The sequence below is a fragment of the Asterias rubens genome, chromosome 16, assembly GCF_902459465.1.
Source record: "Asterias rubens chromosome 16, eAstRub1.3, whole genome shotgun sequence".
Taxonomy (NCBI): domain Eukaryota; kingdom Metazoa; phylum Echinodermata; class Asteroidea; order Forcipulatida; family Asteriidae; genus Asterias; species Asterias rubens.
In genome coordinates, this window is record NC_047077.1 from 6,005,412 (window position 1) to 6,127,307 (window position 121,896).

General features: G+C 38.9%; 7 protein-coding genes and 2 long non-coding RNA genes across 17 annotated transcripts in view; 5 read left to right on the forward strand and 4 right to left on the reverse strand.

The window, feature by feature from the left end:
* Positions 1-982, forward strand: part of LOC117300829 — a 14,863-nt gene extending 13,881 nt beyond the window's left edge. For all 5 annotated transcript variants that reach the window (XM_033784673.1, XM_033784674.1, XM_033784670.1 and 2 more), the window contains one exon: positions 1-982. This exon is cut by the window's left edge and continues 701 nt beyond it. In XM_033784673.1, the coding sequence (XP_033640564.1) occupies positions 1-82 (82 nt within the window). In that variant the 3' untranslated portion in view covers positions 83-982.
* A 3,109-nt stretch (positions 983-4,091) lies between these two features.
* On the forward strand, positions 4,092-8,858 carry LOC117301173. Its single transcript, XR_004520266.1, has 4 exons — positions 4,092-4,341; positions 6,010-6,106; positions 7,227-7,314; positions 8,236-8,858. It is a non-coding gene; the product is annotated as an uncharacterized LOC117301173 (long non-coding RNA).
* A 9,890-nt stretch (positions 8,859-18,748) lies between these two features.
* Positions 18,749-28,348, reverse strand: LOC117301201. The gene is made up of 5 exons (XR_004520270.1): positions 28,290-28,348; positions 22,048-22,165; positions 21,261-21,396; positions 20,037-20,132; positions 18,749-19,058 (listed from the first exon to the last, which is right to left on the reverse strand). It is a non-coding gene; the product is annotated as an uncharacterized LOC117301201 (long non-coding RNA).
* A 7,554-nt stretch (positions 28,349-35,902) lies between these two features.
* On the forward strand, positions 35,903-40,914 carry LOC117300916 (protein FAM167A-like). Its single transcript, XM_033784784.1, has 3 exons — positions 35,903-36,098; positions 39,167-39,678; positions 40,043-40,914. Exons 1-3 carry the CDS (start codon positions 36,092-36,094, stop codon positions 40,316-40,318), a joined length of 795 nt encoding a protein of 264 aa, XP_033640675.1. The 5' UTR covers positions 35,903-36,091; the 3' UTR covers positions 40,319-40,914.
* Positions 40,915-47,303: 6,389 nt separating this feature from the next.
* Positions 47,304-52,993, reverse strand: LOC117300994 (coiled-coil domain-containing protein 43-like). The gene is made up of 5 exons (XM_033784867.1): positions 52,722-52,993; positions 50,503-50,596; positions 49,491-49,641; positions 48,396-48,442; positions 47,304-47,648 (listed from the first exon to the last, which is right to left on the reverse strand). The coding sequence occupies exons 1-5, from the start codon at positions 52,893-52,895 to the stop codon at positions 47,458-47,460; spliced, it is 657 nt and encodes a 218-aa protein (XP_033640758.1). The 5' UTR covers positions 52,896-52,993; the 3' UTR covers positions 47,304-47,457.
* Positions 52,994-55,924: 2,931 nt separating this feature from the next.
* On the reverse strand, positions 55,925-67,000 carry LOC117300895 (translocating chain-associated membrane protein 1-like). Its single transcript, XM_033784756.1, has 11 exons — positions 66,760-67,000; positions 65,267-65,333; positions 64,228-64,346; positions 63,815-63,931; positions 61,370-61,459; positions 60,338-60,391; positions 59,914-59,984; positions 59,355-59,465; positions 58,859-59,002; positions 58,203-58,363; positions 55,925-57,302 (listed from the first exon to the last, which is right to left on the reverse strand). The coding sequence occupies exons 1-11, from the start codon at positions 66,886-66,888 to the stop codon at positions 57,190-57,192; spliced, it is 1,176 nt and encodes a 391-aa protein (XP_033640647.1). The 5' UTR covers positions 66,889-67,000; the 3' UTR covers positions 55,925-57,189.
* Positions 67,001-67,128: 128 nt separating this feature from the next.
* Positions 67,129-104,699, forward strand: LOC117301159 (protein kinase C-binding protein 1-like). 5 transcript variants are annotated; one of them, XM_033785056.1, is made up of 17 exons: positions 67,129-67,272; positions 80,648-81,080; positions 86,371-86,438; positions 87,282-87,415; positions 88,522-88,665; positions 89,659-89,772; positions 90,451-90,543; positions 91,283-91,370; positions 92,255-92,310; positions 92,674-92,751; positions 93,238-93,353; positions 94,258-96,676; positions 97,463-97,625; positions 98,451-98,575; positions 99,240-99,407; positions 102,265-102,411; positions 104,042-104,699. In XM_033785056.1, the coding sequence occupies exons 2-17, from the start codon at positions 80,719-80,721 to the stop codon at positions 104,315-104,317; spliced, it is 4,551 nt and encodes a 1,516-aa protein (XP_033640947.1). In that variant the 5' UTR covers positions 67,129-67,272; positions 80,648-80,718; the 3' UTR covers positions 104,318-104,699. The 5 variants fall into 5 exon arrangements, with proteins under 5 accessions (XP_033640947.1, XP_033640946.1, XP_033640948.1 ...); XM_033785055.1 differs by lacking the exon at positions 67,129-67,272 and adding an exon at positions 78,984-79,137; XM_033785057.1 differs by lacking the exons at positions 67,129-67,272; positions 102,265-102,411 and adding an exon at positions 78,984-79,137.
* LOC117301160 lies at positions 73,024-74,496 on the forward strand. Its single transcript, XM_033785061.1, has one exon. It carries the CDS (start codon positions 73,033-73,035, stop codon positions 73,897-73,899), a length of 867 nt encoding a protein of 288 aa, XP_033640952.1. The 5' UTR covers positions 73,024-73,032; the 3' UTR covers positions 73,900-74,496.
* A 3,055-nt stretch (positions 104,700-107,754) lies between the features above and the next one.
* LOC117300893 lies at positions 107,755-115,277 on the reverse strand. The gene is made up of 3 exons (XM_033784753.1): positions 115,117-115,277; positions 111,911-112,529; positions 107,755-110,760 (listed from the first exon to the last, which is right to left on the reverse strand). Exons 2-3 carry the CDS (start codon positions 112,474-112,476, stop codon positions 110,670-110,672), a joined length of 657 nt encoding a protein of 218 aa, XP_033640644.1. The 5' UTR covers positions 112,477-112,529; positions 115,117-115,277; the 3' UTR covers positions 107,755-110,669.
* Between the last annotated feature and the right edge of the window lie 6,619 nt (positions 115,278-121,896).

The following is a 121,896-nucleotide window of genomic DNA, read 5'->3' on the forward strand; positions in this document are numbered from 1 at the left end:
TGTGCCACTAAAAGCAAGCTCGGACAGACCTAGTAATAATGGTTATACAAGTTTTACTGTTGGAAACAAAAAACCCAAGTAAGTACTATAGGTCTAAGTACATTTAAGGGACTTGTTGCCTTGGATCAGGTTTTTTGTTACTCCACAAAATGGTCGACCTTGTTAGTTTACCAAAAAAAAAGGATAACCCGAAGCACAGTGTCTGGATCAGTACATTTATACAAATCTTTATCATCGAGTATTTCAGAACAAACGGTTTCAAATGCTTTTCAAAGACCAACTCGCCCAATCCAAGGCAACACCCTTTAATGAAACACAATATGGAATCTTTGTTAATCAATACTAAACCAGGACTTGTATGTTACAGTTTTAAATCGAGCAAACATAACACCCCAACAAGCAAAATAACAAAAACATGAAGGCCGTGATCGAATTGTCGGCCACGGTTATGTTGCGGATATGGCTAGATCACCACATCATCATGTGTTGTAGTAAAAGACGTCCTTAGAAACAGTCGTGGCCTGAGCCGTTGCTGCCAATGGGAGAGTTTCCAATGCTAGGGCGCAGCAGACTTACTGGGTAAATTTCCATTGTTTACGTAGTTCTGAACATGCACATAATTCTGAGAACAATGTATTTAACCGGTAAGTCTGCTGCCACCTATCGTCCCAGAAAGTCTCCTATTTGTTGTGTGACTTTGCTCAGCCCCACTGGCACGGTTGTAGCTAGACCAATTTTAGTGGAGGGCTAGGGAACTTGATTTTTTTTTTTTTTGACGTCTTCCAAAGGCGAGTGGATCAACAAATTTATTCATGTTAAGTTACTGGATGGACTATCAAGTTTCTGCAAATGAAAGTTTCTCAGTGGTTTCTTTCCCTGCCTTTCACTTCTGTGCATCCTGGGTCGAATCACACCTTAAAGGAACATGTTGCCTTGGATCGTTCCAGTTGGTCTTTGAAAAGCGTTTGTAACCGTTTGTTATAAAATGCATATGGTTAGAAAGATGTTTTAAAAGTAGAATACAATGATCCACACTTATTTGCCTCGAAATTGCGTGGTTTTCCTTTTACTTTGCGAACTAACACGGTCGGCCATTTATGTGGCCGACCGTGTTTGTCAACGAGGTAAAAGGAAAACCGTGCAATTTCGAGTGATACTTCTGTGGATCATTATACTCTACTTTTAAAATAGCTTTCTAATCATATGCATTTTATAACAAACGGTTACAAACACTTTTCAAAGACCAACTCGGCCGATCCAAGGCATTGTGTTCCTTTAAATCGAAGCCCTGAATCTGCATTGTTTTTAGTCAAAACGTGATCGAGGGTTTTCTCTATTTCGTTCTTCCTGTACATATAAAACTGGAAAATTTCTAGTTCCTATTTATTGGTTAATGAAAACAACTATGGTAAATGTAATTTCAATGTATCATAGAGAGTGCATGCTTTGCATGCCATCTAACTCAGAAAATGTACCTGTTTATTAAAAGTCAGCTGAACTGTAAAAAAGATGCAATTATAAACAGAGCAACCATTTAAAAAAATATATATATGATATGAGGTATTGCATGGTGAGGTATCTATATATATTTGCCAGGTAGAGTTTGTTCTTAAAGGCAGTGGACACTATTGGTAGTTACTCAAAATAATTATTAGCATAAAACCTTTCTTGGTGACGAGTAATGGGGAGAGGTTGATGATATAAAACATTGTGAGAAACGGCTCCCTCTGAAGTGCCATAGTTTTGGAGAAAGAAGTAATTTTCCACGAACTTGATTTCGAGACCTCAGATTTAGAACTTGAGGTCTCGAAATCAACCATATAAACACACACAACTTCGTGTGACAAGGGTGTTTTTTCTTTCATTATTATCTCGCAAGTTTGATGACCGATGGAGCTCAAATTTTCACAGGTTTGTTATTTTATGCATATGTTGAGATACATCAAGTGTGAGGGCTAGTCTTTGACAATTACCAATAGTGTCCACTGCCTTTAAAGAACTGTGTTGCTTTATGTTATACTAACGAGGAGAAGATTTATTGGATTGTTCAGGAGCCTTCGCAGAACTGTCCTGGTTTTAACTACTACCTTAGCCTCAGTGTTTCGACTAGCTTAATAATAATAATAATAATTGTGGCTTCTTATATAGCGCACATGTCCGTCACCCAGTGACGCCCCTGGCGCTGTAATATACAGTATTTTATGCCAGATGTGGGACTACGTTTGAATTATGAGACCTAATTCTGATAGTGATAGCACCATGTAATGCTTTTACAAGGTGCTGTGGTGCAATTTGCTGCCGATCGGACCAGGAACATCGGGTCGAACCTCTTCTCTTTTCGATAAGCGCACTAGGTTCTTTTACATGCTTGCTCCATAGTCAGCGTCAGGAGATCTATACTGGCAAACAGGAAGCCTTTTCCAAAGAAATTGAGCAGCGTATAAGAGAATGACTGACCATCAACTATGAAAGAAGCTCTTGTAGTTGGGGTGAGCAGTGACTGTCTGGGCCTAATTTCATAAAGCATGTAAGCACAAAAATTTGCTTAGCGTGAAATTTCTTCCTTGGTAAAAACAGGATTACCAACCAATGTTTTTTTTTCTTCATGTGATTTTCAGGATTTAGCAAACAACAGCTGAATACCATGTATCAAGCAATATGCAACAAATGACTATTGATTGGTAATCCTGTTTTTACCCAGGAAGAAGTTTCATGCTAAGCAAATGTTTGTGCTTAAAGGGTGTATGTAACTTTTGTAGGACAAGAAACACAATGTCCACAGATTTACACTAAACACAGTTTGAAGATAATGATAGTAGAAAGCTTCCCTGAAAATATTCTGTGCTGAGGTGTTGTAGTTTTTGGGAAATGAGTAAAATAATGTCATCTTAAAGCTGCTTAGCAAAACAAGTGCTGCTCAGCAAACTTCTTTGCTTACTGAGCAAGAAACTAGGTGGGGCACTGTGGCAACAGTTTAACATTCATGACAAATGTTGGATGTTAATCTCATAATATTCATTTTTGCAAGTTGGCTTGTTAGTGTGCTTTTTTCTGGGGGTTTTTGTGTGTGTGTATAAAACATTGTGACCACTTCGTGCATACTTGTATAGGGCGTAGTGGAAAAGGGGGATGTCTGAAACCTTTCCCTTTATTGATTGATTTATTTACTACAAATTAAATAAATGACCTTTCTATTTATAAAACTTGTTATTATTATTAATTTAGCAACTCGTGCAACTAGTATCCAAGAATTCCCTCAAGCAACTAGCCAGAAATGTCAGAAAAATTGAACCAGAATTATATGTCTCGCAAATCTTTTTATAAAGTCAAATCAAATCTTACATTTTGTTCCAAAAACATTAATTTATCAGGACAATGATGGCAGATTTGACCAGAAAATTTAGATGTTAATTATTAATCACGAAAACAATGTACTTATAATTACCAAATTGTGATCAGGATCCCGTCATTAAATAACGTCATAATGATGAGTGACGTGAACAAGTGTGGTACGTTTTTTTATTTTTTTTTTTATTTTTTTTATTTATCGGAACATCAGAGAGAAAACAAATCCATTTTAGGGGGAAAAATCGGGCCATTTAATTTGAGATTTGAAGCCCCTAAATAAAATGGTTTATAATGCGATAGGCTCCGTCTAGTTCTGCAAAAAACCTCTGATCAAAGGCAATTTCAAGTGATCCGCATCATCTTACTCTACTTTATTTACATTTCTTACCCAATAATACCCAAACAAAAATGTCTTGCGATTGTTGTCCAATGGGGAGGACTTGTTGCTATTATGCAAATTAGTTTCTGGAAGCCCGGGAGTTGCGTGATCACGTGCTACGATTGCCGTGTATAATACATTGTGAGCTGAGTTTTTACACAATGTTGTGCCATATTTTATTTGAAAAACGTAACTTGATTATTTTACTTTATTAATTTGTATTTGGGTTGGCCTATTAAAACTTCCGATAAATTACTTCCGAAAAAGAAACTGGCTATGACCATTCATGAAGACTGACCAATGAAAACAACTGTTCTGAAAGCTCTGGCATGACCACGTGACTGCACGTGGACGGTGTCAAAGGTTCTTTGTGGTCAACACAAAGTCTGTACTTTCTTTAGTGTTCAACAAATTGAAGTATTTATGGTATTTCCAATGACACGACTACCACAAAAGCCACAAAAGCGTAATGGTGAGTTACTTGAATGTGATAATAGGTGAATGATAATGATGATTTTGATAGAGTAGGTCATTCTCATGAAGAATTTGACTGGAATGTGTGGGGGCCGGATTCGACACAACAACAACAAGCTGTCAGAATGTCATGCACAATAGTAAGTATTGACTATTCAACATACTTTTTCTTTCTTCAATTTCCAGAACGTTTGAAAGTCCATAGCGTTAATTCTTACTCGTACAAATTTACTAGGTTTTGGCCTAGCACTAGACCTAGACTTGACTCAAGTCCCAACTCCGTACCATCGCCAGAAAGCTATTGTTTTATGATCTGCTCAGGGGTGGATTTCACAAAGGTAGTCCTAACTTAGGATAGGACTAGTCCTAGGCAACGATAGGACTTGTCCTAAGTTAGGACCAGTAACTCATCCTAACTTAGGACTGGCCATATCTCTTAGCATTGCCTAGGACTAGTCCGAAGTTAGGACTACCTTTGTGAAATCCACCCCTGGATTCCCAAACCTGTTCTGCATGCGGGACAGGGACTTGAAGATGTCGTCACAGTTGCCTGATATAAAAATGTATTATGAATGTGTAGCATTGCTGCGTGATACGCGTTGACCAATCAAATGCACTCAAAAAGAAGACTAATTTATTTGTTATTTCATCATTTGAATAACCAATTTATTATAAAAAAAGAAAGCACTATGTTCAATTGAATTTAAGTTAATACTTTGACACATATATTAGGGACGGTTTTGTTTGCAAAATTTGCGTTTTTGAAAGTGCAATTCAACGACTTATTTATAATACCGACACCCCCTTGCCTGCTGATGACTTTGCCCGCCCCATGCGCGCGCCGCGTGCCTTACATCGTCTTGCACTGTGATGTCACAGAGTATAATAAATGTTTTACCAGCGGGGCAGCGCTTCCACGCTACTGCTTGCCTTACCCCTTGCAATTTTTCAATTTTGAGGCCCAAATTCAACAAAACCGCTGGACTAAACCCCTTGTGATTTTTTTTATTTTAGGCTCAAATTTGCCTCTTCTGTTTTTTTTTTTCAAGTTTAGGCCCAAATTTGACAAAACTGCTGACTTACCCCTTGCCATTTTTCAATTTTTAGGCCCAAATTCAACAAAACTGCTGGATCACCCCTTATGATTTTTTTTATTTGTGGCCCAATTTCAATAAAACTGCTGAATTAATAGCCGTTCCCCTTGTGATTTATTCAATTTTAGGCCCAAATTTGATAAAACTACTAGACTTGACCATTGTGATTTTTTCGATTTAAGGCCCAAATTTGATAAAACTGCTGGACTTACCCTTTGTGATTTTTTTCAATTTGAAGCCCAATTTCAATCCCTTGTGATTTATTCAATTTTAGGCCCAAATTCAATAAAACTGCTTGACTTACCCCTTGTGATTTTTTCAATTTTAGTCTCAATTTCAATCCCTTGTGATTTATTCGATTTTAGGCCCAAATTCAATAAAACTGCTGCACTAATAACCCCTTGTGATTTTTCGATTTTAGGCCCAAATTCAATCAAACTGCAGGACTTACCCCTTGTGATTTTTTCAATTTTATGCCTAAATTCAATAAAACTGCTGCACTAACCCTTGTGAGTTTTCGATTTTAGGCCCAAATTCAATCAAACTGCAGGACTTACCCCTTGTGATTTTTTAAATTTTAGGCCCAAATTTGATAAAATTGCTGACTTTAGATTTTAGGTCTTAATTTGATAAAACTGCTGGACCTACCCCTTTTAATTTTTTTATTTTTAGATGCAAACTTATTTTGTCCTTTTAAATGTTTTTTCTTTGTAGTGTTTCTGTTTGTCCGCAATTGTCATGAAGATGTCAAGAGATCACCAGTAACGAGCTCATAATGATCTGAATATGATGTAGGCCTATAATTAAGAAGGTAAATACATAATTCTTTAAAACAACAGTTTTTGTTTGCCTTTGAAGGATTTAACCCAGATTAAATGCATCTAGCTAAAAAGGCTCACAATGCAATGTATTTTACTATAAGCCTCAAATAATTAAAGTATGAAAAAACTGACCTAGTTGCCCCTTGATAATTTTAATTTATTTTTGGCAAATATTGAAAAAAAAGCTGGACTTACCCCCTTTTGATTATTTCAATGTTAGGCCCAAATTCAATAAACCTGCTGGACTTACCCCTTGTGATTTTTTCAATTCTAGGCCCTATTTGATAAAACTCCTGGACTTACCCCTTGTGATCTTTTTCAATTATAGGCCCAAATTCAATAAAACTGCTGGACTTACCCCTTGTGATTTTGTCAATTTTTTGGCAGAAATCAGATAAACGTCTGAAATTACCCCTTGTGATTATTACGATTTTAGGCCTAAATTCAATAAAATTGCTGGACTTACCCCTTGTGATTTTTTCAATTTTTAGGCAGAAATCAGATAAACGTCTGAAATTACCCCTTGTGATTATTACGATTTTAGGCTTAAATTCAATAAAATTGCTGGACTTACCCCTTTTGATTTGTTTCAATATTAGGCCCAAAATCCAATAAAACTGCTGGACTTACCCCTTGTGATTTTTTCAACCTTAGGCCCAAATTCAATAAAACTGCTGGACTTGCTACCCCTTTTTTAATTTTTTTTTTTTAGGCCCAAATTTGATAAAACCGTTGGACTTACCCCTTGATTTTTTCAATTTTAGGCATAAATCAGATAAACGTCTGAACTTACCCCATGCGATTTAAGGCCCAAATTCGATCAGACCGCGAGAATTACATGTACCCCTTTTGATTTTTTCAATGTAAGGCCCAAATTAGATAAAACTGCTGGACATACCCTTGTGTTTTTAATTTATTTTAGGCCCAAATTCAACAAAACTGCTGTACTTATTATCCCTAGTGGTTTTTCAATTTTACACCCAAATTTGATAAAACTGACGACTTTCAATTTTAGGTCCAAATTTGATAAAACTGCTGGACCTACCCCTTGTAATTTTTGTAATTTTAGATGCAAACTTATTTTGTCCTTTAAAATGTTTTTCTTTGTAGTGTTCCGCCACCGTCATGAAGATGCCAAGAGACCACCAGTAACAAGCTCATAAAGATCTGAGTATGATGTAGGCCTATAAATAAAAAGGTAACCTATAATTCATAACGATTGTTTTGTTGACCTTGCTACAGCATGGTACTGCTAGTCTTGCTATTACAGTACTTCTGATTAATTCTTTTTTTTTGGGTGGGGGGTGGGGGCGTGGGTGTTTGTATCGCCCCCCCCCCCCCCCCACCCCTTTTGGTCAGTTTTCCGACCAAATAATCTTGCCCATTCAAGGGATTGCCTTTGAAATATAACTGCCCAATAAAACCTTGACTTGAAAATAGGAAAGACAACAACAGGTTCTTATACTTGGACTTGTTGCTGTCTTGTGAGAAAATTAAGGCACTGACCATGAATTGCAGAACCTCGGCCGTTAGCCACGGCCAATAAATAATCTGCCAGGGTATTATATAGGAATCCCAGAATACTTTCATTTCTATTGAGCCAAATACAATGATAAACTATTGTGGCAGCGTTTCTTGTCTGCCACACATAACAAATGGACAACAAAAGTTCTGGAACTGGGGATAAGGCAAAAGGGGTGAATTGTTTCTGCTACTTTTCTGTCCCACTTTGACGGGTGAAACAAAGTGTATCACCATAAGTGCATGCCTGTACAAGATACACAAAGAATTATGTTGATGATTATTCACATCACATACTATTATTATATCGAGAGGGGTTGTCTTAAGTACCCATGCACCTGACCTGCCCGGGAGGGCAGTGCAAAGGCCCTGATGACTCTGGAAACTGTGTGGGGCTGGTATCCTGCACATTGGTAGCCCTGCTAATTGAACAAACCTCACCAGGATGAATAGGCCAAATTTGAAACTGAATTATGCTTGCAATGGTGTACCTAATTACAAGATTGCGCTAGAATCATACTCTGTTCAATTAGATTATTAAAACAAAACTAATTCAAGAATAATTGCTTTTTCTTTTACATATGAACCAACTGCGTAGTGGTATTAACAACTGCATCTCCCAAGGAACCATGTCATCCATCCATGAAGCAGCACCTAAGTCAACAGTGCCTGTTTTGTAAGCAAGGCCTGAATGAATGAAGCCAGGCCTGAATGAAAGAACCCAGGAAGATTCAAGCTTCAAGCTTCGCTGAATGGAGCGCTGACACCTGTTGCAGCCTTGGAATTTTCAACATATGAACATGAACATGAACACAACTGATGTTTCTATCAAATTATTTATTATTAGGCTACTGTAAAATAACGCGTGGTAAATTTATTGATTTTATCAGCCCAACAATGCAACATGGCATGTTTAACAAAAAGCATTCATTTTTGCTCAAGTTTTTGCAATTTTGCCCAAAATTTCAACAAAGCTTTATACCTTGCGCATTTTCAAAATTTTGCTTGAATTTTGCCCAAGGCTGCTTTACGTATTTATCAAATTTTGCTCAAATTTTGCCCAAAAATGCAGCAAGGCTATATAAATATAGCCTTGCGTATTTATCTTATTTTGCCCGTAAATTCAACAGGGCTTTATTTTGCTCTAATTTTGCCCAAAAGTGCAACAATGCAATTTCCTTGCGTATTTATCAAATTTTGCACAAATTTTGCGTGAAAATGCAACAAGGCTTTGTTTTGCTAAATTTTTGCCCAAAAGTGCAACAAGGCTATAGCCTTGCGTTTTTTTTTTCTTTCAATTTTGCCTGAAAATTCAACAAGGCTTTGTTTTGCTCAATTTTTTGCGTATTTATCCAATTTTATTTAACAAGGCTTTATTTTGCTCAAATTTTGCTCTAAAGTGCAACAAGGCTGTAGCCTTGCATATTAATCCATCTTTGCCTGGAAATTCAACAAGGCTTTATTTTGCTCAAATTTTCCCTTAGGTGCAACAATGCAATAGCCTTGCGTATTTATTAAATTTTGCACAAATTTTGCGTGAAAATGCAACAAGGCTTTGTTTTGCTAAATTTTTGCCCAAAAGTGCAACAAGGCTATAAGCCTTGCGGTTTTTTTTTCTTTCAATTTTGCCTGAAAATTTAACAAGGCTTTGTTTTGCTCAAGTTTTTGCGTATTTATCAAATTTTATTCAACAAGGCTTAATTTTGCTCAAATTTTGCTCTAAAGTGCAACAAGGCTAATTAATCCATCTTTGCCTGGAAATTCAACAAGGCTTTATTTTGCTCAAATTTTCCCTTAGGTGCAACAATGCAATAGCCTTGCGTATTCATCAAATTTTGCCTTAAAATTCAACAAGGCTTTGTTTTGCTAAATTTTTGCCCAAAAGTGCAACAAGGCCTGGCGTATTTATCCAATTTTGCCTGAAAATTCAACAAGGCTTTGTTTTGCTCAAATCTTGCCCAAAAGTGCAACAAGGTCTGCAAATTTTGCCTGAAAATTAAACAAGGCTTTATTTTGCTCAAATTTTGCTAAAGAGGGCAACAAGGCTTATATATAGCCTTACATATTTATCAAATTTTGCCTGAAAATGCAACAAGGCTTTATTTTGCTCAAATTTTGCCCAAAAGTGCAACAAGGCTATAATTATAAGCCTTGCGTATTTATCAAATTTTGCCTGAAAACTCAACAAGGCCTTATTTCGCTCAAATCTTGCTCGAAAAATCAACAAGGCCTTGCATACTTCCCAAATTTTGCCTGGTGTCTTTATTAAATTGTGAGTGTTATTTTATATGTACAAGAATAAATGCTTATGCTGTTTATGGGCAAGTCGACCATTAGTTGATTTGTCTGAACTCGGAACTGTTGTCTCATTATTTGACTCGTCTACTTAGCCGCCATGTTTTCCCACAATGCAATAAATTGGGTGTGTATTATTTTTATTTGAGTTTCCTTGCGCAAAATGACTTGCTAAAAGCGACTTTTATACGCACCTAACTGTATTGTGGGTAAAAATGGCAGCCTGAGGGTCCCACCGGGATAAGGTGGGCCCTCGATATTTAATTGGGGGGGGGGGGGGTGTAGGGTTAAGGCAAATAAAACGCAAGTTACAAGGAGAGTCATGTCCAATTTTTTATTGAAAAATTTTGCCAAAAAAAAAGCAGAGTCGTGCAAACACCTGTGCCTGTCGGTGGACCCCCTCGGCCACCTGGAACTTGTGACGACCTAAAGGCTTTAAGTGCAATGGTTGATATGTTCTCTGTTCAGTGAAGTTCAATTAGATGTACCGCTAGCTTCTACTTCAATGTTGTAATGTCTCACAAAATATAAACGAGCTAGATGAAATTTTGCGCTGTTTATTAAACGCAAGCGTTGAGCAGAAGGTAGTTGTTGCTTGCTTAAATGAACTGGTGCCCTCAAGGGCCTAAGATTTCACCGATTGTTGTCTTGCAACCAAGCTGCACTGGTGGTGCCAAGAGATGTCGACGCTTGGTCCAATGGGATCCTAACTCGGCAGATGATGACGACTTCTATCCAGATGATGATGTGCTGGTCAGGGAAACAAGTTCTGCAATGGCCACTAATTTCCCCCTTGCTTTTCATGGGGCTGCAATTTGGACACTTGGATGTAGTCAACTAACAAAATGACTACAAGTGAACTTATTATTGACCAACTTTGACTTAAAACAAAGTTGACGAGTGGGTAAATCACATAACTTGTACCAAAAGCTTCAAGTAAAATGCTAGACGTATTGATGCTAATGTCGCAAATTTATTAACAGTTTTAGTTGATTGAATAGTGACAATTTCTCACTATTTGTTTGCCGATAAATGATAACAAAGATGACATTGGATTTATATAACTTCTACCTTCAAAAAGAAGACCGACCTTGACCAAACCAACTTATTAAAGATAAATCAAGACCAGCACTTGTATGGGTATTTCAAAACACAGGTGAAAGTGAAGAGAATATACGCAACACTAGGGTTAGTATGGGTAATTCAAAACACAGGTGAAAGTGTAGAGAATACGCAACAGCAGGGGAATTATGGGTAATTCAAAACACTGGTGAAAGTGTAGAGAATATACGCAACACCTTGGGAATTATGGGTAATTCAAAACACAGGTGAAAGTGAAGAGAATATACGCACCACCAGGGGAATTATGGGTAATTCAAAACACTGGTGAAAGTAAGGAGAATATGCCACATCAGGGGAAGTATGGGTAATTCAAAACACAGGTGAAAGTGTATAGAATAAACGCCAGACCAGAGGAATTATGGGTAATTCAAAACACTGGTGAAAGTAAGGAGAATACGCCACATCAGGGGAAGTATGGGTAATTCTAAACACAGGTGAAAGTGTATAGAATAAACGCCAGACCAGAGGAATTATGGGTAATTCAAAACACTGGTGAAAGTAAGGAGAATACGCCACATCAGGGGAAGTATGGGTAATTCTAAACACAGGTGAAAGTGTATAGAATAAACGCCAGACCAGAGGAATTATGGGTAATTCAAAACACAGGTGAAAGTGAAGAGAATACGCAACAGCAGGGGAATTATGGGTAATTCAAAACACAGGTGAAAGTGTAGAGAATACGCAACAGCAGGGGAATTATGGGTAATTCAAAACACTGGTGAAAGTGTAGAGAATATACGCAACACCTTGGGAATTATGGGTAATTCAAAACACAGGTGAAAGTGTAGAGCATACGCAACAGCAGGGGAATTATGGGTAATTCAAAACACTGGTGAAAGTGTAGAGAATATACGCAACACCTTGGGAATTATGGGTAATTCAAAACACAGGTGAAAGTGTAGAGAATATACGCAACACCTTGGGAAGTATGGGTAATTCAAAACACAGGTGAAAGTGAAGAGAATATACGCCAGACCAGGGAATTATGGGTAATTCAAAACACAGGTGAAAGTGTAGAGAATATACGCCAGACCAGGGAATTATGGGTAATTCAAAACACAGGTGAAAGTGTAGAGAATAAACGCCAGACCAGGGGAATTATGGGTAATTCAAAACACAGGTGAAAGTGTAGAGAATACGCAACACCAGAGGAATTATGGGTAATTCAAAACACAGGTGAAAGTGAAGAGAATACGCAACAGCAGGGGAATTATGGGTAATTCAAAACACTGGTGAAAGTGTAGAGAATATACGCAACACCTTGGGAATTATGGGTAATTCAAAACACAGGTGAAAGTGAAGAGAATATACGCAACACCAGGGGAATTATGGGTAATTCAAAACACAGGTGAAAGTGTAGAGAATACGCAACAGCAGGGGAATTATGGGTAATTCAAAACACTGGTGAAAGTGTAGAGAATATACGCAACACCTTGGGAATTATGGGTAATTCAAAACACAGGTGAAAGTGAAGAGAATATACGCAACACTAGGGTTAGTATGGGTAATTCAAAACACAGGTGAAAGTGTAGAGAATACGCAACAGCAGGGGAATTATGGGTAATTCAAAACACTGGTGAAAGTGTAGAGAATATACGCAACACCTTGGGAATTATGGGTAATTCAAAACACAGGTGAAAGTGAAGAGAATATACGCACCACCAGGGGAATTATGGGTAATTCAAAACACTTGTGAAAGTAAGGAGAATATGCCACATCAGGGGAAGTATGGGTAATTCTAAACACAGGTGAAAGTGTATAGAATAAACGCCAGACCAGAGGAATTATGGGTAATTCAAAACACTGGTGAAAGTGTATAGAATAAACGCCAGACCAGAGGAATTATGGGTAATTCAAAACACAGGTGAAAGTGAAGAGAATACGCAACAGCAGGGGATTTATGGGTAATTCAAAACACAGGTGAAAGTGTAGAGAATATACGCAACACCTTGGGAATTATGGGTAATTCAAAACACAGGTGAAAGTGAAGAGAATATACGCAACACCAGGGTTAGTATGGGTAATTCAAAACACAGGTGAAAGTGTAGAGAATACGCAACACCAGGGGAATTATGGGTAATTCAAAACACTGGTGAAAGTGTAGAGAATATACGCAACACCTTGGGAATTATGGGTAATTCAAAACACAGGTGAAAGTGAAGAGAATATACGCAACACCAGGGTAAGTATGGGTAATTCAAAACACAGGTGAAAGTGTAGAGAATACGCAACCCCAGGGGAATTATGGGTAATTCAAAACACTGGTGAAAGTGAAGAAAATACGCAAGACCAGAGGAATTATGGGTATAGTTCAAAACACAGGTGAAAGTGTAGAAAATAGGCAACACCAGGGAAACTATGGGTAATTCAAAATTATGGGTAATTCAGAACACACTGGTGAAAATGTAGAAAATATGCAAGACCAGGGGAATTATGGGTAATTCAAAACACTGGTGGAAGTGTAGAGAATATGCAACACCAGGGGAATTATGGGTAATTCAAATTACAGGTGAAAGTGTAGAGAATACACAAAACCAGGGGAAGTATGGGTAATTCAAAACACAGTTAAAATTATTTAACCATAAATTTGTTGATAAAACTTGATAAATAGCTAACTTAACCTTTAAATGATAAATTTGACCCTTTTTTGCATATATTGGAATTTAGACTGACCAATGTTTGACTCCTTGACACAAAAATGAAGATCGAGTATACAACTGGTAAACAACTAAGCTCTTACAGATTGAAGGTTGGCAGCACCTTAAATATTTATGTGGAATGGCCAAACAGGAACAATTGATGGTTGTAAAAGTTAACATGCCACGTGGCATATATTTGTTTAGATCTCAAAGGTTTATGTTTAGACAAACAGTTTAGCAGGATGTATTGACTAAAGTGGGACTATATGCTAATTGAGGTTTATGAAAAAAAAAACTTGTAAAACAACTTTTGACTTGTTAAAAAAAAAAAAATCATGCTTGTTCTATTCTAGCAAGCTGAAGCTTACTTCTAACTGAGCTGTTTTAAACACCAAATTCTCAGATAATTTTAATGTTCACAGTGCAAGTGTTCAGTGACTGAGTTTCAATTTAATGTTTTAGTATATTGGATGTTTAGAGCTTTTAAGAGAGGTTTAATTTTGTATGATCAACCTTCTGTATATATAGGTGCTGCTGTTTCTAATTAGTTTGAGTTAATACAAAAAAGTAAAAATTCTGAATTTTCTGTCTGTGTTGCTTTGAAAAGTCTATATAGTCTGATTAAAAAATATAAATAAAAACACCGTAATTTCAGTTTAAAACGTATGCTTCAAGCGTTTAGTTGTATAGCGTTTAGTGGGAATGTCCCAAGATTTTAGAGAAGTGCCAATTTTTGTTTACACTTTCTGTTAGGATGATACTTTGAAAATTGGATGGCTTTGAAAATTTAAAATGTGATCTCCTGCAGTGATTTGCCCTCGACCATGACTAGACCCTAAGAACCTTGACAAGACCTGACCTTTGACCTCTTCTAAAACCAACCAATACAAAACAACTATAAATTATAGGAATCCAATGTCATCTTTGGTATCAAAAGGCAATAAAATTGGTGTTCTTACTAGATATTTTGGATGTGAAGTGGCATGACCAAGCAGAACATGTTTCTCCAGCCCTCATATCATCAACTGAATAAAAGTCCTCATCATCCACCAAGTCCAGATTCCATTGGCTCAAACGAAGACATCTCTTGGCACCTTTGATGATCGTGAGAGATCCCCAGTACAAACCTGTTTACTCAAAAACAAAAGAATGACGTGACCAACAAAAGGCTAAATAATAAGGGGCCCTCATCCCGACGTCTTGAGAGATCTTGCCGACCAGAACTTTTTAGGGACCAACTACTACCTTCCAGCTTAGGCCCTAGTATGAATGCATGCTTCCACAAATGCTCGCTCTAGCTCGTCAATTTTGTAAGGCATTACACCAGTGAAGGAGAACACTAGTTGTGCATCAAATTGAATTTCAGTGAACAGAGAACATATCTTACATTGCACCCAGGCCAGCAGGATCACCACTTGTTCCAGGCAGCCGAGGGGGTCCACCAACAGGCACAGGTGTTTGCACAACTCTGCGAGTTTTTCAGAGGGTTTGGATGAGGCCCTAACATACATGAAATATGTTGCTCCTACACAATGAGTCCATGTTTTAGATCTTGAAAATTTCATATAAAATAAAATAAAACAATCGTGTAAAAACAATTTGTCCTATTTTCCAAGCTTTGAAATATATTCCAAATGTCTTTCATCAAAAATACAAAATAAAATTTTATTAAAAAAAAGTAATGAATTTTGGAATTCTTTTTATAATAGAAATGTCCATATCTCTGCAAGATACTGAGATTTCCATAGTTTTGTTTTTATTTTTGGTAAATGAAACAAAGTTAATGGCTTTGCTTGCAAGAAAAGTCATTACCTTTTTGAAAATTTTACTGAGACTTCCAAAGTTTTGTTTTTATTTTTGGTAAATGAAACAATTTTAATGGCTTCCCTTGCAAGAAAAGCCATTATTTTTGACAGTTTCACTCTTTTGAATGGTCTCGTTGCATGGTAGGAGCAACTCATACATTTAACTTAAATAATACAAAGACATATGATTCAGAATTTAGTCTAAATGATTATTAAAACTGTCAAAAAAAACAATTGTATTTTTAAAATCCAGGTCCAAAAGTTCTGCAAGTTTTTTGTTAAATATTTCACGCAACAGTTTTAATCAGAGTACCTTCTCAATAGTAAAAACTGTTTCCCAAAAAGACAATCAGAGTGCCCTGATTATCTGCAAGGGAAGGTATAATTTACACACATCATAAAGTTCTGCGAAGATTTTGTTTAAAACTCCTTTTAACAGTTACAATCAGAGTGCTCTCTGACTGGTTAAACTGTTTCCCAAAAAGACAATCTGAGTGCCCTGATATTCTGCAAGGGAAGCTTTTGTTTGATTTTTAAAGATTTCTTTGGTAAATATGGCATGTACGATTCTGAATCATATATCCTTGAATGATCTTAACAAACTAAAGTTGAAAATTAAGTAATTTAGCACACAGGGGGAAGTGTGTACTTAAACCTAAACACAAATCAGAGTAGGTAAGTAGATGATTATACATAGGAAAGTGTCAGTTACTCACTACCAGAGGAAGTGTGAGCAACTCAGAGTAACACAAAGGGAGTGTGTCAGTTACTCATTACACAAAGGAAGTGTGAGCAATTCAGAGTAACACAAGGGAAGTGTGAGCAACTCAGTATAATTACACAAGAGAGAGTTTGAGTTACTCATTACACAGAGGAAGTGTGAGTAACTCAGAGTAACACAAGGGAAAGTGTAAGATACTCATTACACAAGGAAGTGTGAGTAACTCAGAGTAACATGTTGGGAAAGTGTCAGTTACTCGCTACACAAAGGAAGTGTGAGTAACACATGGGAGAGTGTCAGTTACTCGCTACACAATGGAAGTGTGAGCAACTAGAAGTACACAAGGAAAGTGTGAGTAACTCACTATAATTATACAAGGGAGAGTGTCAGTTACTCGCTACACAAAGGAAGTGTGAGTAACTTGAGAGTATCACAAGGGAAAGTGTCAGTTACTTGCTACACAAAGGAAGTGTGAGTAACTCAGGGTAACACAAGGGAAAGTGTCAGTAACTCGCTACACAAAGGAAGTGTGAGTAGCTCAGAGTAACACAAGGGAAAGTGTAAGATACTCATTACACAGAGGGAGTGTGAGCAACTCAGCACAGAGGAAGTGTGAGCAACTGAGAGTAACACAAGAGACAGTGTCATATACTCATTACACATTACAAAGGAAGTGTGGCACGCACTAAAACATTGACTAATCTACAAAAATATTTAACTAACTTATACATATACAGGAAACATTAAGTCAAATTTTGTTTGACTTCTAAGAATTTAATCACTAAAGTGTCTCCTATTTCAGGCATGCAAGTCTGTATTTCGATAAAAGAATTTACATTTCCAGAAATTCAGGCACAGCAAGACATTTTACTGTGGTTTTTCATTTTTCAATGGTTAAGAAAACCAAAACCATAAAAATCAGATCTTGCATGGCTGCTATTGCTGATGTATGAGATGGGCGAAAACCCCGCCTATCTAATACCCTCTGGGGAAAAAAGTCCCATCCGGCTCCACTGTATGGCAACCAAGTGTGTCATACTCCATACATCAGCACACACCTAAATAACTGGAATGACCTAATTGAATGAGATAAAACAGTGAGAGAAACATTTCTTTGACATGGTTCAATTTGTGAGTTTGATGATTGACCACACAAGGGAAGTATGGATCATCACATAGAGGGAATATGAGCGACTCACCGCACAACAAAAAGTGTCAGCAATTCGCCACACAACAAAAAGTGTGAGCGATTCACCACACAACAAAAAGTGTGAGCGATTCACCACACAACAAAAAGTGTCAGCGATTCACCACAGAACAAAAAGTGTGACAAATTCACCACACAACAAAAAGTGTGAGTGATTCACCACACGACAAAAAATGTGAGCGATTCACCATACATCAAAAAGTGTGAGCGATTTACCCCACAAAAGAAAGTGTCAGTGATTTACCACACACAAAAAAGTGTGAGCGATTCACCACACGTCAAAAAGTGTGAGTGATTCACCACACACAAAAAAGTGAGAGCGATTCACCACACATCAAAAAGTGTGAGCGATTCACCACACAACAATAAGTGTGAGCGATTCACCACACAACAAAAAGTGTGAGTGATTCACCACACAACAAAAAGTGTCAGCGATTCACCACACAACAAAAAGTGTGAGTGATTCACCACACAACAAAAAGTGTGAGTGATTCACCACACAACAATAAGTGTGAGCGATTCACCACACAACAAAAAGTGTGAGTGATTCACCACACAACAATAAGTGTGAGCGATTCACCACACAACAAAAAGTGTGAGCGATTTACCACACAACAATAAGTGTGAGCGATTCACCACACAACAAAAAGTGTGAGTGATTCACCACACAACAAAAAGTGTGAGTGATTCACCACACATCAAAAAGTGTCAGCGATTCACCACACAACAAAAAGTGTGAGCAATTCACCACACAAAAGAAAGTGTCAGCAATTCACCACACAACAAAAAGTGTGAGCGATTCACCACACATCAAAAAGTGTGAGCAATTCACCACACAACAAAAAGTGTGAGCGATTCACCACACAACAATAAGTGTGAGCGATTCACCACACAACAAAAAGTGTGAGTGATTCACCACACAACAAAAAGTGTGAGTGATTCACCACACATCAAAAAGTGTCAGCGATTCACCACACAACAAAAAGTGTGAGCAATTCACCACACAAAAGAAAGTGTCAGCAATTCACCACACAACAAAAAGTGTGAGCGACTCACCACACATCAAAAAGTGTGAGCAATTCACCACACAAAAGAAAGTGTCAGCAATTCGGCACACAACAAAAAGTGTCGGTAATTAACCACACAACAAAAAGTGAGAGCGATTTACCACACATCAAAAAGTGTGAGCGATTCACCACACATCAAAAAGTGTGAGCGATTCACCACACAACAATAAGTGTGAGCGATTCACCACACAACAAAAAGTGTGAGTGATTCACCACACAACAAAAAATGTGAGCGATTCACCACACAACAAAAAGTGTCAGTGATTCACCACACAACAAAAAGTGTCAGCAATTCACTACACAACAATAAGTGTCAGCAATTCACCACACAACAAAAAGTGTGAGCGATTCACCACACATCAAAAAGTGTGAGCAATTCACAGCACAACAAAAAGTGTCAGCAATTCACCATACAACAAAGAGAGTAACGATTCACCACACAATTATTTCTAACTAAATCCCTATAATAAACGAATAATTACAAATTCCAAAAAGGTTGTGCATCTCTACTTATGATGGACGCTGACTCCTTGTGAGATCCGAAACTCTCTGTCTGGATTTTGATCTGTAGAAGGCAACAAAAAAAGAACAAGAAAAAATTTAAAAACTTTGAAGATATAGAAATCACAACTAAATACGAAAACGCAAAATATTTGACCCATTTTTTCCATAATTAAACACACCATATTAAGGGGAAATTCCAACAGTTATATAAAATTTAGGCCAAAAATTGAAAAATCACAAGGCCTTGAAACAACCCACAACCGATGCTTTTGCCGTGGTGCCCTGTGCTTTTGCTGCGGTGCCCTGTGCTTTTGCTGCGGTGCCCTGTGCTTTTGCTGCGGTGCCCTGTGCTTTTGCTGCGGTGCCCTGTGCTTTTGCTGCGGTGCCCTGTGCTTTTGCTGCGGTGCCCTGTGCTTTTGCTGCGGTGCCCTGTGCTTTTGCTGCGGTGCCCTGTGCTTTTGCTGCGGTGCCCTGTGCTTTTGCTGCGGTGCCCTGTGCTTTTGCTGCGGTGCCCTGTGCTTTTAATGCGGTGCCCTGTGCTTTTGCTGCGGTGCCCTGTGCTTTTGCTGTGGTGCCCCGTGCTTTTGTAATTACAAATAACTTATACAAACTGTAAATATCAAACATAGGGTGGCAACGTTGAAAAGTAGATTTTCTTCATACTTCAATACTTTTATCCAAGCCTAGGCCTGCCATTGTGATTTGTTCATTTTTTTTAGGGGGGGGGGGCCAGAACTTGACTTACCCATTGAGATTTTTCTTAAATTTAGGCCAAAAATTTGATAAAAAATGCTGGTGATTTTTTCAATGTAAGGCCACACTCTGGACTTGCTGGACTTACCCCCTTGAGATTTTTTTCATTTTTATTTGCCCAAATTTGATAAAACTGCTAGACTTACTCCATGTGATTTTTTAAGTTTAGGCCAAAAGTTGGTAAAACTGCTGGACTTACTCCATGTGATTTTTTAATTTTAGGCCAAAAGTTGGTAAAACTTACATGTTGGACTTACATGTAAACCCCATTAACCACTGAACTTACCCCTTGCTTCAACATTGATAGATTGAGACATCTCTGCTCAGTGTGATGGACAGCCACCATGATTGAAGATTGGACACTTTGTCGGCATTGATTCATCTGTAGAAGTTGACAAAACATGAAGGAATGAGTACAAATTTACACATTTACTGAGTAAACTACTAATGGAGTCATGCAGAATTTCCAAATAGTGGCTGGTTCAATATTCAATACAGCAGGGCCCAGATTCATGCCTCTGTTTACCGTAAGCAAAGAATCGGTGCTTACAGAAGCAGGGAATTCTGCATTTACGTCCGGTGTGTTTCACTGGTGAGCAGGGAATTTCGGCTAGGGTACGTGCCTAGACACTCTACGCTTACACAGCTGGCGCAGAAGTTCAATGCTTGCCATGCATCTGGGCTAGGACTTGAACCCAAACTCTGCCGATCAGAAACACCAGAGCTCGAGTCCAGTGCGCTGGACCAGAAGTGTCAAGACTGGGACTTGAACCCAAACTCTGCCGATCAGAAACACCAGAGCTCGAGTCCAGTGCGCTGGACCAGAAGTGTCAAGACTGGGACTTGAACCCAAACTCTGCCGATCAGAAACACCAGAGCTTGAATCCAGTGCCCTGGACCACAAGTGTCAAGACCAGACTTGAGCCCAAACTCTGCCGATCAGAAAACACTAGAGCTCGAGTCCAGTGAACTAGACTAGTGTCACGACAGGACTTGAACCCAAACTCTGCTGATCAGAAACACCAGAGCTTGAGTCCAGTGAACTAGACCAGAGGGTCAAGACCAGGACTTGAACCCACACTCTGCCGATCAGAAACACCACAGCTTGAGTCCAGTAAACTAGACTAGTGTCAAGACCAGGACTTGAACACAAACTCTGCCGATCAGAAACACCAGAGCTCGAGTCCAGTGAACTAGACTAGTGTCAAGACCAGGACTTGAACCCAAACTCTGCCGATCAGAAACACCAGAGCTTGAGTCCAGTGACCTAGACCAGAGTTCCAAGACAAGGACTTTAACCCAAACTCTGCTGATCGGAAACACCAGAGCTTGAGTCCAGTGAACTTAACCACTTGGACATGGATCACTTGAATCACAATATGGCAAAATTTTGGGTTGAGACAAGTCACTCACAAAAGAGGCAATTTGGAATACATAGCACTTGTTTTCACATAGTAAGCAAGCATTTCAAAAACACTTTTCATGACTCAATGTCCATCATGTATTGTACCTTTAGGTGTGAGATGTCATAGTTGAGTGCTGTCGACTCTGTGAAGCTTCAACATTGATAGATTGTGAAATCTCTGCTCAGTGTGATGGACAGCCACCATGATTGAAAATCGGACACTTTTTCTGCATTAGTTCATCTGTGGAAGTTGACAAAACATGAAGGAATGAGTACAAATTTACACATTTACGGAGTAAACTACTGATGGAGTCACGCAGCATTTCCAATTAGTGGCTGGTTCAATGTTCAATACAGCAGGGCCCAGATTCATGGCTCTGCTTACCGTAAGCAAAGAATCGGCGCTTACAAAAGCAGGGATACTATGCTTACGCCTGGCATATTTTACTGGTTAGCAGGGGATTTTTGCTTGGGTGCGTGCCTTCATGTAGGCACTAAACGCTAACACAGCTAGCAAAATGGTGATCGCAAGCACAGAATTCCGATGTAAGCAGAGCCATACAAATTGAGCCCTGGCCTTGAAATTCACTCTTGGCGGGCAGAGTGATTTCCTCTGGTAGGGGGCACCCTATGAGAAAAAGGTTAATAAGGCCGTGTCCGAAACGACGACTTCCGCTACAGCTACGTCTAGATCAGTGCGTCTACCAGTGTTGAAGAATAGCAGACGCGCGCGATCTAGCCGTAGCTGTAGCCGAAGTCGCCGTTTCGGACACGGCCTTAGTATGGAACTTTGCGAAGACACCACTACCAAAGCACAGGGTACCACACTTATTGCTGTGGGTTCCGTCAGTTATTTCGAGCCGCGACACAGGAATATTATTGTGAATCATACCTGTATATCAGGATGTTGAGCAGATTAGTCTGAGAGACGCAACATTGAAAGATTTAGACATCTCTGTTGAGTGTGATGGACAGCCACAGTGACTGAAGATTTGTCAGGAATACTCAATCTGCAGAAAGAAGAAATGAAATGAAAAGAAAATTTAGGGTTGCCACCATGAAAATGAAGCCTAGACATTCCTTATCATTGTTTTGCCGAAATTCGTTTAAATTGATGGACTTACCCCTTGTGTTTTTTTTTTATTATATTAGGCCCCAAATTTTATTATAGGCACTGAACATTATTGGTAATTGTTGAAGACAAGTCTTCTCACTTGGTGCATGGAGGTAGAATCTTGGTGTATCTCAACAAATGCATAAAATAATAAACCTGTGAAAATTTGAGCTCAATAATTGGTCTTCGAAGGTATGAGACATAATAATCTTTTGCGACAATCGTAGTACGTAAAACCCTCCTTCTCCAACTGAATATCATAGGTTAAAAAACGATGTAGTTTATGTTGTTCCTTTTATTATTACATTGGTTCTAAAATTGTCTCCTAATCTTGCACAAGTTCTATTTATTAGCTGTTCCGAACTTCAGTCGGAACAGCTATTGTAATCGTTTAGATTTTTTAATTTTTTATTATTATTATTATTATTCTTTCTTTCCTCAAAATCGTATTGACTTAACACTTGACTTTTAAAATTGTCAAATGTCAAATTATAATTATCAGAAGGTGACAAATCATATATCATATGAAAGTTTATGGGCTAACTTAATTTTTAGATTTAATTAGATTAAAATTCTTAATTAATTATTCAAGTTACAGCCGTGTGAATATTTAATTAGGCAATATTGTTCCAATCATTCTCAATTATAAATTCACTTGATGCAAAGTTTATTTAACATTAAAGGCTAATTTTGGTGTGTTAATTTTGAAAAATAATGCAAGTCTAATTGTCGGATAAATAAACAACAATATGATGGTTATTGCGTCCTTTACCAGTTGACACTAGATGTCTTGTTAGTACACCCATGTTACTTCAGATTCGTACCAGGAGATGTCACTTCTTCTTTTTTTCTCCACAATTAAAACAATTAAAGTTACAAGCTAGTCCCTATGACAACTACATATAGTTGCGATAACGTGATCCTCCTTACGTTATCGCAACTATATGACAGCATTTTCTTAAATTTCGCCTTAAGACCTATACCCGTTTGGCAAATTTACGTATCTGCAATTGAAGCAGTTTTTTTAATTTGCTATGCAAAATTTATGAAACTGCAGCGTTCGACCTTAATGCAGGTCTGTTGGCCAAATGCCAGTAGAAATCGCGGCGGACCAGCTGAAACACCTTGCCAACTGGTCCAGCTGACCAGTCAAAAATATCGGCAGCGGTACTACAGAACTATGACAATTTTTAAAACTATTTTCAGGCTCGAATAAAACGTAAAAACATTCACTCAAGGTTTGGATAAAACGTAATAAAAATCACTTGAAGTGCCGCTGAACGCTGGCAAACTTCCGACGATCACGCATACACAACGCAAAATCCCATCATGCAACGCAAAGGCTTGTAGTCTTCGTATTAGTTCACGTGTGGCAGAAAGTGTAAGAAATACTGAACGCTAGAGTGCGTTTCAGAATATTAGATGGTGTGGGAATAGACGCCCTCTATTGGTGAACGTACGCGATAGCTTACAAAACTAGCTTCAATCGCCTTGACAGAAGACCACAATGCAAAACACATTCTGTCAGCAGCATGGTCGGTCAACGGAGCAGATTTCCGTGTGGGAATTAGAGTCTAGCGTGTTTACGAAAAACGAGCGAGACGGTGAGGCTTCATTCAACAAAAATTACCAAGTTAGGATACTCTGGATGAGCAAAATGGAGTATGCTTATATGCTTCTTCATGGATGTTGCAACTTTTTTGTTGTCTACTTTTTTGAAAGTGGGAAGATTTTGGGAACTTCGGTTCGATGTATTATGTTTATGAATACTTATTAAAACTACAATAATAGGCAATGTTTATACATGATAAAATAACTTGAGCGATCGCACGTAACCCTCCCCCACAGTACATTTGAAGGCAGTACATAAAAAGTTAATGATAATTTAACAGTCGGTTTTAAAGTGTTTTTTGGGGTGTTTTTTATAGTAAAAACACTATTTTTTTTCTTCATAAAAAAGTTCTTCTTACTTAGGAATACTTTTATGTCGAGTGCTTACAATAAACCGTGGACTAAAAAAAACTACCTAAATAAAGATCATTTTGCTCTGACATATAATTTGACCTGTTTTTAAATTAATTTTAAAAACATTATTGTTATTACATTTGTAAAGAAAAAATACTCTCAAATTAATGAGCCCCCTTACGAACACAATAACTTGGTACACATAAATAAAGTATGGCTTCCAGTGCAGTTAAGTTGACATTGCAATTCATGTTGAATTTTGAAATAGCGACGATCGAAAATCGAGCAGTTGGTATACAACAGTATACTATTAGTTTTTAAAAAAATAACATAAACAAATTAACGGACCAGTCAAAATCCTGGCGGACCAGTGAAAAATCAAGCCAACTGGTCCTGCTGGCCAGTTGAAAAAAAAGTCAAGGGCAACCCCTGAACTGCTATGCAAACTTTTGATTTGGGCTATACAAAAAAATATTTTGCATTAGCAGTTTTGCTATGCAAAAATTTTGGACGAAATCGTTCCCTGTTACCAATAGTGTCCAGTGTCTTTAAAGAAGCCATGTGCCTTTCATCATTTTCTAATATATTTGGAGATTTTGTTTTAATTAACCCTGATATCAATATTTTTATTAATATCGGCTTGGTCTTGGTGATTCAATTATCACTGTCTATTTATATGGTTTATTATAAATATTTAAATAATAAAACAAATTTAAAACTGAAAAAAAATTTGAAAGCCAATAATTATTCACACTTTTTATTTAGTTTATCATTAAAAGTGAAGAGAAATAATCTTGAGCACTGTGGTTTAATGATTTGTAGGTATGGACCAGCGTGCGGAACTCAATACAAATTGGGCTATTGGGAGCCAGTCAAAGAGCCCACAAGGATTTCTGAAGCTGCTCAGAACATTTTGGACCTCGTCCTCTCAACCCACCCTAATTACATTGAAAAATGTAAAGTGGTTCCAGGTATCAGCGATCATGAAGTGGTTCTCTTCACCCTTAATCTTAAACCCAAACTCAACAAAAAAGTTCCAAGAAAGGTTTACTTGTATGGGAAAGCAAACATGGAGAATTTAAGAGCTGACATGACAAACTTCCAGGACAGCTTTCTTAATAGTGACCCAGATTCCCGCACTGTGCAAACCAACTGGAACATGTTCAAAGAAAAGATCAGTGAACTCATGGAAAAGCACATTCCCTCCAGAACATCTTGTGCCAGTCATAAAAATCCCTGGATTACGAGAGAAGTGAGGCGTATGTCCAAAAAGAAACAACGCTTGTATAAAAAAGCGCGACTCTCCAACAATCCTAAGGACTGGGATAGCTTCAAAGTGCACCAGAAGGCAACTCAGAAGAAACAGCGCAAACATTTCTGGGCCTTTCAAAATAACATGTTTGATGAAAAAGATAAATCAAATAAAGCTTTCTGGAAGTACATCAAGTCCAAGAAACAGGACTCCACCAATATCTCATCACTAAAAGATGGCTCCAAAGTTGTGTTTGACAGCCGTGGAAAAGCTGCCTCGTTTAACAGCCAGTTCAGTTCGGTTTTTACCACTGAAGACACTAAGACTATACCTGATCTGGGTCCCCCTAAATACCCTGCTGCGAATCACATCAACGTGACAACTGAGGGTGTCTCAAAGTTATTGAAGTCACTGAAAACCCAAAAGGCAACAGGCCCGGACCAGATTTCTGCCCGCATTCTAAAGGACCTCGCAGTTGAGATATCGCCCATCTTATCTCACATATTCCAACAATCGCTGAATACAGGGGATGTACCATCCGACTGGAGGGTCGCCAATATCACACCGATTTACAAGAAGGGGGACAGAACTGCACCAGCGAATTACCGCCCAGTTTCAATTACCTCCATTTGTAGTAAAACCATCGAACACATTATCTTTAGTCATGTCATGGATCACTACGAGTCAAACAACATCCTTGACGATGTCCAACATGGTTTCAGACCGGGCAGATCCTGTGAGACCCAGTTGATCATAACATCACATGATCTAGTCAAGTCGTTGGACAACAGAGAGCAGGTAGATGCGGTAGTATTGGACTTCTCCAAAGCCTTTGATCGTGTACCACACCAACGGTTGCTACGTAAACTCCATCACTACGGGATACAAAACTCACTATTGCTTTGGATGGAGAACTTTCTCACTAGACGCTCCCAGCGTGTTGTAGTGGATGGTACAGCATCAGATTGGTCCCCAGTCACATCAGGGGTCCCACAGGGGACTGTACTTGGCCCTTTGCTGTTCCTCTCATTTATAAATGATCTACCATCAGACATAACATCAACTCTCCGCCTTTTCGCTGACGATTGTCTCGTCTACCGGTCAATAGCATCCATCAATGACTCTGTAGCTCTTCAAAACGATCTTGACACCTTACAGCAATGGGCTGAAACATGGAACATGAAGTTTAACAAAGACAAATGCCACACCATGCGCTTCACCTTGCTACGTAAAACCATAAACACAGAGTACAATCTCGGTGGTAGTGCTCTTACTACAGTTTCTGAACATCCCTATCTTGGCCTAACTCTTACAAGTAACTTGTCATGGCAATCCCATATAGACATCATAACTGCAAAAGCAAACAGGATGCTTGGACTCATCAGACGTAACCTCAGAGGCTGCTCCCGGAAGCTACGGCAACAAGCATATATTTCTCTTGTCCGTCCACATCTCGAATACTGTAGTACAGTTTGGAACCCACACACCAAGAAAAACATCACCAAAATAGAAAAAAACCAACGCCAAGCTGCCAGATTCATCTTCAACAACTACCACAGCAGGGACAGCGTCTCCAAAATGATAGATGATCTTCAATGGGACTCCCTTGAAAAACGCAGACAGGCTGCTAGTATCTCCTTGATGTACAAGATCCGCTATCAGCTAGTAGCCATCAATCCAACCCAATACCTCATACCCATGATCCCAAGCAGTACTCGATCCTACCACAAATGTAAATACCAAACCATCCCAGCACGTCTCCAGCTCTACAAATATTCGTTTTTTCCACGAACAGTCTTGTGGTGGAATGCCCTCCCCAGCCAGATCCTCGAGCTCCCATCCATCGGGGTCTTTAAGGGGGCGGTTGGAGCAATCATTTAGCCACCTCCCAACTTTTTACTCGCACCTTGTACAATAAAATGCACCTGCAACACTTGGCACCGCACATAAGCAGCTATCCTTGGCGTTTATATCCTGACTGAAGGACTATGCCAAGTATCGAAGTAGAAGTAGAAGTAGTTGTAATAAGCAGTAATATTTCAAATGTCATAAAAAAACATTTTGAAAAGAATGAAGACAACTTCATAGAGTCATACCCAGAGTCTCACAGAGTATTTGTATGTACATGTAGTCACTGCAGATATTTCTTCCACATAATATGGCTTCACCGGGAAACCATACTTTCTCATTTGCCTTGAAAACAGGAAAAACTCAAAACAAATGGGACCGGTTGCATGAAGTCATCGAAGAACGGTGTGTGGTGTGAAAATTTCAATGTCCCTCACCTCAAGTTTTAATATAATTATGTTTGCATATTTCTTATAAAAACAAAAGAAGGCAATTAGGGCATCAATCACTTCAGTTGATGTATTGTATCATTGTTTTTTCCAATTCAAAGAAAAAGCCATACATAATATTTAGTAAATACAGAGAAAACAGGTAAGACTAAGAGGATAATGTTTGAAAGAGATATTAATCTGGAATATAAATATAGAATCATATTGTTAGTGAACAAACTTACAGACTACTCCCTCTCATCACAGTATAGCCATGGAGGTGATCTAATTTTTTCATCCATTTAACTATGTTGTGATGATGATTGCGCACATGTACGGTGTACATGCCTGTCCTACTCCTGCCGATAGGGGGCGCTATCTAATCTAAAGACAATTTTACTCAATCACAAAATGTGTTGTGTTCGAACTTTTCTTGTAAAAAGAAAACTAGCAAAATGGACATTTTTGATTCGCTCGTTACAACAACAGTTTCTATGAGTGTGGATTGTAATGACTTAAATACTCACGTGGTAACTCGGTGCAAATTTACTCCTTTTCGGACCAGTTTTCTTTCTCCACATGTGCGGCAAACAGCAAGCATTGCCTGTCTCCATTTTGGATTTAAAGCACACGGCCCCAAAACCAAGCAGCCCGCCTGCACAATGAGCGCATGCGCGTTGTGCTTATTACGGACGTGACAGAACTAACCACTCCCACACAGTGTACAGGTGTAGGAGTCTGAAGGTAATAAGTTTTCCGAAGTGATGAACTTCTAACTCTCTGCTTTACTTTTACAGAAAGAAATGCTAAAAGGCAGTGGACACTTTTGGTAATTACTTAAAATAATTATTAACATAAAACCTTACTTGGTGACGAGTAATGGGGAGAGAGTGATGGTTTAAAACGTTGTGAGAAAAGGCTCCATCTAAAGTGACATAGTTTTCGAGAAACAGGTTATAATTTCCAGGTAATTTTGACACTGGAGATGCACTGAATTCCAACCCTCAATATAATGTGAAGTCTTTGGATCTTAAAATGGTGTTTGAAGCTTAATAACTATCACATATAAGTATGAATAGTATAGGCCTATAAAGTTATTAAAACTTGCGGGTACAAAATGAGTAAAATCTCTTTTGAATGAATGGTGGCTCTGAAAAGAGCCGGTTTGGTCTCGACGTTTCGAAAAGTATACTCTGCTCGTCTTAAGGAGAATGAAGACTCATTCCTCTTTTCAGAGCCACCACTCCTTCAAAAGATATTTTTTACTCATGGTTGTACCTGCAAGTTTACTATTCATAATTTATATTTATAGTTACTCTTATTCTTTGGATCTTGTTTGATCTATGGTATCTATAGACATATTTTTTACCAAACTCGTCCATGCTTCTTGTACACCGAGAAACACTGGAGAACTCCGGGGGGAGGATATCCCTTCTCGTCGAGTATGATCATGAAGGACAGAGAACACGGTTCGCGTCAGCAGCGTTCACTTTTGCTCGGGGAAATCGAACTTGTGAGTAAAGTACATGAATTTACTTATAAATGAATGACCCAGTAATGTTTTAGGTTTGTGTTCCCTCTGAATCGGACTGGAATGTTGAAAGAGATTTTTTCACGTTTTCCAGTGGGAATTGGGATTTATCAAAGCCAGAACTAACACGTTTAGAAAGGGCTTGTATAATTGTATAGGTCTTCCTGAAAACCTCAACATTGCGTCCATACTTTCTTATACGACACACACCCACCTTTGTCAAAAACCAATTAGTCACATGATAACCATCTACACGTTCTGACACTCTTTGTCTTCAACTAAACATCCAGATAATTAATTGCCTGGACCCGGCCGGTGGTTCACTGGCCGAGAGGCAGGACCTCGTCAGGAGGCGAGAGCGACCGAGATGTCAACAAGTCTTTAGTTAGTCACTGTTTCTTTCCGATGTGTTTGTGTTCGTAGAGAGTTACGCTCCGTTCAGTTGAGAGGTGTTTCTTTCCTCCATGGTTGAAGGTTTTTCTCGTAAGTTGCCTTCTGTTCTCCCATTGTCTTTTGGATTTAAGGCATGTTTAGAGAACACTGCTCCAAGCGAGGTTGTGTCACAGTTCCTTGCTCTGTGGTCCTTATATCAGTGAATTGTTATAATAACATAATTGCAGGGGGTGTCGGATACAATTTTACATCACCTTGTCGTTACAATGGGGGTTCCTTCATCGTGGAGGTAGAACAAGAAAGCGTACGGGGCTTGTTCCACCTCCAACCATACTTAAAGGAACACGTTGCCTTGGATCGGACGAGTTGGTCAATAAGAGTGTTTGAAACCGTTTGTTATGAAATGCATGGTTAGAAAGATGTTATAAAAGTAGAATATAATGATCCACACAATTAGTATCACTCAAAATAATTGCACGGTTTTCCTTTTACGTCGCGAACTATCACGGTCGGCCATTATGTGAGTCAAAATTTTGACTCCCATAAATGGCCGACTGCATGTGTTTGTGGACGAGGTTAAAAGAAAACCACGCAATTTCGAGCCATATTTTTTATTTTGTGTAGATCATGTGTATTCTACTTTTTCAAATCTTTCTAACCATGCATTTTATAACAAACAGTTACAGAACGCTTTTCAAAGACCAACTCGACCGATCCAAAGCAACGTGTTCCTTTAAGGGCTAACTGAATCTCATAAAGGACGGTCGCAAACTGGCGATTAAATGGGAAACTTTCGAAGGGCCACCAAGGCCAAGATCAGGGGCCACATCAGAGCACATGGCCTCTGCTGAGTTAAATTCCACTCTCCTAACCAAAGGAGTGAAAAAGCACTCTTTGAAGAGCCATTTTATGAGGGACAACTCTTTTAAGAGGAGTCTTACACTCTTTTAGATTTAAGTTTGCATCTTTTTTTTTGAGTGATTTTTCACTCTGTCCTGGAGTGAAACCCCTCTAAAAGAGTGAAATAACTACCGCTCTTTTGGACAACTCGAAATGTAGAAAAGGGTGGTGTTTTTCACTCTTTTACATTCAGAGAGCAGAAACTAAAAATGAGTAATTTTTGGGACATTGTATCTCTCTTGTCAATCAACCCCGTATACAGAACAACTCAGCATGGACTTTCTTGGGACATGCGAAAGTTTTGTACACATCCTGTTGAGCATCATCTAAGAAGTCGTAAGCGAACATCGGGTTTGCAACTTTTTAAAAGAGACGCGTCTGATCCACGACTGACTGGCGGGGACGCTTTCATTTTGAGTTGGAGCGTGGAGGATCATGCTGTCAGTCAACTTCATTATGATGGTTAACAGAACGCCGTCCCTTCCCTTAACAAGTGCCTTAATGCCTAGCTCTCACATCTGGTCAGTGATGTTAGAATACAACTTCATTGATCTGTTATTCTATACGTTAATCCAGACTCTACGTGGCTGAGAGACAAGACTAAATGAGATTAACAGATTACGCTCCCAAGGAGTCTCATCAGCGCAAGTTGTTTAATACTCGTGGGGTGAGTATAGTCTTGTTTAGGAAATTCAAAAAACTTGCATCCAGCAGTTGGGTACACAGCTCATAAAAATCGATTGGCAGTCTTCAGTATGGAATACATGCTATATACACTCAAGCATCTTTACGTTGACTTCATGCGCCATTTCTCCATCACAATAGTCTGGAAGCAAACCCAACACTTCGTCACCTTTGTCAGTCCACCCATACCTGTCGTGTGTGACTTCGTTTTCTTTGATTAATTACACTGCTAGCCCTCACTTTACATAAAGAGACATTCCACCACGCCATTGCTGCATATACGGCAAGGACATTATTGCTCATGTTTGTCAGTATTCCACTGAGTATTACACAAAACGTTATATATTATCTCAAGTGAGACTTCAAACACTTCCACAAAACATACACCTGTGTGCAAGGTTACTGTGAGATATTGTTATCCATGCACTATACATTGTCTTCCTTGAAGAAAACAAGTTGTGTACATGTACATCGAGAGGGGATAGGCCTACTACTGCAGATTTGTGGATTAACTTTTGTTAGAGGAAGTACCAGTTACTATTGACGTTTGTAACTTTGAGAGGAGACGAAACTTTGTCTAGTCTTCATCACCGCATTGCTGGTCAGGAGCTTCAGGATTTCACAGTTTAGATGATTGATGGATGATTTATACACATGATAGGTAAGCTCTTAGTCTTAGAGATAGGGTGCGCCTTATTAAAAGAAGCCTATATTATTTCAGCGTCTTTCTCGTCTGTGCTTTGACGACCTTCTTGTGCATTTTAATGCTTACCCGGTGTCAGGACACTTCATACCTTGGGCCACTTCGTACCCTGGACACTTCGGCTTTTGGCGTGTTCCTTGGACACTTCGTACCCTGGGCACTTCGTATCTTTGCAAGGTACGAAGTGACTTTGGGCGCGTTCCTTGGACACTTCGTACCTTTGCATCGATTCAATCGATTGCGACAACAGTTTTTAGGAGAATATACAAACAAACAAACACACCAGCTCCCCCCCCCCCGCCAAACTAAACAAATCCCAAACAAACTTAGCAGATTGGATGATTGTCATTCCGTTTGTAATGATCCTATCAGGTATACCATGGGTATACAAACCGGACCATTTTGTAATTGGATCGCCATTCAAACACCTGCAATGAACGCACACCAAGAACTATTTACGGCCTTTCATGAGCAATACGAGAAACCCTAAAAATAACCCATATGTAGCCGACAAATGGATAAGTGTTTCGTGTCTGACAATTGGGTTTAGAAAAATGAATAGAAGCCTGGTCGTGAGTAATTATATTACAGGTGGATAAGCAGCCGATACTGAAGCAGTTTGGCTCTCTTCAGAAAGTGTAACAACCCCACATCGATGGGGTGATATGGCCTCTAATTACGAAGAACTGACGGAACAGCAGGTGGTGGTTTTACCTTATAGGGAGACTTGTACTTTTACCGTCAGCATTTGGAGCAAAATATGTGTTAAATGTGTTCTCTTCGTCCAAAAAAATAAAATAAAATCTAGCATAATAATAATAAAGGGGCGCGTGAAAACTGAAGCGACGTGTGTTTAGGCCACGCGCAACGGTTTAAAACAATTGAGCCGATGTCTGTGCTGAAGGTCCACTTGCAAACCAGGTTGAATTCATTTTGAGATTGTCTCTTTCTTCGTGGTAGAATTGATGAAAACATCAGACATCACCATAAACAAACCAACCCCTTCCGAAGCAACATTTGTTTTTAAAAGATTAGAGAAATTGTGAGGCTTGATTATGTAGCTTCGTTCGTAAACTCAATTCGTAGGCCTACATCGGAATAACCATGGTACAACTAGAACACGTGGTCGTGAAGTTTTGAAGGGGAAAAAATTGCCGAGTTCTGCTTTGGGTTTACACTCGACACGACTTGAGTAGCTTAGGAGAAAGAGCAAAGACCAGAGGACACATCTTCCCTTTTATTACCAAGAGATGCTGGTAGAGGTAACACAACAACAAACACACAGGATTGGACTGTCTGACTGTCTCAATAAAGTTATCCCATTTGTCACGAAGCCTACTATGTTTGTATTACCACTTTGTTTGCCTGGTATGGATTGTTGGGGGAATGTACGTGCGCTCCATCACCCCTAAAGAAAAACCCATCGATCGTCTTGTTAACTTTCCATTGCAAGTAGCACTCCTTGCACAGAGATTTAATAGGATCCCAAGCCGGCAGTATACCCCCAGCTTATCTACTTACATCCCTTGTCTACACAAACCTGGACAAGTAAAGTGGAAAAACAAGCTCTTCTTGTAATCAAAACTTTACATAGAATGCAAATAATATACGGAGCTTGTGGACAAAGTGGGCAAGTGGAAATTCCTAGGACAAAGATGCCATGGGATTTATACATCGATGACAATACGAACTTCTCTTTATTGTGCTATTTATTCAATGTATTGAGACGTTTGAGATAATTCGCAAGATTTCGTGATCGACCCCGCGTGTTTAGAACACAGCAGCCATGCAGTGACGAGGCACGCACCTTCAAACATCAGTCCCTCGGGTCACGACAGCAGAGCCGTGGAGGCATAATCCAACTTTTCCTCCCGTGATTTACAACTTCATGGGTCAGAAGTCTGCCGTTTAGTTATTTGCTGTTATGAAAAGTACACATTCTGGTTGAAATTCTTGATGCGTGTTTTACGACGGAGCCAGTGGATTGTTGTTATTCCGACTTTAATCTGTCAGACGATCATAAAAGCAGTGGAAAAATAACTATATTTATTGTGGCATTGTGCGTTAAAGATTGCAGACAGGTAAGAACTTCGTGGTATTTTTTCAAGCAACATTTTTGATAAGGGCATGCAGGTTTAATAGATGTTAATAGATGCAGGTTGTTATCTTATAGGCATCTTCTTTAACTTTCATAAGATATTATATTGCTGTTCGTATTGGGCCTTGTGTTATTCAGGACGGTTCAAGACATTTCTCGGTATATATATTAATTATTATCATAGAGCAAGGATGATGATGATGATGTCGTATGCTATGTAGATCTCGTTTTGAAGTCCATAATCCAGTTTACGGCTGGGTCCTCAGCCAGGTGAAGGGCTTTGATGCCACCATCAAGGTGAGAGAGTGGGCAGTCATCTATCATGTGGCGCATCGTCTGTGGTTCTCCACAATCACAAAGCGGAGATGCAAGGTAGCCCCACTTGTGTAGGCTGCTGCGGCACGGCCCTGCATCTGTACGAAACCGGTTTAGGACGCACCAATGGCCGCGCGGGAGGTCCATTCCCGGAAGTTGGATGGTGGGGTCAGCGACCAGGAACTTGTGGGGGACGTTGGTGTGGTCTCGCCACCGTGTTTGCCATAGGTCTTCTGCTGTCGCTGCACTGTCCGGGACATTGGACCAGATTGGGTTTCTCGACTTAAGTCTGGGCCTAGGGTGGAAGCAAGGACACATAACCTGACGTAAAACATGTGTGCATTTTGTAAAAATTCCCGGGAACACTGGTATCAAACTCAAACGGCTAAAATTCAGCTCTGTTTGGCAAGGATTATATATCCATATATTTTAACAAATATGGGGGGGGGGGGGTGTAAAAGAAGAATAAATACCCAGATTGCCAAGATCGTAAATTTTCATTCGTCAGTTTCATTCTTTCATGAGTGCACAAAATAAAAAATCTATGCATTTTGGACTCAATTGGTAATCGAAGTCGCATGAGAAAAATGCATCAAAAAGACACATTGTTCCATTGTTTGCTTTCAGTTGCCTTATATAAACTAACGAATAAATGAATATTAAAAGACTTCAGGCCTGAAACCTTTTAATATGTATCTGTTAAGGCATCGGCCTTTAACTTCTGTACTAATAATTTAATTATATTGTGAAGTAATTCAATATTTAAAAATCGAAATTTAGGGCGGGTGGGTCAACAATTTTCGAATTAACCCCACTTTGACTATATTCTGAATGGCAATAGCAGTCGATATCTGGAACACCGTTCACAATAGTTTGGTTGGGTACGCAATCAATCATTATACCAGAGGGAATAAATCGTTCATTCAAAACACGGCTTCTCAAATGCTCTTTAAAGGCACTGGACACTATAGGTAATGGCTCAAAATAATTGTTAGCATAAAAACCGTTCTTGGTATAATGAGTAATGGGGAGTCTTTGATAGTATAAAACATTGTGAGGAACGGCTCCCTCTGCAGTAACGTCGTTTTCGAGAAAGAAGTTATTTCTCACTAAAATATTGGAGTTTGATTTCGAGACCTCAGAATTCGATTTTGACAAGGTTTTTTTCCCCCAATATTATCTCGCAACTTCCGACGCCCATTTGAGTTCAAATTTTCACAGGTTTTTCATTTTATGCATATGTTGAGAAACACCAAGTGAGAAGATTGCTCTTTGACAATTACCAAAAGGTGTCCAGTGTCTTTAAAACAGGAATATGATAGGGCCTATATGTAATGTTCAATAACCGTCAATGCCAAAGGTTGTAGGGGTGCCATACACGTCGCCACGTTGGTCCAGCTTTATTATTTACCATCGGTGACTTTCACTGCGGGGTTGTAGACATGTTAAACTTGTTGACTTTCTGAGTAATAACGGTGGAACAAGAACTTTCAATCTATCAATAGAACACCACATGCCGTAGGGCTGAAACCTTGGGGTCTTAAAAATATGCGATCACTATTGTAGTTATTGGGCCTATGTAATAATAGCCTGGGCAATACCTTCACAGGAATAGTCTTGAAATAGTTTCACAGTCACTGTAATTGGATTGATACGAGAGACACCCAGAACGTATGCAGGAGACTACGAAACCTTCTCCACAGTCATGAAAGGTATTGTTTTTCTGAATTTATATGTGTAGTATCTCCATGGTAACGACAACAAACTGGATCATACACACGGACGTACGAGCGACCAGCAATGAAGTATGTGAATGTGGAAAGAGAGCGTGTGTCTACAATGCATGAGGGGTATTGGAACCATACAGCAGACAGGACTTGAACTGCTTGAAAGCAGATTCTTGGTCCGAATTCGACATCATTTAAGTGGTTGAGTCGTCAGCAGTCTTCCTTTGTCATTCTGAAGTTTTTAATCTCATGTCTGGTTTGTGTTTCTTTCAACGTTCCCACAGGCCTGATACTACAAGGCGGCAACGAAGGCGATTGCCTCCATGCCCCCATGGTCATTGCCTTGGTGCCCTTATGCTCGGATAAAAATAGTCAAACAATTTTATTTTAGTTTGTACCTATATCGATGTGTGTTAGCACTGTATACTCGGTACTTTCCCGAGTCCTGTGAAAAAATATCACAGGCACGTTACTCAAGTGGGATTCGAACCCACGACCCTTGCAATTCTAGAGCAGTGTCTTACCAACTAGACTACCGAGGTTGCCCGGTAGCTAGAGGCAGTTCGAATCCTATGTTTTTCCTTAAATGGAGCCCTTTACCACTTGGTAAAAATAACTTGGTGCCCCAGAAATGCTCTAGTAGAAATTTACAATTTCCTCATACATGTAGGGTGCCCTTTACCGTGGAGAAAATGCCTTGGTGCCCCTGCCATTTCAAAAACGAAGCATACAGGCCTGTGTTCCTGTTTTAATGAGGTTATTTTGGCCAGTATAGGCATTGTTATATAAAGAGAGTCAACTGTATTCAAATGTTGCCATTGGCTAAAGGGTAGATATCTTTCTATGGTTTCTTGTATTGTTATAGCAAGGAGTGCACTTTTGAGTCGCAGTCCATTTCGTTCAACATTCTTCTACTGATTTTCAGAATGGCAAATTGCAAAAGCATTAACTTTGGATGCTCATAAATACTTCTTCGTGTTTGGACTAGGATAAGGCCTATGCATTGAGCTGGGAGGTCAGAACTAGCCCCATTCAAGTCACACTTAACTGCTGTGTCTTTCTCAAGGACTTTCTTTTTTTATCATGATCTACATAGTGGACAATCTAGCAAGGCAAGGATTTTCCAAAACTGCAACCTGTAATCACAACAGTCAAAATATTAATGGCAGGACAAAAAAAGTTATTTCCTTCTCCATGTCCATACACTTTTTGTTCCTGGTCATTCCTCTTCCATGTCCACATGAATTCTGGCATTTGCATCTTCTTTACGAAGGTGCAAATGTCAGAATTAAACAAAATTAAAGATGCAAAAATGTCAGTGTTTAGCTTTACAGCCATTCCCCCACTGTGTGTGTTCAAGTATTTTAAGTTTTTTACCAAAGCCTCAGTCAAACAACAGCAGCACAGATCCCTGTACAGTTATTTTAAGTTTTAAAACTTAAATTTTTTACTATCTTGTTTCAGTAAGTATAGACCATTTGAACTTTGTTAACAATAAGCGTGACTTTGTACATTCTTCAGCAAGTCTGGCAGGCAAGATACTGCACTGGTCATATGGGAAAGTTGACATTTTGTGTCATAATTTCCACATAAATCAAAGAGTTATCAAAGTAAAAGCTGGACAAATTTTGAGATGTGCCCCCTTTCATCATATCAAAAGTTGATAAGAATTATACAGTGTAATCTCCATAAAATATAAGTTTTTATGTTTTCTTCCATTCCACTGTGTACAAATCGTGCCTGCAGGAAGTCCAGGCTCTGTGGCTCTTTTGTAAACATGTGATGTCACAGGTCACATCGTCTATATATAATGTTTATAACTCAATCTAGTCAGGTTGTACAATGTTAGTGCAAATGCTACTGTTGTCGATGAGCTTTTGTCCAATAAATGACAGCAGCCTAAACAGATCAGTACATCCATGTTATTTTACCAGCACAAAGGTTGCGTGTTTACATACCAGCCCCCACACGAACTCACCACTCACATTGTGTGCAGCTTTTGTCTACAAAGTTGTTGTTCGAGCATAGGGGAAAACTTGATTGTAATATAAACACTGGATGGACTGAAGTTGTCTCTAATAAGATTAAATCACATCTTTGTTAAGAGACAAAAGAACAGCAGCACTAGTCCCAAAATCATAGAGTTGTCAAGTAGTCCTTGGGGAGCTAAACAAAGTCTATAAAAGACTGTTTCAGCTTCATTTGTTTTATTGGATTTCACTGTCTGAATCCCTTTGTCGATATAACCTTATTTGCTCCACTGTACTGCCTTTGTCATTCAAGGATGTTTTGCTAATAGCTTAATCTCTTCTATTCAGTAACATGAAACTCATGAAAGGGGAAATGGCAAAGTGTCTATTGGAACATAGGGGTAGATGCAGAGACGGTATGTGCACATGACACAATCACAACATGGAGACACCCCTGTAAGGCGGTAGCTGTTCTCGGAAGTGGAAGAAGAATCAAACTGCAGGCACTCAGGGAGTTTATTGGTTACTCACCATTAGATGCCACTCAAAAAATGCAAAAACGACCGGCCTGCCAAACAATACTTCACTGGTTAGAACTCTGCTAACATCACTTGACTCCATTGGTAAACAAAGTGGAGGTTTGTGAACGGAATGTTCAAAGTGTTTTGTCTTTCATTACACCATACTTAGAATGGATTCACATTGCAGGGGATTTGAGTCATTGCATAGTGAGGTATCAATAAGTAGTAGGTTTGCGGTAACACCACGTGTGTATGTGCCTGCTGAGTAGTTTCCTGCGAGAACTTGTCTTGCTTTATATTCTACTACCTCAATACCGCAATACTGGAGACTTTGTCCTGCTTTTGAACTACTGCCAGGGCGAAAGAAATGACATCGGCCGGGATTCCCCCTTTTGCTTTAGTGGATCGAGAGGACTTCTCGCTATTAACTTCACTAGCACAGAGTGAGTTCTCAATTGGTCACATCAACAGTTTGACTACAGCTCGTCCTGCCATCAACATTCATGAATGATGCAATTTGTTGATTTGTATTAACAATTTGTTTAACTTTATGTCCTTGCAGGCTACTGTGGGAGCATGGGTCCATCTCAGGACAGTCTGCCTCTACTTGGCATCCCAATCATCACAGTCACCCCACCCAAGAGCCCTCGAGAAACCGCCCTCCGTGCAACCTCATTCGATCTGGAAACCATCGATGAGACCGAGTGCTCCATCAACTACCAACAGAAACGCTCCTCTGCAAATCTTCTACCACAAGTCCACGAATGGTCACCACCACCATTACGACGTCACCACACACCGGTGCATCACAACGATGAACTAGACTCCTCGTGTACATCTTCAGATGATGAAGATGAGTTGAAGAAACTCAAATCCATGACCAAGAGGTTGAGACTGAGTACAAGGCGACCATCTTACGTGGAATGGTGTGAGAATCTCCCCAAAATGCTAGACTTGAATGCAAATACAAAGAAATGTGACACTGTGGAGGATGTGGGAGATGATAATATATCGAGTTATTCAAGGCGAATAAATACAGTGGAAGAGAACATTAAATGGGTGCGAAAAGAATTGGTGAGTCATTTTACCTACTTCCAAAGCACACCTGGGCCCAATTTCACAAAAAGTAACTTGGCACAAACAATGCTTTTTAAATAAGGTTACTTTTCTAATACAGTAGACTCTTGGTATAACAATTGATCACTGGACCTTGCCAAAGTACCTCTCTTAAACAGGAACTTGTCTTTGACTTGTGACTTGACTTGTAATTGAGTTGGCTCTGCAAAAAAATTACTTGCGACTTAACTTGGACTTGACTTGCTGCCAACTCTGGTATAAATCAGTACTATTGAATGCAAGGAGCATTGACAAATATTGAAACACTGTTAATAACTTCATATATTTGCAGTTAAAAAATATCTTGCCACCCTTTTTACAGATTGCGATGAAATCTCAAGATCATCGGCTTGCTATCCAGCTGATGCGTTTACGGTCCGACATCCAACAGCTCAAGCTTCAGAAAAGCTACCATGAGTATCGGGAACTCATCGACACAGCTACAGAGAGTGCCCAGGAGGGCAGGGAACAACAAACCCCTCTATGCGATCTACCATTCCGCAGGGAGAATGGGCTGTTATTCGCACTGGAGAAACCACTTAAAGACTTTGGGGTCACACGCCTCAATCTGTTTGCAAGGAGGTTCTCTCTTAGCTGAGAGCTACTTGTTTGTTTTCTTGGAAACTTGAACATCTCTGAATCGACACAATTCCTTGAGTACCGACTTAGGGAAAACTAAGAATTCTATAAGGACCAAAAACAGCACAACAATCTACATGTATTTTGTTCCTCTGAGCTGAGAGCAACTGTGTGTCCTGTAGGAAACTCAAATATTCATTATCTCTGAATCAACGCAATTCCTTGAGCTACAACTTAGAGAAAACTAAGAGTTCCATGAAAAGGACCAAAAACAGCACAACAAATCTACATGTAATTTGTTCCTCTGAGCTGAAAGCTCTTTGTTTGTGTAGTTGGAAACTCAAACATTCCTTATATCCGAATCTACACAATTCCTTGAGCTACAACTTGGGGAAAACCATAGTTCCATGAAAAGGACCAAAAACAGCACAACGATCTACATGAATTTTGTTCCTCTGAGATGAAAGCTACTTGTTTGTATAGTTGGAAACTCCAACATTCATTATCTCCGAATCTACACGAATTCCTTGAGTTATGCTTTAGGGAAAACAAAGAACTATCATGCCTGTATGCTTCGTTTTTTGAAAGGGCAAGGGCACCAAGGCATTTTCTCATTGGTAAAGCTCACCCTATGAGGAAATTGTAAATTTCTACTGGAGCTTTTCAAGGACACCAAGGCAATGACAAGGGGGCATGGAGGCAATTGCCTTAGTTACCTCCGTGTAGTATCAGGCCTGAACTATGACAAACACAATGTTCTACAATGTATTTTGTTCCTGAGGACCAATGTTTCCTTAAAAACCAGGCATTTAAACAAATTGGTTAAACAAAAAGGTGTCTTTTGAACTTCCTCAAGTTATGTCTCAGAGAAAGGGTTTTTAGCCAAGTTGATTGTTCAGAAGTTGTGTGAGCTTACAAAGATGTGAGGGGCCAAAGTGGTCAAGAATGTTTTTTAAAGTGATGGTAAGCATAACATGTGATACAATGTTCCTATAGGACACAAATCTGTACAAAAATGTCTCCATAATTGGAGCTTTTATATTTTTTAAACAGGGACTAAAAGTTGTGTGTTTTGCCATGTTTTTTTCCCGGCATATTTCAGTTGATGTAGTATTGCTTGCTTTTGAGGGCTTTGAATACTACGTACAAAATATATTAAGGATCCTTTTTTTACATGGCAGCATTCAAGATGGTAATATTTCTCATCATAATTGATACCAGTACAACTTCAAAATGAACTTGGCCTAATTTCACAAAGCTGTTAGCAGAAAATACTGCTCGACAAATGTCTTTGCTAAGCAAAAAAACAATGCAAACTTAATGTAATTACCACGTGATTCTTCTTAGCAATTCTATTCTGTGCTTAATGAGTTTATGTGCTGACAGGCTTTATGAAGTTGGGCCACATGTCACCATGTGAGCTCAGTGGACGAGCAGTTTACACACCTGCTCCAGTTGGAGTGTAGTGGGTTCAAAAGCCCATGTAACTGTTGATTTTTCCCCATAGGACTTAGACAGCTCCGAACATAATAGACCTTTATCATGGTGCGGCCATATTGATTTTTTCCCACTTAACTCAATGTAACTAAACCGAGGCTGGAAAGGGAAATAGTCTGGTTCCTTTTGTGTTTAATTAATATTAGCATCAATTACTGTTATTGGACCATGGAATATGGCCAAGATGGCGGCAGTATGATACAGTGCTCTGCAAATATTTATGTCTTGAAAAGTGTGTATCAAGTAAATTTTTTAATTAAACAAAAACAAATAAAGCATTCATTTTTAGAATCACACCGACTCTGCCATATATTTTGTTATTACTCAACAAACTTTGCAAAAAAATCTAGATTGATCAAACAAGTGAATGTCAATCAATAACAATGCTTATTTTAATGTGGAAGGCAAATGACATTATGCTGGCCTTGTTGAAAGTTACTATTAACAATGATTCTACGGTTCATGGTTAACTATAACTAGCAGTGAAAGTCTGGGAAAAGAACACAGTACTAGTCCAGTTTGGTAGTCCACTTTTTTGTCACAGTGTTACAGAAAGTATTATAACACCCCTTACAAATATTCTGCCTTTTCATTGGCTTAGAGTGCGTCACACGATATGTCTTAGTTTTACGCGGTGATCCCCGGACCGTTCCTTTTTCCCTTGGCTGCGCCTCGGGAAAATAGAACGCTCCAGGGATCACCTCGGGAGTCGTAGAAACCATAGCACTCGAAGCAGTCAATATTTGTATACTGTGAGGAGTTATAATTCATTGATCCAACTTTCATAATGCATTGTTTACTGGTTACCTGTTAATAAGCGTGTTGACTTCAAAATCTGTCTACATATCTTCAAGGCACACATTCTGAAATACCCAGTAAACATCTGTGAAAGGCTTCAGCAACATCAACCATCACGCATGCTGCGTTCTTCCTCATGCAACCTTCTCACTGAGCATAGGACAAGCACTAGTGCAGGAGACCGAGCCCTCTCAAATGCAGGCCCAGCTCTGTGGAACTCACTTCCTGATAGCTGCAGAAAAGCAAGCTCAGTTGATTCATTCAAGAAATTGCTAAAGACTCACTTGTTTTGTCTTTGATTTTGACTTTTGATCTGTGTTGGACATATCCAAGCGCTTTGTAACCTATGGAAAAGGCGCTATTAAAATGCTAGCTTATTATTATTTTTATTTCAGGATATAAACTAATTACCAGGACCCAATTTAAAAAAGCAGAAAATTTAGTCGGGCACCAGCCACAACTATGCAAATTTAATGTTATTTGGGAAAAGCACACAGTTGGCCAATAACATGTTGCTGCTTAGCAATACTCTAATGTGCTTACAGGTTTTTTTATGCTGCCTGGGTTTATCAATGTGCTATACTACTTACCAGCACTGCTCTATATAGTAAACAATCTCACATGTTGGATTGGCAGCATATTGCGCCAAAGCACCTTGTAAACCATTACATGGTGCTTAAGGATTAGGTCTTATATCTCAAAATTCCCCCCACTCCTTGCAGTAATAATACCTGGCGCTTTGTATCCTTTGGCAAAAGGCGCGTTATAAATATGGTTATTAGTATTATTAGTATTAATTTAAAAGCCAGAGGCAGCATTTTGTGACATGGCACTAAAAACTTTCAGGGACTGGAGTCACTGCCGACAAAAATGTTAAATACTGAATCAAAATTCTGAGAGATATGTGAAATGTTGACATTTCCACCCTTTTGGTAGCCCCTGGAGTTATGTAAGAGGCTTTTGGGAGCATTCTCCTGGGGCCTTCATAAATAGATCATAAAGCATAATTGCTTTACATCTGAAAAAAAATAACCGAGGGCAGGATTTGATAAAAAATATTACCTCCTCAAAATATTGGCTCACTGGAACCTCCCTGATGGAGGTTTACAGTAACATTTTGATGAAGCCCAACTACATGAATGCAATTTGTTATAGCATTCTTTTGGGGAAAAACTAAGTGGTAACAAAGAAGAAGTGTCACTGAATGAGCAAACATGAACTTTGACCTTTCATCAGAAACAAGAGACATTGGTAAATTTGTGTGCTGGTAATGTATAAGAAGTCATGTGTAAGTTTGTTACGTACATATACATACATGTACATTACATACATATATACGCAAAGGACCAAGGTGACAGACAATCAGAACCAATTACGCAGGATCTTTGTGGAAAAGCCTCCTTAACAAAACATGTACAGAGCATTACAATGTCCATAAGAGGGTGGTTTATGGGTTGTTCCATTCACAACAAAAGGAGGGCAACAACTAAAGCTTCCAAGATGAATAAGTCAACAATTGCACGCCCTTGGGATTTACGTCTCAAAGAAATCTCCACAATTACACGGACCGAGAAAGAGTTCCAAGAACAACTTCTGTCTCTTTGATATTTGCTGAACTTTAAGGGGAAGTTTGGCCAGTATAAAACAAGAATTGACTAAAATAAGTGTCTGGTTTTAAAATAGAATACTGGACATGTTCAGTTCTAAGCAAGGTTTACTGGCCAAATGCAAACATAACTGGACGGTGCAATTCAGTTTTTAAATGCAAGACATGTTTTAATAAACCATCTTTGAATTTAATTGAATTGAATGACTTGATAGCAAGGCCGCTGGTTCCAGCGAGTAGTACGAGCCCTGATAAGTACTATATCCTGATAGCACATTAAAGGAACACGTTGCCTTGGATCGGACGAGTTGGTCTACAAAAAGCGTTTGTAACCTTTTTATAGAATGCATATGGTTGGAAAGATGTTTTAAAAGTAGAATACAATGATGCACACAAATTTGCCTCAAAATTACGTGGCTTTCCTTTTACTGTGCGAACTAACACGGTTGGCCATTATGGGACTCCCATAAACGGCCAACTGTGTTAGTTGACGAGGAAAAAGGAAAACTGTGCAATTTCGACGCATTTTTGAGTGGTTCATTGTATTATAATTTTACAACATCTTTCTAACCATATGCATTTTATACCAAACGGTTACAAACGCTTTTCAAAGACCAACTCGACTGATCCAAGGCAACATGTTCCTTTAATAACGGATGAATTGTGTTGGATTGTGAATGATCCTCTTCAACAATAGCACCATAATGTGGTGTATGACTAAAAGTAGAAGTGTTCACAATTGCACAAGAAAGTCGTCGCAATCCACCGTATTGTATACAGACTCATAATGGATACATGCACAGTACGTATTATTCAGCTTAACAACCCAAATGTAAGCATTTAAGAAAAACCCCAGTTACATTTGTGGTTTCCTATTCTGTCTAAAGATGCATTCACTGACAATGAGCAAACTTACACGGCTTCTTAGGTAAAGTAGTCTTGGTGGAAAAATACTTCCTGACAAAGTTATTTGTTGAAAGGGTTTGGGTACTTTTCGTATGACACAAAACAAAGACATCCACAGATTTTCAATAAACTTACTTGGTTTAAAGATAAGGATGTCAGAAAGTTTCCCTTAAAATATTACTTGCTGAGGTGCTGTAGTTTTTGAGAAATGAGTAAAATAATGATGAAAATAATGTTCATCTCAATGAGACAACAAATTATTTTATCACGTTCAACAGATTCACAACTCCCCTGAAAACATCATCTGTGATTTTTTTCTCTCTTAAAAACTTGACAACCAACGATGCTGAAACTTCTACAGGTAAACTATATTTGTACACATCTTCATTCACAGGGAGTAGGGATTCAAGTCGTGGCCGAAACCTGATCTACAGAAGGTATCGAAACCTTTATTTAATGGACATTTGCAGGGAACCAGTTTAAAGCCATTGGACACTTTCGGTAAACAGTATTGTCCAAGGCCCACATTTCGTGTATCACAACTTCTATATAAAATAACAAACCTGTGAAAATTTAGGCTCAATCGGTCATCGGAGTCGGGAGCAAATAACGGGAAAACCCACCCTTGTTTCCGCACGTTTCGCTGTGTCATGACATGTGTTTAAAATAAATCTGTAATTCTCGAAATCGAGAATTGATAATTGTTTTAATGTTTTCTCAAAAAGTAAAGCATTTCATGGAATAATATTTTAAGAGAAGTCTTTCACCATTACCTTCTGTAAACCCTGTAAGTTATTTGTAAATCTGAACTTGTTTTCTTTTTTTTCTGAACCGAAAGTGTCCAATGGCTGTAAGATAGTTTGAGATATGTAATATTTTGTATTAGCTGGTAACTCATTTTTGCTTAGCATGTTTCCCTGCTCTCGGGATACTTAGCAGGGAACCAGTCACAATGATAAACATTGTATTGCATGAGCTGGTAACATGTTTAATGCTAAGCACAACTCTGTTCTCAGTGTTGTTATCATTGTTAACAGCATTTAGTCAAGCTCCTTTGCCAGACGTAAAAGAGCTACAATGTACGTAAAAAAAGAAGAAAAAAATGAAAACCATAAAGGAAGCATTATATTAAAGTGTTTTTTTCAGCTGGGAAGTTGAAGTCACATCGGCCAATGAATTAAATATTTTCTTGATGCAAGCAAACATCAATGTGACCCAAGGTGGGATTTAAAGGCACTGGACACTTTTGGTAATTGTCAAAATCCAGTCTTCTCACTTGATGTATCTCAGCATACGCAAAAAATAACAAACCTGTGAAAATTTGAGCTCAATCGGTCATCGAACTTGCGAGATAATAGTGGAAGAAAAAAACACCCTTGTCACACAAAGTTGTGTGCGTTCAGATGCTTGATTTCAAGACCTCAGGTTCTAAATCTGAGGTCTCAAAATCAAATTCATGGAAAATTACTTGTTTCTCGAAAACTATGTCACTTCAGAGGGAGCCGTTTCTCACAACATTTTATACCATCAACCTCTCCAATAACTCGTTATCAAGTGAGGTTTTATGCTGATAATTATTTTGAGTAATTACCAATAGTGTCCACTGCCTTTAAACCAAACACCATCTGTGGAGTATTCAGTATCCAAACAAACCGAAGGGCAAACCTAACTTAAAGGCAGTTGACACTATTAGTAATTACTCAAAATATTTATTAGCATAAAACCTTACTTGGTAACGAATTATAGGGAGAGGTTGGTAGTATAAAACATTGTGAGAAACGGCTCCCTCTGAAGTGAAGTAGTTTTCGAGAAAGAAGTAATTTTCCATGAATTTAGAATTTGAGGTCTCGAAATCGAGTGACCATGGTGCAACAAGGGTGTTTTCTTTTTTCATTAATATCTCACAACTTCAACGACCGATTGACCTCAAATTTTCACAGGTTTGTTATTTTATGCATATTATGTTGAGATACACCAACTGTAAAGACTAGTCTTTGACAATTACCAATAGTGTCCAGTGTCTTTAATAGTTCTTAAATTTGCGGGGATAAGCATTATAAATAATTATTGGTTTTACCCATACACACTTAGCACTGTACTTTCCTGATTTCTGTGAAAAAAAAAGACACTGCTCTAGAGTTACAAAAGGCGTGGGTTCGAATCCCACCCAAGTAACATGCCCGTGATTTTATTTTTGTTCACGGAACTCAGGAAAGTACTGAATAAATAGTGCTAACACACATCGGTGCAGGGGTAAAACCAAAATTAACAAACCTTATTTAATAATTGACATTCTATAACACTTTAGCTCTTTCCTAGAACGCATGTAAGTACTACAATTATAGCCTGTGTTACCGTCTTTTCTCTCCTTTTTGTGTCCTTTTCTTCTCTTTTTCCTTCCTCTCCAGAGCCTTCAGTCGATCTTTCTCTCTTAGTTGCTTCTCTACCTCTCTGCGTTTTTCATAATCAGCTTTCATCTTGTCCCGCTGGTCCTTCACGGCTTTATCAACGCTTTCTTTGTTTGTGTTTCGTGACATTAACACTGATTGAAGACACAGTCAAGAAAGAAATCTCATTGCAGATGGATATTTTAAATAATGGTTGTACAGCGTCTGACTGGCACCTCCGAACAAATAAATTGACAAAATAGGGAGCACGCAAATTAAGCTAGAGTGCCGGCCTGTTATTCCGGAGGTCGTTGGTTTAAATCCTGCTCTGTGTTCAAAACCCCAAATCAGATGGATATTTATTAGTTTCCTTCTAAAAGTATTAGATTGGCAACTCTAAGAGTTAATAGCAATAAAAATCTTTGGTTAGAAGCCTACACTACAGCAGCATTTCATGAAAAAAGTATTGTGGTTATCATGAAAAAAAGACAAGTTTTTATGCACCCAAAGTTTGAATCTGAGACGTACACTTCTCGGATTGTGTGTTCCTATTTAAATTCCTATTCCTATTGCAGCACATATTTCCCTCTGAATCGGATTGTGTGTTCCTAGTAGGGATTAATCTTCCTGCATGGACATATTCGATCTGGATTTTCGCCAATATCTCAAAAATGCGACTACCTTTTGAAACAAAATTATCAGACGTGAGTTTTATTATGTTCACGTGTACAATATTTTATAGGATTTAAACAATCAATCGGTTCCAAATACAAAAATACACTTTGCCTTCAATAAAAGGCTTAACAATAATTTATTGCAGCACATATTTCCCTCTGAATCAGTGATTCTTGACTTGAAACAGACCAAAGTGACGACAAAAGCAATTAATTGCAAAAGGATACAGTCTTCTGATCTTGAAGGGCCGTCATGTTCAGCGTCAATGTCATCAGTAAGATTAAGGTTAAGGATTCAAACATCTGGACCTCTAATTTGGAATTTAAACTTAACTTGTTACTCTAGACTTAGCAACAAAATTTTTAATATTTCGTAAGAAATAGACTGTGCAAGTCTTGTGTAGTGTATGGACGATGTGACCTGTGACATCACATGTTTACAAAAGAGCCACAGAGCCTGGACTTCCTGAAGGCACCATTTGTACACAGCCTTTAGCCGGTTCATACTTCCTGCGAATGCTTCGTGCGATGCGAATTTCATTGCACCACAAAGGGAAATGGAGCGCGTACCGATTGTTGCATCACCAAAATACGCTTCGCATTCGCATTCGCAGGAAGTATGAACCGGGCTTAATGGAAGAAACCATAAAATCTTATATTTTAATGAGATTGCACTGTCTAATTCTCATCAACTTTTGATATGATGAAAGGGGGCACATCTCAAAACTTGTCAAGATTTTTCTTTCATAATTCTTGGATTTATGTGGAAATTATGACACAAAATGTAAAGTTTCTTTTAAGAATCAACACTACCCAGAAGATATATTCACATGGTGTTACAGCATTATCTTAGTAATAAAGACCATGAAAAGACATTAAAGGCAGTGGACACTATTGGTAAATGTCAAAGACTAGCTTTCACAGTTGGTGTATCTCAACATGCATAAAAAAACAAACCAGAGAAAATTTGAGCTCAATTGGTCATCGAACTTGCAAGATAATAATGAAAGAAAAAACACCCCTGTCACACGAAGTTGTGTGCGTTTAGATGGTTGATTTCGAGACCTCAAGTTCTAAATCTGAGGTCTCGACATCCAATTCATGGAAAATTACTTCTTTCTCAAAAACTATGGCACTTCAGATGGAGCCGTTTCTCACAATGTTTTATACCATCAACCTCTCCCCATTACTCGTTACCAAGAAAGGTTTTATGCTTACAATTATTATGAGTAATTCCCAATAGTGTCCACTGCCTTTAAGAAAACCAAAATACTTTGAAAGCCAAGCAGGGATAAATCTACAATGGAATGTCTAAAAGGATATCTGCTGTCTTCACCGTCTGAAATCTCAGCATAACGGGCAAGCAACCGTTGCTTGTCTTTACTATTCTTGGAGTTTGTTGTTTCTTTCTTGCTTTGTGTCGTTGCGTGTCGCTCCATGATGGAGGAAAGAGTTGCATCTGTTGAAGGCTCATCTGATGATTTATACAAGAGGGAAATATTATTACAAATAGGACTCATAACTTTACAATGAAGAAATGCTTACATACATGTACATGTACATGTACCGGTACTACAAGTTATCACACAAGCGCGGGAGTGAAATACAGAAAATATAGCGCTTTTGAGTCCCATATCCAACAAGGCCAAATGCCGAGTTGGATATGGAAGGTAGACGCACTATATTTGTTTGTATTCCACGAGCGCACGTGTGATAACATATTTATCTTCAAGTAAACTTGGCGCGCAGTTAGAACACACAAGACGCAGGGTGTGATATGGGCCGTGTAATATGGGTTTATATCACACTCTTGTTGCTATGGATCGACCAATCAGAATCAAGGATTCAAGCCTACTTGAAGATAAATGTACTTGGTCTGCTGGACAAATACTTATTAACCACTTCGTGTAGGAATCAACAAACTTTCAAACTGCCTCTGCACTTGCAAGCCCCCAGTGTTATCTATAATTTTTCAGAACAGTCAAGGCAATTTTTTTGTAGTTTTTTGGGGGAAAGAATGGAATGTCTGACTGAAAAAGGCTCTTGACATTGGCAGTAAGCCACAGCTGATAATTGGCCATGGTGTGCTAGACTTCAGACTTGCCTACAATATGCCAAATACAAAAACAAACAATAGTGGCACCCTATCGATCTCTGTCATCATAATTTGTACAAGGACAAACAATTTTAAGCATGAAATTCAGTACCCTCTGCCAATATAAAATTTGGATACTGGTCTTTGTCCATGTTGACAAAATTACCAAAGTTGTCCACATGCATTTTTTTTAGTAGTGCCATAAATAGTGCAATTTCAATAATTCTCTTTGATACAGACCTTTCTTGATTTCTTCATATGCTAGTTGGCTTTTGTTACTGGAAGTCTGCCATTGTTTTAAAATTTCTTGACAAGTTTCTTCCACTGACTCCTCCTGTAATAAAGTAAATAAAAAAAAACATTGTACAAAAAACTACATACTTGGCTGCTTCATCCATGGCCATTTTGATTGGTCTTATCAGTTGCTGACCACAGTCAAGAAAGTTTATATCATCACTAACCTACTCAGGCAGGTTGTTGGTCTATTTTCTGCTACTTCCCAATTCCGTTTATAACTGCCAAACATCATGACAAGTTATCTTACAAGTATTATTTATACATCATTATTTTATTTACTTCTTGTTGTTTTTTACTGCAATTTGCTTACGATCATCATAACTAGCCTTGATCGACCATTTATTGTAGCAGCATCCCGTAATCAGTATCTTTATCATGTTTATAGATCACTTCAGTACTCACTATATAAGTCCACTTTCAAGTTGCATATAAAGTTACCCAGCAAGGAGAAAGAAAAAAAGGCAAGTTACATGTAGGTTAAATTGATTTAACTTAGAAGCAAACTAAGCTCATCATGAGACCCCAAACCACAGCAGTGGAAAAGTGAGCAAGCAACAACAAGCTAGTTGGTATGACACTGCTCTAGAATTGCAAAGGTCCTTGGTTCGAATTCCACGCAAGTAATGTGCCTGTGATTTTTTTCACAGAGAACTCGGGTAAGTACTGAGTATACAGTGCTAACACACATCAGTGTATATGGGTAAAAACCAAAATGATTATTCTTTATCCCTGATACAAATTTAACATCTATTAAACAAAAAACTACTTCAAAAGAATTCCTACTAATCAGCTTCTCAGAATTCTACAGCAAGCTCTTAAAATGAAGGACCATAGTTGCAATAACGTAACCCGCCATCGGGAGGAGGGCTACGTTATCACAACTACATGTAGGACACATCAAGAAAGCAGAGTCTAGAAAAGCTAATGCAAAACAGAAGTAATACTTGATGGTACTCCTACTAGAACTAGTATGAGGTTCGATCGGCTATTGAGACGATAGCGGAATGAACCTCATACTAATAATATATAGTTCTAGGACTCGTAGTAACTTGATGGTAGTCAAAAGAATACTTTGTTTTGCTGGGGCTAAGGTAAGAGGGTTGCAAATTGTGCAAAACGTGTCCCAACTCTGAATTCATAAAAAATCGCTTTACGACCGAGTAAGAATAAAGTCCCCGATTTTGAATTGAAAGAACAGGCAACGCAACTTCCTTCCACGACTAGACTTGATTTCAAGTCTGCGACTGCGGTTATTTCTCTGCATCAGCCATGTGCATGGTGTGGGTCAATTATTGGTCGGTCAGGTCTACAACCTCGAGCTCCGCAAAGAGCAAGTAGTGCACAGGACGGGAGCGATCAGCTGGAAATGGGTGAGCCCCGTAATGAGTTGGCCGCAATCGTTCTCGGGCGGTATTAAAACAGGTTCCCAGTTGGTATACAATCTTATTCAGGCTCAGGTCAGCCAAGAGATGCGTGTGGAAATGCCTGGATGTTTTTTTCTGTACATCAAAATTGCCACAGGACCCGATCTCAGCAAATCACTCGCAGTTTGCTTCGTGCTCTGGTGCAAGTAGGTAGGAGGCGCAACACCACATGAGGGTCTGTTTCGAGGTCTCGTCATACCCTGTGATGTGTGCGAGGCAAATAATGTATTAAGTAGACAATGTCAGCATACCAAATGTATTGTTGTGCGTGATTGGCTGAGATTGTGTGCTGTGCTGTGGCAATTTTGGTGTACAGAAAAAAAATTGCACGAACTGCGAGCAAAAGTCGACAGGTCGAGGGTCATGGGGGGTTGAAAGGGTTTTATTTCGAACAACCCATGAATAGTGCTTTTATTTAAATTTTAAAGTGAGCCCCCCCCCCCAATTGATGATACATGGCGAGATTTGTTTGATTTAAAAAAAAAGAAGATATTTGTGTTTAATTAAATGGAAATGCCAATAGCAAAAAAACCCAGAACCGTTTGGGTTGTGTGTGAGACATGATAATCTATTAGTGTAGTGTAGACGATAGCGGAATGAACCTCTAGTCATACTCAGTCATAATGATAGTTCTAGGAGTAGAAAACAACAGGCGACCGAAAGCAAATTCATGAATTGAATTCATGCATTAAATTTGTCCGAATACTGGAACCGGGTAACCAACTACTTTGTACTTACAGTTATTCCAGATAGAATACCCATGAGTGCCTCTGTTTTGTCATCATCTGTCGAGTCATCTTCGACTATTCCGTAAATATATGAACCAAATACTTCATCGTCAATGTTTATTGCCTTCAATCTTTTGGAGAGCCAATCTTCAAACTCGGCAGACGGACACATGGCGGCCGCCATCTTGGAAGTATTTTCAACTGGTATGCATCGCACAATGCGTGGATGTGGATGCAATGTAATCCATGCATGTGTGTGTGCGTGTCGTACGGACGTGCGCACACCAGCCAGATTGTGACAAGTCTAGACTTTGACAGTCGTTTGACAGACGGCTGTTGTATTTTACATAATACCATTATCAAAATAAAACAACAATTTATATTATGGGCATCATCCACGTATAAAACCCAATAATTCTTTAGAGTTCTAACGAAAAGGGAAATATCACAGGGGTAAATGTTTTGAACATCCTACACTTCTAACGTTTTTGTTATCTTCTGTTGGGAGCAGTTTCAAAGTGAAAAGTGAAAGTTATTAATTTCCATCCCCTGCACCCAAACAACCAACCTTTTTCATGTTTTTGAAAGAATGTAAAATAATCATTGATTTCAAGAATGTCTTCATCTTTACTTCTCTTTTTGTAATTTAATCAATTGTTATATGTAAGACTTCAAATGCAATTTCCCGCTTAGAAGAACAAAATATTGTCAGTGTAATAATTACTTTAACCATTTGTTTTTGAGTGATTGAAACTATTCAGAACTATTTCGGTGACAAAGGAACATGCAATGAATGAACACAGCAGCTTTTTAAAGATAACTTGATATATTTATTGTAGTATGCAATCAGGAAAAGTTAAGGTCCCGACATTCAGAAAGATCAATTAAATATGGATTATGAGAGAGATGCACAGACAGCACTTGGCTTATTATACAATTCAGTCATTTATGAAAATACATTATCTCTATGAAGATGAATTTACATTTTAAATAACTCCTTACATTAATACTTTTTTTTTCTTCTTTGAGAAATTAAGGATTTCAAAAGTCAATCCCTTTAGGGGTTTGTTACGTGGTCCCGAACTTTAATTATAGGCCTATAGTTGCTGAATTTTTAATAATATTGTTTTGGGTACCGGAAGTCATGAAAAGGTGGTAGATTAAGAGTGATGGGCCCCTTTCTCAAAGATGAAGTTTTGCAGAATTAATATAAGGGGTACTGGAATTTATAGCTCTTCATTTCAAGATGATTAATGGCACTGGACACCTTTGTATTGACCAGTATTCTCACTTGGTGTATCCCAACATGCATAAAACGACAAATCTGCAAAAAATATGGACTCAATTGGTCATCGAAGTTGCAAGAGTTGAAATTTGACTCCATAAAGTCATTATGGCTGCCAATTTTGAGGCATGTTTGTGTGGATCTTTATACATGTATTCCACTTTTAAATTATCTATACTAACCATAATTTATTTCATAACTAACGATTCAAAGGCTTTTTAAAGACCAACTCGACCTGATCCAGGTCATGCGTATTTCACAAGTTAGCATGGAACTTTTGCCGATGTGCATGCATACTCCACGTTACTGTAGTCATTCTAAGCTTACACAGCTAGCGCAGATACTCAGAAAGCGAGAATGGTGAACGTTAGCCCAGAATTCGGTGGTAAGCAGAGCCAAGAAATTGGGCAGTGGATTCTAAACAACATCCCAGCGCATAAGGCCATGATACACACCTGACGCTACAATACAGTAGAATATTGTGCTATAGCACGGGGTGCAGCAATATAGATTTAAACAATGAAAGTTCTAGTGACTGTAAATCTTTCATCAAGAATAATTAGTGTTCTTCAGAATTTAGTTTTTGCACCAAGTCAAAAGCTAAAACACAGAAGTGTCAGCTGAGCTTGTTTTACAAGCAATTTAAGGAACACGTTGCCTTGGATTGGTCGAGTTGGTCTTTGAAAAGCGTTTGGAACCGTTTGTTAAAAAATGCATATGGTTTGAAATATGTTGTAAAAGTAGTGTACAACGATCAACACAAACAAGCCTCGAAATTGCAGGGTTTTCCTTTTACCTCGTCGCCTAACACGGTCGGCCATTTATGGGAGTCAAATTTTTGCCTCCCATAAATGGCTGACTGTCTTAGTTTGCAAAGTAAAATGAAAACCACGCAATTTCGAGGCAAATATGTGTGGATCATTGTATTCTACTTTTAAAACATCTTTCCAACCATATGCATTTATAACAAACGGTCATAAAGGCTTTTTATAGACCAACTTGTCTGATCCAAGGCAACGTGTTCCTTTAAATAGTTTTCCTATCATAAGTTAATCAAAAACTTACATTAAACGAGGAGAGAAAAACACTTTAAAAAGAAAATGTAAACAACAAAAAACAAGTATTATATAATTCTGAATGACTAACACAGATCAACAAATCACAAGTTAAATAAATTCTAATTCTAATTGTTTATAATCCTGTTGGAAATTCATTGAAAAGAAAAACATTTTTCACATTTTACTGCTTTCAGTTTTTAACAAGCATTAATACAGTTTTACATTAGGGAGAATCTAATCTATTCAATTAATATAATTGACATTAAAGTTGATTAAGTAATTTATTCTACACAGACGAGGAAAAAGTTACCAAAAAATAGTTCGACATAAAACATCAAAACCAACTACCACAATAACGTTACCATGTCACAAATTTACGACCCAAGATATACTTTGTTTAAAGGGGCAATATCTGTTGAACATGTAGTTCAATTTGTTCCCCCTTTTCAGGCAAGCTTCATACCTTTTACTCATTACAGAAAACAAAATTCATCGTCTGTATTTTTGCAAAAAGAATTGCAAAAAGAGGTGGAATAAGTAAAATAATACAGAGAAGGTTATGGTGCCATTGGATAAGGAGATGACCAAGGGGATGGTATTAGTGAACAAGAATTGTTTTTGACAATACTCAAAAGCAAAAAGGCAAATTTCAGTTTGCAGAACGTTATTGCCTGACAATTTTCTTATTTTATTTTTAAATCAGGATTCCACAAGACTGGTGCTGCACTCTTGGCTTTAGCCAGCCTAATTTCATTAAGCTGCTTAACCTTTTTTTGTCTTGTTTTGTGTGTGTGTAATTACCACAAAATGCTGAGCCAAAATACCATCCCACATGCACCATCTGTGACCGTGCTCAGCAAATGTTTCTGCTTAGCAGCTCTTTGAAGTTGGGCCTAGGTTGAAAGGAGAAATACATGTTGTGCAATCTATGTGTAACAAAACACCAATCAAAAGCAAACATGGCTACAAATTGAAAAAAGGAGTAAACTAAACTCGAAAATAAAAGAATATCAGAAAAACCCTCATTTAAGAACCGTTTGACATTGAACATTAGAGAAAACAGAAGCTTAATATAATGTAATACTTTATACAATATTTACATATGTATGGGTACACCATACAAAAATCAACTCAAATTTAAAAAAAATGCAAGAATTTAGTTCATTTTTGAGAATAAAATGGCAATTGAAACCATGTTAAAGCCACAACAACAAAGCTCAATTTTAAACATGAAGCCACATAGAAATATGTAACCGTTCTTTTACAATGGTACAGACTGTGGTGCAACCAAACACAATTTCAATAACTTACTTAGCAGAAACAAAAATTGCTTCCAAAACTATTTGCTGGGAACCAGTTGCAACACTTGATATTAATTTTGAGCTGGTAACCTGTTTGTTAATATGCCCCCAAGAAGTGACAATGTGACTACATTGGTCCCAGCATGCACTACACAATTAAAAAAGCGGTTTTGAGTATGACAAATTGGCGACACCCGATAAAATTTTCTACAGATTCTTTGGATGATTTTAAATGACATAGAATCAGTGTGATTGTTTGCCATATACGCATGTCGCAAAATATAGTTTTGCTCTACACGCATATAAAAATGCAGCATAATAAAATAGTCCTGTGTGTCCACAACATGCTTTCACAACTAAGTCACTTGGCAAAGACTCAATCAGCAGTGTTCACCAGGTTTTATTTCTACGGCTCAGAATTAGCCTAGGATTTTTGTGTTGTTTCTAAAGAGTTTGTTCTATTACAGAACTTCATCATTTGGAAAACACCCTATGACCTAAAAAGTAATCAAGATCAACTGATGCACACAGTAAGCTTTTTTTTACAAACCTGTATGAGTATTTTCAGAATTTGAACAAAAAATTGGACGGTTAAACATGACTCACTCGGCAAAATAAACAAACAAATAAAATGTTTTTTATATCAACTTGAACGCGAGTCTCCTGAATTATGAATTGATGTCTTACAATATCCACCATCGAGCTTAAAATATCACATTGTTATAACACAAACAAACACCAAGGCACATGCATAATGTTTCAGAGCTGAAAATAATTGGGGGGGGGGCATCGTCTTCGGAACCTGTGAGTAACAGCGAAGATAAGGGTCCATGTTTACTTCTTTTTGCTCTTTGATCTGGTGCGCATCCCACCATTCTCAGCTGGAGTGACGGCCATATCACCAAATCCTTCATCTTCAACACTCTCAGCCTTCAGCTTTTTGTTCACTGTAACCAAAGACAAATAATACATTCATAAATATGTAGAGTGTCATGGCCGAGTGGTTAAGAGCATCGAATTCAAGTTCTGGTGCAGTGACACTTGTGTCCTTGAGCAAGACACTTTACTATAATTGCTTCTCTTCACCCAGGTGTATAAATGGGTACCCGCGAGGGTAGAGGTTGATATTGTGTATGAAAAAGCCACAAGCGCCTTACAGGCAGCTCAGGGCTGTATACTCCCCAGGGAGCTGAGAAACATTAAAAAGGGATGTTATTGGCCCTATGACCAGGGCACTTATGTAAAGCGCATTGATACGGTTATTGAGAAACGCGTTATATAAGAATTTGTTATAATTGTAATTAAACACATTTCATCAAGTGTTGTTTCAGACATTTCAAGAACTGAATGGGTCTGAGACTGTGACCATTGAAAAGTGGGCTGAAGAGACTGACAATGCTGCAGTGTATGTCTCAATCAAATCAAGGTGATGACACGCAGGGTTGTAGCTAGACCAAGTGGTGGGCTATAAATAAATAAAAAGTCCATCAAGGGTAAGGGGAACAACAAAATTATTCCATTATTAATTATTGGGTCATCTATGCTGGAGTGCCAACTTCAGGCATGATGACAGATTTCCAAACTGTTCATGTAATGGGGCCATGCAATAAGTTAAATTTGTCTTTCTCTGTGACACTAGATACCCCTTATCACTAGCTGTGTCTCGGATCAACGCTAAGTGGACAACATTGCGATCAAATCTGTGGGAAATCTGTGCTGGGCAGCATAATGTATTTTGATCACAGTTGGGCAAAATCTTTTTGAGTTCTAGGCAGGCCCTTCCAGCACCGCCCACAGTGGCTACAAAACTAATGACACAAGTTTCAAAGGTGTGGTGTTTATTTTACCTTCATCCTTCTTGGCTTTTTTGTCCTTTGACTTTCCGACCGGTGTCTTTTTACGTGGAGCAGCAGCCAGCTGGTTTTCTCGTCGTCGTCTCAATTGAAAGGTTAAAAAGGTCCAGAGTAGCCACGCCTGGAACAGAGACACTGCAGCTACAACGCTGATCCTGTAGGAGATAATGAGGAGATATATTTACAGTAGACGTATGAAGCCCTGAACGACAACCACGCACCTATCATTGGGAGGTCAGGGGTGGATTTCACAAAGAGTTGGGACTAGTCTTATCTCGAGTTTGGTCAAATTACTCGTCCTAACTTAGGACTAGCCATGCATTTTTTATATCTCCTAGGACTAGTCCTAAGTTAGGACTAGTCCTAACCCTTTGTGAAATCGACCCCAGATGGTTCCCGTGCCTGGCAGGAACACCACGCATGATTCAAGTAGAAAATATTGCTCAACAATCGTCTACTATAAGCAGAAATAAGCAGGTTACCAGTCACAAATTCTACAAGTAACATGGTAGTTTTGCTGGTAAACTTATTCTGGTAAGCATAACTTTGTTGTGCTTAGCTACTTTTTGTGAGTAAGCAGCTCCATGATATTTGGCCCGGTTTGCTTTCCATACTCTATTCACTACAGTAAACATCATTGACTATCTTACCTAATAAGAGGTGTGTTGAAGTTGCCAACTTTGATGTCCAATCCAGCAGTTTCCAGCTTGCCTAGTCCGAACCATACAACCAAGACGGTCAGTGTAACCACACTCAGACGAGCAATCATGAAAAACACAATCCATAAGCTGAAACTGAAAAGTTAAAATCAGATGATCAGTATGTGTTAAATACGCTACAAGTCAAGTGTCATTTTTTTGTTATACTTTAGCCTGATTTTTACTTGATACGAATGTTGACTTCACATATTCGCACCCAAACATAGGGGTTGAACTGTGCACAACTCACTTGCAAATATTGCTTCAAAAGGAGAGTTGTGACGTAAAATTCATGTCAAATTTGTCAATTGAGTTCAAACTTTCACAGGTTTGTTATTTTATGCATATGTTGAGATATACCAAGTGAAATACTGGTCTTTGACAATTACCAATTAGTGTCCATTATCTTTAATGGATCAGTCTACTAAGTTTCGACTTAAATACTTACAATGGCTCTGAGAGCTCAGTCTTCTCTCCAAAGTAAAGCAGTCGAGCGACATGAAATATGAGTTCAGCAACGTAGTGAATCACAAGGCACACCAAGGCAAGATGACCAAGACTAAAGATCAAACACATCAAGAGCACATGTTAAACGGAACTTTATGGGTTTTTTGTTAGAGTAAACTCATTTTCATTGTTCTCAATAAACACACCATGCAACTAACCTGTAAAAAGTCATTAAACTTGATGGTCTGTTTTGTAAATACAACCAAAATAATTTATGTTGTCAAAAATTTAAGCACATCTATAAGGCTTCCCCCCAAGAAAATGCTGCTAAGCATAAATGAGAAGTGTACCAGCCACAAACTGTTAATGTGGAATGTTACTTCAGCTGGTAACCTTATTTTGATAAGCGTAAATTTGTATTTGCTTAGCTACTTTTTATGTTTAAATGGCTCTATGAAATTAAGTCCAGTCAAACACAAATTTCAAATATGTACTGTATTTGCTGTACATGTGTGACTTAAAAAAAAAAAAAAAGCAACTATAACACAAAGATAACTTACTTGAGAATGTATGCAGTCAATATGAAGGCAAGGTAAAATGAAGCATATCTAATTCTAGCACCAACTTCCTCCTAAAAACACACAAGTTACAAAAGAACATCATTTCAGATTATTTGTATATAAAATTACAACAGTAGTGGACTATGGGGCACTAAGTAACAGAAGTGAAACCTGAACAACTGTGGCAGTTTGGCTTCAACTATCACAACACATCATTCGGGACAATGTATTTTACACTAACACTTTAAGAAACCACCGTTTCTATGCAGACTCTTTATTACACAGTAAAATTTGCTCAACCAAATGTTTAAATTTTTCTGCACATGTTTAAATGGATGCATACATGCACTTCCAAACTCTACACACTTCTTTTTCAAAACAGGCAACTAAAAGTTAACAAGGAAGTAGTCCTCAGAAATCTTACCTTTTTGACTTTCTGGAAATACAATTCAGGAAAAATGTGGCACCAGTAAGCCATCTATTAACAAATGGAAGAAAGTCCTGTTATTTTTTGAAAGTATACTGTACATCACTTATATTTAATTTGTTTGAGAAAATTCACTTTTAACACACACAACTTCAAACCAGCGAACCTGTGGACATTTCACACAACTAGGTGATGGTGCTGGAAATAAGGTCTTATTTTGTCCGAGATTTAGTGCCGGCTCATATTGAGTGCGTTCATTTAGCTTCCCTGGATCGACCCTGGATCGACCCCGGTCTGCCCCCGGTGCGTTCGAATAGCTTTGACGTTATTCCAGGGGCTCAGCCGGGTCAGCCCCCAGTGGCCTGCTTGTGGAGTGGGTCAGTTGGGGGCTGGCCCCAGGTGCATGACATCACTACGAAAGTGGTGAGTGATTGTTCGTTTAGCTCTTGTCAGGGGCTCACCCGAGTGAGCACCGCGGGGTAGACCCAGGGAAGCTACCCACTTATGGTTGGTTTATTACCAACAATGGTAGTTCTTCAAATGCTATTTTATTAACTTTGTCAGAATCTCAGCTGGAAATGTTCATACGGAGGATTTGTACTGGTATGAAATTTATAGCCAGTAGGTAAGCATTCAGATTGCAACTTATCAATTTGTTTAAAACAATTATCAAGCCTTTGTCTTAAATGTTGGTTCTTGAGATGTTAGTGTTACACAAAAGAGGGCGCTTTATCCTCCGTGAGAAATTAAGCAAGATGCTTAAGTATTCAAAGATATTGACCCCTCTCCATAACAGCTATACTGGTACGTGTACGGATATGTGTGGTAAAACAACTGTGTAGATGCATTGACATCACATCATATTGCAGGCTGGCATAGTCCGATAGTTGATTTATTTTTCAAAACCACAGATGATATTAAATGGTCAGACAGTAGGAGGGTTAATCATTATCTTAGAAGCTCAACCTTACTCCAGAACCACTATTAGACCACATACACATTACATGAAAATTAATGAGAGTGACAAACCTGTACAATGAAGTAAAACTTGAACCGAAATGACTTGAAAACGTGTGGGTAGCCCTCCCAAAGATGTGATATGTTCTCCGTCAATCCCTCCTGGAAAAAAAAAAAATTAATAAATAAATGTTAAAAATTAATTTTATTAAATTAAGCTGAAAAGCTGCCATCACAATTTAGGCCCAACATTCATCAGACATGACACTCAAAAACAGAAAGTTGACAGAAGTCCATTGAGAAAGACACTGACTGCTAGGGTCGAAATGCAGGCCATTAACTATTCTGTTTGCATTTATACCATACATAGGTCTCTTTGGTTGGGAAGCAGCGTTTTAGCTAGCGAGCCGTGCACCCGTGTTTTGCACGGCCAGTTTTGTGAAATCACAGCCTGTTTTTTCAAGCACGGCCTGGCGGTGTAAATCTAGCCGTGCACTATTTAATTATACGTTTGTGTAATCTAGATATCAGGCATGAGAATCTTCCGGTTTAAACCGGAATTCCGTTTTTTTTCCTTTCAAAATTGTGGTCTCCGAGTGCGATGTGAATTTGCTATAAAATTCGGGGGGTAGGTTTTTGGGGGTATACATTTGGATTTCTCTAATCCCTCTTCTCTAGTCAGACAATGTAAGTTTACCTTTGTAATTGTTATTATCGCGGATCCCCACACGTCGTTCATGAAATACCGGCACCTAAACAATAAATTGCCGTCCAGCAGCTGGCCCAATTTACGGCTTGTTGTCTTCCTGGCATCGCGCATGCATGCAGCAGCAGCGACAGATGTATAAACTTGCCTCATTCCTTGCTTCGTTTATAGTGGTACGGTTCAATAATGTTTGCGTGTAATGCGCTTGCTGGTGCAGCAAAGATAACACGTGTGGAGACTTTTGAAAGTCTACTGAAAAAACAATGCATGTGTTTGCACCATGTGTACTGTGTACTGTGTACTGTGTACGTGCAGGTTTGCACACGAACCAATGAGCAGCGCGGCACGAATCTGAGATCGCCGGCAGGCCATGGTAAACTGGTACCTGTTATTGCCTCACAACCAGCGAAAGATATATTGGGAACCAGCGAACACACTGTACGTCCGGACGACGTGCTTTCTTCATTGGTTCTATTTCTATGTTGGGGTCTAATCTCAACCTCGTTCCAGTTATACCCTATGCTGAATAACAACCTCTTTCACAAAAACACATCGCTCTCGCCAAATATATAGGCCTATATATATTTTAAAATGTGCGTCGCCGACGGATCGTTAAAATCACAAACATTTAATTGCAAAAGAATTTCTTTTACACAACCGAATTTCAAATCAAGAACCTATAAAAATGGTTTTTGGTGAGAAAAAAAAAGCATTTTCAAGGGCAGAAATAAGGGATAAGATCGTCCAAAAAAAAAAAAATATTATTACTATTATTTTTTCCCCCTTTCTTTTTCCGGAATTGTAACAAAATCGCAGGCGAACCCAAAATTGTTTGAGCTTTACATTCCTTATTTTCCCTTAAACCTATTAAAAAAAAAAAAAAGGAAAAATCACACAAAAGTAGCTCACTACTACCTGGAAAAATAGGTGTCAGAAATGCATCAGAGACCACCACAGAGCTAAGTACCCAGAGCTCCCAGGGCCCTTAAGCGGGCCCTGGACCCCGGCCGTAAGGAACTTCGCGCTGCGCGCTCGTGTTGTGTGCTTCGCACACAAATTTTGGACTCTAAAAATATTGCACTCCCTGTTTTTCATTTTGCACTCCCACTTTTCAAATCCTAGCTAAAACACTGTTGGGAAGCAGCTAAATCAATTTCCTCAAAAGTAATTAAAGTTCAAAACATTATTTGAGACAAAACTCTCAAAACACAATACCAAAATAAATGAATTATGTTGCATCCTTAACTCTTAATGTAACTCTATACTCTTTCTTACTTTACAGTAATTCCATATTCTTTCTTACAGCTTAAGAAATCCTTTACCAAAACTAGTGTTGAGATTTTTCAAAATCAATCCGAGGAAGTCAAAGACTAGGATGTATAGCCTACATACTTGTAAAGGAAACTGAGAGTTGCATTTTGTTATTTGAAAGTATTTCGTTGCCTATTAATATTGGGGAGTTCATTTTTTTTTTTCACCCTCCAAGTTATTTGATGCGCGCTTAAGGAAATTACCATGGTGTGATTTGAATGAATACTTTAAACACAACAAATATGACAAAAGTACTCCATTTCTTTCGTTTTTTTTGTGTTTTTTTTAAGAAGTGCCCCGTGAAAAAACAAGCATAATATCCCAAAGGGATAGCTTGTGCTTATTTCAACAGACCATCCCACGATAAAAAAACAAGAAGAAAAGAAAGTAAATAATGGTTATTGGACTATGCCTCACACAACAACTAGCATCACACTGCAATCATAACGAGTTGCTGTTATCTTACTAAACTACAGTATGTGAAAAACAGAACAACGTACCCTTAGCATGACATGGATTCCCCATACCACAGACAGTACATAGAAAGTAAGCAGCTGCCCAGATTCATTGAACTTGGAGTGCTTCACCTTGGAGAGATGCAACTTGCGATTCAGTTTCTGTCAATGGAAATAATATTGAGAAATTTTAAACTGGTTGTATTTACATGTAAAATATACTGTTTAAGTCTCAAGTAGGATTTGAAGTTTTTCATGGTGGAAGTATAATTACGTATACATTGTAGGTGAGGTTTGCAGTAGCACCGTGTGTCTCTTCTGAACAGTGTTGGTTCCGGGAAGAACCAGTGGTTGACAACTCAACGCTTCACAGGGCTAAGGTAAAAGATCTTTACCTATATTTTATATAACAATTAACATGGTCTGGTAGTTTGTTTGATGAATGAATTCTTACTCACATCCAAAGCATATTCCTGAATGACAGCGTGGATCACTACACAGATGAGGAAATAGAAGAAGACACTGCATATATCCAACATGCCATGATGGTACAGTGTTGTGGGCTCCAATTCAGGATCTATAGGAAAACATTTCAAAGGGTACATATAACATGAATATATAATGAATATATAATGAAAATATAGAAAATGGAAACAATTCAACTAGCCCCCCCCCCTAACGTTAGCCCCCCCCCCACATCCAACTCACCCCTCACAAAGTCGCCCACTGACAGAATAGCCCCTGCCGACAAAGTCGCCCCCTACTATATGCTCTACTTTATTGTGGTGATAGGATGAATCTGGACGGTTATTTACTTTATTTACTTGTTTTTAAATTAAGGTAGGCCCTCTATTGCTTTTTTACTAACTGTTTTACAACTCTTGAAGCTGCAGATGAGAGCCTCTCCCGAAAGCTAAGCCAAAGCCTTCGTGAAAAATGGGAAAGACTCTACAAAGAGTTGAAACATCAGGCCGCAAACAAACTTTTTGATTGCTCAAAATTTTACATGGGGCGACTTTGTTGGGGGGTGACTCTGAGAAGGGGCGACTTTGTTGGGGGGTGACTCTGAAAAGGGGCGACTTTGAGAGGTAGCGAGTTTGTATCTGAGGGGGGGGGGGGGGGGTTTATATCTGAGGGGGACGACTTTCCTGGGATGGGGGGGGGGGGGGCGACATTCTAGTGGGCGACTTTGCTGGGGGCGAATTGATTGGAATTCATAGAAAATATCCTCTCAAAGCAACTTCCTAAAGTGTAACAATGGTATTGCATGATTCTGTTGAGCTGACCCACAGTAACTTGCAGGATGTTGACAATGATTTTTAAATAGGAAATATTTGCTGTTTGGTTAATGAACAACATTTTAACTGTGTTTAATGTCAATATGTGGTTATTAACCGAAACCAGTTGTATCGTGCAGTGTTTTCAAGTAAACAAAAACAAGTAAAAACAGTGAATATAACCAATATAATTTTAAGAGTTTAATGAATAAATGAATACCTTCAGTATTGTTGACTGTCACATTGTACTGCATGGCAACAAAGGTTGAAGATAGAGGACTTGTTATCTGCAAATAGAAAGGATTACATTCATTGTAAGGCCAAGTAAAAAAAAAACATGTTTCGCGTCCCCGCCCGCTTCCTTTTTACAGGCCGCCTCCTTTTTTATTTTATTTTTTATTTTTTATTTTTTTTATGCACATTGTTTTTTTTATTTAGGGTTATTTTAAATGTTCTCAGTGAATGCCTCGACTAAATTGTTTCATTTATGTTTGTGTATTTCAGCAGTAGAAAAAACAATGGATATTTGACATTTTAACAAAGAATGGCGGCCATCTTGAAATAAAAAATAAAAAGCCCCTCTTCCTCCTTTTTGTGAAAAACCCGGACGTGAAACATGGTTTTTTTTTACTCGGCCTAACTTCAGGATCATGTAATAACAGGTCCAGTTTCATGAAGCCTGTAGTAAGCACAAACACTTGCTGAACTCAGAATGCGTAACAAAAACAGGTTTTTACTTATAGCAAGCAGCATTTTCTGCTTAACAACTGCTTAATGAAATTGGGCCCCCGTGTCCAGACCAATACACAGATCCATTTAGACAGGTGTGTGAGCAAGAACATGCGACTGTGAGCCTCTCCAAGATCCAATGCCTTTTTGCACAACTCTGTCGCGCGCGCCAAGCATACGCGCGCAGGCATGTCGGACTTTATTTGTCAGACTTTTAGTTGTGCAATGGTTTGTGATTGGTCAATACACAATGGGGCGGAGCTTAATGGATCGGTCTATTGGAATGAGCTGGTTTGACTTTCGGAGTTTTGTGACCTCTAGTAATTATATGTTATGTTTCTGCCAAGACATGTTGTTCGAGAGTGTTAGGCCGTTTAACACTGCAAAATACAAAGAAAGATAACAAGATTTTCACCAAAGTATTGTTTATATTTTGACATAGGCCCTATCAAATAAAAAAAGGCTTAATTTTTGCAATACATATCTTACGATAACTTGTGTATCATTTAAAGGAGGTGGGAGACCTACATGTACCATTTTATTTTAAGCTCTCTATTTTTTTATAGATAATACCAAGTTAGAAGTACACACGTAGTTGACAAATTTTGAAATTTCCATGTATTTACCTAAAAATAGCAATTTCGTTTGTAAAAAATATGTTATTTACAAACCCAAACAACAGAACAAGTCAATCAATAATATTATTATTAATTGTCAACAACAAAGACAAGCTTGACTTGACAAGAGAAACAACTTTTTTAATATTTACTAGATATCATCTTGGTCTATTGCATAAAAAATCTGCTTCGATTTCAGCTGAAAAAGACTGAAAAATCAGATATCAGAATGGATGGAAAGGTCAAGACAAGACACCATATGCTGCACTGGCGTGGATACCCCATTCATTTTGTGCAAAAGTATATTGATGATGTGGCATTACTTTTCACACGTGAATGACATTACCGCGTCAACACGCATACAAACCTGGAACATCAGCCCCAACAAAATCACCATCGCTGCACAGGAAACAATGTCTGCATGATTCTGGATAACAAACTCATGGCTGAGAACCGGTGGATTCTTCGTGCTTCCACCACGCCGCCGAATCGCCATTTTTTCGGTTTATTTATGGCTCAAATTGAGACTTTACACGACGTTCGAGCGAGATGTACGCACAGTCTGGAACTTTCAATTCTCCGTTTTTGGAGAGTTTTGGGAAATTCAGGAAACAGTCGTTAAATGTTTGCCTGGTTCCCGACACTGTATTTAGAACAGCAGTTTGATAGCAGATTACCATTGAAATAGAGAGACAGTTTGGAGCATGCGCAGTGAAGCTATAGCCGGCTTCTCTTCCCATAATGCAATGGTGTGTACAATAAAAACATCACACATGCTGCATTCTTCTAATTCTGCGGAAAACTCCAAAACAGCAGAAATGAAGTAACCTGATGAAGTTTTCAATTCAAGAATTTGCAAGATTTGCACTTTTAATGAATGGTATGTATGACTTTGAGAGACTGGGATGAGCTCTCTTTGTGGGTTTTGGGATAGGGTTATTGAAATTTTTTGTGGATTGGGTTGAGTTGGATGAGATGAGAGTGCACACACACACACGACACATGCAGTCTCGGTGTCAGGACACTTCGTACCTTTGCCACTTCGTACCCTGGACACTTCGTACCTTTTGAAGGTACGAGTCAGGCCGCATAACGAATTCGTCCCTCCTGTCAGCTTGTAGCCATCTCAACGGTCCAGCCATCTAAACGGTGTATACCACAAACAAACCGGCTCTTCTCAGAGCCACACATATTCAAAAAGAGATAAAATTCAATTTGTCGGTCAAGTTTAATTTTACATAAGTGCATTATTTAAACAAAAAGGAAACAAAAATTATTTCTAATATCAAATTAATAAATCAATATTTCAAATACAAAAAATCATAATACCGACTGAAAGCATGTAACTTAAGAACAACTTAAAAACACTTACAAGAAACACCCAAACACTTCACAACCCCAAGGATATTCCACAAATATTTTTAACAGTAATCATTATTTTTAATGAACTTCACTTTACAGTCCATATCAAATAAATAAATCATAATAAAAATCATAGTAATCAAAATCATAGTAAAACACGTTTTAAAAATAAATACTTTTAACTTAAAAACTGGTATTCCATCTTTTCCTATATATCCGGAAACATCGGATGACGTAATGATCCGCACGAATGTTACAATATTAAATTATGATATTTTAAACTTCACACTGACAAGGACTTTCACATTTTAGACATTAATAACAATTCATGAAGTGACTTATCTGATGGTCACTTCGTACCCCGCCCACGGTACGAAGTGACCAATTTGGGTATGGTACGAAGTGGCCCGAAGGTACGAAGTGTCCAGGGTACGAAGTGGCAAAGGTACGAAGTGTCCGACATCCGCAGTCTCACTCAGATCAGAGATGTCACTGGTGTCGGTGAATGGTCAGTGTCAGATGTGTGTCACTTGCTGATGCTCTGGTTGCTAGTTTAGTTTGTGTCCGTCACTGTTGTTAAAGGGACACATTGCCTTGGATTGGGCGAGTTGGTCTATCTATGAAAAGCGTTGAGAACAAAATTCGTATGCATGCGGATATAAATGAACTAACAGTAACACGGTCAGCCTTTTTGTGAGTTATCGTGATTCAGAACCACAATCTGACAATGCGTTGTGGAAGGGAATACCGGACACTTCGGCACCTCGCAAACTCGGCACCTGCAAACTGGGCACCTTGCAAACTCGGCATCTTGCAATCTCGGCACCCACTTGGCACCAAGAATTTCGGCACCATACAAACTCGGCACCGGCCTTTTATTGACTAACAAACTCGGCACTAAGCAAAAATAACCTCGAAGAGTCAAGTGGTTAAAATAAAGTAACGTAGGTGTAATTACACAATAAAAAAGGGTTTGATAATAGTAGCTTTGTAAACGTTGTTCATGGCAAATTCACTAGTTATGGGAGTTGATAAGAATTCCGAACTTTCGAGAAAATTTAAGCCCACAGGATGATTTACCGTGGCGCCGCACGGAGTTCAGTCTCGTACAAGTTTTTGTTAAATGTTGTTTAGGCTGATTGCGTCAATGTCGGTGAAAGTGCGGTGCAATTTTTTTTTATGATATGGGCTTTGAACATTTAAAAAAAGGGTTTGTTTAATTTGGTTAATGCGCGGTTTTCAATGAAATTTTGCTTTTAACAAAGCGTGATTTGCCGAAAGGCGCCGTGACCGGGGACTAATTTACCGACGGACCACTTGCGACAGTTCTGTGCGTGAAAGATCAAAGATCGTTTGGGGCACATTATCCTTAATTTCAGTGTTATTTTTTCCGTCCCGTGCTATTTTGCTATAACTTCGCTTCTACTTTCTGGGAAATTGTACGATAATTAAAATAAGTGTTATAATAACTTATAACAGGATCAAACTTTGTATGGGACTGGGGGCTGATAATCACATTGTGAAAATCTAACTTTTTCAACTGGGTGCCGAGTTTGTATTTGTACATGTGCCGAGTTTGTGGTTGCCGAGTTTGCAAGGTGCCGAGGTTGTAAGTGCCAAGTTTGCAAGGTGCCGAGTTTGCAGGTGCCGAGTTTGCAAGGTGCTGAAGTGACCGGCACCCGTGGAAGACATATGGGGCAGTTTGAGTTTGCATGACTTGCGCACGCATCGCCTCTATCTCTTTGTGGGTTCAACAGCATCCTTTTTTGATATTTTGCTGTTTTTAAATAAAAATGTTGACACCTGCGCAGCTGTGGCTAGGACCTAGGTGTCGACGTTTTTTTTAATAAAAGGAGTAAACAACGCACCAGTTATTCAGATTGGGTGCCATTTGTAAAACGAGGCCCTTGTCTGCCATGTGATGTGCATAGAATATCATCGGATCATATATTTTCGACCCCCAACTTTAATTCTCGTTTACAGCATGACTTTGCCAGATCCACCTGTGATACAAGCTCTGCTGTTTACTCATGGTCAATTCTTTCATCAGGCTTCATCTTTCTTCGTCTCTTCGTACCTTCTGTAAAGCGCATGCATCCGTCTACTGATTGTATTATAAAATCAGACAAAGCCTAAGATTTGAAATCTTGAATGTATAATATATAGCAATGGCAGAAGCGCGATCAGCTGGATCAAATGTAATGTAAAATTTGGATATTGTACATGTACATGTAGGCCTATACGGCTACAGATTTGATAATCTTAGCCATTCAAATTGGATGCATCAGAATTTTATTTGTGATCATTTGACTTTTGTCAGGCATAAGCCATATATTTCGTTTACTTGGGGTTTCAAGTGTGTTTTTGTTACATCAGAGAGTTTGATTGAGTAGTATTTTTGTTTTCGGACACACATCAAATCAGTATGATACAGGTAGACATGGTAAACATACATGTAAGGAAAGTTCCCAACATGCATGGTGAAACTCAATTACATTTGTGTCCCATTCACAAATCAGTTGTTTGGGGCATGCAGAGTGTGGGTGCAACATTTATGTCAAGTGACCACACGAAGTGTACGTTGGGGTATTCGTATTCCACAAACTTGTGAAATCGCTTTATTTAATTTTTTAGAGAAACTGTTGTTTATTAAATCCTAAAATCTGTTTCATATTGTTTGTTTTCTTTTGTAAAGTCTCGTAACATTCAGACTTCGGACTGTTATTGGTGATTTGTATTGTACGGAATAAACAAAGCTCAGACCTTGTTGCAGTCGGAATATGTGAATACCTTGTTAATTAAAAATAAGAAAGTATGAAACAATGTGCATTTAATTTCAATAGGTTTTCATGGTTTTAAGAATCTTTATTTTATGCTCAATTTTGTTGACTCCTATTATTTCAATTCAAATGTTCAGTAAAACTGTGTTATACGGCTGCAGCGTTTTTGGTGTTTTTGGTTAATCTCTCGTCATCCGGTTTAGTTTTTCGATCGATTAATTGTGAAACCCGCTTCTTTGACTAAAAAATGCTAAGGCCTTTTCACACTCGCAGTTCACTGTATGTCTGACCAGCCCACATCAAATTCTTAACAGGTCAGACCTGTGTTGACTTCCTAAGCTTGCAACATGGTTCAGGTTTAAACATCAAGTGAACTCGCACTGGTTCCAGGTGAACCCCCCCTCCCCTTTTTTGTGTGTGACATATGTTGTAGTAGCTTTTGAATCTTGTATGGACGCTTATTTCACGCTGCCAAAGTTAACAATTGGGAAAAGCAAAAGCGCAATATGGCTTTGTACTCTGAGTTTGAATCAAATGTGTAGTTCATGTACATGTATTGTCTGATTGTGTGGAAGTGAAAAAGGATCCACTATCACACACTGTTGCTCCTTTATGACCTACTTAAAAATGAACTTCATGAGCTTCACTGTACTTAGATGACACATAATCAGCTTCTGAAGTTTGCTTGGCTCTACTGCATACATGATGCTGTTTGCAGTGGCCTTATGGCCTTTGGTCTAAATTCTTGTCATCTCTTGTGTCTTTTGCACTACTGTGTAGTGAACAAAGATCACTCAAACATATTTGCAATACAGTTTCAGTAGTCTAGCACAAAGCCAATTCAAATGCTGGAATTACACAAAAAGTGGGGCCTAGGTGTACTTGTGTGTACCAATTTAGGTAGCTTACATGTAGAACCGGGTGTGGTTTCTAGTTTGTTCACTGCAGTCTTTACTGCTAATGATAATTACCCTACAGTGTAGTACTTTCAATGAAGATAATAATAATAGTAATGTAATAATGTAATCATTTATATAGCGCCCCACAAAGATCGGAGCGCTTTACAATTTACATACAAACAAACAATGCAATGACAAAGATACAAAACACAGTACAAGCAAAAACAAAATGGCCGGAGTAAACAAATAAATCAGTTTTTAGTCTATTTTTGAACAGCTCCAGTGTGTTGGCTTCCCGGATGTTACGGGGAAGGGAATTCCTGAGCCGGGAAGAGATTGACAATTCTCAACCAACCTCTTGAGTAGGGTTGGTATGACATCATTGGTCATGCAGTGTGAAAAGGCCTTAATATTAAAGATTACTTATACTGTATGTTTTCTTGAAGGACTTTTGACTCCAACGACAGACGGGTGACGTGACGCGGACTACTCTGAATTCTGACTCGTGCAGCGCTCTTCAACCCACACACAGACATTTATATTATAGCCGGCTCGTTGCACGGTCACACTGAAGTGAAAGCTTCTCGCTTGGATTTTTTTGTCATTTTCATCAACAGTGAGACAGACGAACTTCTGGTGGCAATTAAGTCACATCCAAGTAAGTTCATTTGCTTTCAAAAATTCTTTAAGTGCATCTTAACTATCATGATGTTGTTGAAATGCTTAATCAGTGGTTAGGAGGACTTTATGGTTGATTCTGATTTCAGAAGCAGATTCAGGTCGGGTAGTCTAGAATGTTCACTTAATTGGTTTTGAGGAATGACAGAAAGTGGTGCGGGAATGGCATTTTATGATCTACTACATGTACCTGGTACATGCACTAGTCAAGTTTTCTGTTGGTTTATTCTCAAAATGAAGTTTTTCAAATGTGTGGAAAATCTGGGTTGATCCTACTTACTATCTCAATTTGTATCCAAAGCAAGTGATTTGGCATAATGGCTATGCTTGATTCAAGGTAATAATGACTTCAGTGTTTTGACCATAGCCACTGCGGAAGCCATTCACCTTTTTGGGATGGAGGACACTATACGCCTCTCTTAATATTTATGCATGAGGTACGTCACAATGCTAACGCAAAACGAGGCGATGGGCGCAGCCACTGCAAGTGATAGGGGAAGTGCACCCATAGCCTCATTTTGGGTCAGAATTATGACGTCATGCATAAATATTAAGAGAGGCTGTTTGGTTTGGGTGTGTCACAGACAATTTTACCCAATCCTAATAGTGTCATATTATTGTGTCAAAAGAGTAAAATTGGCATGGGTTATTTTGAATTTAGTTAAATGATTATGACCATCTGAATTTAATTTTATTTGTAGATCTACAGTGAGTGCACAACATTACACAAAATCATATCTCATTCGTGGTGTGACAGTAATATATTATGAAACTGAAAAATATACTCTGTATCTCTGAATAGATTGAATTAAATAGGTGTATTAGTTGTCAGAGCTGATTACTTTCTGGTACTATGACACTATTGCTAAAACCAATCAACGATTTATTTTGAATTCAATTTTTATAATTCAGAGCTGAAGAATGGCATCCAGGTTTTTATGGAGTCTGGAGCAGGTGGAGTCATTCTTCAAGGTCCTCCTCCAATCCTACCAAGACTATCTGATCGCCAAGGAACTCCGACGAATGGACGAGTTCTACGACATGATCGGCAGCTGCATCGGAGCAAGTGGACTGATCGTTCAGAACTTCCTAAAGAAGACCGGGCGATCGTACAGAGATATCATCTTACAAGCAGAGCTCTGTGTGGATGGGGAGGACGTACCTGAACGTAAACTCAGAGGATCGGAGAGAGTCTACTCACTGTATGAACAGTATCATCAAATGTATTCACTGGGCTCTAAAGAGTCTATGTCATTGTCTGCATCTTTGAAGATTGCTAATATCAAGGAAGAAGAACAAGCATCGACAAGTTCCTCCAAGACACCATCCACTAAAAGTACCGTTAGGAAACGTAAACTAGTGGACAACTCGGATAGATCTGATGCTGAATGTCCACCAAAGAAAAGTCCACCTAAACCTGAGATGGTTCAAAACATTGTGGAGCAGGCCGCGATACAAGACAATAGTTTTCAAAATAATGACGATGTGCAGACTACATGTATGGGTAGCAGAGAACACACTCCGTACAGAGTGAGGCATACAGTACCAACAGGGGTTTCTCATCAAACAGAAAAGAATGCAAGAAACAACTCCAAACAGCACACACAGAAAGCAACCACCGCAGGTGATGAAGGGGTCTTTGGGAAGTCTCCAGACTTTAACCAACAATTCCTGAAACTCATGGAGAATCAAAATGAAATCTTGGCCAATATTGCGGATGAGTTGAACTTGATAAGACATGCTGTTCTTGATGTTAATGGTCTGACTGCAATTACTTATGTTAAGTAGTATGGATTCGAATGTCAACTATTGAGTGTATAAACCAGTGTAAACACTACATACGATGTACAAGTACCAGGTCTCAATTTCATAGCGCTGCTTAACGATAAGCAAATTTTCATGCTTACTGTCGCAGAAAAACTTGCGAAGGTGCAGGCGTATTTCACAGGTTAGCAGAAAAATTGGGTGGCCATATTGCGCGATTACTATGGATTTGCATTGGGACCTCATTTATTTTTGTGCGGTAAGCACCGTAAGGTTAGCATGCTTTTTCATGTGCTTACGGTTAGCAGCGCCATGAAATGGAAATCGCACAGTAAGCACAAAATCGGCCGCTAAGCAGCGCTATTAAATTGGGCCCTGAACATGCCAGTAAATTGCTGATTTGGAATGCACTGGACACTTTGTCAATGTTTGTGCAAGTACATGTATAACAAACCTACACTGCAACTTGTTTTGACTTAAGTCCCTGCTTTGGGCAGCAATTTGCCAACAACTAATTGCTGGACAATGAAGTTCCCCCATAAACAATTAGACACTACATAATAATAACAATAATAATAACAAATTCTTATAGCACATTTCACAATAACCGTATCAATGCGCTTTACATTAGTGCCCTGGTCATAGGGCCAACAACATCCCTTTTTAATGTTTCTCAGCTCCCTGGGAGTATACAGCCCTGAGCTGCCTGTAAGGCGCTTGTGGCTTTTTCATACACAATATCAACCTCTAGCCTCGCAGGTACCCATTTATACACCTGGGTGAAGAGAAGCAATTATAGTAAAGTGTCTTGCTCAAGGACACAAGTGTCACGACCGGGATTCGAACCCACACTCCGGTGAATCAGCACCAGAACTTGAATTTGATGCTCTTAACCAGTCGGCCATGACACTCTTCATATGTATTTCACTAATCCCAAACAGCTTTGTATTTTGTGATTCCTTCATCATAGCGATTGGAGAAAAGTACACAAAGTAGGCATACATCAGTGAATTCTTACATAATTTGAGACCGGTTTCATAAAATCATGAAATTTAATTGAGGAACAATGATTTTAAATTGGTGTGATGCAATACAAAATTAAATGCAATGGTCATCATTTTTTTACTTCGCCATTTGTTACTCTGTCTCGCTTAAAGGCAGTGGACACTAATGGTAATTGTCAAAGACTAGCCTTCACAGTTGGTGTATCTCAACATATGTATAAAATAACAAACCTGTGTAAATTTGAGCTCAATCGGTCGTCGAACTTGCGAGATAATAAAGAAAGAAAAAACACCCTTGTCACACGAAGTTGTGTGCGTTTAGATGGTTGATTTCGAGACCTCAAGTTCTAAATCTGAGGTCTCGAAATCAAATTTGTGGAAAATTACTTCTTTCTCGAAAACTATGGCACTTCAGAGGGAGCCGTTTCGCACAATGTTTTATATTGAGTAATTGAGTAATTACTTTGAATAATTACTTGAATAATTACTTAACTAATTAAGTAATTAAAGGAAGTAATTAAAGGCAGTGGACACTATTGGTAATTACTCAAAATAGTTATTAGCACGAAACCTTTCTTGGTATAAACAAGTAATGGGTAGAGGTTGGTAGTATAAAGCATTGTGAGAAAGGGCTCCCTCTGAAGTGGAGTAGTTTTCGAGAAAGGAGTAATTATCCTGGAATTTGATTTCGAGACCTCAAATTTAGAACTTGAGGTCTCGAAATCAAGCATCTGAAAGCTCACAACTCCGTGTGACAAGGGTGTTTTTCTTTCATCTTCGCAGCTTCGACGACCAATTGAGCTCAAATTTTCACAGGATTGTTATTTTATGTATATAATGAGATACAGCAAGTGAGAAGACTGGTCTTTGACAATTACCAAGAGTGTCCACTGTCTTTAAGTAATTACTTAAATAATTACTTTGAATAATTATTTTGAGTAACTATTCTGCCTTTAACAAGGTTAACAGTTCAATTTTGTTGAAAGTCTGAGGACCATCCAAAGTTGTAAAGATCGATCGTAACAAGAGTATAGACAGGGGGAAGGGGTATTCAGGTTCGTGAAAATTGTGCTCGAGTAGAATCAATAGAGCAAGCACATCATGTTCATGTAGCAATGTCTATCATTGGCCCCCTGCATCACATATTATTTGTCTTGCTCTGCCACAACAAATTGCACAGCGCCGTAATCCGAAGTCGGCCTTTTTTTTTGACTTGTTGTTTGTGTATTGAGGGCTTTGAACGGTCAGTGCATTAAAAGTAGTCTCCATTAACAGCGGTCCTTTCGCCAAGTTCAAACACCTGAGGATCAGTAGAGATTCTCTCCAAGTGGTCCGGGCTGGTTAGTTCAGTGTTGGAAAGTAATCCTATTTGAAATAGTACTCGTGAAATGACAAGCTACATGTAACTGCAGCCGATTTCACGAAACCCTAGGATTAGGACGAGTAACCCGTCCTAACTTGGGTTCAATGCGTCCTACGTCTTCGAATACAGAACTGAACTCGCCCTAAGTCCTAAGATTAATCCAAAGTTAGGAAGAGTTTGGTGAAATCGATGACTGGTCCTGCTGGAAAAGTTTAAGGGTAGAACTTGATGGATTGGGCTATTGATACACTGTCTTGCACAGGCACGTGTGAACTTATAGACCATGATTTTCATCGTCACCACCACAGTTGGTTTCTTCTCTCCTGTTGGATGACGGTGATGAATGACCTGCAGATATTGTGATTTTCAATGCATCAGGCCTGTGTTGTTTCACTTTTCCTGATACAGGTTTTTTTGATGCAATCTCATTGTTTGACATGTAGTTGTGGGCGTTAAAAAACTTCCGCTGTAAAGCCTGGTTCATACTTTATTCGAATGGGATACATTCGCTGCAAGGGCAGCCCTGTGATGTCTAAATTCGCTTTGAAATCGCAGGAAGTGTGAACTGGGCTTTAGTCTGCCCAAACATATTTGCGTCTACAGACACAATTTGTGGCAACTGCAGTTTCTGTGAATCCCCTGATTCACTTATTAACTCCTTGTGAATCAAGTGGTTTAATCTCCAAAAATAATACAGATATATCAGGACTTTTTGGTTGTACAATCTCAATTAATAACCCTGATGTGTCATGTACAAATCATGTATCCAACAAAGTAATGACTAATTTGACTTCTAAAACAGCCTAGGTGTAGTAAAGTTATTTGTCCTGTATAGTGTGCCTTTTCTGTTGTGTTTTGAACACAAGGGATGAATTTGTCAGTTACTGAAGCACATGCAATGTGGTTTTTATAAAACTACTATCAGTCGGTAACATTACTTACGTAGCATTGTACGTAGCATTCTGTGGTTTATTGTGAATGAATGAAATGTAATTTGTATTTAATTTCTAAACGCTTTGTGTAATTCTATGATAATTTATTTATTGTCAATGTGTGGAAAACAACATGTGGAATTTACAGCAATTTAACTGACTTCATATTAAATAATATGGAATTGATGTAACTAACCAGTTTGTGTTTATTGATCTTATCATTAATAAACTAGTACAACTATAGTTGAGTCTCTATCTTGATGCTAGGAGCAGGCCTGGAATTAGATCTTTGTGGTCATTTGTAAACAATTCCTAACAGCCGTGACACTTGTGTCCTTTAAAGCAAGACACTTTTCGGATGGGACATAAAGCCATTGGTCCCATGTGTTGTGTGACGCATGTAAAAAAAACTCAGTGCACTTATTGAAAAAGAGAAGGGGTTCGCCCCGATGTTCCTGGTTGTAGCTGCTGAATGCGCCGTAGCACCTTGTAGTAGTTAGTGGGAAGCCTAACCCGGTAAGTGCTTGGTGGACAATGAGCATCAGCTTGAAGATGATTTGTTGAGAGATAAGGAGCCAGTGTAGTCGTTTCAGAACAGGATTTTCTAGATAGTACAATTTCAATGCAGCTGTACAAATGTAGGGCTTTAATGGTGATGCAACTATTTGCACCAACAGCATTAACATAAACTGCAAAATATTAATCAGATAAAGATTGGCCTGATCAGTTTTCCTATCGAATGAAGTCAGAAAGTTACACGGTCGGTGCTATCTTGCCATGTATTTTGTTGCACAAAGAATCTTATCAAATTATGTCTTTGCTTTGACTGACAAAATATTATTATATTGACCTTTGTTACTTGGTTGCCACAAATGCTCTTTACCATGGCTTTACTATTTTGAGATACAATGAGTCGTGTAACAATTTGTTTTCTCCAATACATGTAGCTTCCGAGAAGCCACTTCATAGTACCCTATTCCAACACCCTATGTTCGGACAACCCTATGTTCCCAAAACACCTTGTGATTTTCCCCAGGGTTAGGGTTAAGGTTCTAGGTGAAAATACAGAGTTGTCGGAACATACATGTAAGGGTGTCGGAACACTAGAGGTTGTCCCTTCCGTAGTGGTTGAAGGCCTACACTCATTCATAATGGTGTTCCATCGATCTGAGACGGATACATGTATTTATTTGTTTATTACTTTTTCTTTCGGTTCGATGTAAGTTAATTATTTTATGAGAAATTTGCATTTGGGAAATTTGGACACTTGAATAGCATTTGGTTTTCTCTGATGTATCTGTCTTTTCTACATTTTGCGTCAGTGAAAAATGCTCAGAAAAAGAATTTCGTCTGTGATTTGAAAGACGGTGCCATGTAACGCAAAAAAATGTGTAGGCCAATCAATACTTTCAAACTCTTAAACAATCCCAAATGATGGACAAAATGAATGAAATAATCACCCGGATCCTCAAGGACCTGCTTGGGTACCAAAATGTGTAATAAAAACTGTTATTTTTGTTCCTCCTTCCTGATGTAGTGAAGTATATCACTTGAAAAGATTCAGAACATACAACTACTATATAACATTTTGCATAGAAATGTAGCCACAGCGTAGAGTGTACAATTACACATCGTATATTGACAGACAAAGAATGCCATCCAACAGCGGCCATGTACCTCAATGGACACACACACACACCAGCCATTCACAGACCACTCCTCTTAATTTGCATACGTGACCTTTGACCCTTTATGCACTCATGCCTTTCTACCATGCAAATGCTGCCTTTTGTCAATGAGTTAAGTGCACACACACTGCTGATGATATCTTTTGGAGCTGAATGTGGCCATTGGGGTTTTTAATCTCTCTCTGGACTGTGCATGGTGGGGTGAAGGAGGGTCTCTGGAAGCTTGAGCCTGTAAATTCAGAAACATTTTACAGAACTGAGTTTTTGTTCAAGCTGTAAGTTTTGTCAAGGTTTTACTGAAGGCAATAACATTAACACTCGCAGCACATAGTGTATTTTTCACGTCTTAATTTGTAAATTAAGTTAGTAAATTGTCACCATTGATAAAAACCTACCTCCATGATAGTATTTGGTTCAGTATTTAAGGTTTGAGTGTATAGTTTATAAGTCTCAAGATAGAATATATGTTGCTAAAATCATAAAATTTCAAGTTTTCTAATGGCGTCACACTTTACAATGTTTGCTGTGCACATATCAGATACAAATTGCACTGCGCATGTATATTTAGCACCGCTATGTATTGTAGCATCGGTATCCGCAATGGTTAACGCGTACCTTTTTGGTGGCGCCAAATGCGTTTTACCTTGGTGAGTGGTGAGTATGAGTATGATACGACAATGTGAATTAGAAACTTTAAGTGTTAGCACTTTCTGAACAAAATCACACGTGTAGATGTAGCAATGTTCTTGTCCTAAGTTGCGTGAATTCTTCTTCATAATTCGGCATCTTGCCCATAAGTCTAAGAATGCTCAAAGCTAAGTGTCTTGTCCAAGGACACCAGTGCTGCGATCGAGATATCAACCGACATTGTCATGACTGCGTCAGCCACCAGAACTCAAAATCTGTGTGCAAGATTGCTCACCCAAAAACAAACTATCCAAAAAATGGGATACACAGCAGTGTTAAAACACCTGGGGACCATGCAGTCAAACCTCTCCCCAAGTGGTTATGCTGTCTAGTTCAGTGTTGAAAAGAATTCCCATAAAATGAAACATATGGACTGTTCTGACATAGACTAAAGTGAAATGTGGGGCAGTCACTAAAAAGTTGTGGACGAACGCTGCACTGAATGTTATTGATCTTAATTTTTATGGGATTTTGGAAGGGTTCAGACTAGCTGCCATCAATCCCACTTTAGGTGCTTTTAATTATCTAGTATTAATTACATTATGATTTACTTAGTTTTTTTTATTTATTAATAAGGTTGTCATAGCGCTCGCAAGAATAAGGCTATGATTCCAATGAAGAACAATAATTTGCAACCACGAATGCAGAGTTGGCATAAAGTTAGTCTAAAACGCATACAAACTCTGGCAGTGGGTTTAAGTCCCACAGTTGTGACACCCATGTCCCTATTGCTTCGTCCTTCGGATGGGACCATTCCTGTGTGTTGTGAGTGCACAAAAAAGAACCCAGTGCACTTATTGTTAAGAGAAGAGGCTCGCCGAGGTGTTCTTGGTTTGATTGGCAGCATGTACACTTCTCTTAACACTCGTGCATGGCATCACTATCGTGTGCCAATTGCCTCATTTTGGGTTAGAATGGTATGAATATTAAGAGAGGTATTGCGCCACAGCTCCTTGTAATTCATTACATACATTGTGTAGTGCTTCGTAAATGAATTATGTCTCACACTTAAGGGACCTCACGGTGATGCGCTATAAGAATGGTTAATTATAATTATGTTTCTCTAATGATTCTCAATCTAATTTTCTTGTTTTCCAGAGATGCGCGTTTGCATGTAGGATGCCTTCATGATTGTCCCTTGCCTCATCTAGCCCTTCATTCTCATCAAGATGAACAGTAAAGTAAGCACAGCAAGCCCAATCACACCCAAGGCAACAACAACCATTGCCAAGGGTGTGGCATCACCCAAAGCTCGACCAGCATCAACTGGAGCGAGCAAGTCACCATCAAGATTCACCTCTGGCCAATCCATGTCTGGGAAATTCTTCTCCGCTAACTCGCCATCCAGCAAGCATCTTCCCATCATGTCATCACCAAGGAAGTCCATCTTCAGCAAAGCGGTCGGTCAGTCGGGCGCCATGAAGCTTGGGTCTGGCCTGTCACACAACAAGACATACTTTGGGAAATCATCTGGCTTGGGTCAGTTTGATCTTCCGTTGGCCCTACGCAAGAAACGTAGACCAAATGCAGGGTGAGAATTATTCTTGTTAATAATCATTTAAAACAGGTTAAAGCCCGGTTCATTTTGACGCCACATGGCTGTTTTTGCAGCAAATGTTTCGTAGGAGTTGAGCACATTTCAACTGATGCGGATTATGTGTTGCGAATTTGTGACTTCAAAATTCGTATCGCATTTGTGTTCACAGGAAGTATGAACCGAGCTTCAGGCTACTGTTGTTATGACTTCAGTCCACAATTACTAATCTCAAATATTTTGCTTATCCTTAAATGCCAAGAGTTCCTTAAAACCTAGAGAATAAATCCCAACAGAATGTACAGGGCCCAACTTTTAAAAAGATTGTTTTTAAAAGTAAAAAAAAAAATTGTTAATTTTTAACATTTTAAAAATGTCCATTTATATAGAAAGTACTTAAAGTTCTTTTTGGCTGGTAAAATTTCAACCAAAGGCATGAAAGGTAAGTTATTTCTCTGGCCATGTCTTGATAGCAAATTATGCTTTCCAGCTTAATTATGTACTGTAAGCTACAGTGACCTGCATAATACCGGTATTTGCTCAAGCTTTATTTTATTTGTATAAAAGTGTTTATATAGGGCCCTAAGTATAGCACTCTGAAAGATGGTGGTTCACAAAAATCTTGTTTTTCGAACACTTGACTAGAAAAAGTGATTAAATAAAATGTTTTGATTTCAAACTGCACAATCCATGGCTTAACTTACAGGACACAATTGTCTTCCAACAAACACTTCATCCAGCAGATGCAACTGCAATGTATCAAAGAGGTGTTTCAATTCGAACAATTTTTGGGGGTATGTTTAGCACTTCTGACTGAAGCGTTGGGATTCACTTCTGAAGTGTCGACAAAATGTACATGTATGCTGACTTTTTAGGGGTAAAATGGTCCACCTGTTTCTGTGAGCAAGGGGGCCCATCATGTATGTAAAGTAATTATTCCCAATACGCCCCCCCCCCATGTCACAGTTCTAAGCAGATGAGTGATGCAACAATCTCCATTGATGAATAAGTGTGCACCTAGATGCTACATGTAGATGCAACGTCAAGTTCTTTCAGATCGTTTCAATGTGAAATACACTTTGTTTAAATGCTTAAAATTCTGCTATACCTATCAGGTTTACATTGGGCCGGACATGATGACGTGCATGTACTGTACATGTGTATACCTTTTCTGGTAATATTTTTTTTGTGTTGTAATCGAGTACATTAGGTCTATATGTACAGGAGTATAGGCATACAGTGTACATGTTGTTTTATATGTACAAAGTATTTGTTGGTTGTTTATGCCTACCCATCAATGTACTAAATTTTGTGCTGTAAATGTGGTTGGCTGCTGCTCTTGACTTTTTGTCTGAGATCGTTTAGGCCTACATAATTGAATTTAAAAAAAAAAAATTGTCTGTGACCTCTCACTGTTGCCACGTCTGGGGCTCGCTCTTGATATGGCTAAGATCTCATAATGACACTCTAACAGTCAAAGTTTAAGCTCCATATTTATGCTGATGTCACACTCATAATTTCTAGAAATGTTGTGTTGGGTTGCTGTTTTTAAAGCTACTGTGGTTGCAGCCTAAAGCCCGGTTCATACTTCCTGCGAATGCGAAGCGAATTTGACGTTAATTTGACATCACCCTCCTTTCGCAGCGATATTCGCAAGTGAGTTGAGCAAAGTTGAACTGCTGCAAAATATTCGTTGCGAATTTGTGACGTCAACATTCGTATCGCATTCGCATTCGCAGGAAGTATGAAAAGGCTTTATGGTTACAGCAAGACATGTGATGTACTGTACTTTTTACCTACATACTTGCACTGATGTGTTTAAATAGAGAAAACAGACATGAGCTAAAAAGGGATAATATTATAGCAATCTGATTCATACGCTCAAAAGATTATTTTACAAACTTCAATGTCTCGTTGTAACACTGGTCCAAGGCGTACAATGGGCACACAATTTCGTTGGTTTTGGTTGCTTTGGTTTTTGATGCATGGTGTTGAACATGTGGTCCTATAGGCTTTGTGTGTAAATTCATCATCTGCAGAGTCAGTGAGTGGTTTTTGTTTCTTTTGCTGGCCCCAACTGTTAATGATGGAAGTTATATGCATGCAGTAATTAACTAACTAAAGTAGACATTGAGAGTTTGTGAACAAACTCTAGGTTTTTGGTTTCCGGGAGTAAAAGTCTGGTGTAAAAAAACAAATATTTCATCTTGCTTTGTTCTCAAGGTTTGTAATTGTAAATGATGGAAGTTATATGCATGCAGTAATTAACTATAGAGCAAGGAATTAACCATTAGAGGAATTAACTAACTAAATTTATAGTGTTTGCAAAATGTATGATTTACACACTTGTTCCTGGCATGTTCTAAGCTCTAAGACTGTGCCTGTCAATGCTATATATGCATGCCCCATCATATCTTCCCATACTGTGTACATTCATTGCCTGACTGTCTGCAGCTCTATAGCCATCGCCAGCAATGCCTGCCTGTGGAATTTCACCCACTTCCTTAGCTGCTACAGTCACAGCCAACCACACAAAGGATCACTAGTCATGTGACCACATTGGAGAATGATTGACAGGTTTAACCTCGCCTTCCACACACTCACTGTTGTTGGCGTGACCTTATGCATTATGCAAACAACTGCAGTTGATCTATTTTCATGGATGGGCATTTGCCATCACAGTCAGGAAGTTGGAGTGCTGCAAGTGGCTGCTGTGAGGAAGACTGCTTGACTCGTAGTCTCCATGTTGGATTCCAATAAAAAGGCTTGCTGTCTCCATCTTGGAGACTTAAGTTGTGTTAATTGTACACGGTTTGCGTGAAGTGATGAGTATGGTACTACCATTATACAGTTTTTATTCATTACAATTGTTTTTACACAGTTAACCAGAAAGATTGTGTATTGTACTTTCATGGCAGTACACTTTGACAGGCCAACTACCTCCATGCTATAACTTGTAGTAGCATTCCTCTACATGTATAATATGCTTAGCAAGGCAAAATAATAAAAACTTGTTCGACAAGTTTTGGGGGGTTGGTGGTTTTGCTAATCCGACATTCTCTCTCTTCATGAGGAAGTCTAGGCACTAACTTTTTTTCCCTCTGCTATTCCAGTTCAGAAATAAGCATGATTTGGGTATGGGTTGTTGTTTTGAACATTCTGTTTTGATGGTAGTCTGGAGGTGGTTAATTATAGGTCTCCAGTGTCAATCCATATCTTTGTGTTATGCATCAGGCACCAGCAAGCTGTTGGGAATGACAAACCACTACATTTTGGATCCCTACTGTCCGACTGTGTAGGCCTATGGTGTGATTCGGTTTAGATTTTATTGTATTCATGACATAGGCCCTATCCATACACCAGGCTTTGTGACAGGCTAGATCTGCATACATTCGTACCTATACACTGTCTGTTGAACAGCATTTTTTTTCACCTTGAATGGTCATTAATTGGGGTCACTCTGCCTCCATGGTGGTCACACTGCACAATTTGTGTACTTGCATGGTCTTTGATAGGCCTACATGTGATATGTGCCTGTCATTTTGAGGGATACTTACATCCAGTGTCCTTTTGCCCTTTAGGCATCTCACTACATTTGTACAACAGGTGCATACTATATGTTTATGTACGTACATGACACTTATGTTTGTTATGGACCATCAGCAGGTGTTTGCTGACATTATGAGTAATCAAAATCTCAGTGCGAACAGTTCTGGACACAGCTGGCCTACAGGTCTATTTAACATGAACATTCATCATGAATTTTGAATTTTGGTAGGCAAGAAAATTCTGACTTCCCTAAAAGTATTGGTAATACATGTATACTGATCCCTCATTGATGTAAAGATTACGGTAATGGTAACTCTGTGTTTATGGCTAGTCTGTCATTTGCAGAATGACATGTAGCCCCAAATTATAATAATAACAATATCGAAGTCTTATATAGCGCACGTATCTACCAAACAAGGTACTCAAGGCGCTGAGTATATACAAACTTTCAGAAAGATAGGTTATTGCAGTGATGAATTCTGAGACCCAGTTATTTAGCACCTTATAAGGGTTTACAAGGTGCTACGGCGCATTAAGCAGCCACAACCAGGAACACCGGGGCGAACCCCTTCTCTTTTCGATAAGTGCACTTGGTTCTTTTACATGCGTTACACAACACATGGGACCAACGGCTTTACGTCCCATCCGAAGGAAATACTCTAATAAACCCATGAGGTATATGTATGACACAAAAGCATTTGAGCGTACCGCTAAAAAAAAACTCAACATGTTAGTTTTCACTGTGTACAAGCTTGCGCTGTGGTGATCACGCAAGTGATGAAATGTTTGTCTGACAGCGGGGTATTTTGAGCAGAGTCGACTTCACGAGTGCATTTTGTCAAAACACGATTGTGAATATAGCTTTTACAACTAAAAGGGCTACGATCTTCTAGTCTTCATGCTTTATACACGAACATTATGAGGACATCCCATTTACAGTTTTCATCTATTTGATTTGAAAGTGTGTTTATGTCATCCTTTATAAGGAGTGGAGGCTATAGGTGGGGGGTATTGTGCAAAACATGCCAATGGAATCATTGAACTGAGAGAAAACTGTCATTACTGGCTATAGGCCTAAATCAGTGAATTGCTTCTACATTATACAATCCCTATGACATACAGCACTGTGTTAATGGCATACTCAATGTCACAACGGTTGTGTAAAATTCAATGCATTTCAGTTATTTGCATATGTATCTGTACAGTGTAAACCCAGGCTTTACAGTTTGTTCATTGCAATGAGTATAATGTGCATTGAGATTTTGGACATATATACATTTATATGATCTCAAATGTTTTGCTGGTAACAACTTCTGTGATTGTGTTGGGATGTTATGAATGTAGTGCTTACAAGTGAAAGATTCTGATGAGCTATGCTATAAAGCAACATGAATTTGCTAAGCACTATTTTTACTGCTTCCTGTTTTTGTGATCAGGTCTTGGTCTAGATTATCCTTGAGTACCCCATGGTTTGCTCTTTGCTTTTCCAGTAATAATAATAACAATAATAATAATAACTACAACATTCGAGCGCTAACTACGGAAGTTTCTAAGCGCAATAACCAGATTGACAAGTTAGATACCATGTAGTAATGAAGTAATGGGAGTAAGGGTTTTTGGAATCTATAAATTATTTTCAAGATACTTTGCTATAATATGATTGTATTTGTGATGAGCTGTAGACCTTGCATTACACACTATATGACTTCCTAACCATGGTTTATTTCTATATCAACAGGATGAAGCGTGAGCCGGATATTGACATGGACAAGATCCAGCATGCTACAAATAAACCACCACAAAAAGGTAATATTTTTCTCCTGAAGACGATCAGAGAATACGCTTCTTTTCAAAACCACCCCAACTCATTGAGAGATAACCATTATATAGTGTAACCGAAAACTTTTGCATAAGGTAATATTGGTCATTCAGTTCCTACTTGGGGTCGTTAGTTGATGTCAATTACTGGCAACAAATCTTTAGTATAAGCTTAAAAGGTTGGGCTCCTTAAACTTCCTGAGAAATTCCATTATGGAATGAACTGCGCTGCTAAAAATGGTATTTTTGACATATATAAGAAACCAATCTCATTTCAAGAAATCATTTCTTGTGCCACTCCCGATAGAAAGATTTTCTACGAAGATTATTAGGAGGGTCAAAAACAAAGTTTTCCTGAAAGAAGATTTGTTTCTTATTTCAAGAAGACCCGTTTTTAAGACGGTGTGGTATCACTGGTTTTCAGTTGTCATTGAAACTTAGGTTTGCTCCTCGATTTCCATAATAGGGTTTTAAAGATTGTTCCCTCGGTTTGACCACGCCATTAGGTCGGTGTATGTAAACAGATTTGGCTTTTATTTCATGTGTATTTTGTATGTACATTGTAATAACCCCGCATCAAAAATATTCCCATTTTCAAACTGTTTCGGTTTCAACATAACCTGATGGGTCTCGGAGGCAATAGAGGCCATTGTCTCGATGCCCCCTGGTCATTGCTGGGGGCCCTTGAAATGCCCCAGTAGAAAGTTACAATTTTCTCATGTACACCCGTTCCCTACCTAGAAGAAAACACCTTGGTGCCCTTGCCCTTTCAAAAACGAATCATGCTGGCCTTTTGTATTCATAAGTAGTCTAAATCTACATTTCATACAGATGGAAAGATGCCTCAGAAGCGGAAGTTAAGCCATTCCAGTCCCAACAGTAGCAAGGTGAATGTCAAACACAAAGAAGATTACGTCCCTCCATCCAGCAAGAAAAGAAAGATCAATCGCTCAAATCGAGACCAGGTAAGAACTGTAGCTTAGACAATCTCTGGTCCAGCATGGAAACCGTGCCATGAAACCTGTACTGTAACTGACAGCAAAAAATCAAGTTGAAGATTACTAAATGTTTTTTTCAAACAAATTTTTGTTTGGTCTATTCCAAATTCAACACAAACGAACAGGAAGAATACTAGTCAGAAAAGGTTTGTTTAGCTTGTTTAGCTGTTTGGATGCTTCAGCCCAATGGATTTTCTTGCGAACCCCCTGGGTATACCACAAAACCTCTACGGAAAAATGTTGACCCAAAACCCTTGTTGCACAAATTTGTGTGCTTTCAGTTGTCTAAAAAAATAAATTTTTATGTATATTTTTTTCTCATAATTTTTTTTTTTCCTTCAATATTTTGTTTAATCCCGTAATAAGCTTGGCAACAGTAATGTACAACTACAATAATGTGAGATAAGCCTATAGTAACTTGATTAATGGGGTGCCCCAATTCGACCAGCGTAAATGCACAACGTCCGCATGTTTGATGTACACGATCATTCTTACAACATGTAGGGATTCAGCTCTTTTTTTTTAAGGGTGCACCGGCCTGAAATTACCTCTTTCTATCTATGTTACTTCAAAGGGAGCCATTTATCACAATGTTTTATACTATCAACAGCTCCATGTTGGCTCGGTAGCAAGTAAGTTTTATGCTAACAGTTATTTTGAGTAATGATTACTCAAAATAACTGTTAGCATAAAACGTGCCTTTAATTTTGGGTGTCGTGGCCGAGAGGATAAGAGTACCAAATTCAAGCTCTGGTGATTCTGTTCAGCAGAGTGTGGGTTCGAATCCCGGTTGTGTCCCTGAGCAAGACACTTCACTATAAGTGCTTCTCTCCACCCAGGGGTAAATGGGTACCTGTGAGGGCAGAGATGGTTCTTGTGATTGATTTAGCCGAGTAGCGCAATCGTTGCACAAGGCTGTATACTCCCCAGGGAGCTGAGATGGTTTAAGGAATGATTTAAGGCCCAGTGACCAGGGGTAAAAATGTTGGAGTGTCACTGCGTGACGGACCTGAGCGCTAGAACCCAATATTATTATTAATGACTATGTTCTTTATGTGGTTTCTAACCGGCAGGATTCAAGGAATGACTTTTATTGCTGGGTTTGCCATAAGGAAGGTTCGGTCATTTGCTGTGAGCTTTGCCCTAGGGTGTATCATCCTAAATGTGCTAAGCTAGAAGGGGATCCATATGGGGATTGGTTCTGTCCTGAGTGTGCGGTAAGTGCTTTTAAGCAGTACACGTAGTATGAAACTTCAGAACCTTAATAACTAATAAGGGAATCAATGTGTGGTGAAGAGGTTTTCAACTAGTGGTTTAATCCCAACGAGGCCTGGTTCTTGATAATTTTACCAAGACGAAGTCAAGGTAAATTATCAAGAACCAGGCCTCGGCGGGTTTATACTACTAGTTGAAACCGGTTAAACACACTTTGATTCCCATTCATAAATAACTTTTCGGTCAAAAACATCATCACTTTCTGGTCAAAAAGAAAAATATATGCAAAAATTATAATTGTTCAATGATTTGTTTCAACACAACACCCCTCCAGCTATGAAATGGTAAAGCCCTCCGCCGCCCTCGGGTAAACAACTCTTAATAAGGGATTGCTGTGCGCGTCGCGCGTATCGCGTTATCTGCCACAACTGTTTCAGCAGTTGCTCTCGACCAATAGGAATGAAGAAACTGTCTTAAAAGAACAGGTGCAAGGTCGCGTGTCACGCCCAAGAATTAACACTGTTTACTGGTCATAAACAAAGGTTTATACACACCCACGTGACGTGCTCTCCACCAATAGGAATAGCGAAACTGTCTGAGGTATTTATGAATGCTTGTTTAATATAATGTGCAGTTGTTAGCCTGAACATACCTGCATGCTGTACTTAATGCAGGAGAACAACAACTTAGCAGCAATTTACAGGTTTTACATTTTTGCAATGGCTAGTTTCATTTAGTCAAGCTATGGTTTTAGTCAAAAGGACTTACAAATTTGTACGGCAAGTTAAGAATTGCTCCTAAGGATTACAGGAGTTTAGATGAAATCACACACACATTAGAACCTGGAGTAGGGAAAACCTCAGTATGCACAGATGACTTGTTGACTTAAATGTCTTAACAATAGTTTAGTGGTTAAACTATGTTTAGTGGTTACTTACTGTAGATTTGTGTAGTATGATACTTCAACTTTTTAATATCAATCTTCTATTTTGCAGAGAGCAACCAATGCTGAGTGTATTGACTCACAGTCAAAAGCCATGGCATCGCTCACATTAGACCAACTGGCTAAACTCCTACTCTTTGCTCTCAAGAGAATGAGACACTCAGGGGTAAGTAGGACTCAGCAAATTAATATTCAAGATGATATACCAGTGAACGTTCAAAATTATGATTGTCTTAAACTATTTATAGTTCAAATAATAATAGTGACATCAGGATGTGGGTTTGCATGCCTGTCAAGACATTTGTGTCCTTGGGCTAGACACTTAAACTGTAATTGCTTCTCTTCACCCAGGGGTAAATGGGTACCTGTGAGGGCAGATATGGTTCTTGATTTAATTTGGTGTGCTACATAGTTTGCAGAACAGGCCGTTAACTCCCGAGCGCATAAGAAATCTGTTTTATTCTGTTATAAGTTCCTAGGAGCCGCTCGGGCAGTGTGCTTGTTCCCACATTATATCCACAGTTTCCTTATTAATCAGCCATTTTTATTCAATAAACCCTAGTGCTAACTGCAAACATCGAGGAGGTACTGCCAAACAGTTTAACTAAAATGATTAACTACAAGAATTACTAAGTTATTATAATTATTATTATTATTTATTCGGCATAAAAACACAAACAAAATCAAAACAAAATTAAGTAAAGAATATTGTAGCAATATGTTGATATCATTAAATCATAGATGATACTTTAATTGGCTGAAAAAGAATTCATATTATTTGATAAACAAAATTTATGCAATTATCACAACCTAAATGTTGTTGTTGTTGTTGTTGTTTGTTCAGGCTGAGCCTTTCTTGAAGCCAGTCAACCTGCAACAGAATCCTGGCTATGAGGAGTTTGTGTTCAATCCAATGGATCTATCAACACTTGAGAAGGTTGGACTCATTATTAGTGTGTGACTAATCCTACTATGGACTTGCCATAAGGCATAAAAAAAACTTTTTATTGCCCTTTTGGCTAAAAAAATCAGGAGGGTCGGTCGGTCGTTTTTTTTTTTTTTTTTTTTTCAATAGGGCCTACGTCAGAGGAGAACAAAAAAATCCACACATTTTTGGACTATCTTATCCCCGTGATGTTCCCTCTTTTTGCCAACCAAAATGTTAGTGCGCACGCGCTGTGTGCATTTTACATATGGGAAGGGTCTATTAGCGCCCATAACAAGATGAATAGGAAATGAGGAGAAATGCTCAGATTTAGATATGAGAGGAACAATTTTATAGGGCAAAACATAAGCAAGTAGGGAGGGCCTGAAAAACCCAATCCAGATTCAAGGCTCTTATCCGAGTAGGGATTCGAACTGGGATCCGAAGAGGTGAAAGGCAGGGAAAGAAAGCACTGAGCCAACGTGATTCCCTGATACAGTCATGCAACATAATGGTTTGATCATTTTGGTTTTACCCATACACACCGAGGTGTGTTAGCACTTTATACTCAGATCTTTCTCGAGATCTGTGAAAAAAATCACAGGCATTTTACTCGGGTGGGATTCGAACCCATGACCCTTGCAATTCTAGAGCGGTGTCATACCAAATAATGGTTTGGTTGGGAGGCTATACTAAGGCATGCTCTATGGGTTATAATATAGAGATTGTTCATATACTATTGTATTTGCAGAGCATCAAGAAGCGCATGTATGGGAGTACAGAAGCATTTCTCTTGGATGCAAAGTGGATCCTGCATAACTGCATTGTGTTCAATGGATGTAAGTTAATATTAAAGGACTATGTACTTTTTCCTAACACAAAACACAATGTCCACAGAATTACATTAAACTTACACAGTTTGAAGATTATGATAGTAGAAAGCTTCCCTTGAAATTGTACTTACTGAGGTGCTGTAGTTTTTGAGAAATGACTAAAACAAGTAATTTTCGTCTCAGTTTTAGCATGTAAAAGCTTATTAGCCAGTTATGCTATGGTTTTGGTATAATATCATAACTGGTTAATGGGATTTTACATGCTAATATAAGACGAAAATTATTGTGTGACCTGATTTACTCATTTCTAAAAAACTACACACCCTCAGTTAGTAGTATTTGAAGGGAAGCTTCAACTATCATTATCTTCAAACCCTGTAAGTTTAATGTAAATCTGTGGAAATTTTGAAAAAGTACCCGAATCCTTTAAAAGGACTGTGTCATCATAAGCAAAGCTAGCATGTGGCTGTACAAGGAATTATAAACTTTGGATCACTTTAATAGTGAAGATGAGCAGAGTACATGTATACTGTTGTCAGATACGTCGAGACTTCATCGGCGCTTTTCAGAGCCATCACTTCACAAAAGAGATTTTCACATGGTTGTACCCGCAAGTTCACTATTTATTTATATTTTTTTATATTTATCCACACCATGCAAAGCTTCAAACAATACTCTTTTTAGTCTGGTAATTCTTGTGGAATTGTAGCCAATAAATTCACACTCTTTGCAAAGGGGCTGCCATTACTGGATAAACATTTTATTTACTGTCCCTTGGAATGCAGCTCATGATATGACTTTTGACATTAGCTGTATGCAAATTATACAGAACTAAACATTTATGAGCTGAAATAAGTAAATATTTTGGTTATTTTTTTTATAATAAACAGCGCATCACAAGCTTACAAATAGTGCACGAATGATCATCAAGATATGTGAATATGAGGTAAGTTGACTGTAGTGTAATACACATTGCAGTTGTTTTCTTAAGTTACAAGTAACAAGTGTGAGCTAGAGGTCAAAGGTCAGGTTGTTCATTTGCCACTTGTTTGCTCCGAGTGAACAAATCTTTGTGTTTCATCACCGATTAATCTCCAAGATGGTGGCTGAATGATGACAATGCATAATCAAACTAAACATTGGGATACCTATGGGTAAAACCAGATTCACAGTTTTCACGGTTTTGTTTATATATTTTTGCAATTTTCTTTAAAAAAATTAATTATTCAAACACACAAGCCTGTTGAAAAATAGTCATGTATTAATTTGAAATGTGATTACAGTCTATGGTGTTTTTATTTCATTTTAGGTGAAGGAGATAGAGATATGTCCAGATTGCTATTTGTCAGCTTGTCTGAAACGAGACAAATGGTTCTGTGAAGTCTGTGTAAGTAAAATGTAATAATAGTACTTGATTTATAGACTGACTTATCAAGCCTCAGAGTGCTTTACAGTTAAACAAGGACGATGTGTGACTTCCTGCTTGCACGATTTATACAAAGCTCAATGGAAGAAAGCAAAAATAAACTATATTTTTAGGAGATTGCTCTGTCTAATTTTTATCAAATTTTGATATGAAAGGGGGCACATTTTAAAACTTATTCAGCTATTAATTTCCACATCTGGATTTATAAGGAAATTATGACACAAAATGTAAGTTTTTCAATATGACCTTTGCAGTATCTTGCCTGGTTAAAAGGCCAAAGAATGTACAAGGTCACGCTTATTGTAAACAAAGTTCCCATGGTCTAGCTGACATCGTTATTACATTTTAGAACTGAAACAGTGTATTCAGTATTTCTGACTAAAAGCAAATCGTTCTTGAAATCGTTCTTGTAATGATTTTCTATATTAATGTGTTGTTTGTATGCAGCGAGATCCCCATAAGCTTGTATGGGCAAGGCTGCAGGGTTTCCCATTCTGGCCATCCAAGGTCATCAGAGAGAAAGATGGTCAACTGGATGTCCGCTTCTTTGGGCAGCATGATAGGTAAATACTGCCCTCTATATTCTCCTTAGCTTTGTTCAGTGAGTAAGTCAACCATTTTGAACCAATCAACTGCATTCGTTATGAAAAATGGGAAAAATGCACATCACTAAACACATGTTTCTCTTATTTTTGAGGGTCACCTGCAAGTTTTTTCACTAGCACATATGTAACAATGCACACAATATTCAATGCGTAAAAACAATACATGGGAGTGAAGTTCACAAACTTGCTTTTTTGGACGGTCTTATCCTGTTCGTTCTGCCCTTTTATAATGTTTTTTTCATCCACAAATTTTCATGGATCCGCTATTTGAGGATCGGTTTTATATAACTTCTTTTGCAATGGAATCTTTTGTTGAGTTTGTGGCATACAAGATCTGCAAAGAGTTCCCAATATTTATCTGTTGTTGATTGTTATAGTGTACCCATGGCTGGGCACATTGGAATTTTCACCTCTGTTTTTTGACCATTCATCAATAAACTCTTGTATGCTTCACCTCTCATTATCTATTTGCATCTAACAGAGCGTGGATACTTCACTTCTATTAATTTTGGTTGTTACCCATACACCGGTGTGTTAGCACTGTATACCCAGTACTTTCCCGAGTCCTGTGAACAAATATCACAGGCATATTACTCGGGTGGGATTCGAACCCACGACCTTTGCAATTCTAGAGCAGTGTCTTACCAACTAGACCACCAAGATTGCCCGGTAGCTAGAGGCAGTTCGAATCCTATGTTTTGGCAGTGGGTACCCAACGATATAATAGATATTAAAAATGCAACGGGATGAAGAATATTAATTTGGTTTTTACCCATACACCGATACTTCACTTCTGTTCTTTGACCATTCAGCAACAGACTCTTGTATGCTTCACCTCTCATTATCTATTTGCATCTAACAGAGCGTGGGTACCTGTCTCCAGCTGCTACATGTATTCAAGTGAGATTCCCTGCCATTCCAAGAAGAAGACTACAGGTCTGAACAGCTCAGTAGCAGAGATGGAGCTCCACATCCAGAATCTGCAGAGGACGTTCGGCAAAGATTGCTTCAAGTATGCACCCAACCGAACACCGTTTGGTACATTGGACTGTCTGATCATCAACCCAGGAGACAGACCGAAGTGGCAGGGAAGCAGAATGGCGATGGGTTCATTCCTGAATGGCATGCATGATAGAAGCAGTCCGAAACCTGAGGAGAAGGCATCTGCTGTAGAGATTAAGACAGAACCGGTCGATGTGGAGTCGTTGCAGGAGGAGAATGCAGCTGCAGAGAAAAGCTTGGAGGATTCACTCAATGTTAGACCAGAGTCTCAAACAGTACTAGACAAAGACACAAATGATGCTGTGCCAAAAGGGAAACCTCAAGATAAAGCTAATGGAAAGTCTTCGACGGTATCAGAAAATAACAACAGTGCCGAGAAGGATAATAACTCTGGGTCCACCAACTCAACAATGTCATCAAACTCTAAATACAACACTATTATTAGCCCAGTCAAACGACAGGTATTTACAGTTGCACGAAAACGAATGGGTAGTGCAAATGATAACACTTCATCAAACAGAACCAATGCTGACGAATCGGATGATCTGTCTAGAAGTCCACCTCCTCGAGAGATGTCGCCAGATGTCGATCAGGATAGGAGTGATAACAGTGAAGCATCGTCACCAAGTAAAGCACCAGTGGGTGTATTTGAAGTAAGTGATGAGAGCTTAGATGTGGATCCCGACATGGCAGCCCAATCGCCCTCTGTTCAGCTCCTTGGTAAGTCCCATGCTTCACAGAATGAGTTCAGCAGGAGTCTTGCCATCAAATTAAACAAGGTTAGCCCACGATCATTGGGGAAAATGGGAAACTTGAGAGCAAAGCGAGGTGAAGAGCTGGATGAGGCAGACCTTGACGGAGTTACTCCTTTAAGAGACTCCAAGAGACATCCAGAGATTCCTGAACAATCAGAAACATCAGATGACTTAGATACACCTGGTGAGACGAGTAAAGTAAACAAATCATCGGGCAATATAGTAAAGTCAGTATCACCTACTGATGAGATAGTTGATAATAATACTGCAGGAAGCTCTGCCAAAAGTAAGATGGCAGAGTCTCCAGAGAAGTTAGATGCTAGTGAAGATACACCAAGTACCTCACAGTCCACGACACCTAAAGATAAGTTCCACATCAAGTTAGGTAAGACTATTGAGACCATGAAAGCTTCCTTAGGGATTGAGAGATTACACAGTGTGGAGAAGGATGCCTCGGATTCAGAGTCGTCCGACTCTGAGTCAGAGTCAAGTGAGGCTGATCACTCTGAGGAATCCGATATGGAGGTCGACAATAATGCTTCCAACAAGATCAATTCAACTGAAAAAGGATCAAGCAAAACATCTCAACCGAATGGAGACAATGACCAAGCAACACAAGAGTCCACTGATTCTACCTCCAAAGATACTTCCAGTAAAACAGCAGATACAAATGACAGAAGCTCAAAAACTCAAGCGTCAAATTCTTCTGTGGGTGAAATTATGAAGGAATCACCACACATTTCAAAACCTGGAATATCAAAGAAAGACACCATCAAAGCTCCTAGAACAGTTATTACGAAGAGGTCCAATGATTCCGATATTGATCTTGCTATGAGCTGCCATTCTGAAATGTCCGACTCTGATGCCGGTGATCTTGTTATCGATGAAACCGATACAGAACAAAGGTCTCTTAATTCTGCAACAAACAAAACCAAAGAATCTGGTAAAAGCGAGCAGCACAGTGAGACACACATTCACGATGATTATCAAGCACCAATGGACATGGACGACGTTATTCTTGTCTCAAATCCCTTTGTAAAAAAAGATCAACCAGACACGAGACAGACCACAAAAGAGGTGATCGTACATGAACAAGAGCCACATAGCAATACCACCGATGATACTGAGACTCCTAAAGCCAGTCCATCAACTACCAACCCACCTCCGTCAGATAAACAAATAAGGACTGTCGTTACGGTTAAAAGCACATCAAATGCACATCCCAAACCACTCATACCTTCTAAGGACCAAGAACGGCCCCCTGAGGCGACACATTCCTCATTTCCAAGCATTGTTGAATCATTGAAAGCAAAGAAGAGGGAAACCAGTGAAACAGTTCAACCTCAAAAGAGTGAACCTCAAAAGAGTGAACCTCAAAAGAGTGAACCTCAAAAGAGTGAACCTCAAAAAAGTGCTGAGAGTACATTGCCCAAAAAGACTGCTGTAGTTGTTGCTGACAAGGATGCTGTAAAGGAAACTGACACCGACAAATGTAGCAACTTCTATGACAAGTATATTGCAAAGGTAACATAAACAATTTTGTTCTTTTAGCTAACAACTTTTAAAAGATCTTTTTATATCAAAATAGTATTCTCATTTAACACTACATTTGGCAACTTGGGTTTGATGTTGCTGTGTGAGAAAATTGAGTAGGCACTTATCTTGATTCCCGGAACCTCGGCCGTGAGACACAGCCGCAAGTCGGCAACGGTACGTTGAAATCTTGGAATGCTGAAACTTGCCTCTCATTGAGCGAAATATAATGATGCACAATGGCGGCATTACAAGGAAAACATTTGGTTAGAAACCTGCAGCAGGGCAAACCGTTTGCACGTTCAAACGCGTACTTCACCAAAGCATGCAGCACACAACATTCCCGGTTTGATTTCTACGACACAGGCACGCACATCAACCTCTACCCTTGCATGTACACATTTATACCCCTGGGTGAAGAGAAGCAATTATAGTAACGTATCTTGCTCAAGAACACAAGTGTCACGACAGGGACCCGAACCCACAGTTATTCCTCAGCATCTCAGCCAATAAAAAATGCCCACATTATACATGTATAGCTATCATGTGCCCTAGCTTGCAATCAAAATGGCGAGGTTTATTACAAGAGGGCGCTGTTTCAGCCAATAATGTAGCGGCTATCAGGAAAACCGAAAGCAATGATCAAAGATTTGGAACAAAGTCTAACACTCGGATGACTTAAATAACCACCAGAACATGAATTTGATGCTCTTAACCACTCGGCCATGACAACCTACTTTACCTTTAATTTATGGTAACCTATTGCTTGGTATTTAGGTATCCACAGCTGTTGAAGGCGTATTAAATGACTTCACTAAAGACATGAAAGATGGGATGCTATTAAAGGATGCTAAGAGTGAGATTGAGGATCTTAAGATGGAGGTACAGAGACTTAAATGGGTACAGGAGCAGGAGAACACAGAATACAAACAGATCATGGGTAAGAAGACGTTCTTTGTAAGAAAAGTTTCCCGTAGAAATTGTTTTGGACTTACAGCTTAAAGGAACACGCTGCTGAGTTGGTCTATAAAAAGTGTTTATAACTGTTTGTTATACAATGCATATGGTTGGAAAGATGTGGTAAAAGTAGAAAACAATGATCCACACAAATTTGCCTCGAAATTGTGAACTAACGCAATCTGCCATTTATGGGAGTCAAAAATATGACTCGACCGATCCAAGGCAACGTGTTCCTTTAACATTGTGGGAAAACAATCTACAGAAAGACTGTTAGTGCTGCACGCTGCATGTGGCTCCACCGCCATACTTTTAGTAAACTTTTGCCATTGGGCAGCGTACAGTACTTGCACATCAGGGCTAAAATGGAATGGTCTATAGATGGTTTGTGATGACATCATGGAAATATTTCCTATGAGTAGAATTTTTAACTTTGCAAGGTGGAGATACAATCTAGAGAGCTTTGTGGTAACACCATGGAAATATCTCCCATGAGTAGGATTTGAAACTTTGTATGGTGGAGATACAATCTAGAGAGCTTTGTGGTAACACCATGGAAATATCTCCCATGAGTAGGATTTGAAACTTTGTATGGTGGAGATACAATCTAGAGAGCTTTGTGGTAACACCATGGAAATATCTCCCATGAGTAGGATTTGAAACTTTGCATGGTGAAGGTGAAACCTAGACAGGTTTGCGGTAACTCCCGGTAGAAAGGAGGTAAATTTTTGCTCTTTACCGCTCGGCCATGACGCCCATGTATATCAAAGCTTTGAGATTGATGTTTGATTTGTTTATTTCCCACTAGATCTTGCCTTAGCTGAGATGAAGGAGTGTATGGAGGCAGAGGCTGCTGTTGCCATGGAGAATCTTAAGATGAAACTAGAGACAGAGAAGCAAGATGAAATCAGAAAGACAAAATCAAAACAATGGGTGAGAAAAAAATAGGTCATCTTTTATCATATTATAACATTGTTTTGTGCATCAAAGTCACAACTCAGTTTTTTGGGGGAAAGGTTTTACACATGCTTTGAAAACATTCAAATCATTGTTGTTGTTTTTTGTGCATACACCTGGTTACTTAAATGACTGCATGACTTGTATGCAAGCAGAACTTTTTGGACACATGATCGGAAGTCAGGTGCAGCAGCTGTTGTAAGGATCCGAGAGTAATGGTTTTGCTGTGGCCCAGTCTTTTTGCCTCAGTATTTGCCTTGATCTTGGTCTTCCTAGATATTTGACTAAAGTCTTGAATGCAATATTGTATACCTTTCCTGAGGTTCCAAGCACACAATGAAGACACAATAGACTGTATTGAATATGACGTCACTACTCAAATATCTGCCCTCTAACATGGCGTCTGTGAGCATATGTGCTGTGGGGTGGGCGTGCATGTGCTGTAGAAATTAAACCGGGAACGCTGCGTGCTTCATTGATGTACGCGTTTAGACACACAAACAGTTTGCCCTACAAGATGGCGACTTTCATAGCAACAAAGGGGTTATTCAATGCGGTCTATAGGGGATGGGGGTTACCACCATGTCCCAAATCAAGCTTCAAATGTAACATTGATATTGGATTGTTATTCCTTTCTTAGTGTGCAATGTGTGGCAAAGATGCAGTGTTTTTCTGCTGTTGGAACACTAGTTACTGTGACTATCCCTGTCAGCAGTCTCATTGGTCTACACATCGTAACTCATGCCAGCAAAGAGCCTCAGGAAATACCGTCATCCAAGTACAACAACTACACAACAAAGCTCAGCCTGTAAGTATACAAACATCGCTCATATTAGCACTGTAGTCTATTGGTCTATTGTTCTCAAATTCACAAGTTTTGACAACTTGTTGTATTGGCAAATGTGTTTGTGACTTTATTGGGAAACTGCGATTGACTCCTTCCCATTGACTATTGACTGTCTGCCCATAGTCTACCAGGTTTGGAGTCAAATTATATGCGTCATCTGTGAATACGTCTCTCTGCACAGTAAATAGCGCACGCAAAACTTCTGGCGTTATTCTCTAGGTGAATTGGGTCACTGTAACATTGCAGTAAGCTTCCAACCCTGAGCTCTTTCTGCCCTTGCTGTGGTGCCCTGTGCAAGGTTCCTGTGGTGCCCTGTGCAAGGTTCCTGTGGTGCCCTGTGCAAGGTTCCTGTGGTGCCCTGTGCAAGGTTCCTGTGGTGCCCTGTGCAAGGTTCCTGTGGTGCCCTGTGCAAGGTTCCTGTGGTGCCCTGTGCAAGGTTCCTGTGGTGCCCTGTGCAAGGTTGCTGTGGTGCCCTGTGCAAGGTTCCTGTGGTGCCCTGTGCAAGGTTCCTGTGGTGCCCTGTGCAAGGTTGCTGTGGTGCCCTGTGCAAGGTTCCTGTGGTGCCCTGTGCAAGGTTGCTGTGGTGCCCTGTGCAAGGTTCCTGTGGTGCCCTGTGCAAGGTTGCTGTGGTGCCCTGTGCAAGGTTCCTGTGGTGCCCTGTGCAAGGTTCCTGTGGTGCCCTGTGCAAGGTTCCTGTGGTGCCCTGTGCAAGGTTCCTGTGGTGCCCTGTGCAAGGTTCCTGTGGTGCCCTGTGCAAGGTTCCTGTGGTGCCCTGTGCAAGGTTGCTGTGGTGCCCTGTGCAAGGTTCCTGTGGTGCCCTGTGCAAGGTTCCTGTGGTGCCCTGTGCAAGGTTCCTGTGGTGCCCTGTGCAAGGTTCCTGTGGTGCCCTGTGCAAGGTTCCTGTGGTGCCCTGTGCAAGGTTCCTGTGGTGCCCTGTGCAAGGTTCCTGTGGTGCCCTGTGCAAGGTTGCTGTGGTGCCCTGTGCAAGGTTCCTGTGGTGCCCTGTGCAAGGTTCCTGTGGTGCCCTGTGCAAGGTTCCTGTGGTGCCCTGTGCAAGGTTCCTGTGGTGCCCTGTGCAAGGTTCCTGTGGTGCCCTGTGCAAGGTTCCTGTGGTGCCCTGTGCAAGGTTCCTGTGGTGCCGTGTGCAAGGTTCCTGTGGTGCCCTGTGCAAGGTTCCTGTGGTGCCCTGTGCAAGGTTCCTGTGGTGCCCTGTGCAAGGTTCCTGTGGTGCCCTGTGCAAGGTTCCTGTGGTGCCCTGTGCAAGGTTCCTGTGGTGCCCCTTCAAGAGTGAAGTTCAAGGCCTGTTGCGCCCACATAATGCGAGCGTTGGAGCAATTAGCATGACATCACAGATGAAGGTTAAGTTGCATAAAACCCTCAGTGTACACGTCTTTGTTGGATATGAATGGCACTCAGGCTTTGCCCCTTGGGCCATTCCTTTCCATGAACAACATGCACCTCGAGCATTAACCTATGGTCTATTCCTACACTGTTTGTTATCAAATACTACATATACATTCAAATAAGGCTTTGCTCTGTGTGTTGTAATGATTATGCTTTTGTTTAAAAAAAATGCTTTTCAAACTTTGAGATTTGACTTCACCAAATTATATCAGTACCGGTGACAATTAAACTCATGATGCTAACTCATTGTTAATATGTGGATGGTGAATATAACGTACTCCACTCCCACATGCTGCATCATTTTAGAACTCCTTTCCTGTATCCTGCTTCCCTACTACCTACATGTTTCTAGCTCAGTTGGATTTCTCTTTGTGTGTTGTCTTATCCTCTCTTGTTTGTTTAGCCCCACCTTGAGTGGTCATTAGCAAAGCAACACACATCTAGTACAAACCAACATTCCTACTCTACCCCCATCACACCAAACTCGTTCTCACTACAGTCTGTAAACGGAGTGGACGTAGTTGCAACTACGGTCTGCTTACGAACTTCATGGACGGGCTTGGAGTGGTTTGGCTGGGAAGGTGCTCCAGAACTTTGAGCCTGCTCAAAATATTTGGGCGACCATCCCATCCTGCAATTAGACGGCATAGCAACGTACTAAAAACAAGAAGGACGTATCTACTCCAAACGGAATTGACGTATTATGGATGTGCTATACATGGTGTGGGCATGTGCACGCAGACTGGGTCCATTTGTAGCACATTCATCCCGCTTACACACAGACCCAACTCATTACAAGAAAATAAGTGACTAGGGTCACATTGTATACTAGGGTCACATTGTATACTAGGGTCACATTGTATACTAGGGTCACATTGTATACTAGGGTCACATTGTATACTAGGGTCACATTGTATACTAGGGTCACATTGTATACTAGGGTCACATTGTATACTAGGGTCACATTGTATACTAGGGTCACATTGTATACTAGGGTCACATTGTACACTAGGGTCACATTGTACACTAGGGTCACATTGTATACTAGGGTCACATTGTATACTAGGGTCACATTGTATACTAGGGTCACATTGTATACTAGGGTCACATTGTATACTAGGGTCACATTGTATACTAGGGTCACATTGTATACTAGGGTCACGTTGTATACTAGGGTCACATTGTATACTAGGGTCACATTGTATACTAGGGTCACATTGTATACTAGGGTCACATTATAGACATTTCTGGCCAAAGCTATACGTTCTAGCGAGACCAAACCTGTTTTACAATTTTCTTAGCGACAATGTTCAGACGTTTTGAGAACTAGTTTGGTGTGACCAATCCTTTAGACTAGATATAAACTGATACATTAAGCCGTAGATCTAACAGTCCCTAATCCTCTTTATCACAGATTCCTTCGTCTTCCACCACGGCTAAAACATCCAGCGTGGTGTCTGATTTGATCAATATTATTTCCCCTGCTGGGAAAAGTGCTGCGGAGCAGCTTAGATTAATCTCAAGCCAGCAGAATAATAAGAGTGGTTCAGTAGCTAAACAGGTAACCCCTAGTCTGCATGTAAAGTAATGACTTCATGCACACGTATACCAGCTGTACAAATCACAAACCCAGGTGTGCATGTAGTAGTGACTGCCTGACTTTATGCACATATTATACATGCTGTACAAATCACAAAGTTTTTGTTTTGCACGTGAAGTAGTTTTTATTTTATCGACAACATCTGTTTATATCATACACTGCATTTTTCATGAATATGGAAGTTTTCATTGGAATAAAATTAGCATAAAGACACAAAAATACACTTAAAAATTGAAAATAAGGTGAAATGGGACAGAATGTGACTCTCCAAGGATTGCATTTAAAGAAGGACCCTTGATTATGCTTTTAATTTTTGTTTTCCTGGCTGACATCAACTTTTTTTATCTTCCATTGTCACTCACTCGTGTCTGTACTTTTTCATTCATTAATGATGTTCGGTTGTGTTGTTTTTCCTTTCCATGTGGGATTCATTACTTTCTTGTCATGTGTAGCTTTTTTTCATTTTTCTTTTAGCCCGGTTCATACTTCATGCGAATGCGAATGCGAAGCAAATTTGACGTGAATTTGACGTCACAACTATCGCAGCGATATTCACAAGTGAGTTGAACAGAGCTGAACTGCTGCGAATATTCATTGCGATTTTTGTGACGTCAACATTCGCTTCGCATTCGCAATCGCAGGAAGTATGAACCGGGCTTTACTCATGTGCACAGTCACAATATTTGGTACAATTGTGTTGTTTTGCTGTCAGTCTTATCAACCACTAATGTAGTTTCTTCAAATCATTTTTTAAGGTTTTGTATTAAATGAAGAGTTAAAAGTATTAGAAGTACTGACGTCAGACCTAGAGTTTCACCTCTGAACATGTTGAAAGGGCAAGGCCATTTTCATTTTGCAAAGGGCACTCCATTGGAAAATCTTTAAGTCAACGGGAAACTTTTGAAGGGGCACGTAGACCAAGACCAGGGGCATCGGAGGCCATGACCTTTGGGTAATTCACGGCCCGATACAAAATTCATAGAGTTGCTCTATACTTCTCCACTGTTCACAATGGTGTACGAAAAATAAGTACCATGGTTGTGGCTGTGCACTGGTTCATTTCATTGTGTACAAAACTCCTAGCATTGTTGCATGTGTGTCTTACAATGGTAGCATGGCTCATGGCTGAATCATACCCCACATAACTCATGTATATCCATCATTTCAAAATGTTGGTATCAATGAAAATCAGCTGGTTTCAAATCCCTTTCATGCTCTTGCGACTTTCTGCCTTACACTATCAATTACAGTTTTTTTATGTCCAGCTGCAATCATGAATGTTGATAAGATCTGGGCCCAATTTCATTGCTCTGCTTACCACCGAATTCTGCGCTTGTGATCACCATTCTCCGCTTGCATGGCAAGGGCTGATTTTCTGCACAAGTTGTGTAAGAGTAGAATGTGTAGTAATGTTGAGTACGCATGCACACAAGCTACAATTCCCCGCTAACCAGAGTAATATACTCTTGATGGAAGCACAGAATTGCCTGCTTCTGCAAGCGTCGATTCTTTGTTTATGGTAAAGCAGAGCCATGAAATAAGCCCTGATTCATTGGTTCTTGGCTGTTTCTAACCACGTCTCTATCTACAGCCTTCCCAACAGGTTCCAATGCAGCTTCGTCCAAACATCCAGCAACAAATCAATCAATCTTCAAACCAACCAGTGCATCCAAGCTTACATCAGCAGGTGCAACAAGTCATGCAGCAGCCACCAGCAAGCTCCCAACCTATACAGACACTTATTCAGTACGTACAGGCACCGCGGATGTCTGCCCCTCTTCCAGTTCCACAGTTGATCAATCATCATCCGTACCCTATGCCAGGAGGGAGAGTGGGGACAGGAGGATTACGCATTGTTAGACCTTAAGTATTTATATCAATCTGGACCCAGTTTCGTAGCTTTAAAAGTAACTACCTTACGTCTTGAGGGATTGGCAGAAATACCGAATATTTTTTCTTTGAGAGCACCGCTTGTACAATGAAACCATGACATAAAGCACCAGGATTTGTTGTTTCTCTTTCATGCAAATGCCATATTGAGCATCAGAATCGCACCTTTTTGCCCAACCACAAAATGTCCTCTTTGTGGTGAAGTGAAGCATTGCAGGGGAGTGCATTCTCTGACCTTCTGACCCTGCTTTGTAGTGTTAAAGTAAGGTCGTCATTTGGTCCTATCATCTGGGCCCAATTTCATAGTGGTGCTTTAGCAGAAAATACTGCTTAACAATTTGTTGCTCAGCAGAAATGCACAGGATACCAGTCACAAATTGTAAATAAGACATAGTAGTTTGGCTGGTTACCTTATTCTGGTAAGCATAATTTTGTTGTGATAATCTATATTTTGAGCTAAAGCAGCTCTTTGAAATTTGGCCAAGGTTGTATGAAATTGGACTCCACTCTGAAAGGATTCCACTGCCTTTATTATTTCATTGCCATAAAATGACCTTCCAAAATCACTCTTCCTCTTTTTAAATCTTTTCTGATGGAACCAGGGCCCAATCTCATAAAGCTGTCCAGCAGAAAAATACTGCTTAGCAGATTTCTATGCTAAGCACAAAATGGGTTGGGCACCAGTCACAACAATGTAGACTTTATCAACTTTATTCTGCTTAGAAATATTTTTCTGTGCTTAGCAAGTTTTTGTGCTATACAGTTTGGGTCGGCCTTAGTTGTTTAGAACAAATGTATGTGATCAACTGTTAACCTAAAGACAAGTTCAAACAGTTAGAAATCGGTTTGTTTTGTTTGAGTTATTCTTCCTCAAGTGTTAATATTTAGGTTTTATCATTAAGTGTTATCATGTTTTGTTTTTTGTTATTTTTTACCGAATTATGTTTTGAATTTGAAAGGTATATTTCTAAGACCCTGTTGTTTTTTATTTATTAAAAAATTGTAATTATGAAATGATGAGACAGTCACTCAAAGTGAATGTGATTATGTTAATCAGTATTAATTACAATTAAAGATTCAGTGGCATGTAAAATATATTACTTATTTTGTGCACTACTTTTAGTTAATGCATATTGGTTGTTAAGTCAAGTGCTGGATTAACGCATAAAACGTTAAATTTAAACATTAGTTTCTTTCTGAATTTGAATGCTTTTTGTGATATCGTTGTTTTGTTTTGTTTTTTAAACTAAAGTGTTTTTATTTGGGTAAAGACACTTTTCTGGAATCTTTAAGTAAGGGTGAGAGGAGGTTAAATGGCTGACTGTCTTATTGTGTCCAATAAAACAAAAACATCATTATGCCATTTAGTTTTTACAACTTTTCACAGTTTATATTATGACCCCTCAAAGGTTACGCGTTTCTTAGAAAAGGTGAAATGACATTAAATGCGAAGTTGGTCAAAACGAAATCCTTGGTGTGAGTATGACATGATTTATTCACTCACAGTGGCCGAGAACAACCATACACATTTTGCTCCCCAGTCTCTCAATGGCCACCGCCGGTGTCCTAGGGACTTCTGTCCGAATAATATTGAACCAGTTTTTAGGATGAACAATAAATACCAGAGCGGGATTTGAACCAACGTGCGGGTGTGGCAGGAGATTATGTCTCCCCCCCCCCCCCCCCCCCCTCTTCCACCCCTCGGAGATTCCCCCCGTCCACCCCACGCCCAATATCAGCTGGACGGGCTTCAAACTTTTTCTGAGAGCGCCCTCTTTTGAATCCTCTTCCTCAAGTCCATGTTAATTTATGGGCACCCGAATCTCCGGCAGACAGAATTCTCTGAGCTATATCTTGCTCTGTGTTGTTGGCGGTCCCTACTTTGCCAATATTTGAACAAAGATATTGGCCAAATAGGGAGACCAAAAACAAAGGCCCAGATAGCTCAGTTGGCAGAGCACCGGCACATCAATCCAGAGGTCGTTGGTTCAAATCCCGCTCTATTTGTTGCACACAATCCCTGAACAAAACATAAATCATTTTCGTGGTTTTCAATAAAACGGCAATGTTTTCCACACGATTATTTTACGGTTTGTTTATTGAAAACTAGAGGATACATCCAATGTTATATATATACTTTCTCCTAAATAAAATATTAACAATTTTTTTTTTTTTACTGTTGTTCTAGATCAAGTCTATTATTAGGCCTATGCTACATTCAGTTTTTAAATACCTTTAAAAATATGTGTTGCTATCATTTAACACTGTGACATTTTACCCTCCAACGGTGGATTTTTGAGTGAAGCCTCGTTCACTTTATACGTTATGTCATACAAAGTGTGAAAATCATCGGGTGATATATAAATAGTATCATTATTAACCAAAAAATGATCAAAACTGAGATGTTTGTACAATTCATTCATGGAGCCACATGATTAAATTATTATGATGGGAACAAAATGGATAAAAAAATGTAATAAATTATTACCCACAAGGGAATCTGACTGGGTAATTCGAAATAATTTTGGATGGAACGAAGAAATATGACTCGAGCTGCGACCAGGGATCAGTTTCACAAAGAGCCAAGATTGATCTTCACTTCAAATCAATTGTACTCGTAGTTGCTAAGTAAGTGTGATGTTACAATGCGAATCACCATGGTCTTTTCTGTGTGTGAAATCGAGCCCCGGAGCTCCATATTATATTAAGGTGCTGGCGCTCTGAGCTATCTAGCCCTTTGTTTGTTGGAGGTCTCTCTATTTTGTTAATATCTTTTTTTCAGGGGTGCCAGCAACCCGTAGCTGCTGTGTAGCCAGGGATCACATCCATGTTAACTATACAACAATAATTAAGCAGCTACATTACTTAATCGGGTCTTATCAACTGTGCATTATGTTATTGTTAATATTTGCGATTTAGGCCTACCCTACACTAGTTTGCTTTTGGAACACTAAACTGCGATATCTCTATGCAAGGCATTAAGAACAATGAAATTGAACATCAAGATCACCAAGTAAACTTTTACGACAGACTCTTAACGTTGACGTAACTACCCTTTACGACTAATACATGCACACTTTAACGTCAAATATTGTTTGAGATGTCTTGATTTAATACTGTGGCCCGCATGGCCCCTTATAGAGGTTAACCGCACCGGATTCAAACTCTGGTGTTTCTGATGATCAGCAGAGTTAGGACGAGTAACTGGTCCTAACTCGAGATAAGACTAGTCCTAACTCGAGATAAGACTAGTCCTAACTCTTTGTGAAATCCACCCCTGTGTCCTTAAGCAATTAGACTCTTTACCATGATGCCACGTCCTTCGGATGGGACGTAAAGCCGTTGGTCCCGTGTGTTGTAAACGCACGTAAAATAACCCATTGCACTTAATCGATAAAAGGGGTTCGCCCCAGTTTTTCTGGTTTGATTGGCTGCATATTGCGCCACAGCACCTTGTAAACCATTACACGTTTCTTTAAAGGAATAGGTCTTCATAAACTTCAAATCGTAACTCCGCATTTTGCAGGGAAATAAACGCTTTGATGCGCCCCTTCACTGAAAAAATTACTACGTTAATTTGTACAAAAGATAGTCAAACGTTATCACAAAGACTATTGAAGAAATTTTTTAAACCTTCCGGACTTACTTGTCTTTTGCAATGACTAATTACAATGTTGTTAAGAACTTACTTTTTGTTTGACTAATTGATAAACTGTTGACTGAACCATTTTAAACTGACTAATTGATATGGCATAGGCCTACTTTTATTGCCAATTGTAGGCCTATACTCGTAAAAGACTGGGATCAACACTGAACCCTATAAAGACAAAAATGAGAAGTCTCCATCTTGCAAGACAAGCTGGCCAAGTGAAAACCTCTCATTCGTTCCTTCATAATAAATGTAGACTCTTTATGTACATGATGTCATAACATTGGTGGGGCGAACCCAGCTATAAGCGGCCGTTCATTTGCCACTCTGTGCGCCGCGCAAATGTGACCAATCTTAAAATAGTGAAGTTCGCACGCTTTCCAGTCTGTTCGTTCTGTGTAACGTGTAAACCAGGGTTGTGGCTCGCGGCTCAAATAACTACGGACAAACTCTTACTTGTATGTTCCATTCATGATTATTGAATGTGTCTACATGCATAGATAGTGGGGACTGTGTAGGACCAAGAATGACACCCGGTAAGTACGCCAATTATCATGTTTTTATTTCGAGTTTTTTTGTGAGAGAATGGACAACGTGCATGTAACGTGATATCTCGATGTCAAAGTCAACTCGTCACGGTCGGTCGAGTTGTCTCAAAGGTTTCGTCGTCTCAATGTATTACCAGGTTTACCCTAAAATATGGAATATTCTAATGCTTCCTATAGGCGGTCTAACGAATTGTATAAGGTGAACTTGACATTCAGTCGACCGTCCTGTAATTTTTATGAAGTTGTGTTTGTTGTAAAACAGTTTCACTAGTGCAACGAATGTTTTTACCATAACGTTGAATGTTGTTGGACATCAATAACAGTGATGAAGTTAGAAGTGTCCGGGAAGACTGATTATTTGAGTTGTAGGACTAATTAAAAGACTAATACTTTTTCATGTAGGACTTATTAATTTTCTTGAAATTGTTGCACTTTACTAGGTATCTTTAGAAAAATTTGTAAAATTAAGCCAATTGAAAGACGATATAATAGGCATATTACTTAGTCATCATTGACTAGCCTATATGTGATTTGACTAATCTTTCGATTGCGTGACAAACTGACTAATCTTTCGATTGGGTGTGACAAATTGACTGTAAAATTAAACCACGTAATGACAATTTCTTATTCAGTGTAAGAGTGTGACAAAGCGCTCTATAAGAACCGAGTATCATTATTATACAAAATAATTGATTACACAAAATCTGAATTTGTAAACAGGAACGTAGGGCCTAATATTAACAAAATGGGGATCAGTCGTCGATTTCACCATGCGCTTCCTGACTTTAATCTTAGGACTTAGGACGTCAGGACGCAGTGAACCCATCCTAACTCGAGATAGGATTTATTTTTTTTGTCTAAGAATAACATGGCGGTCAAATAACGTATGGACATTTTCCATTGTCGTTGTCATGGACCGCCGAATGTTAGCAAAATATCCAATTGTGTTAACAGATGAACATTTTGTTGCAGACTTACAATGAAATAAAATGCCTCCCATTGGTTGCTCTGCTTCACAAAATTAACACTACTTTTTTTAATAGCTGATGTGTGACATTAGTATATGGTTTGGCCTTCTGTTTTTGTTGTTTATTTATGGCTTTTCATTTTCCAAACTCGGTTGGCAAAAACTCGGGCTGTGTAATTGCGATAGAAAGTTCGTTTACCAACCAAAGCAGACGTAGTACCAACCCTGAATCCTACTGAATCTCAGAGAGCTCCTGCATGAGAGCTGTTCAAAATCACGTGGGAGCCACGTGTCTATAGCCCTGGGAACCGACATCCCGGCCCTGGTCAAAGGGTTTGATGTTCCTTGAAATATTCGACTACGAGTGCAAAATAATTTCAAGTTTTTCTCCTCACATTTATGTGTGGACAGCAAAATAGAAAATGGTGGCCATTTTCAGTATAATTTAGTTGAATTAACTTACCAAATCATTAACTGTTACTAAACGTTTGTATGCCTATATCTATCAAGTAGCTTTATGCAATAAACATGAATTGTATAAGAACTATGATGTTATTACTTTAACAAACGCACAAACCATGCACTTTTTTGTGAAAAGCCTTCTAGGCCCAAGCTTGTTAAATTGCACATTACACCGACATTTTACATTTAAAATTTGTCCCTGCATCCTTGACAACTTTATTAGAACGTACTCTGTTCAGTTAGGCCTCATTGTGTGCGTCATAAAAACTGTCTCTCATAAAAGCTAACAGCGCCGTAAAATCTGTTCTCAAACAACAACAATGCCTCAAGATGATCAATCTCAGGATGGCGTCGCCATTTTTATCTCTTCTTTGTTCGCACCAAATTTCAGTCTGGTTACTCCACTTTAAGCACGTATCCATCCAGAACCTAGAGGTTACAACGTATCGATATCATAAACGTATGGGCTGTTCCAGTTTGAGAACACTGGTTACCACTCCATTGTGGCAATACCACAATCCGATGGCTTTAATTGGCCTAACCAGCAGCTGTTGGGAACAGTGACGTCATCGATATCTGATCTTCTCCAGAAAGGAAGAGTTGCATACTAATACATTATGTCAGTTATCGATTACAATATCACGCTCTGATACTGTGGTATCATGGTGAAAATATTCTCGAGGAGGTGTTTCTCAATGCTGGTTTAGAACGTGACCTCATTGTAGGGTGGTGGCGGAGTAGATGGTGAATGGCTGCTGTTTCTACCACTCACAGGAAACGAACCACTCACGTTCCTATAATAATAGCAAATATATAATATGGCTAGTTCAAATAGAGTTTATTAGTTAGAAAACTTGTACGTTTTCAAGCTGTGGATGGACCTTTCCCGAACCGTGAACCCCACTGTCCTCTTTTGTTCTAAGGTCACCGGTTAGAATGTGTATACTCACATGATGAGCATTAGGCGTGTATAAAGTGTAACTAAGCATCCACTGTCACCATCAAAATCCATTAACAATGTTCATAAGCCTAAATGACACAGATTGTGCAAAACGAGGAAGTCCAAAAAGGACGAGAATTAAAGTAGCATGATATAATCACGTACACAGTCAGACCTTCCTGGGTGCAGAATTAGTACGGAAGAAAACAAAGAACTCTTACAATTTTAATGAATTGAAATGGCTGCACCGCATAAGTTTTTTTTGTAGAAAGAAGGTGAAGCTCAAAACTTGTTCAGCTGTAGTTTTACAATTCTTGTTTTTTATGCCATAGTTTTGATCCATACACACTCTCATAATAACCAAAGCCAAAAATCATCGAAGCTACTTTTAAGCAGAAAATATTGCCTACAAATTTGCCATAAGCAAAAATTAGCAGGATACATGGGACATGATAGGGATGGCAACCAAAGTCTAGTACTCATAAGTGTTGTGCTTAGCTTTACTTATTTGCGCTTAACTAGCTCTATGAATCTGGGTCCATTGTGGTTTCGTGGCTCCCAGGACTAAGGATTGTTGCAAACAATGTTCAGAAAATTGAAGTGGGAGGCTGTAACATGTTATGTTAAAGGCGCTGGATACTATTGGTTACTACTCAAAATAATTAGCATAAAATCTTACTTTAGGAGAGCTGAATGCTATATAGTATAAAACATGGTGATAAACAGCTCCCTTGAGAAAGAAGTAACTTCTAACTCCAGTCATAAAAGTCTTCAGGTCTGAAGTTTTTTATTATGCATTTGAAAGCACAAGGGTTTTTGTCAACAATGGTGTTTTTTCTCATTATTCTCTTGCAACTTCGATGACCAATTGAGTGAGTACAAATGTTCACATATTTGTTATTTTATGCATGTTGGGATATCACCAGGTGAGAATGTACTGATCTTTGACAATGACTATCCAAATGTGTCAAGTGCCTTTAAAACTGGAAATCTTGTATACTCACACTGGGTTATATATAGGAGGTGGTGCCACCGAGTTTGACTCAGTTATTCTCGTATCCGGGCCATACGAACACATCACATCCCCAGGCGCAGATTGCGACAATTGTACATCCACTGTCACCTCGTCCCCACTGGTCGCAGCTGGGCGGTAACTCGTACCCCTACATCCATCACTGCTGCCCTCACTCTTACAGTATGTTCCTCCCCACACATACATAATGCACCAGACTAAGAGCACAATCACGATCATAATTCCACCAGGTATGCACAGCCCGAGCAGGAAGGTACCAGGGTACAGAAATAATCCACAAGCAAGCATCAGAGCGCCGCACACCAACACACAGACCGACACTGCCCGCATACAGACGTAGAGGTTGCAGGTAGCATCACGGCTAGGGTACGAGGCGGATGATACTGATGTACCCCTATATGCACCCATGGGCATGCCATGACCAGCGGAGTACTGGTTGCGGATAACGGGCAGGTTGCGGATAACGGGACGCGATCTCTGTGCACCGCCCTTGAAGAAATTGTCAATATTTGCCTGTCGTTGTTTATAGGAAGCCATTGCGCCGACGTGTGCCTTGCTCAGAAACCCAACGGTTGATCCTTAATGCAATTCTAAAAATTTAAAGTAAAATAAAGAGACGTAAATTTATCACGAGTTTCACGTTGACAAGATAGTCTTTGGTAAATCTGTGATTTGATGACCTAGGCAACATCGAACAGAAATGTTTTGTGTTGCAACTGTCTCTTGAAACCCACCAAACAATAAAAAAAAAAGTAGAAAAGGGAAGTAGGCCTATATAGGGGAAAAATAATAAGCATAATTTGCATCAATAAAAAGGGCCGCTTTTGCCTCGATATATCCACTCACACGCCCTGTTAGAAGTAGAGTTGTCACATGAATTTGGCGTGCATAATGCGAAGTATAACTGTCTCTTGCCGATGGTAGCCTTTTCCCCTCTTCCTTTTCGAGGTGTGAAAACGAAACTTAATTATTTTACGCTACATTGCTATTATTCATAGTGATATCCAGACATGGCAGGCAGACGCATTGGCATATACCCAATGGGGTTTAACCAACTATTTTATGTTAGGCAGATTTATTTATTTGAGAGAAAGCTCTGCTACGGTTGCCACAACACTGTGACGTCACTGTGACGTTAAAAGTGGTCATCAATTTTGAAACCATTTGCAATTTTAAAGTTTTTGTTGTAATCAAACCTACCAAAAAGAATTATCAAATAATAATATTAAGGTTTGTTTAGTTAAGGTAAAAGAAAAAAACAGTTGTAATCAATTGTAAGCATTTTTTGTATCACCTTTTAAAACAAATTATCTGAAATATTTACTTTCCATTCGCTTAAATTTTACACCGCAGTCTGTTTCCTTTGGTTTATACTGGTATCCGAACCTTTAGGTAAACCCCTGGTTGTGAGACAGCAGCTACAAATCAATGTCCACATTTTTTGTATGATTCAACATTATACATAAACAATAAATCTGTGAAAGTTTTAGCTCAAATAGTGAAAAGAGACCTTATAATGTTTTCTGTTTTTCAAACATCGAGTTCTTATCACGCGTAATAAAAAGTAACTCTTTTACCAATTTGTCGAAAACGATAGCATTTCAGACAAATATATTTTAAGGAAACCTTTCTACTTTTACTAACTTTAAACCATGATAGTTATGTGTGAATCTGTGAACATATTATGTGTTTTCCGATCTTTTTTTTCTTTGGGGGGGGGGGGGTTAATAGGATCATGATGTTCGATTGTTGTAATCCTATAAAAATGTAGTTATACAAACAATAAAGCTTACCCGCGACAATTTAATTTCATTGTTAGCTTTTTTGTGATATCGTCAAAAATCTTGGGTGGTTGTGTCTTATAATTATGATACGCATGGAAAATAACCCGTAATGGAACACACAATTTGAGGACCGTTTCACGCAGAAACATTTCTCAGATTGAAATGTTTTTGACCCGTCTCTTTAAAACCATTACTCATTTGAAGGGAATCGTTTCTCTCAAGACATTATCAATAGCTGCAGTGCTTCGTACAGAGTAAATTGGTATGGTAACTCATTTCCCATTTTTAATTAATTTTATTCTCATTAAAAAGCGTTTTGGCTCAATTCTGTAAAAATCTGCCGAATAACGTAAATTGTGCAAATAATCTGAGTCAGTTTGATAACAAGAGTCTGACTATATTGAAATGGATCAAGACTAATGCGATGCTTGAATGAATAAAATCTTGCTGTAACGCGAAATCAACGGGAAAAAAAAATGAAAACTCACTAGATTTTGTTTCTTGATATGATATGACAATTGTAATATATATAATTACATTACTATTTTTTATAGCCCGTCGTGAGGTAAGCAACGTAGGAATAAATGCACACAATGATTGGTAATTATTCAAACAAGAAAAAACCCCGAAACAACCCCCATAAAAATCTTCATAAAAAGAGGCTTATTTTGGTATTAGACCTAAACATTTACTAACAATTTAAATAATATTTCGACTCCAATGCATAGCTCTGAATTAAATCGACAATACATTATATTTATTAAACTTGTTATAAAGGCAGTTATGATCTAAAGTATCGTTTATTGAAAAAAAAAAAAAAAAAATGTCATTAATTTGCATAATGATTGACAAACAACCCAAAACTTGCAACACGATTATACCATAATAACAAGTACTATTTGGTAGCCACATATTATAGTCCTACTATCCGCATACACACATTAAGCCGAGTGGACCCGATTGTACATAATGGCCTATTTAGACTAATGTATATCTACCCTACTTCCATACCTTCAGGCGTCTACGCGTATGTTATATTGCAATGCGGAATTCATATATTTGATTATCTTACCATGCGAGGGAAAAGGATCATTTAATCGTTTTAAGAATGTCACAAATATTACCGTATGGTGGTTAAAACCTCCCAAGAGACACGAATTAAAACACCCTTCGTCATTATCAAAATGATCAGCCTCATTACACCGTGTAAATGGTTCCTGTTACAGTTTCAATTGCATTAATTACTATTCACCAGTGCTAATTGCGTTCGATACAGTATACAATCACGTACCTTCACGTCAGTGTGGATCACCCCCTTAACTATTGAACAAACGCATCCATCTAAGTCAAACCTTAATCACAACCCTGAATATCTTAAATAAATTATACTTACGTTTAAAGATTCAGTGCTCAGTCCTGCAGGATATCCAGCGGTTAAATATGAGCTAAAATCATCGCTCAGCAGTAACAAAAAATAGGCATACAATATCGATTTGTAGGTAGAGCGCATCTGGAATACTGAGCGCTTATACAGACAGCATCACTAGCTGCTCCCAGTGGACTGCAGCATCTCCTTGCATCTGTGATTTTGTTTGTGGGTACCAGTGATGTGGTCGTGACCTCTATGTGTGGATAATGACATAGTTGGAACGCTTCCCTCCTGACAAGTCCCGTCGTTTGGCGCATAATGAAAACCGCGGGAAACTATTAAAGGGAAATAACAACATCTCGTCCACCATATTGGTATTAATAACAACAATTAAAGGCACTGGACACGTTTAGCAGTTGTCAAAACAAAAAGCATAAAATAAGAAATCTGTTAAAATTTTAACTCAAAGTTTCACTAAGATACTATTGAAAGAAAAACACACCCTTGTTGCATAATAAAAGGCTTCAGGACTAAAGACTTTCATTATTTTAGTAAGACATTACTAAAATTACTTCTTTCTCAATATCTACGTAACTTTCAGAGGGAGCCGTTTCTCTCAATGTTTATACTACAAACAGCTCTCCGTTGTTTGTTGCCAAGATAAGTTTTTATGTTAGCAATTATTTGTTAAGTAATTACCAATAGTGTCCAGTGCCTTTAAATAGAACAATTAAGCGACACCATCATTATAGCGACGATACCGCATGGTTGCACAGAATTTAAATCACATAAATAACTCGTTATTAGCCTTTAAAAAAACAAATTATTTCATTTGGGGGAAATTAAACTGCATGATAAATTAAGTATCTATTTGGTTTCTTTTTTAATTTCTTTAAATCTCCGATGCAACTTTAGCATCTGTTAAATTACTTACAGTAAATACAAAACAACAGTTAGTACAAATTGAGAACAGGCGTCTTGTATGGGTAAATATGTATACACATGATTTGTTGTTTTTTAATATTTTTCTATTCCTTCAAATCTGTCATGTTCGAGACAATTGTGTTTTACCGTCTTTTTGAAATTGCCTATAGTTCAAACGGTTTATATAAAGGGTTTTATGGAAAATCATCCTTTAAAAAACCACAAATCTGTCATTAAAAACCCTAAAAATTTACACGATTTAGATATTTTGAAATCTACATCTGAATAAATTGTATTATGTGAGTCTGGATTACACCTTCACTATTTGGAACGATTGTTTAATCTTTTTCTTTTAGAGCAGTTTTTCCTTCTTATCTGATTAAAATACTGATGGTAAGCTGGTGACGGCGGGTATCAATAAACTAATAATGCTGCACGTACACATTGTATGGCTTAGTACACTATATAGATTGCAAACTGTAATAGATGGCGAATAATAGAGGTAAATTGCAACACATAGAGAAATAATCATCACGCGTGGTCGCCCGCCAGGTAGACAATTTTTTTTCATCATTATTGTATTGTTCTAATTACGTATAAATGTAGGACAGCATCCCCATACGGCATGGGTAATACTTAAAGTTTATTGACCTTTGTTAACCATAATGCCATATTGTTTTGCCATTCAGTGAAACCAAAGCGAGGCCGAGAGGCAGAGACGTGGTGGCCATTGATATTGAAACCATGATTATTGTCTGCAGTTGTTGCTGAATTAGTGAGTTACGACGAAGGTGATATCATGTGTGGTAAGCCAAAAGGTAGGTCTATAAGATACATAGACAAATAGAGTGTGTGCAGCAACAAATAATGTGTGAAGTTGATGACACCTGATAGCTAAGCTTCTTATCAATTCGTTGAGTAGTAGTCTGCATGCTTATATCAAGGCTCTTGTTACGTACGCTAGATCAACTTTGCAAACTGTATCATTTCTATACGAAATGCACTCCCAAAAGACCTGTATTATCACATTGACATGATTATGCCGATATAAATGCTGGTTTAAAGGCAATAAATATCTTTTGTTTTTGGAACCGTTCGACTGTTTTCATCATGTAGTTGTATACATTAAAGACACTGGACACTATTGGTAATTGTCAAAGACTAGCCTTCACAGTTGGTGTATCTCAACATATGCATAAAATAACAAACCTGTGAAAGTTTGAGCTCAAATGGTCGTCGAAGTTGCGAGATAATAATGAAATAAAATAACACCCTTGTCACACGAAGTTGTGTGCTTTCAGATGCTTGATTTCGAGACCTCAAATTCTAAACTTGAGGTCTCAAAATCAAATTCGTGAAAATTACTTCTTTCTCGAAAACTACGTCACTTCAGAGGGAGCCGTTTCTCGCAATGTTTTATACTATCAACCTCTCCCCATTATTCGTAACCAAGTGAGGTTTAATAATGAAAAAAAAAATTATTTTGAGTAATTACCAATAGTGTCCACTGCCTTTAAATGGGTACTTGAGCGAATTTGTTTTTGACGGGAATGCTATTTAATCCTGTTTATAACGTGTTTTTTTACCATTTAAATGTAATTTTGATATTTATACACTTCTGAATTTTTCGTAATAATTGATTAAAAAATTAGGCCCCAGCTTTAAGGTTTTGAAAAACTAAAAACACTTCTGCCGTTGACGGCGTGATTCAAAATGACAATGCTTTGATGTCATGCTTGGGAGTTTGCTTTGTTATACCTCCACACTGCAACAAAGCGGCTATTACTAATTGGAGCTCCCTGCAACTTTGACGTAACATGCGGAGTGATGACGTAAACAGAGTTTTTCGCGAATCTTTCAGAAAAGAACTGAATAAGGGTATTCGAAATGATTGTAGTTTTTTTTTACACAATTAAAATCCATTTATAGTCATATGACTCGATTTCCTTACTGATTGAACACATTTCAAATGAAACGCAGAAAAGATCACGACTTGCCATTTTCGCTTCAGTAGGTCATTTATAAACCTGTGTATTGTGCACACAGGAAGAATAATCTTTGTACAATTAGTATGCACAACCTAAGACGCGCTTACCGCGCGCGGTATTCAATTTTTGGGGATAACTGATATCTTTTTATATTCCAAAAATGCATGCATTATCCAAAGCTCGTGTACTTTTTACCACGTACGTTTTTAATGCCTTTAATGTTCAGAGTCATTATCGAACCAAAGACCCTTTAAAGACACTGGACACTATTGGTAATTGTCAAAGACCAGTCTTCTCAGTGTATCTCAACACATGCATAAAATAACAAACCAGTGAAAATTTTGACTCAATATTGGTCGTCGAAGTTGTATCGTACCCCAGTAATACATGTGTCTTGACTTTTGGAATGAAACGCCTGCGGATTAATGAGCAGTCACCAGACGAAAACTCGGATTACTACTAGAAGTTGACATAATGAGACATGTTCAATGGAACATGATATGTTCTGATATTGGAAACCGTTTGTAACGTCACGCTCCACTAAACACGCGTCAAGTTGTGACCTTTGACCGTTGTTTGAATTAAGTGAAGCCAGCCATATTAATTTCATATAATTACAGTTTTTATATTATCGTACACAACACTTGTGTTTGAACAAAAGTTCCAGTCCAATATACTCTGTCAAGCGTGTTCCGGTTATGATTACATGAGTTTCTCATTTACTGACAGGAATCTGTCAAGCGTTTTTGTAAGGCACTGAACACTATTGGTAATTATTACTCCAAAAAGTGTTTATTTTGTTGAACTACCTAAGTCCTGGCTTGTTTATACAAGTTGAGCAGTTAGGAAGGTTTCATGTCAATACTTAACTTCAACAACCGTTCATACTAAACAGTTAACTTTGATATTGGATATTGGACATTCACATAATGTTTGTACAGTGAATACCAACCCTGCTGTTCATTGCAATGGTTTAATCAGTAACACCAACGGCTGTTGCAAACGATCACCATACATGAAGTACATAGCCAACAGCGTTTCATGCAACACTTTACATAAATAGACAATTATTTTGTTGAATGCTTGGTACTGTGTATCAATGTGATGAAAGACTTGTGATCAAGTCGTTAAATAGTCGAGTCGTGGTGGTGGGCGTAATGATCAGGTATCCGCGATTAACTACTGCTCTCGCGAGATTGTTGACTTCTCTCTCACGCGAAGCTGCTGGCTGACGACTACCCCCCCCCCCCCCCCCCCCCCCCGTAGACTGCACCGCGCGGGAGCAGTAGTCTCACCGGAGCCAGTATAGTCTCTCGAGAACATCGCCAGTGTCGCGGGAATCGCGGAGACAGTCGGACAGAAATCTAACGACTTGTCCACAAGTCTAATGTGATGGGCAAAGCATGCGTGATTTATCTACCTATGTGTGTCGTAGGTTTACGTGATGCCGGTTTGGAATGTTTGATAGTCCTATCATAACGAGAGTTGGTCTGCACGACGCACCTGCAAGATAGTTAATTTAAGATCTTAGACCTAACCCTGAGTTTACCTTGACCATAACAACCCTTTACTTTCACTCTAACTGTGCCCATCTAACAGCTAACCTGGGTTTGAACCTGACGCTTATTGCAATGTAAAATCATAATCCCAAATCCTATTCGCTAATTCTAACCCTATGTCAATTCATACCCTTATCGTTAGTTCAACACTGACCCTGACCATTAACCATCAATGAACATTAACAAAAGTGGTGTTTTAAGTCCGGCCCGAGCTGTCCTGATCAAATTTTGTAATCATTAAGGACAACAAGTTTTCTACGTAAAAAATGGCACACCGCGCGAATTTTGAAAAAAGTCATGTGCCCAGCAATGCACCTTTTACTCTGAACGAAACTCATTTTCCAAGCAGCTTGTCATTTTTACACCAAATGACATTAGGCTAAGTGCATGGCAATGTAAACAAAACTGTAAACTGAGTCGCGTCTTTTTCTTTCTTTCACAGCCCCCGCAATAAAAATTAAGTGTCACACAAGAAGTCTGTACGCGAGCCATTGTTAACACCGATCATATTAGAAATGACCTGATGGCAAAAAAGAATTGGGTTTCGCCATATTGTCTGGGCTGTGTGACGTCATCTATTCTCGAGTGCAATCCCATTACTGATCCACACGGGGACTTTTGCCTGCTGCGTCTCCGCCCTGAGCCGGTACGTCCCTCCTCAGTCAACCTGGTCAGCCCAACCTCCGTCGAGCTAACCATGTCGGTGCCGAGCTTAACATGGACACCCGATCGTCATAGACGAAGGTCACACAGGGCTCCCGAACTCAAGCGATCCAACCAACCCCGGCTTCCAAGGTAACTGGATTACAGGCGCACGCCACAACGCCCAGCCGAGAGTTACTGGACATTTTAACTTTATCATCTCTTTAATCTACAGACGATGAATACAAAATGACTACCGTCGTGGATAGGATTCGAACCTGCTCGGGTAACCCGATTGGATTTCGAGTCCACTCGGCCACCCCGACACAAGGTAACCATCTCTTGACTTTTTCGAAATACTGAAAAGTACACACAAAAAACGTGCAACTCACGCGTGGGTGAGCAATTATTGAACGTGTATTTGGGGGAGCCATAATTGAACATGTAGTTGGAGAGCTTCATGGATAAAATTGTGCAACATAGCTTGAAATCGGCCTTAAATTCCAACACCCCTCAGACTCACTATATTTGCACCTCAAATTTTCCCGGGGCCCGCTTTGGGCCCCGGACCCCCCGCCGTAAATGTTATCCCTTTCACACGAGCGTTGCAAACGCGGGTCCCTTGTTAACCCTTTAGTCCCTGCACCGCCCGTGTTTGCTGAAATCCAATTTCTCAAGATTTTTGCAGTAAATTACTGGAATCGTAGTTCAAATTTTAAAAGATAGCCATGGCTTAATGTGTATGCACAATTTTTTACCCTTTCGGTAATATTTGTATAAAAGTACAAGTTGTCATGGGAACAATAAATGCCTCTCGTTAAACGGCTACGGTAATTGTTATGGCGAATATTTGTGTGCACGGATAAAATAAACACAATAGCTTTTCAAGGCTTTTGTCTGGCTCAATGCTCATACTGATTAAATGCGAAGGCGTTAATTTTCGACAATATCATCATAAATGATGAACAGTTTCCTGTTTACTAAAGAGCGTTTTATTTTTCGTAAGAGCTAAATTATTTCATCATCATTAGCTTCGACAAGTCAACTGTTAAGGGAGAATTTATAACGATCTGTAACAACTCTATATCAAGTAGATATATTAACAAATGCGTAGACCTACTAATGACTATCGAGTTTTCTTTTGATGTTCCTTTTTTTCTACAAACACAAGCTAGTGAGGTTTCCTCGTACCGCATACAGTGTATCGCTATAATGTGGCTGGGCGGTACAGTGGCTAAAAATGGTTAAAGGGCGCCGGCCGTCTGTCACCTTTACTGCGTGCGATTTTTTTTAGCGAGCATTCACACACGACACGCACATACACATGTAAACCATGAATGAAGATTCTTCCTCCATGTGTAAACATACGTCCCTCGTTTGGGTAGGCCTACTGTACTGCAGGGGACAAAAATCTACAAGCAGGAGGTTTAAGTTTTAAAAAAAACCTTACAGTTATAAAAAATAAAATAAATAAATTTCATTAATTTCATTGAAATCAATTAAACTACAAACAATGTAGAATATTTTACAAACATCATCAAGAAATACAGATTGCAATACCGTAAGCCTCCTCCCGGGCGGCCGTCGGCCATCGGGAGGAGGGTTACGTTTTTGCAGCTAAAAAGAATAATTATTCATTATCATGATCAGAAAATTCATCATGGCACAAAAACTTGATTTGTCAAGATCTC

What these genes read in the sequence shown, in the direction of transcription:
- LOC117300916 (XM_033784784.1), top strand. An exon ending in AATGGGTGCGAAAAGAATTG is followed by an intron (nt 39,679 to 40,042) that starts GTGAGTCATTTT and finishes CCCTTTTTACAG; the next exon opens with ATTGCGATGAAATCTCAAGA.
- LOC117300994 (XM_033784867.1), bottom strand. Translation starts at nt 52,895, where the DNA reads ATGGCGGCCGCCATGTGTCCGTCTGCCGAGTTTGAAGATTGGCTCTCC. An exon ending in ATATGAAGAAATCAAGAAAG is followed by an intron (nt 49,642 to 50,502) that starts GTCTGTATCAAA and finishes ATAAATCATCAG; the next exon opens with ATGAGCCTTCAACAGATGCA. An exon ending in TCAGACGGTGAAGACAGCAG is followed by an intron (nt 48,443 to 49,490) that starts ATATCCTTTTAG and finishes CCTTAATCTTAC; the next exon opens with TGATGACATTGACGCTGAAC.
- LOC117300895 (XM_033784756.1), bottom strand. Translation starts at nt 66,888, where the DNA reads ATGGCGATTCGGCGGCGTGGTGGAAGCACGAAGAATCCACCGGTTCTC. An exon ending in GAATCCATGTCATGCTAAGG is followed by an intron (nt 61,460 to 63,814) that starts GTACGTTGTTCT and finishes TTTTTTTTCCAG; the next exon opens with GAGGGATTGACGGAGAACAT. An exon ending in TTCAACACACCTCTTATTAG is followed by an intron (nt 58,364 to 58,858) that starts GTAAGATAGTCA and finishes TATCTCCTACAG; the next exon opens with GATCAGCGTTGTAGCTGCAG.
- LOC117301160 (XM_033785061.1), top strand. Translation starts at nt 73,033, where the DNA reads ATGGCATCCAGGTTTTTATGGAGTCTGGAGCAGGTGGAGTCATTCTTC.
- LOC117301159 (XM_033785056.1), top strand. Translation starts at nt 80,719, where the DNA reads ATGAACAGTAAAGTAAGCACAGCAAGCCCAATCACACCCAAGGCAACA. An exon ending in ATCTATCAACACTTGAGAAG is followed by an intron (nt 90,544 to 91,282) that starts GTTGGACTCATT and finishes TTGTATTTGCAG; the next exon opens with AGCATCAAGAAGCGCATGTA. An exon ending in TCAAGATATGTGAATATGAG is followed by an intron (nt 92,311 to 92,673) that starts GTAAGTTGACTG and finishes ATTTCATTTTAG; the next exon opens with GTGAAGGAGATAGAGATATG.
- LOC117300893 (XM_033784753.1), bottom strand. Translation starts at nt 112,476, where the DNA reads ATGGCTTCCTATAAACAACGACAGGCAAATATTGACAATTTCTTCAAG. An exon ending in CCTCCTATATATAACCCAGT is followed by an intron (nt 110,761 to 111,910) that starts GTGAGTATACAA and finishes CTATTATTATAG; the next exon opens with GAACGTGAGTGGTTCGTTTC.